Source organism: Dermacentor albipictus, chromosome 1 (assembly GCF_038994185.2).
Source record: "Dermacentor albipictus isolate Rhodes 1998 colony chromosome 1, USDA_Dalb.pri_finalv2, whole genome shotgun sequence".
NCBI lineage: Eukaryota > Metazoa > Arthropoda > Arachnida > Ixodida > Ixodidae > Dermacentor > Dermacentor albipictus.
In genome coordinates, this window is record NC_091821.1 from 52,855,741 (window position 1) to 52,990,362 (window position 134,622).

Below are 134,622 nucleotides of genomic sequence, written 5' to 3' on the forward strand. Positions count from 1 at the left end.
ATCGTCCATAGCTCTCTTAAATGAGATGCTTCACTTTAATTGCGGCATGAATCTTCTAGTGTAGCTGTGCACCCTATGCGTCTGCAAAATTTGACCGAATTATTTCAGGGACCCTTTATCTTTCACCATGAAAATCAGTGTTAACCTTTCAGGCTCCTGCTGGAGCCTGTAAGGTTTTTTGAATAAATAAATAAATAAATAAATAAATAAATAAATAAATAAATAAATATCAGTCTTTCTTTATTGTCCCTTTTCTGTGCTGTTTTCAGTCTTAAATGTGTACAAACTAGCCCAACAGCAGCTCTCAAGTTTATTAACATAATGAGTCAGAGACAAGGGAACGAAAAAAGGGGGGTGGGAGAGAAGGGGGCGTATGCTTTCCTTACACATGCAAGTTGCCATATTTTCCTAATACTTTTCTTCTGTGCAGCATGGTTGACGACACGAAGGCCTGGTAAGGAGAAATGCCCCAAGTTTTAAGCAAGCACCCATCCCATCATTTTATGTGTGTATGCTTTTTAATGCTGAACCCCCTGATGATGATGATGAACCTCTGTCATGGCTCACACCCACTAAGGGGAATAGGGCAAGAATCAAGCGGCAGGAGGCAGCTAAAGGAAATTCTTTGTGAACCCCTTCACAGTTATGGTTAACATGATCCTGAATGAGGTAGAGGTGCGTCTTGAGGGGGTAGGGGGGGGGGGAGCAGCGAAAATGTTCTGCCTGCTACAGGCGTCACACACACCTTTCTCTTAGTTTTATCTCCGAAAGTGGGGCACTCCTTGTGCCCATTTTGCTCAAGGAGTGTGTGTGGTCTTAAAGACAGCAGTCCTAAACATTGGATTCAGGAGAGAGGAGGTTCTGCAGCAGAAAAAAAACTTTTTTCTTCATTGCCTCTCTATCCACACGTTAAATATGGTTGCAAGCAGCAAGGTCAGGCTGAGCATTTCTTATCGACAGAGGATGTCATCAGTGGTGCACATTGCGAATGCCACTGGTGACAGGCACAAAGCAAGGGCTGGTTGTTTTCCAGAGAATGATAAAGTCATCATTCTTTCAACAAAGAAAAGTATGCAGTTGCTTCAGACAGCCTCTTGTATGCTTGTTGATTTTTCCTTCAATCAATTTCTTTCCTCTCTGCTCTCGTAATCACTATGTGCCTGTCATAGGTATATCCGCCTAGGGGGAGTGGCAACGTGGATGAACTTCTGTTCGCTTTTGAAAATGCCTCGACACCGGCCATGAACAAGGACTCCCGAAAATTTCTGGAATCTTACTAGTCACAATGGCCCGTCAGCTTGCGCCTCTTGAAACGGACTCTCTTGACTTCTCACCTTATTCATGCCCACGAGCTGGTGTCCCCCCTGCATGGGAGGTGAAATGTCTGAGTAAATTGCTCCAAGATTCACTACTGCAAATACTGCAATTCGAAATAGGCCCTCCGTACTCTTTTGCTTTTCACTCTGTGGTTTCACCACTTCTGTTCTCTTCATTGCACCCCCTCCCACCCCTTTCTTGCCAATGTTGTTCATGTGTCAGCTATTGCCAGTGCAGCCAGCACAATTCTTTCTTACAACAAGAACCAATGTAGTCCCTTTTCCCACAATCAGACGCGAGCTGACATGGATGTGGAATAAGCCACACCTTTCACCTATTTGTTCTTGGCGCAGTGGTCAAGACATTCGGTGCATGTGCAAGGAAGAGGGGATCGCCCCTATCACACCCCCTCCCTTCGGACTGCCACTAGCCCTCAACTTGCTTTTACGTTCAACCTTTCCCTTTCATCCATGTCATTCTTTCTCGGTCGCCTCCTCAAACTTTCTGTTCTGTGGGAATGGGAGGGGATGGGAGTCGTCAGAAAATTTTCCGAGAGGTTTTCACCCCCCAAATTCCTGCATTTGCCCCCTGGCTACAGCAATGAGTAGGAGTATTAGCACCATGGTACTGACAGAAGTAAACGTGCAGCTCACAATATGAAAATATCAATATTTATTATTTGAAACACTATGGTACAGCCAACTTTCGTTTCGAACCTCAGATAACTTGAACCAATTTGTACATTTCACCAAGACCAAATTAATGAAAGTTGACTGCATATGGTGAAGAACAGTAAAAACATCCACCAAATGCTGTGCTACTACTCATGGCCTAGTCCTCAAATGGTGAACACTCAGGACATCGCCTTTAAAGCTGCCAATATGTCTGCAGCCTTCTGAAGAGTTGAGTCATCCTATAAAATAAAAAAAAAATTAAGTAAAGGGGTTGCCATGTGTCAAATGAAAACTAAAAGGTTACAATGGCAGTTCAATGTATAGGAATGTACAAGAATTCCAAAAAATCCTTACACCATCAGCTCAACGAAAATCTTTTTATTTGCTAATATCACATGGCCACACCAATACTGAATTCGTCACAAGGCACTGAAATTTACAAGTAGTCGTTCCAGCATTCACTTAGTGTTAGGTCAGAGGACCGCCACTTCACTTCTCTGCCAGCAGCATTAAGTTTACTTTCCCCATGTAGAGGGAAAGAGCAAATGAGAAAAAAACATAAGGTCACAGTGTACGCTGCAGTGGAAGAGAAATTGCAATAATAATATCTTTGAGCGTATCTGCAGAGCATTATCTGCAGACCATTACCTGCAGCAATCAGATCAGCAGCAGCAGATGGCTCTTCGCTGTCTTAGATGTCAGTTGTTGCAAAGTTAACAGAAGTTGTAAATTTTGAACATGGTAAATAAACCTGCTTGGCCACTAGACAATACTGTCATGAACTTCTAAGCCTAATATTATTTCTGCACTTGTAGCATGGAGCCTGCAGCGTTGCTCAAAGCACCGTATGCTCAAGTTCCTGAAATCCCCGCCACTTTTATGCACCTTTAAATGCAATGGATATCAACTGGATTTCTTTTGATGTCACAAATAAGCAGTGCCTTCAGCAGAAGCAAAAGCAGAAAAATTTCATCACCTATTCAACGGGTTGCATTCAACAGATAGGTTTTGCAAGACCCCTTAACATAGAACGTCTCACAAATTTGAATGATGAAGCAAGAAACTACCAAATGCTCACCACAACAAAATCATGCAAACAAACTGACCCTTGCAGTTTGTTGCATATCAGTATCTTTCAAGCAATTCGCTGATATTAAGAGAAATTATTTCACATAGCATTTCTTTCTTGCAAAAAAAAAAAAGAAGTGTCAAGTGAGTCTTGTACGAGTGCAGTTGTCAACAATCATATGTTACCCAAGTGTCTTTGCAATGCCCCTCTTTTGCATAACTCCCCAGTGTGCTCAAAGCAGTGATGGTGCAACATGATATCCTACCCAACTATATAGTTACTTTTTTTTGTTTCTTACATAAGACCCAATATTCCAGTTTTGGCATATGCAAATGTACAAGTCAACTAACTGCAGCAGAGGTAGACTGCATTGGCTTGCTCTTCCCTGGCTTATTGTGTTATTGACCCTTGTGTCTTTGCTTTGATCACACTGTGCATGCAACCTTGCCATTTTGCATGCAAGCACAGATCCCATACAACACCTAAAAGTGAAGCAAATGATGGCCGACGGGTTTTAACCCACATGATGATGCATGAAAGGGTAGACAAAAAGCCAAACATTAGCAATGACAGCATTTTCATTAACCCACGGCCCTCAGTCCACAGCAGCTGCTGAGCACCTCACCAAGGCGGCGGTCAGGCCTGTAACACAGCAGAGGGTGCCAAGAATCTCTGGGTCTGGACAGGCCGCCAATGGAAACTGACCCTGTCAACCTTTAACAGCCAAACTCTGTCGAATGAGGCTAGCTTAGCAGGACTCTTTGAGGAACTATCAGACGTTGTTTGGGATATTATCAGCCTTAGTGTGATTAGAAGAACTGGTGATGCTTTAACATTGCTAAATAACGGCCATGTCCTCTGCTCCTCTGCTATAGAGGTCTCCCCGATAAGAAGCAATACGGGGTAGGATTCCTAATCCATAAGGACATAGCGGGCAACATTGACAAATTCTACAGCATTAATGAGAGGGTAGCAGTAGCCGTAATCAAACTTAATGAGAGGTATAGATTAAAGGTAGTACAAGCCTACACTTCAACATCCAGCCATGACGATGAGGAAGTAGATCAGTTTTATGAAGATGTTGAATTAGCGATGAGAGAAGTGCAAACTCGGCATTCAGTAGTAATGGGCGACGTAATGCAAAAGTGGGGAAAAAGTAGGCGGGTGAACAAGCAATCGGCAACTATGGCGTCAATTCTAGAAATGCTAGAGGAGAGATGCTAGTAGAATTCGCAAAAAGGAGTAAGCTGAGAATAATGAACAACCTTGTTCAGGAAACGTAGCAACAGAAAGTGGACCTGGAAAAGCCCTAATGGTGAAACAAGAAATGAAATTGATTTCATACTTTCTGCCGATCCCAGCATAGTGCAGGATGTAGAAGTTATAGGTAGGGTAAAGTGCAGTAATCATAGGTTAGTGAGGACTAGGATTCACCTCAATTTCAACAGAAACAGAGTAAAATTGGTCAAGAAGAAACAGGTCAACTTAGAGGCAGTAAGGGTAAAAGCAGACAAATTTAGGCTGGTACTTGCAAACAAATATGCAGCCTTAGAACAGAGATTATGATGATGATGATGATGATGATGACATAGAGGTAATGAATGAAACCGCGAAGAGGCTGGCTTCAGAGGCAGCAACTGAAGTGGGAGGCAAAGCACTAAGGCAACCAGTAGGCAAGCTGTCCCAAGTAACAAAGGACCTAATAAAGAAATGAAAGTGTCCAAATCAAGAGATAAGATAGAATTCGCGGAACTGTCAAAAGTGATCAACAAGGCGAAAATAAGTGATATTCGAAATCATAACGTGAGAAAGACTGAAGAAGCTGTAAAAAATGGACGCAGCCTGAAATCACTGAGAAGAAAACTTCGCATATGACAAACCAAGATGTATGCACTGAAAGATAAGCAGGGTAATATCATCAGCAATTTCGAAGGTATAATAAAGCAGCGAAAGAATTCTATACTGACCTGTACAGTAGCCAGAGGACTCAGGAGTACTGGATTCGAAAAAATAATGAACAGGATACAGAAACTCCTCGTATAACTAGAGATGAGGTCAGAAGGGCCTTGCAAGACATAAAACAGGGATAAGCAGCAGAAGAAGATGGAATAACAGTCTATCTAATCAAAGATGGAGGAGATAATAATACTAGAAAAACTGACGGCTCTCTATACGAAGTGTCTATCAACTGCAAAGGTCCCAGAAAACTGGAAGAATGCAAACATTATACTAATTCACAAAAAGGGAGACGTTAAAGAACTGAAAAATTATAGGTCCATTAGCTTACTTTCAGTATTATATAAAATATTTACCAAAATAAGCTCCAATAGAATAAGGGCAACATTGGACTTTAGTCAACCAAAGGAACAGGCCGGCTTCAGGAAGGGTACTCTACAATGGATCACACCCATGTCATGAATCAGGTTATCAAGAAATCCGCAGAGTATAATCAGCCTCTCTATATCGCTTTCATAGATTACGAAAAGGCATTTGATTCAGTCGACATACCAGCAGTCATAGAGGCATTGCATAATCAAGGAGTACAGACTGCTTACGTAAATACCCTAGAAAATATCTAGAGAGAGACCTTAATTGTACACAAGAAAAGTAGGAAGATACCTATAAAGAAAGGGGTCAGACAAGGAGACACAATCTCTCTAATGCTATTCACTGCGTGCTTGTAAGAAGTATTCAAGCTATTAAACTGGGAAGGTTTAGGAGTAAGGATCGATGGCAAATACCTCAGCAACCTTCGGTTTGCCAATGACATTGTTCTATTCAGCAACACTGCAGACGAGTTACAACAAATGATTGAGGACCTTAACAGGGAGAGTGTAAGAGTGGGGTTGAAGATTAATATGCAGAAGACAAAGATAATGATGAATAACCAGGCAAGGGAACAAGAGTTCAGGATTGCAAGTCAGCCTCTAGAGTCTGTGAAGGAGTACGTTTACCTAGGTCAACTAATTACAGGGAACCCTGACCATGAGAGTGAAATTCACAGAAGAATAAAAATGGGTTGGATTGCATACAGCAGACATCATGAGCTGCTGACTAGAAGCTTACCGTTATCATTGAAAAGGAAGATATACAAACAATCAGTGCATTTTACTGGTGCTGACATATGAGGCAGAGACTTGGAGACTGACAAAGAAGCTTGAGAACAAGCTAAGGTCCGTGCAAAGAGCGATGGAACAAAGAATGCTAGGCATAACTTTAAGAGACGGAAAGAGAGCGTTTGGATCAGAGAGCGAACGGGTATAGACAATATTCTAATTGACAATAAGAGAAAAGAATGGCGCTGGGCATGTCATGCAATACACAGATTAAATAACCGTTGGACCATTAGGGTGGCAGAATGGGTACCAAGAGAAGGGAAGCGCAGTAGAGGACTGCAGACTAGGTGGCACGACAAAATTAGGAAATTTGCAGGTGCTAGTTAAAATCGGTTGGCGCAGGACAGCGGTACTTGGAGATCGCAGGGAAGGCCTTCGTCCTGCGGTAGACATAAGATAGACTGATGATGATGATGATGGTGATGATGATGACGATGGTGATGCATTGTTCACTGTGGAGGCAGCACAACTTGAGCAGGCAACTATTGCTCAAGACAAGAAATTCAAAACCGAAATCCTTGTTGCACTTTCTGATCCAGTAACACACACAACTTGTGTATACAGCAGTGAAAGACAACAGCACTTCTGTGGACATTTTTGCTCTTGACAGCCAGTAATGACATTTAAAGAAGTCCAGTCAATAGCCACAATTATTTGTGTACAATTTATTTAATGTATTTTTATTAGTCATTTATTCAAGAAACAGCAGAGAGGCAGGCTTGAGGCTGACTCCTCTAGCTTACTACTATGCTCCAGGTGAAAGTACGGGGAAAGAGAATAATGGCAGGTGATGGTGAGGACAGAGGGTATGAATAAATACAGACGCCTTGCCACATGGATATATCACAGCAGCGAGTCAAGTCCCTTGCTGAGCAGTAATGGAAGTAATACATGAACTGCTCTGAAACTGGATTTATTAGACTGGCCAAGATCCCAGTAAGAAATCTTCAGTTTGACCTGCCACTAAACTGTGCACTCCTTGCTATGTGTAAGAGAATAATATTCAACTCGTATTTCTGACAGCACTGTAATAACTGTGCAGGTTTTTGTCATCAGTCTGCTTTATGTCCACTCCAGTTATTCCTACCTTGCATTGGCCAATTCCATCATGTTCCTGTAAGTTTTCCGATCTTATCACACCATCTTATCAGCCATCCTCAACTTTGTTTCCCTTCCTTAAGCAGCAATTCTATTACTCTAACATGCCACTGGTTAGCTGCACTACATATTGCATTACCTGCACAACCCCACCCCTTCCTCTTAAAGGGTAATGCCAGGTCTGGGCATTGCTAACAGACAAGCATGGTGTACAGATCACATAGTAAATGTTATGTCTGAAAATTATTATACTGATGTATGCCACGAAAACAGCTGAAAATTCAAACAAAAGCCTGCATGCCCTTCTTGTCCAAGAATCCTTTTGGCCTGTCAATGATATGATATCCAACAGTGGTACTTCTGTGTCACAAGCTCGGAGAATGCAAAACTGCCTCTGGAAGTGTGCCGTGAAACAAGAAAAGGAGACAAAAGAAAGGAGGCTGTGGTCGTGGGTCATGGCGAAAAAAGGAGGTAAATTCTTGTCTCCGGTATAGAAGAAGGCAGGAGAGGAACGTCACTTGCAGATGCTGGCCGAGGCAACAGGAAAGAGCTTGTGCAGCAGGGTGGGTAGCTCTCCTTATCACTCCATGTTCTCCAAACATTTCATTTGCTTTTATCTCTGCTACTCCTTAACTCTTTTTAAAGGTTCTTGCTACAGAATGCTTCCTGAATGGTACTTTACAGCTGCTAAAGTAACTGAAATTTACAACATGGCCTGCCATATCTCAACTATAACACTATCAGCTACACCCGCCTATTTGCTCTCAAATTCATACCCCCGTCTTCCTTTCTGTCAATGTCATGCTTATAATTTTTCGTTCCAACAAGAAAATTACTGCAGGTTGCCAAGACCCAAGTTTTTCCAGTTCTGCCATTATTACCAAGAGGATGGCATGTGCAGGCGTAAATACAGGAGATCCCCAAACCTGTCTCACCCCACATAGTCACAATGCCACTGAAAACGTATCACATCTTATGTAAAGCACCCTGTCTTACCTCATTCTCCCAGCAAAACAGACCTATCTCACTCACCCCTTAAAAAAATATTCTGGCTATGTCACTGAACACTTGTGAGGTACTGCCCGCATTGTACAACTCCAGGTTGTTTCTATGCAACAAATAAAACAGAAGAAAGCTTTCCAGCCCTTACTTTGCCACTTCCGAGAGAACTAAGTAACTCACCATCGCACAACCACTGCTTTTCCCAAGTATACTCATTTTGTGTTTTCAACGTGCTCCCTGCATCTCCCAAGGCAACTCATTCAAAATATAACATTGCGTACCCATTGTAACATCTAAACACATAACTAAGTTAAATTTATGACAGAAGATGGAGCAGATGTCTCGATGCTCTGTCACTCTGTCTCAGCAGGACAGCCATGGTGAGCCTAGTGTCAGATCCAACATGTTGACAAAAAAATTTATGAACTGTTAATTTCTGAATTGAAGGAAAGCAATGATGAACCAGCTTCTATGTACCATGAAATGTCCGAGGAACCAACATGCAAATGAAACCTGGCAGGAGCTGAGGAGCAGTTGTGGAAAAAAACAAAGAAAAGGCAGTCAAAGAGTTCACACTTAAACACTGTGCAGAAACCATCGATGATGATTGTCAATGTAAGTGAATAGCCCAAACAAATGCAGGAATGAGCGAATGAACAAATGAGCAAACAAAAGAGAGTGAGAGAGCCAGCTAGGGAGAGAGAGTGAATGAACATTATCCTTTCCAAGTCCAACAACCAACCTACCACAACACGTCCAGATAAACCAAAGACAGCTATTCTTTTTAAAAGCATTGTGTTACTCCTATATATATACACAATAATTATCATTCAGTTACAGATAATTTTTTTGTACTGTACCCGCAATATCACACTTTTTTACAGATATTTCAAAAATTCAGTAGCTCAGTGAGAAAACACACACGCTCTTCATTCCCTTGATACATACCTTGATAAAACAGAACCGTATCAAATTTTGGGCAAGCTGCTTGTTGTCTGCACCATAGAAGGCACTGGGAGGAATGCCTTGCAGCTTCTGGAATAGAATTCATTTTACTATGCTGCATATGTCTGGATTTTACAGTGTACACAGTCCTTTATGAAAGCGAAAGCACGAATGTGTGGCTTGTGCTCTGTGGCAGCTGCTTAGAGCACCAGCAAGTGGCAGCAAGACGAAGTACGCCCACTTTTCACACCATCAACTGGTGGCCAGAATAACCAGGCATGGCAAATAGGCAAGCACCTGCTGGAATTAGCTGGACACCCCACTGTATGACTGTTGCACAAGGAGTGAGGCCTGCAGCACTACGTCTGCTGCTAGCAAACCGTGCTGGGTACACAAGCACACTGGAAACATGGAAGTGCCAACGTGTGCCCGGTAGTTATCAGGTACTCCCAGCATATATTAATGCATAAGAATTCTAGGGCTACTTCCCTCGAAACTCTGTCTGTCTGTAACACGATTAGAAAATTCTGAGGTTCTTACGGTATGTGCCAAAACCATGACCTGATTATAAGGCACACCACTGTAGGGGACTCTGGATTAACTGTCACCACCTAGGGTTTATTTACATGCACCCAATGCATGGTAGATGGGTGCTTTCGTATTTCGCTCATCAAAAGCCGTTGAGGCTGGGATTCGATCCTGCAATCATATGCTTAGCACCATGACGGCACAACCGCTAAGTCACCACGGCAGGTGACGTGATGCACTCCATGCATAGGCATACATGGGGTGCTATGGAGGGTGATCACTTTTGTTTTATGGAATTTTTAAAAATAGTTCATTGCAGATAACATAATTGTAGTCCTTGCACTGGATTAATCAGAGAGGCAGACTTTACTTGCACAACAAATTGAAACACATATTCAACTAATTAACAAATGTTCATGAATTAACTTAATTACTTCACGGCACATATTGCAATTTATGAATTGTAGGCGGTCAGTTTGCAAGGTGTATTCACTTGGAATGAATTTCTAGAATTACGCCAGTTTGGAGATATGCGCCACACAACTCGCAGTAAGAATGCACCGTTGTTCCACCTAACAAAACGCTCTTTTATGCATCGAAGCACGAAACTAACTGGACCGTCCATGTATTTAATCCCACACTTTGGGAGATATAATAATGTAGCACCATGACTATCACCTCCAGAGCAGGCAAAGAAGATGGGATCACGTGCAGGTAGCACGAGAATAGAACACGCTAGCTCACTCAACCTGAACAGCCATGGTGTCAGCCGCTTTCGAGATCCCGCTGCACTGTGGCTGGCCGGCCTAAATAAACTGTGGCTATGGTGGCTACTCCTTCGTGCCGCCTCCCACAAACTGGTGACCTGGACAAATGAGCCCAGCCATGCCAGCGTCAGTGTACCGACACTACCAAGGCGAGTGAAGTGGCCTCACACAGTCCGGCAGATGTCCCATAGTTGTAGGGTGTTTGGGAATTCTACGTCGACATGTTGGACATCTGGTTCATCCAGCTGGACAGCCACTTCCCTCTCAACAAGGTTCCAGGCTCTGACTTCTACGATGACTTGCGGGGCAACCATCCGTGCTCACACTGTCACCTCGAGCTCTCAGTCACAACCGCTATCGCCATTTTAAGTGTCGTATCATTCTGCGTCTCGTCGTCCCACATTGCCTGCGTCCACCTGTGCCGATCGTCAGCACGCACCATCCTCAGCATCAGACCTCTACTCATTTCGTGAGCCTCTTCACCAGCTCAAAGATAGCTGTGCGATGACTCCAAGAAATTCACTGGGCCAAATGTAAGTGCTTTTGGCTATTCTACAGCCTGTCGCTCTCCTTCCTTAGACATTCCCGCAAGCTGCTCGCTTTCCGTTCAGGGGTATCACACTCATCCCTGACACAGAGGCTTTCCTACAGGTGCAAATTTAACTCTCGCAGGTACGGCAATGCCATAAGCATAACCTTCGCAATGCATTCGGTGACCACTGCAATTCTGATGCTATCAGCATTTGAGATTTCGCCGCAAGCAGCAGCAGGCGAGCCTTCCTATGTTCTGTGCTCACACCTTCCGCAGATGCATGGCCTACTGAAGTTTTGCAGGAGCAGCTTTGCCATCTGATTTCTCCGGCTCGAGAATCACTTCTACGTCAACAACATGAGTGACCAACACTTTCGCTATGTGCACACAAGTACGGAGCTGCCAGACGATCTCAGACTTCTACAGGCCCGGGCATCTACAAGAACCTGTGGCAGGTCGCGATTTTGAACTATGCTATCACTGTGGCTGTGCCTTGCTCACAACCTGCGCTGCCGGTGCTGCCTGGCACATCTCTCTCGGACTGCGTGAACCCGGCACTACCAACGACGACACCATCAGCACACTTTACCTAGACTTCACCACTGAACTTTATTTCAATCGTGCTTCCCACTAGGAGGCGGGCCCTGTAGCGGTGCGACTATCACCTCCAAAGCAGGCGAAGAAGATGGGCTCACGTGCAGGTAGTACGAGAATTGACCACTTGCAGAAGTCGGAGCGCCACCTAGCACGAAAAACAGGAAGCTTGCGCCTCGCCGCTTGGTTGGAAAACATACCGGCTCCAGCCTTGCTTTGGTACGGCGGCATCGAGTGGCGACGTTGTGTTTGCAGAGCTTTCGCGTTTTGTGAGAGCGTCGACGTTCTTTGGTAGTTGCCATATATGACCTGCCTTAAATATGATTGAAGAGGACTTCATTCTCTTGCCGTTTTTGCAAATGGGACGGACAACTGACTTCTCAGAGCGCTGGATAACGAGCGACAATGCGTGGGGTTATCTTCATGCCAACACTTCGTCCGTTTGTCAGGCACGCCGCCGATGGGCTTTAAAAAAAGAGGGTTAAGTTAAGCACATAAAACTTAACGTAAACACCGTGGACCCTCCACTTGGCCTCATAGGAGCTACGTACACGCCATCCATGAAGTCGGGCATCTAGGTGGTTACAGCATAGTTCACAAAAGCCATTGGCGACATAGCCGGAGAGCACTGTGAATGTGTGGCCGGATGAGTGCTTTATGCCTGTCGCATTCCCCGAACTCTTATTTGTTGCATGGAACAATAGATGTACACGTTCTAGCTTGCAAATTTGATATTCATCTCGTGCTGTTTCGCTAAACTGCTGTGTTGCATGCTTGTGGTTTACGAAACCGTATCCCAAATTTCGCATGCGCTATATGTACGCGGTAGGTTATTCAGTCTGTTTTTGCGAGCGCTAAGGCCTCAAAGCTTACGCCAACCTATTTTATTATACGTTATAGTAGCTTAAATATGGGCAGCGCGTGCATCCGCAGGCTAGTACGCTCCCGCTCACTCGCGAATACTCATCAACGCAGATAGTTTGACGAAATGGTTCGAAGTCATGGTGGAAGAGAGCGCAACACAACTGACATATACGGAAAAAAAAAGAAGACGAGCGCAGACTCACAAATGACATGAAGTGCATAGACTGGCCGCATCTGTTTGCGCCGTTTTTCACAAATCGCTTAATCGTAATCGCATATACTCAGGGTCACTCAGTGACGAGCGCAAAGGAAAGCTGCATTCTTTATATTTTACAGCCTCACCGAGCCCTGCTAGCACGTCACTGGCCTTCTGTGCAGCGTTGCAGAACTGGCAGAAGATGACAAGGGAATAGAAGTCGCCTGCATAAGCCACAGATCCTAGAATGCACTGTTGGCTGCCACGGCGTGCCGTCCGGGTTCGACCGCTTCACCGCTGCCGTCCATAAACTTCTCCACATTAACCTTCGCAGGCGGATATCTGAAGAAATTACTTTTTGTATTTCCACAATAATAGCTCGTGCAGCCGAAAGCGACTCAGTTGGCCGGCATGTCACGGCCGAGCTGCGCAGTTTGCTTTCCAACCACGGAGACGGCGCTCACGAAGCGCCGCCCCGCGGCCGGTTTCGGCGCATGCGCAGTCGCACTTCTGCAAGTGGTCAATAGAGCACACCTGAGCGGCCACAGAGTCGGCCACCCCCCCCCCCCAAGATCCCGCTGCACCATGGCTGGCCAGCCTATATAAACTGCGGCTACAGCGGCTACCTCTTCAGGCCGCCTCCCACAATATATCTAAACTGCCATCATCCTGGAAATTCATTTCAATTGGATACGTCTTGCAAGCTCACCAGCTACAGTTCGCAAATTGCAATGTGTGCCATAAAGTAATTCATTAAGAAGTTAATTAGTGAACATTTGTTAATCAGTTTATGTGTTTTGATTTCACATGCTAATAATGTCCGCCTCTTCGAATAATCCAGTTCAATGACAAGAATTATGCTATCTGCCAGATGAGATTTTTTTTTAAATTCCATAAGCCTTCAAAATTAAAGATTAACTTAAATTATGGGATTTTATGTTTGAAATTCACTTCCTGATTATGAGGCACGCCATAGTGGGGGACTATGGAAATTTTATAAGCCTTAAAAATGATCACCCTGTATGAGAATGTCTTCTGACTACGCATGACTATTGAAGTTTATGATTATGACTACATATAGTGAGTACTGAAGAGGTATAAGAGTAACTGAGGTGAATGTAAGACTAATAAGATGAATTATAATTAGACTGGTTAAACACATCAATTAATTAAGGGTAATTAAGAATAGTGAGGCTAATTACAACTGACTTATGTTACATTACACGATTAATTAAGAATAATTAAGGACACTTAGATTAGTTAAGCCTAATGAAGTAATCTTATTTACTTATACAAATGTATTCATGATATATTTAATTAAGCCAATTTAATTAGGCAAATCACACCATTGTATAGATAGTTAAATTTAATTAGTTATTCTGCTATTTAGGCTTAATTACCACAGCCAACGTTTGACCCGAGTGCATCGCTTTCTCCTTAACTGCTCCGAATCAGGTGAGGTTTATTCACACAACGCCAGAAAGTGGAGAGCCAGAGCTGTGTGCTGCAAGAAAATGCAAGAAACCAATCAACTAGCGGGCATATGTTACATTTCCACGTTTCCAGTGCGCTAGTGCACCAAGCGCAGTTTGCTCGTAACAGACGCCGCACTGCAGGCCCCGCCTGCTCCTTGCGCATCCTTCTGGCGTGGGAAGGAGTCCAGCAAGTGCTTGCCTATCAACCATATCTGGCTATTCTGGCTGCCAATAGATGTTGCCACAAGCAGATGTGCTTCCTTATGCTTGCACTTGCTGGCGCTCTAAGCAGCCTCTGCAGAGCACAGGCCACGCATTCGCATGTTCCCTGTCACAAAGGACTACCAAGCACACAGAGACAATTTTATGCTTAATACAAACCATGTAAAAGGAGTAAACATTTGGTCAAACAATTGTGTCCAAGTCACAGAAATATGCAATTTTGTGCTAGACAACACACATTCATATTAATGATGGAATTACATAATCAGCCATGCTTAAAGTACACAAGACTTGTTGCTGGGATAGCTGGTCAATTATGCTGAAGGAAAGATGCAGCACAGCACAGACAAGGATGAATAAAGAGAACAGAGGTGGACTGGCGCCAGTTTGTGTTTGCAGTTTTGCAGTTTCTGTAACATGCCGATTCTGACGCAATTGGTCAAAGAGAATAGAAGCTTTAATAAAAAAAATTTGCTGACTTTGTCAATATGAAATCAATGTATGCAACAATCTAAATATTGTGCACAATTGGCACAACGCATAGGCATTAAAGGAGTACTAACACAATTTTTTTTTTTAATTATATAGCTGCTGACTACATAGTGGTGGTATGAGGGCTCAAACATTTTTATAATGCACAACTAACTGTGAATTATAGCCATTTTAAATGCAACAAATCTTGAACATGAGCCAGATGTAGTGCAGCTGCAGGCTATTGACCAGAAATCCTCAACACGTCGCAAAACTCCAGGGCTGTGATCACGCGATACCACTGACACAGGGGGCAGGGCAGTGGCGAAAGCCGCACTACGATTGTCATGCAAAAAGCTATTGGTGGGATAATTGGGGAGAGAAGATGAGAAGTGGAGAGCCTTTTTGAACCTTTTCTGCCGTCGGAACTTTTTCTGCCGCTGTTTGCCTCACGCACCATGAATGAGAATTGGGTTCTTTTTAAGCAAAATATATTGGAATTAGTCCACAAGTATGTGCGGCTAATCTCTGCATCCAACGATAACTGTATCAAAAATGTGAAAGTACTACACTACACCAATTAAAGTACCCTGTAATGTTCAGGAATGCAGCAATGATAGCGCGAATGTTCACATGAAAGCCTTTTTGTTAGAAAGAAGAAAAAAAAATATGATGGAGCATACTGACCTTTGTCCTAGACAACCACTTGGCAAAAAGGTAATCTTTTGGCTCATTGCCCTCCAACTTCAGTTTTGATGCTTGAAAGAGATAAATATGTATTACATGTTTGTCTGTGCACAAGGAATCCAACTTGCAAAAGTCACCCCGAGGCTTTTTGTGCACATTAACAGCTGCACAACTTTTTCTTCTGCTTATTTGGTGAAAGAAGTCCGGCAAAAAAAAAAAATATGAATGAAATCTTGAAAAGTTACACATTCTCCAAAGGAACACCATAAACAACATAATGCAGCACAGCAAAACATCAGGTGCCATCATTTTTATCGCTAACATAAGTCCGTTCGCTCACTAACACGATGCAAATGGTTGACAGAATGTGCATCACCGCTCTTTCCAAGTCTTGGGTCAGGGTAACCAGTTCTACATGTGAAAAGCAAACTTGGTCTTGCCATTTTTGGCGAGTAGCTGGTTGCGATTTCTTGGGCATGTTTGCATTTCAAGTACTTAATCTAAATATAAATGGCAATTTGTTGCACATTTGCAGGTTCTTTAGCACCTCTCTAATGTTTAATAAGTTTTCAGGTGGTCTTCAGTTAGATTTGTTACTCTTTTCAGAAATGAGACTCCAAAGCCTTCAAGGTAGTGTTGTAATCAAAGATCACAACAAGTTTCTCATTGCTTTTTCTCAATGGTTGTCTTTTTTTCTGTTTTTTAAACTATTCGGCTATTCTTCCAAAATGTATAGGAACATAATGAAGACCAGGATTATATAAAAAGAAAGTTCACAGTTAGCACTTAAGTGTGTACACTTTGTACCAATATATAAACAGATTTGTTGTTATAATTGTTTTTGGGCTACTTTTATTCAATCAATGTTCCTTATTCAGACTTCTTCTGCCTGGTCATTTTGTTGGGCCACGCAGGTTCTCTTATCTTTTCTTTTTTTTGTTCAAATTATTCATTAGATGTAGAAGCACGGGAAGGTAAGCTTGGAAATCTAAATGGTACATTTTACTGGTGGTGGACAAACACTGCAAAGAAATTAATTTGGTGGTGGAGGAGTGGCAAGGGGCAGAAAGAACAAAATAAAAAGCTTTTACATGTCTGCAATCAATAAGGTTACTCAAGGGATATTTTTCATCTAATATAGGCCAAAATCTAGGCATACACTGAATGCACACAACCTATGTTCTCAAATTAGTGCTCAAAAACACATCTACTTTTAAACCACAATGCGGCACAAATTGAAGGACAAGAGAGGACTACAGCACAAGCACTGACTATCATCAGAACTTTATTCAAAGAAGCATGCTTTGTAAAACTTTCTTGCTGTGCATGTTCTAAAATTAATCATACACAATAGGAAACAACACGGAGAAGCAAAGAGAACAGAACAAACTGAATCAACCACATGGTGGAAAAACAAGCATCAGTGGATACACTACAGTCATAATATATGGTCAAACTTGCCAACCTGTGAACATTAGAATTTGTAAAATCCCACAGACACGACCCTACGGGGGTATTCAGATTTCCTTTTTTTACACTGCCCTGGGTGCACACCTCTTATAGGATAAATATGCATTTTAATACAATGATTTACCTTTAGACACAGCATTGACAGCAAACTGACAAGCAGCACATGGTTTTTCAGATAACAGTGACTTTTGCAGTGACTGATATTGCCGATTTTACCTGGCATAGCAACTTGTCTGACTAAATCTGCATGAAGCAAGTATGCCTCTGTTAGAATAAAAACAGGAACAGCGCAACACAGGACGAGCGAGTAAAGAGCACAGGACAGAGCGCTGCCTATCCTGTGCTCTTTATTAGCTCGTCCTGTGTTAGGCTGTTGCTGTTTTTATTCTAAAGATGAACCAACCAGCCCCATTGAACACAATGCCTCTGTTGTCCTTTGATCCGCCCAAAGAATATCAGAGAACATCTTCAGAGGCGGAAGAGTGCAAACTTACATGAACTGAATTTTTCATAAAATTTTTCACATATTGTGGCATGCTTTACAAGGAACTTGCCCTACCGCAGTTTCCCACAAGAGTCTGTACACCTATGAACTGCTACCCAAATGCTACTTCCTTTGCACTTTGCTGAAAATATAACTCGAGCTCTGTGCTTTTGCGCTCACTTTCACTGTGCGCATCGCCTTTTGCCGCTTTACATGATGCAGAATTTATCTACAGTAGAACTCCGCTGACACAATTTCATTGCCAGTGTTCATGATTTCCTCGCAAGCTATATCCTTGCAAGCTTACCCAAGTAGGCTAACAGAATTTTGACAGTAAAGTTTCATTCTGCGACGCGTTACCTATCTGCACTGTCTCATTTCACAACAACGAAATTCTCGCAAAGGCGAATTTTTTCATGTTCCCTGATAATTTTGTTATTGCGAGCTTCAACTGTAGACGATAACCCAAACGGGCTGCCCTTCCCTGCAGCCAGTGGCGCGAACAGAGCATCATGTTTTGTTCTAGCACCACAATATTCCGGCATCGCCCGCCTGCTCAATCTTATTTTGGTTTCCTGTAGCTGTCTTCATCATCATTTATTGGACCCTTAAGGACCCTTTACAGGGTATCACACAAGGGGGGGAGTCATAGATATAAATAAGTCAAAGATGTTACATCAAGAATAAATTGAAATGGCGCAGGTTAAGAAATGCAGCAATACAAAATAGGAGTACAGGCAACATCAAATGCAACAACACTTGGAATGAAAGGAGAGATTGTTCAATTGTAGTTTCCAAAATGTGAAAGCAACCGCTCTTTAAATTCTTCAGGATCATGCTCCCTGACAATTGCATCTGGGAGTGCATTCCATTCCTGGATTGCTGCGGGTAAAAATGATTTATTGAAGGCAGCAGTTGATCCATACAGGCGCTGTAAACTGAGTGAATTGAACAGGCGTCGTGACGAACGTGCTGGTGGTAGAAGAAGTGATCCGCGCAGATGTTGAAAATGGTAGTACAGCTTGTGGAATAAGCATAGACGTGCTATCTTGCGTCGATAGACTAATGTGGGTAAATTGAGCGATGACTTAATACTACTGATACTAGTTTTGTAGTCATATTTTGAAGATATGAATCGAGCAGCACGGTTCTGGACCGATTCTATTGCATTGATTAGGTATGTTTGATGTGGACACCAAATCGCGGAAGCGTATTCAAGTTTTGTTCGAACAAAAGTTTCATATGCCAGTTTACGGACGGAAGGGGGTGACAACGATAATGTTCTTCTGATGAAGCCTAGTGTTTTAGAGCTGTCGGCGATCAGTTTCGTGATGTGTTCCGACCAGTTAAGATTGCTAGCGATTAGGATACTGAGGTAGCGATACATTTGTGCTTGCGAGATGTTGACTGTGCGTAATGAGTACTCATAGGTGATGTTAGTGTGCTTGCGGGAAATTTGAATAAATTTGCATCTAGAAATGTTAAGCTGCATCAACCATTTGGTACACCAGTTATCTATTAAGTGCAGGTCGTTCTGAAGAAGGGCCTGGTCAGACTCAGTAGAAATTCGACGATAAAGGACACAGTCGTCCGCGAAGAGGCGTATGGATGATGAAATACCACAAGGGAGGTCATTAATGTAGATGAGAAAGAGAAGGGGACCAAGGACTGATCCTTGTGGAACTCCAGAAAATACCTTGCTTGAGGCTGAAGAACATCCACCTATAACAGTGTACTGGAGGCGGTCGGTGAGGAAGCATTTAATCCAGGCTAGAATTTGCGGGTGTAGGCTGAGAGAAGAGAGTTTGCAGATTAGTCGTAGATGGGGAACACGATCGAATGCCTTTGAGAAGTCCAAGAATATTACATCAGTTTGAAATAATGAGGGACCAATGCACAATGCAATATGAAAATGACAATGCGCATCTCGGGCCCCACTAGCTTGATGCACGTCAGTGTATCGTGCCACAACGATTCTCACCGAGTGGACATGTCAAAGCTTCTCCCCAAAATCCCTACCTGAAGATGCTGCTCACCCAGGCAGAATTTGAGGAGTGCAAACGTAAGCTTGCCAAAGCCACAAAAACGACAACAAACGTCTAGGGCCACTCGGGGCCCCACCAGTTCAGCTTGTGTTGGCGCCTCATCTATAATGAGTCTGCAAAATTCTTAGCAACTTCGGATCATATGTTTTCCCGGTTAGTACGTTTTCTCTTGCTTTTCTTTTTTTTTCCCAAAAGATATGAACAAGGTTCTACTGTACAGGGATTCTAGCTGAAATGCATCCCCTGATGTCTGTATTGCAGTATCTTTTTTTTTTCCACCTCATGGTCGATTTGGCTTTAGATTTCTTGATTCTGTGTGTTTACAGTTATGTGTGTGACTAATTCTAGAGCAAGTGCAGCCAGAAAGGCTTAAAAAGCACAACTCTCTGAACAAACTTCAGTTGACAATCAGCACTCCTGTATGTTCCTGTGCTGTACCTGTGTTTTTTTGCTATGCTGCTGTTACAATGTGGAAGCCAATCAATTCATCCAACTTCCCATTCCATTAATTCAAAAACATATTTGCAGTCAAAGAGACCGTTGCGCTTAAATGACGAACACTCTTTTACCTAGGAGGAAGGTCAGTCGTAATAAGCTAACCATGAGCTGGTGTAACATGTACGGTGCAGCTCACGGCGGCATAGATTGCACAAGCAGCCTGCTCTGGCATTCGCTAGTCGCAATTGCTGCGGTCAAGATGGAACACCCAGGAGTATGCGCTACCTAATTGACATGCAGAACTGTGCAGACTGCTTTTCATAAAGGGCAATGTTGATAAGCGCCTTCGTTTAACTAGATATGCATTTGGTCAGGTGGCATACTAAGTGGTGTGACAAATCACGTGACTCCACTGCATTGCACTGCAGTGAGACAATGCCCTCATGGGATGCGAACACCTGCCGAAATTAAGATGCTTACCAACATCACCCCTTGTTAAAAGCAATGTCCATCTCTATTAGATCATGCATACTTCTGGGCGCACAATCTCAGCTGCAGCAACAGCTGCCAGACGTCATCCTGTACATTTGAGCTGGCTGTTTGCATGCTCTACGCAGCAATTAATTACACTGTAGCAAATATATATCTGTCAAGTCAGCATAACCATGACCCTGAGCTACATCTGACAGACATTCTTTAAAGCATTCAAAGCAGCATAATAATAAACATATTGCCTTAAATAACACTTTATTCATTGTGCCTCTAAAGCTATTCTATACTCTCCGAGGCACCTGTGAGGACAATTAAGGGGGGGCGCGGCTTTCGCATAGCGAAAAATGGCCAAGAAAATAGGAAAATCACATTTTCAGTTTCTATTGCTGTTTTTCTTATGATTCCGAAATATCATCGCTGAAAACCACGTAAAAGTGCTCTAAATATCTGTTATACCAGCCAAAGTAAAGAAAGATTTCACGGGAATCGCGTAAAAACACCGTTTTTCAAGCAACCGAGTGCCGCCATTTTGGTCTCATCGGAAAGCACGTTTCTCCGTTTTCAAATTTCCCACTTGAACTATCTCCTCCATACACAAACAAGCACACAAAAAGCAAATGATTGAAGGTTGTGCCGGGGTCTGCGATTGGCCGCGCCCACGACGCGACGACAGCGCAGTTCGCCGTTGGTCCGGCGCTCACGTCGTCTGCTCGGCTCTTTGCACCTCGCAAGCTCTGTGGACAGTCTCCACTCTTCATAATCTCGACGAGTGCGAAACGGGCGTTACGCGGACATCACAGTAGCGTAGCCGACATCCCCGTTTGCGAACGTCTCAGACCCGCTGCTAAGCAATCCGAGTATTGGCGACACGGCCTTCACGAACAATCTCCGCGCGCGGAATCCTCGATCACACGGCTAAGCCTTGAATTCACAACCAAGCGCACAGTGCAATGCCATCCTCGGACCCGCAGCTAAGCGTTTCACGCATAGGTGTCTCCGACTCGGAGATCAAGCACCATTCTTAGCAACATTTACCTGAGTAAGGTTGACAACTGCTTAGAGAAAGCCTTGGGTGATAGCGTTATCAAGATATTTCGTTACGTTGATGATTACCTGATTTTCTGCAATAGGGAAGAATTCGATTCCGCTGCTACCTCAGTAAGTGGGCAATTTAGACTTTATGGGGGAGGATTAAAGTTTACCAAGGAATTTCCTCAGCGACGCGTAATTCAGTTTCTTGACATTTCCTTGATCTTCGAACAAAATCATGTTTGTTGGCAGTACTCCCCAAGATCTTCGAAGCCGTTGCTAAACTTTCAATCCAAGCATTCTAAATTAGTAAAAAACGGAATTGCCATGTCGTGCCTTAAGTCTTCCCTCACCAGATCCTGCATGCACAAAATGAGCGCCAGTTTTAATGCGCAGGTCCGGCGCCTATTAGAAGCAGGTTATCCTAGTGTAGCGGTGGCCACTGTGGCTGAGCGCCTAAAGAAGTCGGTTTCGAGAGGGACGGACGTGATTACAGAAAGCAGTAATAGCAAAAAAAGAGTAGTGGCTATTCCGTATATTCATTCAGTATCGCACAGGCTTAAAAAAGTTGCTAGTAGATATGATCTTAATGTTGCTTTCACTGCTCCCAATAAGCTAGGTAAGATATGCGCTGCCGTACAGAATAGAAAGGAGCGGGTAAAAGGCAAAAAACGAACAGATATTTGTCCAGTGAAGCACAATAAGAACAACATTTTACTGACTGTCATATGGGTGTGGTTTATAAAATTCCCCTTAGCTGTGGCCAGTTCTATGTAGGGCAAACGGGACGGTGTATCAATCAGAGGCTAATGGAACATAAAAGGTTGTTAACCGGTGGATCGCCTTCTAATCTTTCGCTACATTGCCGAGATTGTAACTGCACGCCAGAGTTAAATGAATGCGCGATATTGTACAGGCATAAGAATGAAGATACGTGTCTTATGGTAGAGGCATGGCATATCTATAATGGTGGAAGTGCGTGCGTGAGTCAGCCTTCGATTACTTTACATAAGGAAGAGATTAAGTGCCTTAACAGTTATCTCTCACGTAGACCGGCACGTGTACCCGATTGACACGTGGTGTTACCATTCCTGAGCATGCGCAGATGAGTTTTGTGTCTTCTTTCTTTTTTCGCCTCAGTGCTCCCTTCAGTTGATAGTCGGCGTTCGTGTTGTCCACTTCTCTACTCTTGTGTCCTGTCTGCACGCCTCACTTCTATTTTGCATAAGAAGAGTTACATGTGTATATGTGCCTCTTCTTTTGTGTTGTGTGTGGTTTATTGCACTATCTATCAAGAAGTATGCTATGCTAGCTCACCCGATCATAATATGACATGCTACTGCCTGGCGCCTTAGTTTTTGTAATATGATATCACAAAAAAACTAAGCCACTATAAAAAGAAAGGTCATTAACTTTATTTCTTGCTGTTATAATGGCCATTTTTTGCCCTCTACTGCTCCTCCCTTAGAAGTCAGTTTCAGGTTTAGCTTGCCATTACATGTCATCAAAATTATCACTCTGCATAATCAATTCTCCTACTTGTCTATTAGCAGCCAAACACACTAACCCTTGCTCAACACATATGTAATTAAAAATGAATTGACCTTTTGCTTAATATATAGGCACTACAATATAAAACTTCTTTTCCTGCACACTTGATCACTGAAATACAATAAACTGGCACTACTTGTCCAATTTCCACACAACCTTTAAAAATGCCCCCCCCCCCCCCCTCCAAAAAAACAACGCGATATTTTATTTATGGCATTTTAAGCACTCACTCCCAAACATTAAAAAAAAATCTGTTGCAGAAAGAATTGTCTCTACCTTGGCTCATTCAAACATGACAGGCAATTTAAGAACTGCGGGCAGGATTAAAATCAAAAGCATTTTTCTGAGAGCTGGTGACGTATCTTAACTTAAACGAGCTTTTAGATTCACTTGTAAGTGATTAGTGTCATTTTACTAAGGTTACTGCTTCACTTCTAACATCTTGCATTAGTACTCTTTTTTTTTTAATTTGGAGGATGTTTAAGTTTCACCTGTAGGAGTGGAACGCGATAGCATTCAAAGATCCCGGACTGCTTCTCACACTTCCCGGCAACTGCAGCGTATGTAACCGTAATGTTTACCGGGAAACGCTCGTGGCAAACGCTATGCATGAAGGTGGGCTTTCTGGTCTAAACGTGGCCTCTTGCAGGGGCCACGATGCGGCGGAGGTGAGCACCATCTGGAAGTCTTTCAAGGAAGCGGGCGCGCTGCTCCGTGGACTCAGATATTTACGCATAGGCATGTACAAATGGCTGATGCCGTCTTCAGTCTGTGCATTTTATAAATGTTCGAAAAGGGGTGTGTTTGAGTTTTTGCATCACAGAATTATGTTTTCTCGTATATTCAAATTACAATCCAAGAGCTATCGTGTCTGTAGGTTGTGTGTAAGTCGTAGGTTACGATTTTTCCACCTATTTTAGATTGAGAAATTCGATTATTTCAGTGAATTCCTTGCAACACATGAACGGCCTGAGTATGTGTGGTTTGAACATCTTTTTGCCAATGCGATGTCCAACGCTGGACGTGGGAGACAGATGCTGACGCCGGATTTTCTGCGACACTGGCTCGTTAACACTATCGCATTAAAACTAAGTTTTCAGCTTAATATTTTTTATTATATTCCATCTTGGTATTCCAGTTCCAGGCATAAGCCCCCTGTAAAATTTTTCATCTCTTGCATAAACCCGATTATTTTGTATACTCAACCATCACCCAATCCTGAAATAGCCCTGTGATGGAGTTGCAATGTGTGAAAATAAAGTATGGATAACAAATATGCCACTCCCTTCTTCACCTTAATGCCTCCAAGCACTCAGATTATGAACAGAAATAAGCAAAAATGTATAGCCTATAAGCCTAATAGATCTAACTACAATCTTCATTCAAAGCTTCAGTGAATTTAATGAAGACATTCTTCTTACCCAGCTTGGCAAAGTCACAGACAAGAAAATAACCTCCCTCAGGCACAGTGGGTGTCATGCCAACAGAGTTGAGAAAGCTGCAGATGAAGTCTCGTTTCTTTTGCAGGGAGCTTGACAGGCTGTTCCAGTATCCCTCAGGGTCCTCTATTCGTTCCATTTCCTTTTCTAAGCCCACTGCTATCGCTTCCTGGAAAGTGGGCATAGCCACAAGAAAGAAGACTTTTAAATGAATGCCTTCCATTTAATTGTTGCCCTTTTTTCTAAGCACAAAAACAATACTTCATTCAAGTAAGCTGCACATAACCATGAGCATCCACACACACAGTAAGCATTACCATTGTAGAAATGCTTGTAGCACTTTTCTTTTTTTTAGGGAAAATGTCTGCTGCTACGAAAATTATTCAATCAGGGAAGTAAAATATCCTTACGATAATATGACAATGCTTGGCAACAAGGCTTTTACAGTTAGCTCATAGATCTTGGAGGGTGTACTGCACAGCTGCATGCATGCCTGCTTTTGCAGGCACGCCATTCCTAATCACTGTGTGTTGCATGCTGTTTTTCTCAGGAATTGGACAATCATGCCAGCTTGCTGTTTGTACTCGCACTGTGTCTCAGAGGTGCTTGACATGTGGCTGTATACATTTTATCATTATTCTTCCATCTTGCTCCCACATATTCTCCACTTTGTCATTCTCACTCACTGACATATTCTCCAGTTTGTCATTCACACTCACTGCACTGACAAGAAAGCATACCAGTAAGAACCCAAACCGCACCATTGGTCACACCAAAATTATCAACCTCTCCTGCAGAAGAGAGTTGTAATACACAGTACTTTACAAAAGATTGTTATATGTGCATTCATACTAGACGTTAACAGAGCATCGAAAGTGCCCAAAAATATGAATTTAGAAAAGAAATGTAATTTTATTACATTTTATTTCACCTGCAGTTGAAAAGCTAATTAACACACTTTTTGCCTGTCACGCGGTAAATCCCGATAGAATTTAATCTTTCGCACAGTCTGACGCATGACATCACCATGCGGCAAGTGTGGAGTTCACAAGCTACCAGACTGGGCATGACCTGCAGTACACAAACGCATTTGGGAACTTCTGACGTAGTGCGTGGTTTTACCACTGCACCTTTCAAATGCACAAACAAATTTGCCGCACTCCTAGAGGCAGGCAGGCCACACAGTGGCACATCATTTTCGATAAGCCAGTGCCGCTGCCAGCAAAGAATGCATGTGCACATTGTCTCTGACTTGACCTTCTGAGAAGGTGCAATACCGTGGCAACTGGGATGCCCGCTCACATGGAAATTCTGGCTCGTATAGCTTGAATGATTCAAATAATACAACAATATAGATGAAAGAATAATAAAGACATCCTGATAATGTGAACTGAAAGTTCTGACTCAATCAAAACAGCTTTGCCATTAGGCCTGCTCAGCAGTCAAATGGCACTCGGAAAGGCGACAAATCATTACCATGAGAGAGGAGCCAACCCGCAGTGGTGGCTTAGCAGCTATGGTATTGTGCTGCTAAGCATGACATCGTGGGATCAAATCCCGGTCGCGGCGGCCACATTTTGATGGGGGCGAAATGCAAAAACGCCCATGTCCCATGCATTGGGAGCACATTAAAGACCCACAGGTGGTCGAGATTTCTGGAGTCCTGCACTATGGCACGCCTTATAATCACATCGTGGTGTTGGCATGTAAAATCCCAGAATTTAATTTTGAGAGGTGAGCCAGTTCCACTGTTTACAACCAATGATATTCACAACATGGTAGCACTACACTGGAACAGTGTCCAAATTTTAAGTCACCATTATACACTGGCCCTATAAGCCTACGGCAGTGCAGCAACAAAGACTAAATAATTAACAGGAAGCTGTAGCTTGGCACCAACTTCGATTCCGTCTATTCAAATACAGTAGAACCTCGTTCATATATTTCAGAAGAAAAAAAAATTCGAGAAGAAACTTACTAACCAGGAAAACGTATGATCCGAAGTAACTAAAATTTGACAGAGTCAACTAATTTTGACATCTACGTAATGCCAAGCGTTGCGCGGGTGGTGCTCCGGTGGCCGATGACCTGTTTTGCTGTTTTCCTTTTTGTTGTTTGCATGGTGTTTTAAGAGGGCGACGGGAATCCCAAACAAAAATCGAGTTGATGGGCGACACCGGATGCCGCCAAAGCGAAATGTGATGCCCACATCACGTCGCCTGCAGCAGGGAATGGCAGCGCGTTTGGATTATCGCCTACTAAGAGCGTGCAGTACGCTACCGATGGCACAACACACTACACATCATGCGCTGTAAAACAGATAGGTCAAGACACGTGTCGCAATGGGTTTAATGGAGATAGCTGTGAATGCGGCGTGTGATGACCCGGGCAGAGATTTGCTGGTACCGGAATAAGAAACTGTGCATGCCGTCATTTTACTAGCGGCTATACAGGGTGTCCCAGCTAACTTTAGAAAGAGTTTAAAAATATGCCGATGCACTCGAAGACAACGCGACCAAATGCATGTTGTTGACTATTCTATGAAGTAAGGCACACTATTTTTGTATTCTGCTTAATTGCATAATTAGTCAATATTAATTAACCAACTTCGGAAGCAACAAAGTTAGGCAAAAAATTCAAATGAAAAAGTTGTAGAGCGCTTTGCAGAACATCCAATTAAACAGTTTATAACTTTCTGTCTATAAGGTATCAGTGCTATTGCGCTTACTGCAGATGCCCGCGAAGTACAAAAAATACCACACGACATATCCGCTTGCACGCCATGATTGCAGTGCTCTCAAACTTTCCGCATACAAACGAACATAGTACCTAGCAGGGTGTGCTGCCGCTTAAAAGGCGACAGGGCAGTGGCGAAAGCGTCGGCTGCATAATTTACGCCAACGATGTGCTTCCCTCATGGCTGTTCATCATGATAGCAATAGGCAGACGCAGCGGCAGCACACCCGGCTAAATATTATGTTCGTTTGTGCGCGGAATGCTTGGGAGCAGTGCAATCATGATGCACAAGTGGGCATGTCACGTGGTGCTTTTTTGTATTTTGCGGGCTTCCGCAGTAAGCTGAAAAACACTACTACTTACTAGATAGAAACTGATTACTCAGACGTTTTGCAAACCGCTCTGCAACTTTCTAATCGGAATTTTTTTGGCGTAACTTCATTGCTTCAGAAGTTGGTTAAATATTGTCAACTAATTATATAATTAAGCGAAATACAAAAAATGTGACACACTACATACAAAAGTGAGCAACACGCATTTGGTCGCGTCATCTTAGAGTGCATCGGCATATTTTTAAACTCTGGCTAAAGTTAGCTGAAACACCCTGTATACGGTTCTCGATCGTGCGCGCCTCATGCATTTTTTGTTTACATGGTATCTAGCAGCCGGAAAACATATCATACGATCACAGTTTGGCGACATATTCCCTGTATTGGTGCCAAAAAATAGTGTTTTCTGGGAATGTATGAATCGGTAAAAAATGAGCGTAATTCTATCTGGTCATTTCTTTTTGTGTTCTCATTTCTGAACATTGGCGCCGGGAAAACGTACGTAACGGGAACGTATCACTGAGGTTCTACTGTACATGTAAAATGCAGAAATGCTTTTCTGAGATAACCCCTGGGCTAATTTTAATGAAATTTGCAGCATTTGACAGACAACATTGAATTATATTGACTGTTGGAAGCAGAATTTTGATATATGGCCTGAATTATAAAATTGCCAAAAATTGTTTGAAAGAAGTCACAGGCCTGCACAGTACACACAGCACAATCACAGCATAAGCTGGAGGAGCGGCTCAATAGGAGACCAATTTTCGCACCACGCACTACAGGGTCTTTGTGGCGAAGTCTGTTCGCGCCGTTTTCATGAGAAGGATCTGAACTGTCTGCAGAGCCCAATGTTGCCTGGTTGCAGCCACGCGTGTAGTTCTACGATTCACTTCTTCAGCAGTGGTTCGTACCTTGCTAGGAGGCAACATTACGTGTACCAAAGAGTAAACACAGGTATACAGACTACGTGGTGCACATATCACATCCCTTGATCGTGGCATGATACGCTGCTGCTGATGACGATGATAATGATGGTTTATTGGAATCTCCTTCAAAACTGGGTGGTGACAAATAGCCACCTAGCCTGCTTTAGTTAACCAGGTCCAGTTACGTGCAGCAAGCAACTGCTGTATGCAACTCCTACATGTTGGGACACTGGTGGAATATAACGGAACTGCAATGCAAAGTTTGTATGTGTTGACACTACACGCACGCATGTCACCTCACATGTAAAATCACATGTCAAATGGCACAATATTATTATCAAATTATTATCAAATAATTATCAATATTATTATTATTAAATCAATGATAATGATTTAATGGCATTTCCTTTGAAATGGAACAGACAGACAAAGAACTTTAATGAGGTCCTGAGAAGCGCCGAACTTAGTGCAGCACCGCGGGCCGCTCCCACGTCGAGACGGGGAGGCCTAGCCTCACTGCTGCATCGTGGGCTCTCTGGACAGCCCAGAGTTGTGGGAGAAGCTCGGAACTCTTGATGGCAGAGCTCCACATCTCCTCGGTGACTTAATTGGGTCCTCGTAATGAGGGGCTCTGCCAGAGCATGTAGTCTAAGCTGCTAACCAACCCACGGTCCGGGCAAGAAGACTCGAAGTTGCCCGGAGCAATAATGCTGAGGAAAGCTAAACTGCGATATGACCTAGTCTGCAACATTCCGAGTGTGATCGCCTGAGACGTGGAGAGTTTACCGTGCGGAGGCGGAAAAGCCCGCCTGCCCATTTGATAGTGCTTGGTGCTTCGTTAAAGGTCGATAAAATGTGTTTCAATTCCCCGTACCCATCCTGCAGATCAGCGTCTTCCCCGGCATGGAGGGTTAGAGCGCACGCCCGAGAGTGAGCAGTAGCATTGAGGTTGGTGAGGGAATCTAGCTGAGAATCGATATGTGCTGGAAACCAAACAATCGTGTGTGGGGATATAATCTTATTGTCGAGAATTTTAGAGGCTTCAATGGAAATAGAGCCAGAAGCAAAGGCCCTAGCCACCGATCTAGAGTCTGCGTAGATTTGCGATCTACTATCGTCCAGGAGGGCGAGAGCTATGGCCGCCTGCTTGGCCCTCAAGGGAGTAGAATCTTTGAAAGATGTGGAATTGAGGATCAAACCCCTGTAATCGATGACAATGGCAGCGAACCTGGTCGAACGGCCATATTGGGCAGCATCTACGAAGCAAGCTGAGCGAGGTTCGTTCCTAGCGTGTCTTGAGAAGCGCGACAGCCCTGGCCTTGTGCCTGCCGACATTGTGCTGTGGATGAACGTTGTGAGGAAAAGGAGAGGTCTGAATGCTGGCCCTTGGGGCATCAGAGAGCTGATGTCGCCGCTCCGCAACGAGCGTGGAGTTGAGGCCGAGTACGGCCAAAATCTTCCTTCCGGCCGGCATATATGACAGCCAAGCTACCTGGGCAGATTCCTGTGCACCGATGATCTCTTCCAGGGTGTTGTGAACCCCTAGCTGCGTGAGTCGCTCGGTGCTGGCTTGCATGGGAATGTCCAGCACCCTCTTTATGCTCTTTCGAATTAGAGGTGAAAAACCATCACCTAGCCCACTTGAATTAATCAGGTATGCCATACATGTTTTTCATTACATCAGTACTTACACATCTCCATAATCTTTTTCTTCCTTAACACTTCCCTACCAACCTCGTACCACTACTTATGCAACTGCTACATGAGGTGGCACCTGGTGTAATAATGTGCAACTGCAATGCAAAGGGTGCATGTATAGACGCTACGCGGCGCACATCTCGCATCACAAGGCAAGTGGCACAATACAATGATAATGATTTAATGGCATCCCCTTTGAAACGTGGCGGTGACAGCCACCTGGCCAGCTTGATTTAATCAGGTGCATAATACATTTTCTAGCATTCTTGTATACATCTCCTTAAACATTTTTCTTTCCTAAACCTTCTTAACTGCCTTGTACCACTACCTGTGCATCTGCTACATGACATTTTACCTGGTGTAATAATATGCAAGTGCAATGCAAAATGTGCACGCAATGACATGATGCGGCGCACATGTGACATCGCGTCTCCTCACGCGCTGGGACGCGTTTATAGGGCATTTTCCCACAGAATGTCAGCAAGCGCTGGCACAGCTGAGTAGCTGACTCCCACGCAGCGGGCCTGGGTTCAATCCCAGTGGGAAGTAATCCCCCCCCCCCCCTGGCGATAGCTGCTACGGACACCGGCGGCGATTGACACCATTGCGAACCGCAACAGCTATTGGAATGTGCCTATAACAGCTTATGCTGTAAAAATTAACCGACGACTTAAGATACTCCCTAATGAAGAATTTGAGCGCAGCACTATACGTGTTTTCATTTCACACTATATGGGCTGGCATGGACAATCTGTCTCGTGCGACATGTTGCAGATGCAGCAAAGCGCGGTGCAACTGCCTGGCTAATCTGGAAATAGTGAGAACCAGCATGTGGGTGATGTGTGGCTGCGATTCACAGCAGCCGCCGCCAACAGACCCCCAGACGACGTGCGCTACCCTGGCACATCGTTGCCGCACTACGCTTTTCTCACGCTTTCACCATACCCTCCTCCGCTTTCTGTCTCATGGTTCAACACCCTCTAGACTAGCTAGAAGGTATTGCGTGCTTATGCTGCGCCCTCCTCTCCACTTTCCTTCTCACGTCTTTCATCTTTCACTGTGCTCGTTCGCTCGGTTATGCCACTGACGCTCGCTGCAGGAACAGGCGCCTAGCTGCGCTCTGAAAATAGAAGCACAAACTTTACAAATCCGCAACTCTGCACCAAGAACAGATATCGCAGTGTATTTGAGAGCCATGGTTGACACATTAAATTTGGCCGCTTTAGTACTATTTGATGCAATTTACAGAACTGTGATATGGTGTTTTATTGCTGAGTTAGAGTTTCATTTTCTGAAAATTTTCGATTTGCAACTATTTTTATTCAAATATCACCAGCCTAAATAAAAAATTTGCTCCGACAGGCACTAGATTAACTTTCTCTTTAAATGCAACGAACCTCATCAAATGTGGTGAAGTGGTTGCCTATAAAAACGATTTCTCCTTTCCCATGTATTTAGATAGGGCCCCCCCCCCCCCCCCCCGCCTGAGTTAAAACTCATGTCCATAAAATTGGCCGGCTACTGCATTAATAAATGTTAGATTTGGATGCACAGTGCACTATGAAACTAAACCTGTTTTGTTGATCTAGATAAATAAACCACCAGTAAATCAATGTAAAAAATTCCATAGTGAAAATATTCTTCCAGTGCACGTCCTATATGGGATTGACAACAGAGAACATTCTGCACAACAAATAGCTTTGGCTCCAATGTTACTTTCTGCAGAAATCAAGGACAGCAGCTCACAGATACAAACACTATACTGGGGGTGTGTAAATACTTGCATTTCACTGAATCGAACTGAACAGTGAACAATCTAATAATTCGATTCACGAATCGAATACCTACTATATTTTATTTTTCGAATATTCGGTGTAGAGACCCGTGCTGTTCTGCATATGTCGCGTGCGCCGCGGTACCCTTCATGCTCACTGCCGTGCAAGAAAGGGCCTATTTTCGACGCAAAAGGAACCCCGAGTGTGCCGCGGAAGGGCCGCCCCGTCCCAGCTGACATGGTCATGGACTTTGGTTCTGCGAAAGCTTCTTTCATGCCGCATATGCTCCCCGATGTTACGCAGCACCCGAACTCCGCAATTCGCAGGCACGTCGGCCAGGGCCGCCGCCTCTGTCCGTACAAAGTTCGTCCCGGGACTGATCGAAATGCTAACACAACCCGAACAGAGGGAATGCCAACAATAAAAGTGCTGGTTTTGGAAAGTGTGAAAGCACAGGCGTAGATCAAGCCGGTTAACTTACACAAAGCACACAATTCGTGTTGGATACGTAAGCGGCAATGATCGTAACGCCGCTTCAACATTCGTCAATCTACCATACACATGATCGCGGGTGTGATCACTGATAAGCTGATTGTGCCACATGAACTTGCCGTAACCCTACCCATTTCAGAACCTTTGACAGGAGGCAGATCATGCTGAACCCGACAATGAAACAGGGCCTGCTCTTTACCATTTGCGCTGAACGCAGTCGACCAGCGCAGTGCAAACGAAGGCTGCACACAGAGCGATGATCGAGTCATCTGAGGCATGATTCGCGCTTTCATCTGTCATGCTGAACGGCAACCCACCTGCTACAAAGATGGGAAAGCCCAGCCATTCCATATTTTGGAGAAAAGCTAGAAAGCAAAACTTTCATTGAAGTAAAAGATATTGGCGTAAAACACAGGGCAACCATTAGACTGAGAACCTCACTGGTATGTACAACATAACTCACTAATTCTTTAGCTTCATGGGGAGAAAAAGCAATTGATTCTATTCAACAGGCATTCTATAGATATTTTGTTTTTTCCAGACCTTCATATATTAACACTAAGCTCTAATCAGTGATGGCATACCAATTTGGAGTTCCCTTTAATAAGAGTGGACCATACTGTATGCCTTGATTTCTATGTACTGATAGCTTGCTAGATTTTTTTTATGCAATGCTAGGAGACTTTCGAGCATGTGCAGCACCGTGTTTTCTTGCCCAAAGTTTGTAAGCATTACATTTCGTGCAGGGCTTGTCTGTTGTCTCCCTTCACTGGAGGGAGGGGGCCAGGCTTATATGGCAGCGACCAGTACAGCACATGCATACACACACACACTCATATATATATAATTATATATATATATAAGAGCAAAGAATAAAAGCCAACTTAAATCAGTGTAATGAAGCCAACTTTCTTTATAAATAAACAAATTTTTGTGGATGTTCTGCAAATAAATACATTATTCTGCATGTATTTTTGGCATTCATTTAATGTGCTGATTCAATCAAGCATTTAGGAAAAATTGGGCATTTTGGAAACTTTTTTTTTTTTTCAATAATAACTCTGGAGGTAGAGGGTACGAGATATGTGAACTCAAAGCAAATTAGTCTAGCTGCAACACCAAACATTAGTTGCCTTGCTTCATTGACAACTTCAGGCACTACAACAATATATTTTAGGGTTTCACACCTACTTACCTACAAAAGTGGATGAAAATGGTTCTTTGGTACAACACAGCATTCATAACGCACTACTAAATTAATGAAAATTATCTAGAAACCTAGAGAAACCAAGGTGAACCTTCACTAATTCAGGAGCAGGTAGCTTCATGGTCAGGTGGCTTATAAAACAGTATAATGTGCAAAGAATTTTAGTCGAACAAGGGTGGCAACCATCATGCTCAGTGCCTCAGGGAAATGCATGCAGTAGTACGACAATACCTGTTTTGTGTTTTTTCTCATGCCACATCAACCTATTAATCGTGATTAAACCCTTGATAAAAAAAATTCACACGATTCGATTCCTACGCACTGTGGAAATCTATGTAAGCTAAGCTTTCTGTACTGTTTGCTTTGAATGACGGTAATTAGCGGTGATGTTGACGGCGAAAGTTTAATTTCTTCAACGTTTAGTCTAACCCGAGAATGGTGAGTTGATGTTAAATGTTACCTTGCATGCTTCACTGCTGTTTGTCTGCATAGTACACAGAACACACAGGGAGAGGTGCTTGCTTGAGGCGTTATTGTGCACCATATTTCATAACCTTCGATAGGGTTGAGCCTTACATGGCACATCGCATCGGGGCAGAAGCATTAAGCTTGAATTGGATCATGGAGCTGTACTTGCTAAAACTACAATCGGATAATGAGGCAGGCCGTAGTGGCGCACTCCGGATTAATTTTGGCACCGTGGTGTTCTTTAACGTGTCCCAAAATCAAATTACCCGTGCATTTTCTATTTCGGCACCGTCGAAATGCGGCTGCCACGGTCGGGATCAAATCCACGACCTCTAGCAATTCTATAGCCGCAAAGCTACCGCGGCGGGCACAGAAGAGTTGATTTGACAATCCACCGCTACCGTAGTGTCGCCTGGACCCTGCGGTGCGCTTTAATTAATGCGGCTTTGCTTCTGCACACCCTGCATAATTTGTTCGTTGATATATTTGCATGGTGTTTATTTTTCACAAATAGCAGGAATGTACCATACCATACCTTTAACTTAGGCTTATCCAGTTTCCCTGCAACCACTGTCATAGAATAGTAGGGTTTCCTTGCCTTCTCACGTCACCTCCCCCCCTCCCCCTTTTATGAGAACAGCCTCTTCTCCTCCCTCCTCTCTACAGTTCTATCTATGTCCCCTCTGGACTTGCACGTTAGTAGAGCGGAAAGCGCTGCAGTTTCTGCAATGCTTTTGAGGGTGGTCAGGGATAATTACAGCTGTCAAGAGGCTAATGTGGTGACACTGAGGGAGCTCCAGAGGGCATTGTGCACATTCGACGCGGCGTGGTCCAAACAAGTTTCTCGCCTCGCCGTTCCTCTCCGACTCGCTCCTGTCATGTATACACATGCTCTGAACCACCCCCCGACGCAGTGTACCAGACAGCAGCAGCCACAGCAGCAGCAGCAACAGTGGGAAAGTCGAAGGAAGAGGCAAAGAAAGCTTCCCTTTAAAATACTAGTTTGGTGAAATATAGTAAAATTATTTTATCATAATTCACAGACCTTTGAAGACTGTGCTCTGTAAAGGTACTGTGAAAAGGCACTCTGCTCTATATTCACATTAAGAGTGATCAGTGTCACAGAAAAATCGATATATTTTTGAAGTTTACTCACAAATTATTTGCGTTACAGGGGAAGAAATTTCGGCTGCTGTGATACAGTGCATCATTGAGTGGGTGGCACTGCTCTATGCAGGCCCGAATAATTGCGCAGGCCCAAAAAATTAGGCTCCGAAAAGTCAGTTGGCAACTATTTGTATTCCTTTGAAATCAGTTTTATCCTAAACTGAACAGAAATGAAAAGTGATATTGGTGTCAATATGAAAATCATAAACACGGTAAAAGAAATCTGGCATTTAACAATAAGATCATAAATGCTTGCAGGCATGCATAAAATTAAGAGCAATGTGCCATGGAAGCAAGGAAGTTGGGCAAGCACAATGAACCCGAGTGTGGGTCAGGGACCTAAGACAGCAATCATCATCAGCAGCAGCAGCCTGTTTTATGTCCACTGCAGGATGAAGGCTTCACCCTGGAATCTACAATTACCCCTGTCCTGCGCCAACCGATTTCAACTAGTGCCGTCAAATTTCCAAATTTCGTCGCAGCACCTAGTCTTCTGCCGTCCTCTACTGCGCTTCCCTTCTCTTGGTACCCATTCTGTCACCTTAATGGTCCAACGGCTATCTAATCTGTGCATTACATGACCTGCCCAGCACCATTTTTTTCTCTTAATGTCTATTAGAATATCGGCTATACCCATTTGCTCTCTGATCCAAACCGCTCTCTTTCTGTCTCTTAAAGTTATGCCTAGCATTCTTCGTTCTATTACTCTTTGCACGGTCCTTAACTTGTTCTCAAGATTCTTTGTCAGTCTCCAAGTCTCTGCCCCATATGTCAGCACTGGTAAAATGCACCGATTGTACCCCTTTCTTTTCAATGATAATGGTAAGTTTTCAGTCAGGAGCTGACAATGTCTGCTGTATGCGATCTAACTCGGACAGCAATACACATGTCTAAACAGTGCATCATGTCGACTAAATTTTTTCTCACCCATTGTTTACTATCATGCTGCTGTTAATGTCTGCCTTGGAGGCAAGGAAGTTGGGCAAGCACAGTGAACCCAAGTGCAGGTCAGGGACCTAAGACAGTACTTTACATGTCTAAACAGTGCCTCATGATGACTGCATTTTTTTTCTCACCCTTTGTTTATTTTCATGCTGCTATTATTGTCTGCCTCCAAACATGCACATCTACCTCAATTTCTCGCCTGCCCAAAGAAAGAGAAATGGAAGGATGGAAGTGTCAACCTACCTGGAGAAGTGTGCTGAGAGTGTAGATGCAGTTCTGATGAATGAGCTGCAGCCCTTTCAGCAAGTGCTGAGGACCGTACGCCCAACCAACCTGCACATACATTGCAGGTGTTGCAATCTCGCATCAACTCAAAGTATACACAAACTTATACACTGTTTCATACTTAGTAGGCAACTCTGTGCAAGCTGCGAAACTAAGTATAGTGCGATCATAGAAGTCGCACTCCACACATCTTGCAGTGTAGTTTTTGATCTGCAACGCTTTATACAAAATAACTACTTCATATATTGCAACTCGTGAATATAAGCTTACATCATATAATATATTTGTGCAGTTTTGTGCTTCAAGTTCACTGCATACTATGTTTTAGTCACAAGTGAAAGTGGTGTGTTGTGGGCCCTGGTCACAAAAACGTATAACTAAACTCAGTTGATGGTTAACAGGTTCATATCTGCAGCACTATCCACATAATAATTATGTCCCATTTTGTGACACTGAAGTAAGTCATAAATTGTTACATGGAAAAGGAGTGGCTCGCAGGACTATATGGGGAATGGGGCAAATATGAGGGAAATAGGAACATTACAAACGATGGATAATCTCCACCTAGCGTGTGAAGTCTCAAAGGAACAGCAGCATCATGCGGGCTCAACCGTATTTGTTGGGTATTGTCCAGTGTCACAAAACTGGCGGTATCCCTGAATTTTTTAGTACATGTACAAAAATGCGCCCTGATAGATTCTATTTGTTTTAGGTGGTTAATTTGTATATGTCGAACACAGCAGTATATGAACTAAAGTGCATGTCTCTTGTTCCAGTTCTATTTTATTTCCTTGGGTGCCATCTCACCCAAAGTGCAGCCAAAGTGTGAGCCTACGTGCTGGTTGTTCTTATTGTATGTTATTTTTCTTCTGTTCAATGTTACCCCTGAGACAGTGGTTGCGAGTGTCCCCATGTGCCCTGCTAAGTTGTTAAACCAGTCGGTACATGAAAGCTTAAAAAGCAGACTATTCAGTCTGCTTTGGGTGAAACGCTGCCAAGCACTCTCCGGAACCTCAGCTGTGTATACCAGATTCCCCCGATGAGACTGCGACCCCAGAAGCACCATAGTCTTCGAGGGTCACTCTTTATGCATCATTTTGAATGGAGTGTCTCTGCTCACCTGGTCACTGTACGCCTGTTTCTTTTTTAGCTCTCTTTTGCTAGCTGTAACCAGTAGCCCTATAAGTTCCCGCTTCTCAATCCTAATTGTCAAATTGTATGATGCATTAATTAGTGTAGCCTTTCTATGTTGTCTCAACTGTCATGTAACTATGTCTTATTGATTGTAGGAACTGCTTTTACTGACAGATAAACTTGCTCTCTTTCTGTTCAGGTGACTGTGACACATTCGCTGTGTTTGCTACCGGCTATGCTGCGTATCAAATGCGTACCCCCCCCCCCCCCCCCCGTCATTTCTCAGTGGCAACCCTGTGCCCACACTGAGCTTGTGACATCCATTGTTAAAAGGTACTAATGTGCAGCTTCAGGTACCTCTGCCTGATGTTTTTTGCAACAGGTTTTTTTGTAACAGGGACGCTCCCACAACATATGTTTATTCATCGTTTGAGTGTCTGTGTGGCCCGTCGAGCAGGTGACCGTCGTTATAGGGGCAGCATCATAGTTCAATGAGTCCTCAGCTTCATAAGCGTTCATGCTAGTGCTGTCCGATTCCTTGCTATTATAGTCCAAGGTGTTATGGTACGGGCTTTTTTGTAAAGGTGCCACTTGGCCAACACATCCTCTGCAAGAGCAAGCCAGTGTGTGTGTTATGGACTAGCTCTTGGCTGCTGTGTGGTAGGTTTGGCAGTGGCTGGTGGTCATTCGTACAAATTTGTGCTGCCAGAGCAAATGCCAGCTCCCCTTCTGTGTGGCCGCGCTGATGCGTTCAGCTTGGTCTGGGTCATGCGGTACAGGTAGGATATGGAGAGCCGAGACAGAGCAATTCATTGCATTGTTCTCAGCCGCATCCGTGCTATCGAAATTAATGGAAACAGGTTTTTTTAAATATAGGACTTAACCAATGCGATAATACTTTCTTTACTACTCGTTCTTTCAGCTCAGCAGACACTAGATGGTCAAATAGCCGTCACAGTCTTTTTGCTAATGATCAGTTGATTACCTTTTCATTACTGTTTTTTATGCCAATATTGCAATGGCAGTATTGGAGGAGGACGCCACAAGAGGCAATAGCAATTTACATATTAAAAACGTCATCCGTTGTTGAGATATTAGTTGATGAAAATTCACCTTTTGTTGCTCTGATACCGAAACTGGGTGCGACACAGTGTAGCACACAGCGCTCAACAACACAGCAGTGGAAGCACCGTACATGTTATTCTCGGTGCTCTCAAGACAAAGAGCAGCTCACTGCAATGACTTGCTGAGGCATCCAATCTGTCGTTGCACATTTGTACCACAAGTGTTGGTAGCTTGAAGAGACAGGATTTTCGCAAGATACGACAATAAGAGGTAAGGCACAGGTGGTAAAGCCATTGATGCAAAAAAAACAAACAAGGAAGTTTCACAGATCTTCAGGCACTCTTCATGCGTCCAATTTCAGTATCGGAGCGACAAAAGGCAAATTTTTTTCGAACGAATACCTCAACAACAGATGGCATTTGTAAGACAATGTTAACTGCTTTTCCCTCCTCTGGCGTCCTTCTCCAATACAGTAATACCTCGTTAACTCTAACTTGCATATCTCGAAAAATCGGCTCAGTCAAAATTTTCCGCGGCACCAAACCATTTCCTATACGTCCCATGTATTTGTTGCCCTTTATCTCGAAGTATTTTTGGGCCGAACTGCGGATATCTCAAAATTTTGACTGAGAGTGGAACGAAAATTCTGCCACCGGACCGTTTCACAAGATTCGCGTAATGCTGCCATCGATAGCGAGATGGCTAAGAACAACAGGAATGTTCTGTTCATTATGGACGATTGCCCAAACCACGGCAAAATAGACAACTTGGAGGCAATTTTTTGGAGGCCAAAAAATTTGTCTCAGGTTTTCTGAACAAATGAGTATTTTCAACAAATAACAAGATGGATATGTTATGAAAGGACACAGTGTGTGTGGACCAACCTTCCAACCAGTGATGCTGAAAGTCTTCCCAGCGCTACCAATGGTAATTGTCCTTTCCCACATCCCTGGAAGGGTGTCTGAAACAAAATAAGTAACCATATAGTAAATTTAAAATAAATGAAATAGGAACAGCATGCACCTTCCGTGGCAGCCCAGTGGCTATGGTGTTGCACTGCTGACCTCGAGGTCGCGGGTTCGACTGCGAACAGGGCTACCGCATTCCAATGAGGGCTGAATGCTCGTGTACCATGCATTAGGTATACTTTAACCTATTCAGCCCTGAATGTTTTCATTCAGGCAAAAATTTTTTTTTTTGCTTGACATATTTTGTGTGGAAATGCTTTCGGAAGCATGATACAAGAAGAAAAATTCGAATTTTACAATTTTTAGTAAATTTACAAATATGGTGTCAAATGACAACACCAGGGCTCAAAGGTTGTGAACGAACACGTAATGCATGCTTTAAAATACATACAACTTTCTTATATTTTAGTTGCAGGGGCTGAAGAAACATTTCATTTCCGTAAAATGTCATGTTGGCTGTTGTAATTTTCAAACAGAGAAACATAACTGTACCAAACAATAACAAGCTCATCACAGGCGTCGAGATCTCCTGTTCTCAGTCACAGTGCATGCCAAGTGCTTGATATTTGTAAGCCAAGATCCTCGAAGCAATCTTCAGCTGTTTTTTCATCTAGTGAATAAGGTTGTGCACACGAGTTCTTAGTCATCTTTGTTTTTATCGATGAATAATCTACCGTGTGTCCCAGCTAACATTAGCTAAGCTGCTCAATCAAAAAAAAAAAAACACTGTGCAAGATATTAATAAAATCTATGCAGGTATTAAAATTTTGTGCTGCACAATGTCTTTTTAATCTTTTTTTTTTTTTTTCGTTCAACAGCGTGGCTAACCTACGGCACCCTACATATGCTCCAAGACATCGTTTGGGGTTATATCACACCTTCAGCTAAATAACAGTCCCAAACAAGCAAATATGCCTAAAAAGAACAAAACTGTGCACTATGCTTATGGAAAACACTACGGGAAACATATGCAAAAAAAAAAATGAAGTGATTACTCCCAACCTCGATTTTAGAACCTGACGATGTCAAATTCATACATAGCAAGATGAACTATTATAATATGAGCCACGAAAGGCACGTTGCTTAGTTTTTTTTCTTGAGCTGTTGTTGAACATATTTTCATTTTCATTGTACAATAAAATTATCAAGCCACATGCCCAAGTTGTTTGGCACTGATGACATCCTAAAGTGTGTTAGTGTTAATACCAAGTTTTATTTCCTTGGTTCGATTTTTCGTCAGAACAATGCTTTTCTTTCCCCATTCAACCTAAACTTCTGGCAACTGCCTCAAGGCTATACTTTTTAAGATTTAGCCCTTGCTATTCACCTTCCTTCATAAATTGAAATTAAATTATAAGGTTTTATGTGCCAAAACCACGATCTTATTATGAGGCACGCCATAGTAAGGGACTCCGGCATAATTTGGACCCCCTGGGGTTCTTAACATGCACCTAAATTTAAATACATGAGTGTTTTTGCATTTCACCCAAATCTAAATGCAGCCGCCATGGCCAGGATTCGATCCCGTGACCTCGTGCTAAGCAGCCCAACACCTTAGCCACTAAGCAACCACAGCAGGTTTCGTTTCATAAACTGTGTGCGACATTTTCTGTAATATCTTCAATTGACACCACCAGGGCTGAAAGAGTTAAAGAACCCCAGGTGATCAAAATTAATCCAGAGCCCCTCACTACATTGCGCCTCATAATAGGATCATGGTTTTATGGGGTTACACACACAACTAAGCCTCCGTTTCAGTTTTCAGATACAATCACACAACTATTTCGCCATTTCGAATTGTAAATTTGTTAATTTTGCATTTTGGGCGCATTACTGAAACTTACGCAACCAGTGACGCATCCTACTACAATCATGAAACTTCACTGGGCAACGAAATGCACAGCTCGCCACTGTCAAAATGCACACAATACACGCACCGGCTATTCAAGTCTGTGACAGCCAATGGCAGCGCTTCCAGTGTTGGCATGGCAGCAGTAATAAATCGAGGTGCAAGTTTTTAAAATTTTCCTTCAGTTCTTTTGCGCTTATTTCTTCACGGCGAAATACTATCTGAAGCTCAGAGTGCTCGTCTTAACAATGGTTCCACAATGTTACAGCATATCTGGAGGGAACGTATGTGAATATCTTAGAAAATATTTACAGGGGTTTTGCAGCTCCTATGTTTCTTCACAAGAAAGGATCAAAGTACTGGTTAAATAAGTGTTAGGCAAGGAGGCACAACCTCTTCGTCATTAAGGAGTACTCACATGGAGGAGCCACGGATACGGAACGAGCAATACGTCACGAGCGGACACACTGCTTTGCACAGCTCCCCCCACTCACATGAACTGACATCCATCAATCCCCACACTATAATTGCAATGTTGGCAAAAAATTTTAGTGGCCTATACTCTTGGCAACAAGCATTAGCACGGGCACGGGTATGCTGTGGCGAGATGTATGCTGTGGTGAGATAAAAACAGAATAGCTTCATTGCTGAGCTTCGACATGTCAGCAGGTGTTGTACAATTGAAACCACTGCAACGCATACAAGACCACCAAACAGAGGCAACTTCAATGTTGCCGGTGAGCGCAGTGCCATAGGTTGTCAGATTAGTTAATCAGATCCCCATTACGTCCCCTAACAAGAGGGAATCTTTTGTACCAGCACAGTAAAATGTCCCCCATCCACCGGCGATGTATACATCAACCTCTTCACCCCTAAAAGGTGCGACATCGTCACGTGATGCACCCTCCCTGCTGTGAAGCGAGGGATTTATCTCACATGTGAATACTGTAAGGATTATAGTGCATGAAAAGGACAAGGACGAAAGGGAGACGTGACACACACAGGCGCTAACTTGCAACAATCTTTATTTCGTGCAAGGGACCCATACATATATACAACTTTTTTACGTACATCATACATGCGCTGTGTGCAAAAATTCCTTACACACCATTGCACAGGTACGATAACTCTTTGCGGGAAAGGGCAATCGATGGTTTTGACACACAGTTATTCCGAAGCCTATCAATAATTTCTGCTTCTACAATTTCGCGTGTTATCCTATCTCGGGCTCTACTCACAATGGAGCAGTCTCTGTATGCTGGAGCACACGTCGAGTGGTCACCGTCATCCACCCTGGCAACAGCGCACTTGCAATGCCTGCAGTGAGCGTCAAGGAACCCACCCTGCTTTTCTGCCACATTATACCGGTGTTCCTTTAAACGCTCAATGAGGCACCTTCCGCTTTGCCCCACGTTGTTCTACCCACACTTTAAAGGAAGGTTGTAAACAACTGCTTCCACACATTCAACATAAAGAAATTAGGTCAATGTGCGAATGGTAGGGTTGTGTTTTCAGTGTCTAGAAAATTGCAATGTCTGTGCAGACTAACCAGACCAGGCCTCTCTGACAAGCGCACATGCAAAAAGAAACACCAGGAACCGTTTGTTTGCCAGTGGCGAACTGTTTGCCAGGGTGGATGACGGTGACCACTCGACGTGTGCTCCAGCATACAGAGGCTGCTCCATTGTGAGTAGAGCCCGAGATAAGATAACTCGCGAAATTATAGAAGCAGAAATGATTGATAGGCTTGGGGATAACTGTGTGTCAAAACCATCGATTGCCCTTTCCCACAAAGAGTTATCGTACCTGCACAATGGTGTGTAAGGAATTTTTGCACACAGCACATGTATGATGTACGCGAAAAAGTTGTATATATGTTCACGATGTCTTACCAACAAGCCCAAATCACAGCTTTACAGCATGTGAATACCACTTTATTCACTGCACGTCTGCAAGAAGTAGTGAAGATGCTAAATTAAGAAGGATTAGGTGTAAGGATTGATTAGGAATGTATTTGCAATCTGCCATTTATCTATAAATTGTCCTTTAGTAAAACAGGAGATGACTTCTAACAAATAAGAAGTTGAACCAGCAAGTCTTTGAGTAAAGGCTCAAAGATTAACATGAAGAAAAGCTAAAGCAATATTCATTCACAAACTCGAGAAGCCAGTCACAAACCGCTGACCCACCGGTCAGTCCACCTGGTGCAGCAGTTGTAGGCCATACTATAATCGTGTCAGAAGCCAAACACTCAGTGGGATAATAGGAAAACCGAAGAGGGCTGCTCCACACTCTCAGAAAGTAAGATCCCTTATCAAAGAAGTGACACCGGAGAACCAAGTTTATCCCCTTAGGCAACAATTTGGATGGCCTGTCAATAAATGTCAAACTTAAACAACTTTATTCCAAGGTGCTTGACACTTCATTGCAGGAAACACAAAGTGGTAGCATGTTGCTTCACGCATTTTTGGGGGATTCATCATGATTAGAGAGTAATTAAATATGTATCGATGGATTGTAGAGTCAGGAATGTTGCAGTCTTGCATAAAAAGAATTCAATAACAGGCTTGAAGTACATGCACAATTATTGGCTGCCTGCATTACAAGAAAGGGAAAATTATTCTTTCAACATGCTGCTGGAACGTGACATCACATGACCCTTGAAACATTGTAGTACCTTCAGCAAAGTGATCATATGTAGCAAAACAAAGCACAATGAAGTAAAATGAACACACATTGACTATGCAGAGGGTTCAATTCACCTAAAGCTCAATGACCAGACAGGCCGCCACTGGAATCTGAACCTGGCAACGTTTAACGCTAGAACGCTATCTAGTGAGGTGAGTCTAGCAGTGCTATTGGAGGAATTAGAGGGCAGTAAATGGGATATAATAGGGCACAGTGAAGTTAGGAGGTCGAAAGAAACATATACAGTGCTGAAAAGTGGGCACGTCCTGTGCTACCGGGGCTTACCGGAGAGACGAGAACTACGAGTCGGATTCCTGATTAATAAGGATATAGATGGTAACATACAGGAATTCTATAGCATAAACGAGAGGGTGGCAGGTCTTGTTGTGAAACTTAATAAGAGGTACAAATTGAAGGTCGTACAGGTCTACGCTCCTACATCCAGTCATGATGACCAGGAAGTCGAAAGCTTCTATGAAGACGTGGAATCGGCGATGGGTAAAGTCAAAACAAAATACACTATACTGATAGGCGACTTCATGCCAGGGTAGGCAAGAAGCAGGCTGGAGACAAGTCAGTGGGGGAATATGGCACAGGCTCTAGGAATAGCAGGGGAGAGTTATTAGTAAAGTTTGCAGAACAGAATAATATATATATGGATAATGAATACCTTCTTCCGCAATCGGGATAGCCGACAGTGGACGTGGAGGAGCCCGAATGGCGAGACTAGAAAAAAATAGACTTTATACTCTGCACTAACCCTGGCATCATACAAGATGTGGACGTGCTCAGCAAGGTGCCCTGCAGTGACCATAGGATGGTAAGAACTTGAATTAGCCTAGACTTGAGGACGGAAAGGAAGAAACTGGTATATAAGAAGCCGGTGAATGAATTAGCGGTAAGAGGTAAGAGGGAAAATAGAGGAATTCCGGATCAAGCTACAGAACAAGTATTCGGCCTTAACTCAGGAAGAGGACCTTAGTGTTGAAGATATGAACGACAATCTTATGGGCATCATTAAGGAGTACGTGTGCAATAGAAGGCGGTGGTAACTCTGTTAGACAGGATGCCAGTAAGCTATCGCAGGAGACGAAAGATCTGATCAAGAAACACTAATGTATGAAAGCCTCTAACCCTACAGCTAGAATAGAACTGGCAGAACTTTCCATGTTAGTCAACAAGCATAAGACAGCTGACATAACGAAGTATAATATGGACAGAATTGAACATGCTCTAAGGAATGGAGGAAGCCTAAAAGCAGTGAAGAAGAAACTATGAATAGGCAAGAATCAGATGTATGCGTTAAGAGACAAAGCCGGCAATATCATTACTAATATGGATGAGATCGTTCAAGTGGCTGAGGAGTTCTATAGAGATTTATACAGTACCAGTGGTACCCACGACGATAATGGAAGAGAGAATAGTCTAGCGGAATTTGAAATCCCACATGTAACGCCTGAAGAAGTAAAGAAAGCCTTGGGAGCTATGTAAAGGGGGAAGGCAGCTGGGGAGGATCAGGTAACAACAGATTTGTTGAAGGATGGTGGGCAGATTGTTCTAGAAAAACTGGCCACCTTGTATACGCAATGCCTCATGACTTCGAGCGTATCGGAATCTTGGAAGAACGCTAACATAATCCTAATTCATAAGAAAGGGGATGCCAAAGACTTTAAAAAATATAGACCGATCAGCTTACTGTCCGTTGCCTACAAAGTATTTACTATGGTAATTGCAAATAGAATCAGGAACACCTTAGACTTCCGTCAACCAAAGGACCAGGCAGAATTCGGTAAAGGCTACTCAACTATAGACCATATTCACACTATCAATCAGGTGATAGAGAAATGTGCAGAATATAACCAACCCTTATATATAGCTTTCATTGATTACGAAAAAGCGTTTGATTCAGTCGAAACCTCAGGAGTCGTGGACGCATTACGGAATCGGGGTGTAGACGAGCCCCATGTAAAAATACTGAAAGATATCTATAGCGGCTCCACAGCCACCGTAGTCCTCCATAAAGAAAGCAACAAAATCCCAATAGAGAAATGCACCAGGCAGGGAGATACGATCTCTCCAATGCTATTCACAGCGTGTTTACAGCAGGTATTCAGAGACCTGGATTGGGAAGAATTGGGGATAAGAGTTAATGGAGAATACCTCAGTAACTTGCGATTCGCTGATGACATTGCCTTGCTTAGTAACTCAGGGGACCAACTCCAATGCATGCTCACTGACCTGGAGAGGCAAAGCAGAAGAATGGGTCTAAAAGTAATCTACAGAAAACTAAAGTAATGTTTAACAGTCTCGGAAGAGAACAGCAGTTTACGATAGCTAGCAAGGCCCTGGAAGTAGTAAGGGAATACATCTACTTAGGACAGGTAGTAGCTGCGGATCCGAATCATGAGAATGAAATAATCAGAAGAATAAGAATGGGCTGGGGTGCGTTTGGCAGGCATTATCAGATCATGAACAGCAGGTTGCCATTATCCCTCAAGAAAAAAGTGTGTAACAGCTGTGTCTTATCAGTACTCAGGTACGGGGCAGAAACCTGGAGGCTTGCGAAAGGGGTTCTACTTAAATTGAGGACGATGCAACGAGCTATGGAAAGAAGAATGATAGGTGTAACACTAAGGGATAAGAAAAGAGCAGATTGGGTGAGGGAACAAATGCGGGTTAATGACATCTTAGTTGAAATCAAGAAAAAGAAATTGGCATGGGCAGGACATGTAATGAGGAGGGAAGATAAACGATTGTCATTAAGCATTATGGACTTGATTCCAAGGGAAGGGAAGCGTAGCAGGGGGCGGCAGAAAGTTAGGTGGGCAGATGAGATTAAGAAGTTTGCAGGGACAGCATGGCCACAATTAGTACATGACTGGGGTAGTTGGAAAAGTATGGGAGAGGTCTTTGCCCTGCAGTGGGCATAACCAGGCTGAAGATGATGACGAAAGCTCAATGTCTGTCACTCTTCCTTTGCCACCAATGAACAAAACTGGTAAAAACAAGTCACGTCCGCAAATGTGGAAACTGTGCCTAATGGGGTTATCCCGTCAAATACGGAGAAGCATAGCGTGAAAGGGAGAAAGAATGGCTAATGTGAAAGCACGCACCTAGCTTTCGGCAACACAGTCATGGTGTGGCTTCCCACGACTGGACCAGGCTGACAAATGCACATGTCAGCAGTTTGTTATAAGATGTGATCACTACTAATCTCAGTGAAATAACATCAAGGCCAGCCTCAAGCCTGAAGCCAAGGTGCACTTTGTGCTTATTTTGAATTGGTTGCATTAAAAAACAATATAATTAATAATTTATGTTGTGCTCAAGGAATTGAACACTTATAGTGTGATTACAGTGTCATCAGCTACCTTATAAAGCAAACAATGCAAGACAACTTTTCCGTGAGAACAGCTCAAATTTTTCGAAGCAGCCTCACGATACTAAGGATGACACAGGTGTCATTCACTTTAAACCACACATACTGCTAACATAAGATAATGTTTTCAAATTATGCCCAGTAACAATGAAGTTGGTTATGTGATATGAATAGTTCTAACACACTGCGAGGCTGTATGTTAAATGACAGACAAAATACAGTTAAACCTTGATATAACGAATTCAGTAAAATTGGAAACGTGCTTCGATATATAAAAATATTGTATCAAAATTCAACCTTTTATGCAAGTAAGAACAGTCGCCGATCAACTTTTCTCACATGCTAGCAGATGCAAAATTTTCTTAATCATGGGGGATATAGAAAAAAGAAAATTTGAATGAGAAATTTTTTTTAAATTTGATAGTTGACAACGAAAGATAGTTTCATGCCATGTCAATGATATCTTCCCATCAGCAGCACAATTTAAGCAAATAATAATAATATTTGGGGTTTTACGTGCCAAAACCACTTTCTGATTATGAGGCACGCCGTAGTGGAGGACTCCGGAAATTTTGACCACCTGGGGTTCTTTAACGTGCACCTAAATCTAAGCACACGGGTGTTTTCGCATTTCGCCCCCATCGAAATGCGGCCGCCGAGGCCGGGATTCGATCCCGCGACCTCGTGCTCAGCAGCCCAACACCATAGCCACTGAGCAACCACGGCGGGTAATTTAAGCAAAGCCAGCCACACTTTCGCATCCATTCTGCTCCACAACTGATAGTGTGGCCCACAGAGGGACAACACTATTATGAAAAGCGCCCGCAGTGAGGAGTGAATGCTTCGTCTGCCTCTCGTTTCATTTCTCAAAAACTTGAGATTAAGCAACCTCCAGTACTAAATGAGCGCAAAGACAGTGCACATGGTGCCAAGCCATCTCGGAACAGCCACTCTTTGCACACGCAGCAGATTACCTCTGAAAGAAGGGGCACAGGCTGTATATTCGCTCAGCCATGCGTCACCACGGCCACACTAGAGGAGGAGACACGCACCACCCTATCCTTCCCCCTCATAAGCGCTTGATTGTAACACTGCAGGTAAGCTCCCCTCCCTACCTTTCCCCTTGCTTGCACGGGAAGACAACACTCCTTAAGCCACCATCCTCCTTGGCTCACCCTCACACACTGTCACTTGCACCCAAACCTTACAGTGCGCAGGGCACGATAATCTCACTGCACTTGAACTTTACATGGAATGAAACGATGCTCCGCTTTGGCAGTCACTCTTATCGCGTGGCACGCTATGTAAACACATTTCATTATTTTGAGGTTCCAAATACATGGTGTTCTATGGACAGATTAGGAAAAGTTAAATACTTTGTTATATAAAGAATTTTGTAATACTGGGGCACTATAACATAAAGCTATTCGAAACTTTTCTATTACAATTCTGCAATCAGCCCTCTGCGATTAGTCAAAAACTTTTTTTGGACCACCCCCATTTCGCCTCTACGTCCCGTGTCGTCACGAAAACCGCGGTAACTCCCCATCTGATATGACGTGCACACATTGATTATGCATGACTGGGCCGAACAAAAGAAAAATAGCTATTTCTCATTCGACGACTTTTGGCCATTAGCCCTCGGCTATCGGTAAAAAGTTTTCATGCTGCAGCCACTTCACCTGCCTGTCACGCGACGTCGCAAAACCGCGAAAACTCTCCATGTCAAAGTGATGTGTACGCGTTAAGATGCATTAATATGCTGAACAAAACAGATTTTTTTTCTGAATAGCGGCAGGCTGCCCCGTTCCGAAAGGAAAAAAAGATGGCTGCCGCGGATTGCTCAGGCACTGGCTACTCGTACCTGCCCGAGAGCATGGGTTTATTTGTGTATAATAAAACTTTTTGCGTGGTCATGTAAAGTTTTCAAGCACTTTCGGCACGTGTATGACCTCGTTCTGCCAACTCTTCCTTGCTGAGGATCCATTTTAGTGACATTCTTAAGCTTCTGTTGCATGCCGCCACAATTTTTAACCAGCCACCGCAAGCTAAGTAAGCAAAAGTGGACAAATCGCAAATGCCGGCACCACCCTCTTCATCCAGTTATCTATTTTCAATGCGCTGGCTCGGCCCCATTGAAACCCTGTCCACTTTGGCATGCTCCTGGCCTCCTGGCAACCAATCACAAAGGAAAAACCGCTACCGCTCAATGTAGGCAATGTTATTTGTTTTGAGAGCAATGAAATGTGACCTCCTATAAACTAAGAGAATGTTTGATTGGACTGTTGAGGCACCGCTGCGGGTCACCACCTGATGCTTGCGTTGGCAGTTACGCAAATTTGATGTCAGGAGATTGGAATAAAAACATATTGGAATAGTCTTGCGTTATAGGGGCCCTGAAGTTCATGATATATTGAGGTTTAACTGCGTGCATTTGCCCCTTCAAAACCACACTAAGGCTAAGAGAAATGGTGCACTATACGGGTGCTCCAGCTTACAGTTGCCTGCCGATTTTTTTCATATTTGATTTATCAAACCAGCTTGATTATTTGGACTTCCCTGCACCTACTTCACTGCCAACTGCTTAACAGAATCAATGTATATAATGGCAACCGATGCCTCACACCCCACACCAAGTCACTCAATTTTTAGGACAGATCTGTGAGTGCACTGTCACAAACATGGCAGCCACAAGCAAAGTTGCTGCCATTAAAGCATTAAAAATTTCATTTTTGAAGTGTTTGCTCAGCTTTCCGAGTGCCGAATAGCTGTTGCAAAGAAAGTCTCATCAACACAGCATCAAACTGCAACTCTGGTCGTTCACATGCAACAAAGCAGCACTGGTTAGGCCTAGCCAGCAGGAGTAGTGGGTGGCAAGCCGTCACAGGCACTTCGCCCTTGACATGTTCATACTACAGGTATGTTCGATTCGCCTGCACCACCTAAACTAGTTCACAAAGTGCTGCACCCTGCTATTTACTTCAGCAGTACAACAATGGTGCCCGCTGAAACACACCGTTCATTTCAAAAGGTGCAAGGCTGGTTCCCGATTTTGCTGCGCATACTCCACAGTCGGTGCAGACTTGGTGCAGGTGTACAGGTGCGAAGAAGCAGCGGAGCACACAACGCAGGACATTGGTGCAAGCGCTGTTAAAGCCCTGCTTCCACATGTCTGATGTGTATACACAAGTGTGGTATGTATTTATGCCCTAGAAGCTGAACATGCCTGCAGTTCAGGACCTCTCAAACTAACACACTCCATGCACATTAGTCGTACATACCATGACACCTGCACCACATCTGCATCTTGGCATTTGTTTTGAGTGTGACGCTGTGCCTGCACTGCTGAAATCGAGCTGCAAAATTTCTGAACGCTTCATGAAACACCGTGAACTGGTTTACAGTGGTGCAGGCGAATCGACCAGACTTTACATCAGAGATCAGGAGTGAGGTCGTGTGCACAGGCTGGAAGAGTTTGGGTCTGCAGGCGATAAGTCGGCAACTACCACAAATGCCTACCAAGTTTTTAATTGAATTCTGGAGTTTTACGTGTCAAAACCACGACATAATTATGAGGCACACCATAGCGGGAGACTCGTGATCAATTTTGACTACCTGGGGTTCTTTAACGTGCACCTATTGCATGGTACACGGGCATTATTGCATTTTTCCCTCTTTTATATGTGGTGCGGCAGCATGGATTTGATCCCGTGCACTCTCCCCACGCTTAGCAGCGCAACACTAAAGTCACAATGCCACCACAGCAGGTCCTACCAAGTTTGTGGGTGTGCATACTGGAAAGTACAATAAGCTTGTGTGAGGGCACAAAGCCAATAAAGCTCCAGACTGACTTTGTGCAGCACAGCCCAAAAACTGACATCGTTGTGGAGGCAGCATCACGTGTGCAGCACCTGCACATCATGTAACGAGTGACAAATATCGGGCTGTGCAATAGAACACAAAACATACCTGCAGCCTTGAAATTTCATGAAATTTCAAGTAGATAATATTTTAATGAAATGCAAGAGTGACAAAAAGTCTGTAAATGGATTTTCCACACCCCTGGATTCTAAAAAAGAACAAAATCATGTTTACTGCCAAAATTGGCTTTTTTTTTTCTGACTGCACCCCCCCCCCCCCCCGTCGCTTTTAAAACATCAGTTGGAGACTAGTCTAGGCCACCAAAGGTACTCTGACGCACACGAATATTCTTATAATTGTTTTTACATTTCACTCCAATCATAATGGGGCTGCTGCAGCCAGCAGTTGCAATTCATGACCTTGTGGCGATTTGCAGCAGAATGCTATAGCCACTGAGCCAATGCAGCTCATAAAAAATATTTAATAAAAAAGATATACAGATGAACGTACTTACTCATTCTGATATGCTTGGCACCCTCATAAATTATCCATTCATAAACCTCATCCATAACACAGATCACATTGTGCTTCTTGCAAAGCTCTGCAATCATTTCCAGTTCCTCCCGGGAGAAAACCTGCCCAATAAATATTGCCAGATTTAAGTGTCTGCTATGATACAACGACTAGACAAAAAAAAATAATAGGCCTTTCATCCAATGTAAGGAGGCGTATAAAATGATACGCTTGATGCCATGTTCCCCGACTAAATGCCTAGGACTAGAACAGTGGTGGTACAGCCCAATGTGCTAGCAACACCCAATTCTGATTTGTGATAAAGCATAAAGCAAAAGAAAGCTATACAATAAAGATTTACGAGCACCCAGCATCAGTGAAGACAGCAAAACACCATGATCTCAGTATTCTCTTACAATAATCTCGGAACACAAAAATACAGCAGGTAACATGACACAATTTCCAGTTTCGTTACTACTTAAGAACTCAACTTGTCTCAAAAAACTTAGGTAAGTCCTAATTTCCATCTTCACACAGAAAGATGCTCCCAGCCAATCCCATGCATCATCACAGTTACACTCTCCCTTCTTCCATACCAGCCCAAGACAAACATATACTCTGTTTCAGTAGTTCCTTGCAGCAGAGCCAAGGCTGTGTGACCTGCGAGTGCAGATTCTTGCACAGCAAGATGTAGTGCCATAGTTTCAAAGCCGCTGAATGACTAAACAGCTATGACAAATGGTCTTCTTGGCAGGTGTTTACTTGGGAGCTTCTCTGCAGGTTGCAGCTGCGGCTTATTGCTTGATTTTGCTTCATTTTTCTAATAAATATTTATTGAGGCTCTATGATCACGAAAATAGAGTTTGCCATTTGTTCGAATGAAAATGTTTAAAGAACAAAAAAATTAATGGAATAGATAGCAATTGATAGCATAGATAGCATAGATAGCAATTGCTGCATAAGATGTATTATGCTGTGAAGTATAAGGAAAGTGACCGACCTTCCCAATTGGGTTGTGTGGTGTGTTGACAATGATCATCTTAGTCTTGGAGGTAAACTTTGAGGCCAACTCCTTTGGATCAAGCACCCAGTCAGCACTAGAAATTTGACCTTCCTTTCTCTGAAAGGACAAGAAAGTAAGCAATGACATAGTAGGCACTCTGCAGAATTTAAAGGGGCCCTGAACCACCCCTTGGGCTCGGTGAAATAGCAGTCCCCAAGTGGCATAAGCTGCTGTGAACATCTCAGCAAAGTTTTGCTGTCGTACGTGGTGCGTGGAGCTCGCAATTAAGCAGATCGCGAAGTACCCTTTCTCTTAAACACTTACTTTTCAACTGAAGGCCCTGTCCTCACTCTCTTCTAGACGCACTATTTTGTCATTCCCTTAGACGGCTGCTATTGGCCGATAGCACACATCAAGTTCCGGTTGGCTACATGGCATAGATACCGCGGCAGCCACAGGGTGCTGTCACCAGGAGTCTACTGGCTAAGCGCACTGCAGCTCAGTGAGGACAATCGTGTTTGGCTTGTTTAGTGCGTGGTAGGCACCAAAGGTGGAAGTCGTCACATCTACGTTAACATCCAAAATTAAATTTGAACTGCGTGCCACAGTGACATTTACAAGGCGGAACGTTGTGTGAGCACGCCACACTGTGCCGTAGCCTTCACAGTGTAAGGCATTGAAGAAGGAATGGAGCACAGCAGAGGCCATGTTTGATTGCCAATAACTCCGCTTCTGCTGAAAACATTGAAGTACTTCTTGCGGCAAAGTATTTCTGAAGTAGCCTATTTTCACTTCAAATGCCTTTCTCCACTTCTATAAAAAGTGGTTCAGGGCCCCATTAAAGGGGTCCTGAACCCCCTTTCAGGCTTGGTGCAGAAACACAGTCCACGAATAGCATACACTGCTGTGAACATCTCAGCGAAATTTTGCAGTTATGTGCGATGCATAGTGCTCGCAAGCAGAGTGCAAAGTCACCTTTTTTCTCAAACACTCTCTTTTCAACAGAAGCCTGCTCCTCACTCTTTTTGGGCCGCTTTATTTCATAATATAGCAGATTCCCATACCCGGCTGCTATTGGCCAATAGCTCACATCAATCAAGAAGAGGGTTTAGATCAGTGTGCTTCTCCTTTCGAATTTTGATCATAATTACGTACTTCCGGAAGAATAGCCGACATCAAGAAAAGTCTTTGGATCAGTGTGCTTCTCCTTTTGAATTTTGATCAGAATTACGAACTTCCGGAAGAAGACGACCATTGTCCGCTCACGCTCTGCCGCGGCCTCCCGCGTAGAAATTAAACTTTAGTTACTCTGCTTATCGTTGTCGTAGCTGTTGGGTCTCACCAATTTCAACTGTTTTGAACACTCAACTAGCCTTGAACCATGCAAAACTTAAGGTCAGACCACATGCACGCTTACCAGTATGCATTAACTCCTGGCCACTCCTGGTTAGATGCCTTGGCAGACTTCACCGAGTATTGAGCTATTGAGAGTGCTTCAAAATGCACAAGTTGGAAGTGGCTACTATCCGTTAGTCAAGCTGTGGTGCAGGACAAAGCCGGTCCACACCATGTAGCACGGTCAGACAGGAGCATATGAGCGCGAGTGCGCATTCAAGCCCTCTCATGCACAAAGCAAATGTTGCGGGATGCCGCGACAAACTCACCGGCTGAGCACACTGCAGCTCACTGAGGACAACTGCGTTTAGCATGTCGTAGGCGGCAAAATTGGAAGTAGTGTCATCTATGTGAACATCCAAAATCAAATTTGAACTGTGTACCACTGTGACGTTCGGTAGGCGGAGCATCGTGGGCACGCCACACTCCACCATAGCCTTCGCAATGCAAAGCATTGAAGAAGGAACGGGAACATTGTGAAAAGGATCTATGCAACCTTTGATTGCCAATTACTTCACGTCTGTTGAGCGCATTGAAGTACTTTTTGCATCATAACATTTCTGAAATAGTCTATCTTAACTTCAACTGCACTTCACAATTAAGAAGGTGGTTCAGGGCTCCTCTAAAATTTCACAGAAACAGGAATAAAGCCAAAATTAGTTTCCTTCAAGATAAAAACATCTTTTCCTACTAACCAGCTCAAGAAGACAGAAACAAGCAAGATATAAAGCTTCACATTCAAAATCAACTATATATTTTGAGATGTGCATTATTGGAGACGGAAGCTCACTGCCCAGCCTATTCAACAACGAACAAATCCTTGCTACCAGCTACTCCATGTTCTGCCATCAATGAAAAAAAAAAAATGGGTGGGGGGGGGAGTTCTACTAAACTGAATGTTTCGTTTTGGCATTACCATCTTAGTAGAACAGACAGTAGGATGGAAACACAGAACCCCCAAGATATCACCACCTTTGCTGCTGTTTGCAGCTCCATCCTCATATTCTGTTAACACAGTAATGCCAGAAAATGCTGTCTTTTCATGCAAGCAAGCTGAGTGCAAACTTGTGGTATGGAAGCCGGTGGCATGCTTTAGTCTTGGTCCTCTCACTGTATGTCCATGCACATACATCTGTTTTGAGCTTGATATGAGCACACACAAACATGATACACTTACCATTAGGAAGATTGGACACCAGTGAATGCATGTCTGAGCTGCCAAAACCACTACTGCTATCCATCCGTAAGACAACCTATAGCTCAGTGCTGCAACCAACTTAGATGACCGAAGGTAGCCACTATATTATAAAACACTTTCCCAATCATAATATGAAGAGCCTATCAGCAATATTTTGGATGACACGTGGACATAAAGAAAGGACAGAAAGGGGTGGTGTGCTTCCTCTATGTCTGTTCACCATGTACATCTTTCTGCACCCACATTGCTTAATCCCATGTTTACAGTACCAGACCAACTAGGCCAAAAGTGTTCTCATAGACTAATAGTTCATGCAGGTGGGCCTTCTGCCTTTATTGATGCTTAGGAGTTACTTAGTTCATGTATTGTACATCACATGAATTGACTAAAGGACACGTGAAACACAATCCTAAGCATACAGTCTGATGACATTTAGGTGACTGTTTTTGACATGCAAGGTGTATGTATAGCTACACAGCTCACCACACCACCCATGATTGCTCTCCTGTAACCACTACATATACTAATGCAAACTTATATTACGTTGAGCAAATTATGACAAACAGCACTGCCGCTGTCACAGAACACATCCAAGCAAGTCAAAAGTACATAATAGCTATCGCTATGAAAATGTTTCAAGACAGATGCCTTACAGGACGAAGAGGAATGAAGACTGGAACTCCACCAGCCATCAGAGTCATAGGCTCATAGCAGTCAAAGAAGGGTTCAATTATGATCACCTGCAAGATGAACAATCAAATGTCAGCTTTAGCTACTTACCGTATAGACACGTGTAAAGGTCGTACCCCCAACTTGGCAGCCCAAAATTTGAGAAAAAAAAAGCAGATCCAACTAACTGCAACCTATGAACAGTAGAATCTCGCTGATACTATTTTGTATAATGTGGTTTTAAGGATAATACATTCTCTTTTCTTTTCCCAGCCAATATCCCAGAGAAGCAATGTGTTTCCATATATGGTTGTTGCGATCCAAGTTTTCATCTGAAACTTGATAAGACTGCCCAGAAGTGGGCTTTCACCAGTATTTCTAAAACTTTTAGCTTTATATTCCAATGTACTAGCTTAAACAACTTTCCAACGACCCACAAACCAACAAACAATGTGTTAAGCCTCAGCCACAATGGAGGAAGAAATGTACATGGAACGCCGCCGATGGTGAAACGCTCCTGCAGCAGTGCGGCCACACCGACTGGCAGTGCATCGCTGCTCAGCTGAGCGAGGTATGGCGGCTTTTTTTTTTTTTTTAAACTTCCAGGAGAACGTCCTTATGGACATTGAAAAGAAGAAAGTTCAGCGCAAACCGATGAGCTATTTCAATGTTGATGAATAAAAGTGCATTGGCTGTGGTTTGTGGGGCGTCGAGTGGTGCCACACGAACCTTTGCTATTGAGTTTGTCACTGAGTATGCCTATTTTCATACTTGCTGGAGCTTGCTTCAGATAATACAATTTTTCTATGTTTTATTTTTCGGTTCTCGTGAAGATGATATCAATGAGATTCCACTGCACAGTGAAGCTTTGTGCAAGTGCATAAAGAGTCGAAACACAAGTTTGTGTTTATTGAATGCCCAACAAAGTGACATGGAAGGCTTTATTCAGGCATAGTAGAGAGGCTAATGCAATAGAGTGTTTTAATTGAGCGTGTTTACGCTCTGCTAAGCAGGTAAGCAGAGCGGAAGCGCGAATGCGCATGCGCCGTCTCCTTAGCCGTAAGCCGGCTAGCGGAGCGAGGAACACGGTCCGCTTAGAAGCTGCCTGAGCAGAGCGTGCTGTGCAGCGCTTTGGCTAGCGTTGGCGTCAGAAAGGATTGGATTGGCTGCAGAAAGCAAGCGCGCTGGCTATCACGTGGCATTCCCCAAGACGGCGCTTTATTTTCCATTGGGTAAAATGGACCGGTAATGATTTACAAGCGCACGTCTAGACACTTCATGGAGAAATAAGTTATATATATATACATATATACGTGTTACTGTATAAGAGTGATCAATAGGCGTTTTTATTCTCTTTCATTAACCTGAATTTTGCCAGGGGGCGCTGCAACTACGAAAGGTCCTACAAAAGGTCCTAGAGTAACTACTTAAGAGGAAAAAACGAAATCAGGAAAGAAACAATTTATGATAACTCAAAGGGAAGCTCATTACTTTTCGAAGCGAGATCGGGATGTCTTAGAACACGCCCCTATAAAGCGAGATATAAGACAGAAGAAAAAGCATGTGCTTGCTGTGGTAAAGCTAGGGAGACTATGGAGCATGTTTTATTAGAATGTGAAGACGTCTACCCAGCGGTCAATTTAGGCACCACTGGCCTCCTTGAAGCACTTGGGTTCAGCGAGAGCAGTGGAAGAGTAAACATGTCCGCAATAGGCATTAGTAAGAAGCGATTTGAGGATTGTTGGAAGAAAAGTAAAGAAACGACAAAAAAAGCAGACGTACAAAAGCACAGTTCGAAATAGGGGATCAGAAAATTTGGGTGGGGTGTGTTTTTTTTTTTTTTAATTGTTTAACCTAGGTAGGACATCAGGCAGTATAATGGCAAGAGCTTGGTGGCGCAACCCACCGCCCCGTTCCATCGGGGACGCTCATAACATCCATCCATCTATCCGTCCGCTCTGCTGTGGCTTAGCGGGGCAGCTCGGAGCGTAAGTACGCTCAACTAAAACACTCCAATGCCTCCGCTGCCGCTGTCGCGGATGCACGAAGGCAAGCTTTCTGGTTGTTGTTTTTTTCCACCACACGGACATTGCCATGAATGCGCAGAGGCAAACGCCATATCGTGGTGGTGCAAGGAATACAGCAGTTCACGTGGCACATTGCGATTGGTTGGCCTATTTGGCAAGAAGATAGCCAGGCCGCAACACCCACAGTCACAAAACCCAGAGAGATTCGCAAAGAAAACGTTCACTTTTAAAGATTTCCAATGAAGAAGCAATCAGGTTCGGTGCCCCGATGCCACGTGCGTGCATCAGCGAATGTTTGTGCACTAGTACTTTTACTTGCCGTACTGCATGGTTAGACATGCGCTTTGACTTCTGATGCAATGGCACATCCAGCGATATGGGGTGCGCACAAGTCACCGGCTGCACCAGCACTATTTTGACCAAAAGGTTCGGTCCCATGTAAGGGCCCTCCCACGTCAAAATGGTGAAACAAAAAAGTGAGGCCCTTACGGTAGCTACATAAAGTGCAGTCTATACGGTAGCTACACAAAACACAAGCAAAAGCTGAGATGCTCTGAACTACCGCAGCCTGAACCCCCCTTATTTTTTTCAAGGTACCATTTGATGCCCAAAAAAGGGACCCTGAAACGACCGACATTCGCAAGCATTGAGTTCTGGTCATGTGGGTACGACACTATTTTCTAGTGTTTAGCACAGAAGCTTCAAAAACAACGGACAGCCGAGGAGACATGCACAAGCGCTTGTGTATGTCTCCTCTGTTGTTCATTGTGTTTGGAGTCTCTGCGCTACACAAGAAAATTGCTGACAGTTGTGCACGAACATATTAGCTAGGCAGGGGAGGCCCTTGAATATGAAAATGCGACTTTAAATTCCCTCTATAAATATTACCCATAAACTCATCTTGAAGCGCTCCCATCCCTACTGACCAAAGCAATGCCTCTCCATACATTTTCTGCTTCTCTTGCACAATCTATGTAGAATGGGTGAGTGATTTCAACTGGGTGAGCAATTTCATTAGCTTCCCATGTGATGTTATCGGGAATACATACCTTAATTTTTTTCGGCATGATGGTCACCTGGAGTGACCACCTTTTGTGGATTTTTTTTCTCTTGAAGCATGCAAATGTCATGTGTCGACTTTCTAATAGCACTTTCTTTCAAGCTTCTGCTACTTCAAGAGTGGCAACACACAGCCTTTGGACTCCAGTATCATGTGTGTCAACATTTTTTCCCGACCGTGATGACCTCCATGACGTGATACATGCTAAAACCAAGTCTTCTATGGAAAGAAACTTTGGTTTTGTCCTTACTAGGCTGCAAGTATGGTATAACATATTTCATGCAGGAAAGTTCATAATGTGAAAAGAATGAAGAGCTAGACTCTATTACAGTTCACTACCTCAATAAAACTGGTGGTCACCTGGAGTGACCACCATGCTTGAAGGGTTGGCTAGTTTTTATAATTACTGCTAGGTGGTCAGTATTAGGAGTATGTGGAAATGCAATCGCACTCCGATAGTTTCGCAAGGGGTGACACACCAATTAGAGTGATGCTGACATTTTAGTTAATGGTACAATCTACTAGAACACATGCAGAGAAAGGCACGCGAGAAAAGCCCTTCATACTGTGTACAAGCCTCTTAACACAGGGGCTGATGAAGCTTACGTTCCTCTCATGAATGAAAAGGCGTCTATATGGAATCGTCCGTCCCACAATATTCACCACCGCTGAACCATTTACAATACAGTGAAGTGTCATTTGCCGATTAGAGAAAGAGATAGGTCCAAGTGAAATATTCTGCCTTTTCTAGAAGCTGTCCTTGACACAGACGTTGCTCTCTCAGACTAACGCCTAGCTCACCAATGGTGCAAATTGTACATGCCAACTACATTATTGGGCCATGTTCTTTTCTGTGGTTCAGATAATAAAATCGAAGCCTTATGTACACACTACTACACGTATAGAGTTAAACCTTGATATAACGAAGCTGGTAAAATGGGTAAATTGCTTCGTTATGTCGAAATATTGTTATACTGAAATTCAATCATTTCTGCAATTAAGTACAGTCGCCGATGGAATTTTCTTACACAGGTGAGGCTGCAAACTGAATTATTGGGCAATTGAAAAAAAGAAAGCAAATCTGAACGAGAGAAAAAAAAACAATTTTGTTAAATTTGGGAGTTGGTGACGAAAGAGTTTCATGACGTGTCAACAACAGTTTCATATTGGCGGTATGTAGTGAAGCCAGCAACACATTCACATTCACTCCGCCCCTGCCACTGATAGAGTTGCCCGCAGTGGGACAATGCTATAATGAAAATTGCCGGCAGCAGGGAGCAAATGCTTCGCCTGCCTCTCGCTTCAATGCTTCTCTGAAACTTGAGATTATGCAACCTCTAGCAATAAACACACGGGAAGACGGAGCACGATGCCATGCCATCACAGCTCACCCAGTCTCTGTACATACGGCAGATTACCTCTAAAACAGAGCATGCAGGCTGCGTATGCGTTCAGCCACGCTGCCAGCCAGGCGTAGCCACAGTCACACTAGAAAATAAAATGCTAGAAAACTTGTGCCCACTCTCGCGTGCGCTTGGATCGAGTTACCACAAGCAAGCTTCCCTCCACCCTTTCCCCGTGCTCACATGGGAAGACTGTGCTTATGAAGCCACCATACTTTTCATTTGGGAAGTTACCGCGAAGAACACACAGGACGAAGAAAGAGACAACACGAAGCGGTGCTGACAACTGTAACTTCCCAAATGAGCAGTTGTCAGTACCGCTTTGTGTTGTCTCTTTCTTCGGTTCTTCACGGTAACTTTCCAAATCATGGTTCACCAAATGGCCTACAGCCACACTCTTTCTAAGCCACCATGCTTCTTGGCTCACCCTCACATGCTTTCACCCACACCTAAAGCATACAGTGTGCAGGGCGTGATAGAATCTTATTTCACTTGGCCTTTATAAAAAACATGATGCTGCTCCACTTCAACGATGACTCTTGGTTGCACGTTGCACAATCTGAGAGATGCATTCGCAAGGAGCTGCCTGCGATTCAACCATTTGAAAATCTGCGTCCCCAGAAAGTTTCTTTTATTGTCTCGGTAGTCCTTCGTGATGGCAGTGAAATTTTGTTATATTGAAATCATGTATAAACGCACTTTGCGATATTGAGATTCAAAATATATGGTGTGTTATGGACCAATTATAAAAACTAAAACACTTCGTTATATCGAGAATTTCGTTATACAGTTAAACCTCAATATAACGAACTTGAATGGTTGTCAGCGTGGCTAAGCTCATACACAGCACGTGCGCCCTGTTTTAGAGGTAATCTGCCGCGTGTGCAAAGAGGGGGCGTGCCGTGATGGCATGACATCATGTGCTGCTGTCTTCATGCATATTTAGTATTAGAGGTTGCATAATCTAGAGTTTCGAAGACGTGTCGAAGCGAAAGGCAGATGCATTTACCCCACGATGCCAGCATTTTTTATGATAGCACTGTCCCACTGCGAGTGACGCCATCATCTGCGGGGGCCAGAGTGTACATGAAAGCATGGCTGCCATCACTTCATATTACCGATGTGTAAGTAGTTTACACAACATGAAACAGCATCTTTCATTGCCAACTTTCAGATTGAACAAAACACTTCTTTTTTTTTTCGTTCAAATGTGCCTTATCCGACTGCTCGATAATTCAGAAAGTTTTGCGGCTCCTATCATGCAACAAAGAATGCACTGGCAACAGTACGTATTTGCATAAAAGGTCTAATTTCAATCAAATGAAATTTCAATATAACGAAGCAAATTGCTGATTTTACTGACTTTGTTATGTAAAGGATTAAACATATCGCAGTTCTTTATTTCGAGGTTTAGCTTTATTTCACTACAAGCACCAGATGGAAAGGTGCATCCTACAAAGGTGTGCTGCCTGCAGTACAAAATCCTAAACTTCAAAGACAGCATGGATATGCGAGACGTGACTGTCCTCTTGCACATGCTAGGAAACAGTCCGTTGGGCTGGCCTCCACTAAAGGTGACTTCTAGACTCTTAGTGCATCATGGTCACCCTAGGTGACCACGTCACTTTATACGAGTGAAAACTAGAAACAAAAAATTTCATTGTGGTAACAGCATTTCCTTACCTGCTGTTTACCACTTCAATAAAATTCAGTTTTTCATGCATACAAGTTTATTCTGCGAGTAAGAGTTAAACAAGCCATTGCATTATTCTTCTTCTCAAGAGTATATACAGACATGTAGTAATCTGCTTCAAATAAACACAAGGGCAATACAGCCGAACCCGCTTATACCAATATTCAAGTGACAAGAAAATTCCATTGTTATAACCGATAATTGTTGTAACTGGGTTGCATGTACAGAGCAGAGGGGACAAACATTGAAACATTTTATTTAGACGAAAAGAAGCTGTTGAATACACTTATAGCACTACCGGTCTTAACAATACTCAAAAGGAGTGGGAGTGCAATTGTTTTTTGAGACTGAATCGAATAGTGCCAGAAGCAAATCGAACCAAATAATGAATAGTTTTTAAATAATTAACAGTCAATTTCACAATTAATATAAAACTACATTAACATCCTAGTATTCTTTAATTAAGCAAGTTTCTGTCATCACATCGTACATTACGAAGCATTGTTTATTAAAAACACAAATGGAGCATTAGGAACAATCAAGTAGTTTCTTTGTTTGTACAGGAATCTTCAGAGTGCGAATGATCACTGTATAACCTGTAACCTATGGCTACCCAAGTGATTTAGCTTGCTACACTCATAGGTCGGCATTGTGGCAGAGTACTCACACTCACCATAATTTTGCAAGGCCCCGCACTCACTCACCTCCACTCACACTGATGTACATTCACACTCACTGGCACTCACCTCCACTCACACTCGCTGGCACTCACTCTCACTCACCTCCGCTCACACTCGTTGGCACTCACTCGCACTCACCTCCGCTCACACTCGCTGGCACTCACTTGCACTCACCTCCGCTCACACTCGCTGGCACTCACTCTCACTCACCTCCATTCACACTCACTGGCACTCACTCACACTCACCTCCACTCACACTCACTGGTCCTCACTCTCACTCACCTCCGCTTACACTCACTGGTCCTCACTCTCACTCACCTCCGCTCACACTCACTTGCACTCGCCTCCACTCACTCACCTCCACTCACACTCACTTGCACTCGCCTCCACTCACTCACCTCCACTCACACTCACTGGCCCTAACACACACTTGCACTCACTTCCGCTCGCACTCACACGCACTCATGCCTTTGAAATGAGTGCGAGTGAGTGTGAGTGAGTGCACTCATGAGTGAGTATGCAGCCCTCTGCCGCTCACAATTCGTGTACATTCATACCGAAGTTTCCAATTTAGCACCTATTACATCTGGAGTATGAGAAGGCAGTGTTTTGGTACCAGTTTTATTTTTAATATCGTAAACGATTTGTTTTCCCGATTACATTGTAACAACCGTCTATTTGCTGACTATTGTTTTTCGTACAGCAAAATTAATTGTAATGATGATCACTATATACAAAATTCTACCTTTTCTTGGTGTCAGGAGTGGCAGATGACTCTAAATGCCCACAGATAAGTAATGCTAACAGTAAGTAGAAAGAAACAGATATCTGATTTTACTTACATTATTAATGACACATCCTCACTTGTGTATTTCAGGGCAAATATTTAGGTCTCACTTTAACACGCACTCTCCAATGGGAAACCCATGTTAACAACATAACCTCAAGTATAAATCATGTATATGTTGAGCACCAAAGCGAGTCATCTTTCTGAGAAGACGCCTTTGTCTTGCGCCAGCAGATACAAATTTGCTGGCCTACAAAATGCTTGTTTGACCAGTGCTGGAGTGCGCCAATATTATTTCATTTATATACACAAAAAAAAAACTCATAAGAGGGGGTGCAGAGGAAGGCAATAAAGTTGATTTATAATTAATACAAGTTAACGTATTCATCGACTGTTTTATTAAAAAGAGCTGGTTTATTAACACTGCAAAGTAGGGCAAAACTAGCATGACGAAAGTTTTTGTTTCGATTTATTCATGGTGACAAAATTATTGACATGTCCACATGAAGTTCTTTAAATCGTTCTAGGTCAACACGCCACAAGCACTCTAGAACACCTAATGAATACACCTTTACCTCAAATTACTTTAAATATTCATATTTCCTTAAAACAATTAGGGAAGGAAATGAATTTAGTCCTTCAATTACTAACGCTTATTATTTTAATAACTTCATGACTTCGAGCGGCCACCAACTTTAATGGCGTTCGCTCGAAGCTTGACCGTCGTTGATCATCGAGGAGGGACTGCACATAGATGAGATGATGTAAAGCAAACTGGTTTAATACATCACTACGGGTGAGCGAACATTGAGCAACAGAGCACCATAGTGTATACCAGCAACTACAAAAGTTAGAAGCAGAGTTCTTATCTATAGAGCAGCGCACTATTTTTTTATATCCCGTACGGGTTTCTGTCTTCACAGCACTGGAGTCTGGAACAAACAATTCCAATGTGTCTTTATACATTGAAGGACGCGTTGGCGTTACTTGTGTACTCGCGTGTGGCGTTTATTCGGTGTGTCTATGAATGAAAAAAAAAAAAGAAAGCTATTCGTGGCGTAGCATGCGTACACAAAGAACGCGCTGCGGGCACAGGCAAAAGCAAAAATAGAAAAAGAAAAACTGCGCGTGTGACATGAGAAGGGTGGGGGGGAAGTGGGTAGCGAACTGGACAAGTCGCTATAATAATTCTTAAAAAGCTGATTTGGAGAGGAGGTACTGTGTGGCTGCTGTCCCTGTTGCCATGACGACGTAAACAACCATGTGTGCCGCGACTTTCTGAAAGTATCGCCTGCCCAAAAGGGCCGTAACCGAAGAGCGCCTTGGCACTAGTGTCGAAAAGAGGAGCTGCATTAACTTGACCAATGGGAGCCTTGCAGAGATTCACACGGCAGTCTGGAACACGAGCATGATTAAAGTCACCTAAAATCCTTCATGCCTAGAATAGTGGAAAAGTGTCCAAAGCGCTGGCTCCCGCATGAAGCATTTGCGGAGAACTGCCGCGCCGCACCACTGCTGTGCCGGACCCGTGGGCTTTCTGCGCTCTGGAAGCAAGTGGAAAGCCAGGGGCATCTGCTACGCGCTGTAGTTTTCTTGAGTTGAGTTTTTCTACGCAAGACACTTGGAGGCTATTTAACTTCAATGGTGTGGCACGGCATGGAACTTACCCATCTTAAGCATTGTCTTAGTGCTGGAGCAACAAGATAGTGCAAAAATCATGTGTTGAACGGCATCAGCGCGGCCTAGTTCCAGTGCTAGAGTTCAGAAACAGTAATGTGGGAGCTGTATGTGCGTAGAAACACACAAAATGAAGTCACACGCACAAGGTGAGAATGAAAAAGTTATTTGCATGGGTAATTGGGCAAAAGGGTGACGTATGCAATAATTAAGAGTAACGAAAAAAACTGAATTGCTCGTGCAGTCAGCTGCAGCACACAGGTGCAGTTACAGCTTCGCTCACCACTACGAGCCTTCCAGTCACGGTTGCCAGTGGTTTACAGCCATACCCAAATATCTTAATTCGACAATTTGTTAGCCTCGACTAGTACTTTATTATCCAAAGAGCACCAAAGGAGAGCGTAAGTGAAACAAGATAAAGAGTAGGGACGGCCATAGCGCCGTAATCATGTTAGCTCATTTCGCTTCAGAGATAGCATGCAGCAACGAGCTTCGCCGTGCTTAGACGAAGCTTGGATTAAATGCAGACATTAGAAATAAAAGCAATGCCAGGAAAACTTTATTTCACAAGGTGTTACACAAAAGGTGTCCCACAGAAAGAGACTTTACAGATATCCAGATAAAATTAAATTAAATGCATAGATACTAGCATTTTTGCTGCATAAATTAAATAACTGCCGAATCAAAAATACGGCAAGCAATGTACAAACGCAAAAGTGTTATTTCAATCACTTTAGAAAATTTTTAAGGAATACAAACCTACTCTATATAAATAATAAATATAATCAACAAATATAGAGATCTATGTTCCGTGCCTAACAAAAATATAACATGAGACAACAAATATTCATTATAAACAGGTATAGAGTGGACGTTTCGGAGTATGCTGGGGTCAGTCATGCATTGGCTTTGTGTCTTTCTGCAGGGATCACTGTACATCAATCAAAGATATTCATCCGAGGTGTTTGGATTGCTTCACCATAAAAAGTGCAACAGATGAGAACGTTTCAAACAGATTCAAATAACCCAGTCTCACATACAGCAGCTTAACTTCAGATATTTTGAAGATTCACGGCAGTTAGTGTTCGCGCGTTTCAAAGACTTTGCAAAAAAATGGCAACGAGTAGTTACATGGAAAAAAATCATTTCAGCAGCAAGTGAGTGCGCACGAATGGGGCACCGGACTGCAATTTCCCAGTTTTTCCTGATGAGTTCAATAACGCCCATGCATCACACTTTTGTGATGAAGCTCCCGAGTACTGAAACACCTTGTGAAAAAGTTTTCAAAATCTCTGATAAATCTAATGAGATGGCCAGATGGGTACAGCAAGCCTCCCTTGTCTTGCCGCTAGATGTGTGTAACCAGCTGCGCTTAACTGACTAACATATTCTTTCTTGGTTAGTAGAATATCGGGACAGTGCTCACTTTCTTTCCTGAACAAACTTCCTAGTCACATAACTGCAAATGTAAAAAATGAGCCTTTCATCACTTTTTTCAGACACGCGTTCGGCGCGATCCGGTTCTGCACCGGACTGGTTGCGTTCTTCTATCAGCCTTTCGATCAAGCCACATTTTCTGGCTTTGCACCACCTGCATCATCATTGGCTCTGAATTGATGCAAAGATGCAATGCCTAGCAATGTGGCGGAGGCGCGTAACTACGGAATGAGCAAAGAGAAGAGAGAAAGTAAAGAAACATCAGGAGCGGTCATGCAATGTGGGGACGACATTACGCCGTGTGATAGCTCAATATGAGAAGCGAGAAAGGTTAGAAGCTTGGAGGTGATCATGTAATGCAAAGACTACATTACTAAGATTACGCCGTACGACTAAAAAGGTGCAGGGGCTTTACTTTACGTGTGATAGGTCAATGAGAAGAGAGAGGAGCAAGGTCTGGAAGTGATATGATGCGGAGACATCCGGTCAACTCGCCAGAAGCATTTAATCTTACATCTGTGTCATCTGCATTTGTCCGGCCCCTACTCCTTTTAGGAAATTTTCCATTTATACACAATTTTTTTTCTATATTGAAATGAATAAATAACCATTACTGGCCCAGCTGTTAACGCATTTATTATGCGAAAGTTTAACTGTTGCAACAGCCTTGTTTATAATCCGCGAGTCCTCTCATGAATCGTCAACATGCAACTTGTCTCATGCTATCAAATGCAAATGGCCCGCCAGCGGGATAAGCGTAATTTATTGCCTAACATAGGATTGTTATGTAAACTAGCAAGCATTTATTATGCATAATGATGTTAAGTGTGTTTGCATCAAATTACCACCCTTGATTCACAGCAAATATTTCTATTAACTTTAAATATCAGTACTGATATTGCCTTCAATGGCAGTAAAATGTGAAAAGTTTACATCCCTACAATAAGTTGTCTCTTTTCATTATGTAATTACAACTACATATTAATTGATCAGCAGGTATATGTAGTTGCTAAGTACAAACCGACGAGCATACAGAATAAATTGCTAAATTTACTTTCATGTTAAGAAAGAAATAGCAGAGCGCGGGAGGCGGTCTTGTAAACCAAATCTAACGCATTAAATAAAAGAAAGTAAAGGCGCAAAGCGTTAGCATGAGCAAGCCGTTTATATCTGCTTCGTTCTCCTGGTTACACGCGTCATCTTGTGCTTATTCTATTTTGCAGCACGTTTACGTCTGTCACACCACACTTAACTAAACACCTCCGCTCACAATGAAGTACACACTGAATGTGTGCCGGAAACAGCCCCATAAGTGTGGACCATCACAGTGACAAACCCGCAAGCATAGAAGGAAATGTACAAAATCCCCATATTTACAGCACACAAATGCGTTCTCTGTGTGACGAGCCGCTGCAGTAGTATCTTGCAGTTACGTTGCATATTATACAAGCTTAATTATCGCAATGTTGGCTAATAGCGACCAAATATCAAGCGCATAGCAGACATCCGCCACTTTGGCGCAGCTTCCACAGTGGAGAAAGCCAGCAGATGCGGCAAAGCAGCACGGCGGCGTAGCAATTCTCTGGAAAGCTTCACCCTCCCAGTATTCTAGGTCACCCTAGCACAGTTTGGTCAAATCAGGGATGCAGGCACAAGATCACACCATAAATGGGCTTAACTGTCTCGTGCGCGCACCTGCAAGCACCCGGCACCAACTTGTCGCGTCAGCAGACGGGGAGAAGGGGTGAGCATCCCAAGTAAGCGTAGGTGCCGCAGGCGCGCGCGCACACACACACACACACACACACACACACACACACACACACACACACACACACACACACACGCACGCACACACGCACGCACGCACGCACGCACGCACACACACACACGGTTCGCATGATTTTCAACGGTCACATCTCGGCGACTCGTCGGCGCCTCCCTAAAGCCGAGGAGCCTTACACTTCCCGGCCCTTTGGAGCCGTCTGCAAAGGGCTTCCCATGCTCGATTTTGAATGTCTCTGTGCTTTGCACTCGTGCTAACAGTTGCCCCACAAGCAAAGCGTAACATTAGTTATGGTGGAAATTAATGTACATGCTGAACAGTTTGACGAAATAGTTCTGCGGAAATGCGCAAGATGGAGAGAGGCGATTAATAAAGAAAAATTTAGACATTCACCGGTTTATAGCAACTGCTACAAGGGAAATCCATACAGGTTCCTCAAAAGAAAAGCCTTGCAGTTGAAGAAAAATTCGTCCTAGTCCGGGACCAGGATGAATTTCGAGGAACCCGTATGGATTTCCTTTCTTTTAAGGAACCTGTATGGGTTTCCTTTGTAGCAGTTGCTACGAACCGGTGGATGTCTAATTTTCATTTTATTAATCACCTCTCTCCACCTTGCGGAAACCCGCAAGAACTATTTTGTCAAACTCTTGCCTTTGTTTCGAGTTGTTGACAAATTTGACTTCACCCTACTAGCTGCTAGCCGCCTGGTTAGCTCAGATGGTAGAGCGGCTGCCCCGGAAAGGCGGTGATCCCAGCGTGGGCTGAAGCGGCGTGGGCACCATTATATTGCGACAGAAATTATGCGACAGAAGGCATCGGGGTGGGACAAGGGGGGGTGTACGTTTTTCTTTGGCAGTTGCTGCTTATAGCGCGGCCGTGCACCCTATATTAAAGCGATTTATGACGTGGCTAAAGTGCGCGCCTCCACCGGCCTATCTTCAAAGCGATCTGCAATTTTTGCAGAGGAGTCAGTGTAGTGCCGGTAGCTTCGTATGCAATGTGCTTTCTATGGTTCGTTAACGCTGAAGTAAGAGATGTACGAAGGTCAATTCACTCAACGCTATGGCCGCGATTCCTCACTCCAGCGTTTTTCAGTGAGTTTCCGCGGTCATCAAGTGTGATGTATTCATGTTTACCTGTGCACACGTGACACCGTGATTGTTCATTTAGTTAGTAAGCGAATGTTTACAAGCTTATACGGCCAATAAACTACTATCTTTACTTCATATAGTGATCTTCTAATTTGCCATCTCAAGCGATGCTTCGCCTTTAAGGCAAAACAGATATTTTTTTTCTCTGCACCATGCATTGTGGGTCAGCACAGTCGGTGCAATGAACGCGCAGATGGAGCAAGAGCCATCTCAACGTCTCAAACCGCGTTGGTCGTGCCCGACATAGTGTGCGTGCGCTCACGCTACATAGGACTATATACGTGCTTTAACTGAGCTATTTTTTTCCTCTGACTTTCATTAGTTCGAATTTTGTATAATTCGAATTTTCGTAGCACTCTTTCAAATTCGAATTAACAAACTTTTACTGTACTATGGTGACAGACACCATAGAGCAAAGCGAAAAATTAGTTTTGATGGAAGCCAAAAGACGGCAACACAAAGGTTCTTATAGAAGTCGCAGAATGTTGCAGCACCTCCTGAGGTGTATATGGCGGCGCTTCATTCTGAAAATGCATGTTTTTCTTAAACATTCAGTCGTCACCATATATGCACGACCATAACCATATGGAATTTGTTTTCGTCGCCATACATGCATGAAGACGACGACCCTCAATGGGTTAATTGAAAAGTTTTTCCTCCTTTACATTAATTTTCAGAGCTGCTTGCTTCCATGAATATAGAACAGTTGCTGACAATCATGGCACCAGAAGTATTTAATGTCCAAGTATTTAAATGCCTCAATGGCCATTGGGTTTTTTCATGTAGCCGCAATGCAACTTTTTCCATTTTTATGGTTTGCAAAACTGAAGACCATTTACTATAGAGCCTTTTACAAGTCTGACACCGGTATTGAATTTTTAATTAATTAAACGCAATTGTACACGTTCACCTCTAATTAAGCCCTAAGCAGCAGTGGTTACACACATGAAAAATTAGCATAGAGGAATTTCACAAGAGATGCCAAAGCACACACATGAATTGTTAGTGATGCACAACAGGCATGTGCACCAGGTATGCTCCTCGCACTCTGCTTTCAAACAGAACACTTTTACAATTTCTTTATCTTTACTCTTCTCGCGTAACCTTTTCACAAACTGCTTTTATTTATCCTTTTTATAGATTATGTGTACTGTGGTGATGCAATGGTGATGCAACTAAAAAAATTACCATAACACCCTATCTATATGAAATTTTACAGAAAGCGACCTTGACATAAATGCAAGCATTCAGCTTCTCACTTCTCAGCATCGTAACTGAAGGAACCTCATTTCTATGAAAAAGAGCACATTAGCCAGCATATTATCACTGCATACTATTACTGTGGAAGCCCACAAACCCGGGCTTCTCACACAAGGCGTTGAGTGCCACTAATGGACGCTAAGCAGAAAAGTCCTGGCAAAACAAAAGTAGCGCAGCAGTATCCGCATAAGTAACCCGTCATGTCATTCAGACTACAAACAAAAGCAGTTTGCAAGTGCTGGTGAAAAGGCTAGGCCAAAATGCACAGGTAGCTTCAGCTTAAGGCAGCTTGCTTTGGTTCAAAAAACCCATGCACACAATCAATGCAGCCTACTTTTCATCCTTTTAATCTCAACCATACCTTGGCAGCATAGTCCACAGCCACTGTGTACCTGTTTTATGCTGAAGTGCCGCAGCAAACTAGCTGTCATATAAAAAGCACACCAGCTAGCATAGAACTTTCCATGGGTGGGCCTACACATTTGTGCACAAAAACGAGCAATGCAGGTGATCGTTCATGTATTGCAGTATTTGGGTTACTTTCATATTCAGACATACTTTAGGCATCCAGCATTATGCAAATAAAATTGTGGTGAAACCTGTCTTTCCACATAGCCATTTCTATAAAGCCTTGAAACTTATAGCTATATGAGTAAAAGAATGGCCACAGTGCCTTATCTGTATAAGAGACAATAAGCAAGCAAAATCTGAGAAACACTCATTTCTAAAAAAATTTTCTTCTGTCAAAGCCATCTTTTCTTCTCTATCTTTTAACCTTTGTCAATAATACCAGCTTTGCAACATTAATTGCACTTTGATATTTTTATTTTTTGGTACATGTGCTTGTTACAACTACTGTAGCACTTCTGTGAAGCCTTAGCCTTGAAGATGCAAAAGTAAACATGTTCTTTTGGAAGAAATTTATTTGAATTTGATTCAAATTAAAATTGCACTAAGCCCACCCTTATAAATTAGGTTTGCACAATCTATATCTCACATTAGCATGGAAGACCTCATGTGTTGCTGTCCCTATAATATATACAGCAGAACCTCATTCATACGTTCTGGAAAAAGCTGTGAAAAAAAATGTACTAACCGGGAAAACATACCATCCAAAATAACTAAACCATTTGAAAGACTAAACTTTTGAAAGACTAAACATCTACGTAATGCAAAGCATCACAGAGATCACTGCCGCAGGAGACACCAACACACATCGAGCTGGTGGTGCACTGGCGGCCCGAGACATACTTTGTTGTTTTGCTATTGCGTGGTGTTTTAAGTGGGCGATGAGAAATCGAAAACAAATTGAGCTGCTGGGCAACGCCGGATGCCACCAAAGCTAAACGTGATGCCCACATCACGCCATCTGCAGCAGGGAACGGTGGCACGTTTGGATTATCGTCTGCTAAAAGCATGCGGTACGCTACCAATGGCACCACGTGCTGTAAAAAAAGTCATGGTCCTGCACGATACACGCAGCACAGTCCCAGTGTAAGCTGGAGGAGCGGCTCCGTAGGAGCTTCATTTTCACACCACGCACTACAGGGTCATCGTAGCGAAGTCTCTTCATGTCGTTTTCACGAGAAGGATCTGAACTGTCTGCCCGGCGTCGGGGGCAAGCTGCGGATATGGCTTCTGATATGGCTTGTCCTGCTCTCTGCACAGCAGTCTGCTGAGCCTGACGTTGCCTGGTTGCAGCTGCGCGCGCAGCTATACGATTCACTTCTTCAGCAGCGGTTCGTACCTTGCGAGGAGGCACCATAACATGTACCAAAGAGTAAACACATGTATCCAGACTATGTGGCACACATATCACATCCCTTGACCATGGCACAGTACACTGCTGTTGATGACGATGATAATGATGGTTTATTGGCATCCCCTTCGAAACAAGGTGGTGGCAAATAGCCACCTAGCCTGCTTGAGTTAACCAGGTCCAGCTAGGCGCAGCATGCAACTGCTATATGGAACTGCTACATGTCGGGACACCTGGTGGAATATAACGGAACTGAAACGCAAAGTTTGTATGTATCGACGCTACATGGCACGCGGGTCACATCACCTGTCAAATGGCACAATATGATGCTAATGATGATGACAATTTTATGACATTTACATTTAAGCAGGATGGTGAAAAACAATCACTTAGCCTGCTTGAATTAATCAGGTATGCCATACATGTTTTTCATTACATCAATATTTATACATCTCCAAATCTCCTTTTCTCTTTTTTCCTTAAGTCTTCCTTATCTACCTTGTACCACTACCTTGTCCAACTAGGAAACATTAATACCCAAGAAAGTGGATAGGAAAACGGCGCCATGGTAGCTCAATTGATAGAGCATCGCACGCGAAATGCGAAGGTTGTGGGATCATTCCCCACCTGTGCCATGTTTTTTCATCCACTTTCATTTCCATTAATTTATTGTTTCTTTATTTCATTTATTAAGCATATGTAATTTCCCCTATGTTGTCCTCGATGTCAGTGTTTGTTGACTTCTTATGATCCGACTAATAAAAATCGGGGGCCTCGGTTAACCCCTTTCTTCTCGTTTACCTGTGCATCTGTTACATGGCAATTCTACCCGATGTAATAATATGCAACTGCAATGCAAAATGTGCACGCATAGATGCTACACGGTGTGCATGTGACATCGCATGTCTCCTCGCGCGCTAGGACGCGTTTATAGTGCATTTTTCCGCTGAATCTTAGCAAGTACTGGCGTGGCTGAGTGGTAGAGTAGCTGACTCCCACGCAACAGGCACGAGTTCAATCCTAGCAGGAACAGTTTTTTTTCTTTCTCATTCCCGGTGATAGCTGCTACGGTCACTGGACACCGGCGGCAGTGTACGCCACCACCAACTGAAACGGCTATTGGAATGAGCCCATAACTGCTTACGCTGCGATAGGTGAACATGCTTATCGCAATAGGTTTGGTGGCGATAGCAGTGAATGCAGCGTGCGACGACCTGGCTGGAGATTTGCTGGTACCAGAATAAGAAACTGCGCACCATCGCTTTCATGTGAGATGGGCAGCTACGTGCTGTTCTCGATTGTGCACATCTCACGCCCTTTCTTGTTCATGTGAGATCTAGTGGCCGGAAAACGTATACGATCGCAGTCTGCAGCAGGGAATGGTGGCACGTTTCAGTTATTGCCTATTAAAAGCTCACACAACGCTTCCGACAGCACCGTGCGCTGTGAAACAGATAGGCAAAGATGCTTATCACAATAGGATTGCCAGTGATAGATGTGAATGCTGTGTGCGACAACCCCGGAAAAGATTTGCTGGTACCGAAGTGAGAAACTGAGTGCATGCCAATGTTTTCATGTGAGATGGGCGGGTGAGTATTGCAGTGAAGCTGCTGTAGCGGGCAGCTATATACCATTCTCGATCGCACGCACCTTGCACCTTTCCTTCTTTACATGCGAGCTAGCTCCTGGATAACATATTGTACGATCACAATTTGGCAATATACTGAATGCTGGTGCCCAAAAATCATGTTTTCCAGGAATGCATGAACCGGTCAAAAATGAGCGTAACTCTATTGGGTCGTTTTTTATGTTCTCGATTATGAACGTTGGCACCAGGAAAATGCATGTTACGAGAATTTATTAACAAGTTTCTACTGTATACAGTAGTACAGCCTAACATCGTTATAATGAGGTCACATCTAACAAGAAAATGCCTTCATTATATCCACAATTTATTATGTAAGATACACAGTGACATAAATGCATACACCTACATACAAACATACATCTGTGAAAAAATTCACAAATCAAAACTTCAGAGGACAGCCTTCTTGCAACTCTTCTCCATAGAAACAAGGTTACTGTAGCCACAATGAAGAGAAAAGAGAACCTAAATATAGTCAGCCAATGCAAAACCCACCTCATCTCCAGGGTTGACAAGACCCAATATGGTGGTGTAGAGTGCCTCGTAAGCACCCACTGTGACCAGCACCTCCTTCTGAGGGTCAATCTGGCGACCAGTTAGCCGTGAGTACATCTTGGCCAACGCATTGACCAGTCGCAGGTGACCCTGCAAGAAAAGAATGTTAAGGCACATGTCTCTCAGTGGACTATTCTTGCTATTCATCATGTTATTGATTCAATAAATAAAACCACTTAGTTGGTGACGTTTTATGTCCTAAAGCTGCACAGCGGGTTTATGAGAGATGCTGTGGTGGAGAGCTGTGGGTAAATTTTGACCACCTGTGATTCATTTAACATACATCTAAATTTCGACACACAAGAGTTTTCATGTCCCACCCTTGTCGGAACATTGCTGCTACAGTCAGAAACAGGATCTGTAAGCTCGCACTCAGCTGCAGAACACCATAGCCCCGAGCCTCCGTAACAAGAAAACAGCTTCAGATGCTACCAACGAAAAAAAAAAACTTCGAATTCTCCACAACTTCCTCTGATGCACACGAGCGCCAGGACATGAGCATATGCATAGTTTAGCGACATGCTCTGAACCTTGCAGCAGTGCAACCCGAACTATGTCACTCACACAAAAAACTAGTAATTGGTCCTACAGTGCAACTGGATGCCTGCAGGTCTGACCACACTGCATTCATTTGCCCACTGCATAATGTACTGCAATGCTTTTGATCTGATCATGATGTACCAGGTGTTTCAGTGAAGACAGAGAATTCTTAATAGAATGTGCAAGTGCGACTGAACGAGCACTATCTCTGTGTGTCTGTTTCTATGTCCTTGTTCAGTTGCACCTACACATCCTATATTGATTCAAAGCAACTAGCCCGCCAACATGTTTTAACCAGAGAATTATTAAAAACAGTGCAATAGAGATAAATGGTTGCTTTTTTGGTGGCACATTATTCACACCTGTGAACATTAGAGATTCCGTGAAAATCCCTGTTAACTATTTAATTGACTGTGATTCTTTAATTACCTTTTCAATTAGAGCCCATGTTGAAAAAATGAAGCTGATAAGTTATCAAAGCATGTCTATTTAGTAGGAATCCCGACAGTATCAGCAGCTTCAAAATGTTTGACCTGAAAACCTGCCATAAAAAATGTTGGTGTTCTACAAAGTTTTGTCCAGCAGGGCATAAGGAATTAGCAATAAAAAATTAGCGGACCTGAGGAGCTTGGCCTTTTAGTAGCAACCACATGAAGCAAGCCAAGGAAAGAATACGGTGAATTAAATTTTATTTCACAGTAACAATTATGTGTGAGGGTTAAATTTGCAATAAATTTCATGTTACTAATAAAAGAATACTGAAATTAAAGAAGAGGAAAAGATTACTTGCTGCCAGCAAGAGCTGAACCCACAACGTTTCTATGATGCATGCTGCACTCTATAAATTGAGTTATGACAATGGCTGTCCACTTACTTGGGTATTTATGTACCCATATTTACAATCTAGCCTTGAGAGTGTTCGGCAGCACCACTCAAAATTTGATCCATCCAAAGCTTTATTGATTTAAGAGAATTTTATCAGCCAGTTGTCTCCTACCAAGATCACATAATATGTGATGCCTGCAATTTCATGGATGTTCAACTGCCACCACAATCTTCAGTGAATTGACCTCCTAGTACTGAATTGATTCTCTCACACTAGGAAATATAGCAAAGGGCAAGTGAGGTCAAAATGTGAAATCTGCATAACATTTCTACAGCATTTCAGCACAAATGCTACCAAAATTCATGTGGCATTGTATGCACTGCTGAACACTGCAATAATGATGCCATTGCAGCCAGCACTTACATCGAAAGATGAGTCATACAACAGCACTTCGCCTTTATAGTGCTCACACGGAATGAAGTGAGCCATCTTCAAGTGCAGTTTAGGAGGCACATAAATTGTTATCCAGGAACATTGTTCCTTATTAATGAGAATCAGTGACAATCATATTAGCATCAAAAAAGTTGCTTTGGAGCCCCCAATGAGCTCATCATGGTCCTCCAAGGGTGTGCAGTGAAACCCAAGATGCACCCTTGCTGGTTAGTGTTAGTGTGTGTATATATTAGTTTTAAATTAGGGTACTCAAGCGCTGGGGCCCTAGCGCTTGGGTACATCTGCAGCAGCATATAAGGCAGAAAAGTGCCGTAGGTTTGCATCCCCAAATGAAAGTCACAGCCGTTCGCAGCAAACTCAACATTTATTTACATGTTGCATTTGCTTTTTTCTAAACTGGGGTGTTCGAATATCAAAATTTTCTCATATGAATACTCAACTATTATTGCGCAACAAAAAAGACACGGACGTAAGAGAAGAACACACACCTAGCGCAAACTTTCAACTAAATTTATTGCGCCACTGAATCGGTTTATATATGTGAAGCAGTATAGACTGCGCATGCGCTTACATGAAGAAAACAAACTCCGCATTCGTGTAACATAGTTATGAGTCATGCGATGCTGCCTTCAAGAAACTTAGTTCTTTTTCTGCGAGAGCCAGTGAAGGGAAACTAACACACTTATCACCCAATTTTGCAATCATCTGTGCTTCAGTTATTTCACGGATGAGCTGCATCCTGCCACGGGACACAATCGTGCAATCATCCTCAATAGGTTTGCAGCCATGATCGCGGCAACGAATCGCCAAGAACCCACCGAAGCCTTTTTTTTTTTTTACCTTGTTTCGTGGTTTGCGGAGCTGATCGTTGAGGCAACGCCCAGTTTGCCCGATATATTGCTTCCCACATGAAAGCGGGAGGTTGTAAACCACACGGTGAGTACACTCAACGAACTCGTGGCAGTTCTAAAAACTGTATGTATTGTTGAGTACGGCAGCAATGTATTGATGAGTACGGCATGCTGAGTATGGCAATGTATTGATGAGTATGGTGGTGTTTCCTTCCAGAACGAGGCCGACAGTTCTGGCAGTCAGTTCTACAAGAAATGCCGCTTCTGCCATATACCAACAAGCCACTTCTGCCATATACGTTCGCACATTCTAAGCTTGTTAAGTGAGCCATTATCAGTTTGTGCTTCAAGAACGCCCTTAGCAAGCCTTGCTGCCATGTAGTGGACATAAGTTTTGAAACGCAAACTCGACGGTGTTCCTTGGCTGGATATCCTAAGGTGGTGCAGGTGTCTGTCGTGGAACACATTTTAAGAGAAGCGCAATCCAGCACGCAGAAGTCAGTTGCCAATGTCCCTCCTGACAAATACCCTAAAGTAAGTGTTGTAACCTACATGCATGGAATATCCCATAACTTAAAAAATATGGCCCAATGGGCAAATGTAAGAGTTGTCTTTTCTACTCCCAACAAGCTCGGCAAACTTTGCAAATTGACCGATCCAAATGCGATCCCGTCCAATAAATGCACTAAGCATCACCGCAAAAAGTTCGTTGAGTGTATTCACCGTGTGGTTTACAACCTCCTGCTTTCATGTGGGAAGCAATATATCGGGCAAACTGGACGCTGCCTCAACGATCGGCTCCACAAACGACGTAAAAAAAAAATGGAACCGGTGGGTTCTTGGCGATTCAGTGTCGCGATCATGGCTGCAAACCTATTGAGGATGATTGCACGATTGTGTCCCGTGGCAGGATGCAGCTCATCCGTGAAATAACTGAAGCGCAGATGATTGTAAAATTGGGAGATAAGTGTGTTAGTTTCCCCTCACTGGCTCTCACAGAAAAAGAAATAAGTTTCTTGGAGGCAGCATCACATGACTCATAACTATGTTACATACATGAATGCGCAGTTTGTTTTCTTCATGTAAGCGCATGCGCAGTCTATACGCGTAGTGCGCGCCGATGGACACGCCACTGGTGGCGGCCTTGTGCAGAACACACGGGAGAGGAGCCAGCCGCGTGCTGTAGTTTGTTGCGTTGTTGATAGCGCTTCTTTATCTTATTCACGTTTTTTTCTTTTTTTTTCCAGAGCAAAATAGCCAACACCCTTCATATGTGTGGGGTGGCCAAAGCTTCAAGGAATGTCGAAAAAGAATTGTTGCATGGTAGGGGGCTCAAATACCGGCGAAAACATGCCTGCGATACGGTTCTAATCATTCCCTGCAAAGCCTCATCAGTGGGAGCAACGGTAGCAAAAGTGGATTGTCACTTCGGCGGGAAATTTCTTGTTCCCATCCTTTCCTTTGGCTCGCCGGTGTTTTTTTCCACTCCATCATAGTTAGACGCCCAAGCGACGAAGTTCGTTTGAAGTGCAGCATGTGGTTTAAAGGCATTTCACTAAAGTTTGGAATGTCGTTTGCCACTTATATTGTTTTCCGCTTCTTTACCGCGTTTCGCTAGCTAGGCAGCACGACTGCATGAGCGCATTGTGTTATATGTTAAAGCTACTGAAGTTTACAAGAACTGAAATTGCTGGTTTTATGTGGCCCGGTAAATCCTCACACCAGCTGTCGTGCACTTCACATTTTTACATCTATTTTATGCGTGGCTTCGCACAAGTTTAACTGTTGCTAGTTGCTTCATGCATAATCTTGCTGCATGCATAATCTTGCTGATTCTTTTGAGCTGTGAGGTTTTCACCCTGCCTCATTTGTAAATGGTAAAAATCTTGCTGTGTCTTATCGGAATGATACCGAGGAAGTGCTTCTTTAACAGCTTTATTCTTTTCGCCCTAGGGCATCTTAGATATTGTGGATTTTTGGGAAATGTGTTTAGAAAATAGCTAGTTCAGGGCGAGAATTGCTAATAGTTGCTGAATATGGTATTTTTCGCTGAAAAGTTCACATCACGTTTAGAGAGTCATCACACCTCGATGCTGCCTGAGCAGACTTAACACGCCAAGTGATTTGTTTGTTTCACAACATAGTCCCTTCTTGCATGTGAATTTTGTACTCAACTGAATTCTTTCTTATTATGCTTACGCTGCAGGGGACTAAACCCGGCCTTGCCGCCAGTGCTCATCTACTTTGACTGGCACTGCTCTGCCTTTAAATATATCATGTGGCACCTCTCTCTAGTAGCATAAAAAAAGTACTGAAAAGTTAGTCAGATTTAGCTTTGTACGTTACCAAGCAGCTCCCTTGGGGAATTTAAAATTGGAAAAACTGCAGCAGGAACGGCAGTTCATCGGCGTATGCAGCAGAATTGCATAAGCGGTACAGCACTAACACGCGCTTTTATTAACCCATGCGTTCGGCGACTTCGTTGACTAGTGTATGCGTTTCCATCAATAAATTCGCAATCGCTCTTCTTGAGGAGACTTCTATTGCACTTATTTGGCAATGTCGCATGTATTCATCGGCAGAAAAATCACAACGGCATATGCAGACATTGCACCATGCAGATTTGTTTGACATAAGTCTGCACTAACAAGGGGTGACTATTATTGAGGTACAGAAGGAACATTACGGCAAGGGTAGAATTTAAAAAAAAAACTATCAAGAGATCACATTACTCAACAAAATTTATTGGCTAGTTAACATGAGCTCCACTTCATGTAAATGGGGTTCATAGTGTTTGTCTGCAAGACGCACCAGGCACGTATGTGGACCATGTTGTCCCGAACACCGGTAACATCATGTTCATACCCGCCCGCTCCCACAGAGGTCAGCATCTTCCCCACAGCTGTCACCACAGAAGCAGCAGCCTGGCACCCGAACAAAGGAGATATCGCAGCCGCAAACTTCAGCCACCCTTGCTGCAAAGGGTTGTCGTCTGCTACTGCTCCCGCGCGTACTGTTGGAAGCGCTCGCTAGGTGGCTATCAGTGGCACCTCTATAGGTGGTGCACGAGGCGTATACTGCTTCACATATATAAACCGATTCAGTGGCACAATAAATTTAGTGGAAAGCTTGCGCTTGGTGTGCGTTTTTCTTCTCTTACGACCGTGTCTTTTTTGTTGCGCAGTAATACTTGAGTAATGGATTACCAATTTACCCGGAATGCTGCTCTCACTAATATGAATACTTAGCTTCTAATATCAAATAATGATATGCACATGCATTTATTAGCAAGTTTGTTTACTTTAAGAATTTGAAACATTGAAATTACATTGTCAATGGCATAAAATTAGACTAGAAAGCAGATATAGTTAGAAACTGCGTATTTCACTCATGTTTACTCAGAAGATTTAGTAATTTTCACTAGGTGTCTCTTCTTGCCAACCTGTGCCTTATTACACAACATCAAATGCCAGCAAACTCAGAAACATCTGACCCTGTTCCAGCCATCTCTCATCGCATTTGCTGCCAAGTAATGAGCCAAGTAATGAGAAAAATGGGCAAGACAAAAGCCATACTCAGACCTAACCAAAACCAAGTGGTGCTGTACTGTTTGCTATGATCGTTGCTTAGAAAAGAACTGCAAGAACATTGTCTTTTCTTTTTCATATGTTTTGTGCCACATGCAAGCAGGACTTCTGTAGCACAGTTTGTGCAGCAAGCCCTTTCTGTTGTTTTCCTTCAGTGTAAGACACCTGACCAACTCACGGTTGTCGAGATACAGCATTTGCAAGAATACAGCTTAATCACCAATATATGTAAGGTATGTTACATTATACAACAGAAAGAAAGGATAAGCACACCTTCAATTGCATGGAAAAAGTGTTTTGATTAAGGCTCCAAGTAAGCATGCGTAATGTATACATACTCGTTTAATAAATGCGCCTTTTAGCATGCCGTGATGTGCACAGGCATCACAGCAATGCAAATCGCGGAACACCCATCACCTGTGAGATCTGTACTACAAGTCCCGGGCCCTGCTTGGGTGTGTATTGCGGTAGCAGATTGGACATCACTCTATCCTGAAATGTTGTAACAGGCATGCAATATGCTGCACGGAGGCACGACATGCGCATGCAATAGGGAGCTGGATTATTTGCCTGTGAGACGGCCATTGCGACTGAGGATTGGCCCGCTGAATCTGTATTCCCAGAAGCAGCATATTGCAGTTGATTGACAGTTTTTCTCACATTGTTAAACATTTAAGTTGGAATTTTTTTCACTAGCAATGCCCTTGCACTGCCTGAAATGACTGAACTTTAACTATTGGTCAGATTTCACAATTTTTGGCAGATTGGAGAGTCTGGAAAAATAAAACTTTGAATGGAGATACTGTCGAGACCAGTCTCCAGTGCTTCTATCACTTCCTAAATAAAATTAAGCAATACTTGTGCTTTGGGCAACTCGGCAACCTAAATTTAAAACGACAGCAGCAGTGAAGACACGAAAGCTTCTGTCGAGATGCCCAATTTTTCGATACGATGTCTAGGCTGTTTTAACGATGTTTTTAACAACAGCAAATTCTCATGAGTGCATGCTTTTTGATAACTGCGTTTAACTAATATCAAGTGCAACTGTACTGTTCCCCTGAGGGTTGATTTTATTCAAGAGCATATGTAGAAATCATTACAAGCATTCCTTCACATTGTGTGGAGTTCACACATACACAAGAGCACGCAGTCTACAAGGTCGATTCAAATGCGTTGCAAAGCTTCGGGCAAAAAGCCATCCACAACCAAATGTCACTGACATCAGCAAGGGTGGTTAAGGGAGCAGCGATTGAAGTGTGACTATGTGACGAAGCAACAAACATGGTTAAAGAAAAAAAAAATTTTAATTAAGAACCACACAACTACATTTCATTCAACGAAAATTAAATTCTTAATCAGCTTTGTATACATCATACAAATATTCTTACATTAGAGAAATAAACGCTGAGAACCATATTTGCTCCTGCACAGCCAGAAATGTGATTTGTTTTGAATATTCGTATCCAAGTGAATATTCCAGAACTTTCCAATACCTAGTTCTCAAATCGAATACAAATATTAAAAATATATTTGATGGTATTCGAAATTTTAGAATATTTGCATACTCCTACCTAAAATATATGAAGCCAACCATAAAATTACAAATAAAAGAAATACTTTTTCATGAAAGATAGCTCATTTATACGCCAAAGGTCTCTGTTGAAAGGAAGCAATGTATACATGCATAAGATTGCAATTAAAACAGAGCCAAAGCAATCCACAAGGCTATAAATTTTGCCATCTGGTACAGCACGTTCGCTGCAGAAGTGCATTGTGATCAGATTCATTGTAATAGTTGCTTCGCCTTCGGTTTCTGAAGCAGGATGACGTCAACATGCATTGTGAAATACTGCTGCGAGATTGAAGAATAGGACAACGCAGGCATGTTCAACACCTACTGTTTTCTGCAAGCATGTCTTGGCTGCACTCATCTCATTTCGCCTCATGGAAATTCTTACTCATGTCGGAAGCAACGAGATGCCTTTGGGGTAGCAATGTTTCTTCCAAGCGGCTGCCCAAAGAATCCAAGCACGTGTTGGGTTCTGCACATGCTCAATGACGTAGCCTCTATTTTTTGGGTACACAAGCCACTTGCAGCCCTAATCTAAAACTCTCTATTGATGGGAAAAGGCACTGTGCTGAGCAAATTATAACAGGCCAGAATTTTTATTCACCATCCTGAATGTTATGTTACAGGTCCCAAGTCAAGGTGCTTATTTTAGACGTACATCAATTTTTATGAAAGATTTGCATTCATGACATGTGGGCTACAGATGTTTACCAATGCGAAAAGAAAAAACCTTAGGCCATTACTGAAAGTACTGCACTATGAATCTCTGGGGATTTCAAGGTGAATCTCACCTACTTCATTATATCCATTACTGTATTTAGTAATATCCCATTTTGTTATATGGTGATTTGACAGTAATATACAGTTACAGTAATACAGTTATACAGTAATACAGTTAAACCTCGATATAACGAAGTAGGTAAAATTTGAAATTTTCTGTTACATCAAAATTTCGTTTTACTGAAATTTTACTTTTTATGGAAATACGCACAGTTGCCGATAGATTTTTCTTACACGGAAAGGAGCCGCAGAATTTTCAGAATTATCAGGCCATCAAAAAAAGCAAATCTGATTGATAAAACAATTAATTTTAAGGCATTTGGGTCCCTTCCACGGTTGCCACATTTCGATGGGGGGGGGGGGGTGCAAAATGGGAAAACGCCCGTGTACTTAGATTTAGGTGCACGTTAAAGAACCCCAGGTGGTCAAAATTTCAGGAGTCCCCCACTAGGGTATGCCTCAAAATCAGACCGTGGTTTTGGCATGTAAAACCTGATAATTTTTTTATGCATTTGGGAGTCGGCAACGAATGATACAGTTTCATGCCACGTCGACGATATCTTAATATCGGCGTTATGAATTAAGCGAAGCCAGCCATGCTTTCGCGTGCACTCCGCCCCCACGGCTGACAGCGTCGCCCGCACTGTGACGACGCTATCATGAAAAGCGTAGGCAGCAGGGAGCGAATGCTTCTTCTGCCTTTCGCTCCAATGGGTCACCGAAACTCGCGATTACCTAGGCAACCTTCAATGCTAAACGCACAGGAAGACAGCTTACATGATACCAAGCCATCTCGGCACGCCCACTCTTTGCACACACGGGAGATTACCTTTAAAGCAGGGTGCACCACTGCGGATGCGCTCAGCCGCGCTTACAGCCATGCGCAGACACAGCCGAGACGCGTGCCAACTCCCCCCCCCCTTCAAATCCCGCATCTAGGCTCCAAAGAAGCTAGCCCATTCATCCATTTCTGCAGAGTATCTGCCATGCAGGCAGCACACACAGCAAAGTTTGATAAAATGGCACTGAAAAATGCAGCATTTTTTCATACAGCATGCAAAACAGTTGAATAAAAAGAGAAAAGCCCTCTCATGCAAAAATAATCACTATAACTGCCCAGATTTTGTGTTCATATGACAAGAAACAGAGCTCTATGCTGCTGAAGCAGACCTGTCACACTTGATCCAACTTTACCGATCACTCAGGCAGTGGTGGTAGATGGTGCCACAGTACGTCATCGTGCCCAATAGGTAATGAGCATTAAAAACAATGCTTAGAAATAAACCAGTCTTACTCTTTTTACTCCACTGCAAATCCATTCACATGTACCAAATATAAGGCAAAAAATGTATAAGCTATCCCCTTCCCTGCATCCTCCTATCAGAATACAGGCTCCTCTACACTAGCCTAGTCTAATGAGCCAATGCATACACTTCCCAGAAATAATTATGATTAACCTATCGATGCCTATATGCGGTATTATTTCTAATGTTTCAGCTCTGCGTATCAAACAACAAAAACACTGCATTCTTGCTGGGAGTTTTCAGGGTTAATTTAGAAAAGACAACTTGTTACTCTAAGTTTAGAGAAATATGTGATACCGCTAATTTGGTTGAACACACGCAATTAACAACATCTCAGAATGCAATGGTAACAATATAACCACACAAAGTATGGAAAAAAAGAAAAGATGCTGGAAACAGCTGTAGTATTGACAGCTACTCACATATCCACGTGTGTACTGATGAAGCAAGTTGCCTGCAGCAGCTTCCTGCAGGGCTTTAACAACAAAGTCTGGTGGAGGGAAGTCGGGGAACCCTTGACCGAGATTAATGGGCTTCGTTTCCTGAGCAAGCTGAATGAACTCCACCCTGGAATGTGAAAATGCAAGAAATACGGAAGAATGGGCGTCTAACATTATTTTCATGCAAGGCATAATCAGAAATGCACGCGAACATTTTATGCCAAATGCATATAAAGGCATATAACAACTATAAGCTAATGTTTAAGGAATGTATGTACTACAGGCATTACCCACTGTCACTGGTGACAAAGTACAAACTGCATTCAGTGACACACACACATTGTGTCAGACCTTGACCTGTCATTGTGAAAACTTCGCTGCATTTGTTTCATGTTTAGATATTGCTTAGTCAGTGAAAATTACCACTGCAATGGCCACAATCATCATTGAATTCATACTGCTCGCAGCAGACAGTGTGATGATATAGGTACACATTTTGCCCCAATCAAAATATGGCCACCACAGCCGGAATTTGATCTTGTGCCCTCAATTATTCACATTTTTGGGTAGTTTTGTAATTGACCTGGTTGTTTTTACTCGGTAACACCCAATGTAATTAGGTTACTTTTTTGCAATAACCAATTACCAGTAACCAGTTGCTTTATTGACAGAGTAAACTGTAACTAGCGCACAGCTTTCAGCACTGGAATTTGGCAGCAATTACAGTTGAATGCCTGCAGTAGCGCCATGCAGCAGCCTTGTGGATGCGCATGTTCAGACTGGCAAACTCAGGTGTCCTCATCTTAACGCTCCACCAGACCTTGGCTGATGATATGAACAGGCGCTGCTCTCGCTCGATAGCAATGGCGGTCACTCCACAAATTAGGGCGGAAGATATCTGCAACGGCAGCTCAGCATGTTACGCAATGCCAAATAGACGTTGACAAAACGACCCTTCCTGTGACATTACGCGATATTTCTTCAGCCAATCAACAAGTTGACATGGCAACAATCTGAGATTGCCATCGCATATTCATAAAATTGCAAATACACTGCACGGTCTTCTGCACACTACCATTCACTTTGTTTTAATTGTTAACATCACAATATAGCTACCAAGGACCAGAAGAACATTTCCTTCGAACAAGTTTATAGCTCTGCATCATGTTTTGCTTATCTTGATTTACGTGCAGAAACACTTTTTGTAATGCTTTCCTTTCGCAGCACAACTTAAAAAAAAAGGAGAGAGAGAGAGAAAGAAAAGTGATTTCTTGGCAGACAATCAGACAGCCATCATGGCAGATAACAGCAGCCGTGCAGCCGACATGCATGCCAGGAATAGAGCCTCAGAAAATCACCCACATAAGATTTTTTTAAACTCTATTTGGGCCTATTCAGGAGCACCTTCACGAGGCCCGGCAACAACAAAGCACTCCACTTCATAAAGGTCACAGACACGAGCATTGTAGCATTGAGTATCCAAAATCATGTGCACAAGGTGTTTGTACATTACAATACCACCCTTTCCTCTAGCATGCACATAGCAAGTTTTTAGTGCTGATTTGGTGAAGCGCTAAATGACAGGACAAGGAAAGACAACACAAGGGTGCAGACTAAGAACCAGTTTTTATTTGAAGAAACACATGTACTAAAAGATGCACAAATAGTAAAAATCTGTTCTTTGCGATGCCAAATGGTCAATGCATAGAGCAAAACAAGCACACAGCCATGTCACTCAATCAGACGATCAAACTGTTAAGATAATTGAGCTCTTTGTAAAATAAACTTGCGAGGCCGTGCTTATGCAAGAGGGGCCCACTCTTATTGCGTGTGCTTCTACAATTTCATGCATTCTTTTATCTCTGTGCTGTCTCAGGATTCGGCAGTTATCAATTGCCAGTATACATAGTGCCAAATCCGGAGGTGACACAGAGATCAAAGAACATACAAAATTTCAAATTTGGTCTCAACAAATGTGTCTGTTTCATGCTATGCATATGCTCATTTTTATGGTGTTTGTCACCTGGTCTGATACCAAAAACGTTTTTTTATAAAGAAAGTCTCCACAGTTTTCGGCCTGGCACTAACAATTATTCTATAAAGGATGACATCATCAAATTTTACAGAATCTTGAAACAGAAAATAAAGCAAAGCAAATACAGCAAAGTTTTGAATTTTTTCAATGGATCAGATATTTTTTTCAGGTTTTTTGCAATTCAGATGCCTTTCTGTACGGTCACAGCGTAGAGTGCAGTCCACTTATAACAATATCAAGAAAGACAAAAAATATGATTGTTATAACTGATGATCGCTATATCTGGACTGCAGTTATTTAAAAAAACATGTTTAAATAAAAAACGCGGAACATACCTTTGCAGCTCCGAACTCGAATTCGCTACTTGCTCTAAAGAATAGATGATGTAGAAAGTAGCCTGTGAAAAACAAACTTTATTTCTAGCGCCAATGACTGTGTCAAGGGTTAGGCGCGCCAAAATAGTCCGAAATTTGCACTTGCTTTTGCGGCAGCTTCAGCTTCACAATCGCGGTGTGTATGGATTCCATTAGAGCTGCTGCGCGAACACTGGCAGCAATCCTTTAGCATGCATAAAATAAATTAAGGAGTCGATCGACAACATTGCACTTTGCGTGGACATCGAGGCCGGGGTCAAGGAGCCACTGCCAGTCTCGTTGTCACTGTCGCTGCTGCCGTCGCCACCGTCGCACAACTTTGCCGTCTGTCAAGACAGCACATCTTCGGCGATCGCCTCGTCGGTGACCTCATCGCAGAACGAGGCAGCACTGTCTGCAGTCAAAAACTCCTCCATCAACGCACCACCTGTGTCACCAGTAGGAACGAGCTCCCAGAGCTCGGTTATGTCAGCGGCTTCTACCGTGTTGGTCTCAGTGGGTTGGGGAAGTTCGTCCTGATGCACAAAGCCCGCCTTTTTGAAGCAATTGTATATGGTTGACTGCTTTACTTCATACCATGCATGGCGCAAGGCTTTCAAAAGGCTTCAGGTCAGGGGGCCCGTCTGCATGACCCGACGTGCCAGGAGCTGTGCGGTCAATGGCTAAAATTATCCACTCCAGCATGTGCCGCCGATACAGGACCTTAAAGTTGGCGATCACGCCGGCATCCAACGGCTGCAAGCCTGTCGTATTATTCGGAGGCAGAAACATCAATTCAACGTATGTTAGCTTCGGTTTAACGCTTTGTGCACTACAGTTGTCAAGTAGCAACACTACTTTTCTTCCTTGGCCTTCAATTATACTGTCGAACTCGAGCAGCCATTCTTCGAACAGGTCGCAGGTCATCCACACCTTCTTACTGCTGCGATAGCGGACCAGGATGTGCCGATTCTTAAAGCACGTTGGCTTCTTTGACCACACGATCATAAAAGGCTTGAGACGATGGCTCCCATCCATGCTAACGCACAGCAACACGGTCACCCTAAGTTTCGAGTGCTTCCCGCCGGGGCATCAATCTCCTTTAAAAGCATGAGTCTTCGACGGCAACATTTGAAAAAACAGTGCAGTTTCGTCGCAATTATATATCTCCTTCTCCGCGTAGCGCTCAAGCACGCCGGGCAGCTTTGTCTGCAGCCACTGCTGCTTTGCCTGGGTGTCCAAAGACGCCGCTTCCCCTACCACATTTTTGTAAATGATTCCGTGCCGCTCTTTAAAGCACTGAATCCAGCCTCCCCCAGGCTCAAAATTTGGGTGTCCCAGAAGAAAAGCGAAGTTTTTCGCTTTGGTGGCAAGTATTGGCCCACTAATAGGCACATTATGCGCGCGGGTTGTGATGAACCACTGGTAAAGCACCTCTTCAACATCAGCGTACAAAGGGTCTCTAACCCTTTTCCGCTAATCGGCATGGCCGCTGATAGCTCCTGCCTTTACAATCGCGGTGCTCCCAGTTTTCAAGATGGGGTTGATATCGTCGACTGGGCGAGCTCATACTTCTTCACGAGGGTGTTCACCTTGAAGCCACGTCAAGAGTCCTGCAAAATATCCATCTTCGTGTCAAGTGACACAGCTTTGCGCTTTGTCGGCGCCATCTTCGAACTGGGTCACTGGGTTGTACCGTTGGTTGCACGCTGCTTCGGTGGCGTCAGCCTGCTATCTGCTCTCTCGCTAGAGAGAGAGACTGAGTGTGGGACGGGCGCCACCGTGCCGATTTGCTTGTCGCTTTTTTTTTCTTTCTATGTTTCGGAGCGACTGCGACCGACGCGCATGAAGCAGCTAGCGCCATCTTGTGGCGCACTGCGCCTACTCAGGTACTCTCCGGTGCGCGGGCGGGGCGGGACGCGCTGTGCAATAATGGCGGCGGATATGAACTTACGGAGGTAAACATCGCCTCGTCTCAACATCGTTCGTTTCAGGGAACTAAGCAACGCAAATGTTACGATTATTTGGCACGGAAAACGCCGTCCAGACGGCAAAATCTTGATCGTTATATTCGATATGCAGTGAATAACCTATCGTAATGTTTTTTTTCCCCATAGACATAATGCATAAAATGACACTCTCATGTCGACCCATCGTCATAGCCGATATATTGTTATATCTGGTATTGTTATAAGTGGACTGCACTGTATACCCATAACTGCATGGCTTATAATATATGATATGTGAAAAATTTTGCTCATAAAATAACAACTATGCATTTCCTTATTAAATTCAGGTTTGTTTGGCCATATCTCGCCTAAACAAAGGCCAGCCTAATGTTTTCACAAGAAAATAAAGATTCATGCAGTAAAGGGTTAATGTGGTGGTGTCTGCAGCTGCGAACTTAACCCATTAAATGCCGGTACTAGAAGCGCCCACAAGAAAACAAAATAAGTTGGTAAATTTTCATACGTAAGGCGAGTTGTACTTGGAAAACAAGTGTTATTCGATTTGTTCCAACTCTTTCGTGAAATACAGCACATTCCCAAAAGGAAACAATGGCACAAAGTGTGTAGACTGCACATTCTTTTCTTCTGAAAGTTGCGGAAACCTGTTGCCATCACTTGGGGTAAACACTTGGACAATGAATATGCAGAGGCACTGTGCACACTTGGCATGTCATTCTGGTTTCTTTTTTCTTTCTTGTTTTTTTTTTGTGTGTGTGCTCATGTGCGTGTGTGCGCACTGCCGGCAGCGGCTTTGGTTGCCTAATGGCACCACATGATGACCACTGCCTCTCCTGCAGTGGAACCAGAGGGTTGCAATCGGGCCTGGTCGCTCTAAAAAATCATCCACCGTCTAACACTTGTCTTTAACCCTTTCCCTACCGTAGAGAAGCTGAGCTCGTCCACACAGTCTGTACCGCTCCCACCGAAGATGTGCTGGGCTCGTCCACTCGTGCACTGCCAGTCAAGCTACCTTGATGAATTTTGTTTAGCTCTTTCTGGCTTCAACAGATGGCACAGTAAAAAATAAAATATGCATTCAAAGTTTGCATTTTGGTCAAGTAACGTTTCGATGCTGACAAACGCGATTTAAAAATGGCGTCCTCCTTTGTGCGTGTATATGCCATCAACAGCTCCGCTCCGGAAAAAAATCTTGTTTGCTGAGATTTGTCGGACTCTGGCAGTGAAGAAATTCAATTTTCCTCCAAGTGTGGCAGCACCAATACTGAGCAGCATATCTTCTCTGAGTTATCGGATTCAGACAACGACAGCGTCTCAACGTGTTGGTAGTGGACAAGGTTTGTTTTCACGGCCGCGCCTGGCATAAAGGTACAGCCTGGGTCAAAAAACTTAAACCCTCTGTGAACGGCCGAGGAGCGGCTGCGCTCCACTATCGCGGCTATCGAGCATGCGCAGGAGTATTCACAGCGTTGTTCCTTTAATTTGGTCCTGAAAAACATTAACCGATGATTACGATACTCGAAATCGCGAAATTTGAGCATATCGTGTTTGACGGCGGTTGCCAGAGACCCCGCTTGCTCATCCAGCATACGCTGCAAACGGTAAGCTAGCCGGTCGGGTGGCTTCCGCTTCGCCACCGTTGCATTCGCGCTGCACTCACCGCACTAGTTTCTCACGAGCGCTGTTATCAAACGATGCCTGAGAGTAAGAGACATGCTTCCCTCACCCTCTTTATCCTCGGCACAAGCAAGCAGCGGTGGCAGCGCCGCAATAGCGGAGTGCAGCTGCTTCCCCACCGTTCACAGCAGGTTTAAGTTTTTTGACCAAGACTGCACCTGTGACAGAGGACGGGAACTGTGCACCATATTTTGAATTGTTTTTAATGAATGAACTAACAGATTTAATTCTCCATGAAACCAACCGCTACATGCACCTGGTGTGAGGAATGTGGAGTAGCACTCTGCACTATTCCGTGCTTTGAAATGCACCACACCAAGTCTACAATTTATCCCTTGCTACAAGCATGAGCCCCGCTTGTGACAGTATTGTTTTTTTTAATTTTCAAAGAGACATCTTTTGAAACGAAGACTACAGAAAGTCGGGGACTCTCCACTGTGCATGCAGTAAAGTCAATTTTCTCTCCATACTTTCAACAATTATTTTGCATGTATCTTACAAATAAAGTGCTTTTAAGGATATTTTTGGGTTGTTTCAAAATGCGTAGAATTATTTTTAAAATCTGTATTTTTGTATAATTCTTGCCCAAGAAAGATGGCAGGGGAAGGGATAAATTGTAATTGGCCAAGTTTTGGCTCACTTTCAAGTTCTATGTAGAGTGACCAAGCAGCGACACGCAGTGTTAGCAGCAACTTGCTCAGCAAAGGCCAATACCACTTCTTGCCAAGATTGCAGGGACAATAGTCGCTAATAAATAGGCCAACAAGGTCAACGCCTCTCATATGCTTGTATTCTTGAATTACTTTCAGCTGTGCGATGTTCACCATTTTTCGCTTCTTCTGGCTGTAGCGGCTGGCAGTTGCTGCCAGTTGTATTGCGTCATAATTTGTTGCAATGCAAACGCACTTATTGTTGTTCCACTTCACAGCGAGGATTTCACCATCACACATGTAATCAAAGGATCCTCTGTTTCGTTTGCAAAATTCTTTTGAATCTTCTTCCGAGCACCTTTACACTCGGTTCTCTATAGCGGCATTGGTTGCTCGAAACCCTGGCACTTTCAGCTCTTGTAGTAGAGAGTAAGATGTAAAGCAATTTAATTGTCCATGAATATGATGTGGTTTGTTGACACTTCTACACATTTCATTGCATTCAATAAAATGTACATTCCTGGTGGCTCTATCACATTCTCCTAATCAGCTTTTCCTCAGTAAACATCAATGTGAAAGGGGTAACCTAATGACGTTGAGAAAACCTACAGCTTATGGCCAGAGCACATTGATTTTCCTTTTATAAATATTTTGCAGCTATGCCAACCAAAATATGGTACCATTTGCTCATCAACACTGAGTTTAGCTGAGAATATTCCAGACCGTTGGAGTGAAGCAATGACTAGCCGCAAAAGCTGCCATATCTTCTGACACTTTCTCTCCTTTTTCTAGCATTGTACTATCTGTGGCATGAATGTACTTCTTGGTTTCACAAAATTTGGTGCAACTCATTGTATGCGATACAAGTTGTACACTGAGATGATCAGCTTTTGACCAGTAAAGGTCCGTATGAGGAAGCTTGTAGTAGCCACTGAAAACTAAAGTTCCTACAAATTGACAAAGGTCTTCTCCATTCAGTTCAAAGCTGTTCTCATTCTGCTGTTGCACATAGTGGTTCGATTTTTCAATTATCAGATCAATATTTCCATTTTGAACAAGCGAGTGAAGATCTGAAATGGGTTTTTGTCCACTAATTCGGCATGAGGGACACGCAAGGGCACTTCGCTGTGCTGCCCATTGAGCTCCTGTACTTATTGCGCTTGCACTTAAGCATCGCTGCAGCTAGCTTTTTCGCCTTGGAATGAGCTATTGCATTTTCATCATGTTCATTTTCCTCTGTATGTGAACTGTGCACCTCTACTTCACCTAAAACTTCATTTGGCAGTGCATCCACCTGCGCAATTTTGGCGTACCCCTCTTCTTCGTCAGCGAGTACATTGTCCGCGTTCCACAAAGGCAAAAGTACAACATCGACTTTTTCCAAAGAATCATGATTGAGGACCATTTCCACAGCTTCCTCAAGGATCAAAACTTGTGGCGAGGCATCGGTTGGGTGAAACTGGTCATTTATCCACGTGGACACGAGCTACAGCATCAGCAGCATGCCTGCTACCGTTTTGCACTATTGTTACCATTCGGGAACATTCTTGCTAGCACGCCAATATTTACACGATAACTCTGCGTAATTAAAATTGCACATAATATTGTAGTCTCTGACACATCAGAGAAAACAGTGGCAGTAAATGTTGGCAAAATAATTACGGGCAACTTACTACCTAGAAGCCTTCGTTTTCGCTCCTTGCAGACGAGACGGCTTGGCAGGAAACTGCCATCAAGTTGTAACCGCATGAACGAAATTCGTAACTACTACCGGGTGATTTGTTAATTCTGTATAATATTGTAAACATTTTTAATTATGTTAAATTTCCATTTCAGTGAATTTGCAAAATATTTATGCTTGTGTCACATCCTAAAATTAAGCTGTGATTTGTTTCCAAATGGAAGCAATGGCACAAAATAGATTAAGTGTCTGATTTAGCTTCTTTTTGACCAGACTGCACAGATGCATTGCATTTATTTTCTTATATTATATTGTTAATTTAACATTGTTATTTTGAAGCCAATAGTAAAATGTATACTGTAAAGGTTAACTGCAACAAAATTTTTGAGCGCATCAAAGCCTAGATTTAGACAAAGTAGATGTAAAGCAGCATCCATGCAAAATTTTATGCTTAAACTATGAGTGGATGCATCACAGAAAGCTCACAAAAATACATGTTACCAATGCCGAAACTATTAAAAAATGCCGCCGTTACTGCTTGCAATAATGACGTAACAATTGCAATAATTGCAATAATAATGCAACGCTGAAAACAAGCAAAGTTCCTCTGCATGACTTCCGAGAAGTAGGCGACGCCCATGGCATGCAGAAAATCTCGGACGTCATGGATTGTGATTTGCATTATATCCAGTAACCACCAGGTGCAAGCGTCATCTGCTTAAGTGCTATTTGAAAACTGTTAATAAGAAAATGAGAAGATTACGAGCTCTGCATCTTTGTCATTATTGCTTTGATAATAATATACTATAGTTATTTACAACCAATTTAGCCAAAGTGAAATTTTTTTGCAGCTGCCCTTTAAAAAGAAACAACTAATGAAATGCTCAACTACGTTACAAATACATATCTTGACTGATTAACCCATTCATTCATTCACTGTTCTCATCTTTCTGCTCATAATGCCTGGAAAATGGATGCAGGAGTTTCAGCCATGGACGCACACAAGAATGAGAGCACCAGGTAAAATTTTTGCACTTGACAAATGCAAAATTCAGTTACCTCACTTTTACATAAACGTTTCAATCCTTTCATCATTACACAGAATAAAGTTTGTCTCTCTCTTCCACACACTTCCAGACTTGTTCTTTCTAGACTGTGCCATTAGCCACACGGCTTGTCATTATTACATGTTAAAAAATGGCTGCTCTGGAACTCACCACACACTGTCTTGCATTCCCTGGACCCGTTTTGCAACCTCCATCTTGGCCATTTTGTTCTGAATTACCAGAGACAAAAGAGAACAATTCAGTAACACCCTACCTGGCTGGTCTCCCATGGATATCAAACAAAAAGACTGTAAAACCAGAAAACAAAGGATACAACAAAATAATGGGGGCCACACTTGCAGAACTTTTGTACAATGGCACTGTGTGTCCAACTGGCAGACACACATGCACCAGTCAATGATACGGCCCATAAAGGACATTGCGACAATAACCAAGGTGCTAGCAGTCTACAAACTAGACTTGGGTAAAGAGAATTTTTATGAACCTTATCCCACATGCAAAAAGAAAGCTGTTAAGCTGAAATCTGGTTAGACAAGTACTGCAGAGTCGCACGCCTGTGAGTTAGATGCATGCACTATGCATTTGAGAAACATGATAAAACAATTCAGCTTTTCTTGTTACTTTTAATGAACAAATACAGTGGTCATTTACTGCACAATCAGGTTTACAAGGCAACATCAAGAGTTAATCAGCATAAACTGCTGAAGAAAATTTGTGTATGTGGAATAAATCAAACATTGTACTTTAACATCTTATTAGGTGTCCAGTTACAGTATACTTTCTAAGCACTGGTGTAAAATAAGCTTCTATAACTTGGAGACCTTTCTTCACTGCTCCCCCCCCCCTCTTTTTTTTACCCCAATAACACACACTCAAAAGAATGTTGTTCTCCCACTTTCTTTTTCACGCTTACCTCCCTATCTTTTGTTAAATACTTAAAATTATCATGATGACTGTTGCCTACTTTAAATGATGTCAATCAATGAGGTGAGATTATTCAAAATCAACAACCAATGTTGCAACTCCCATTGTTCAACCCCTATCAGCTAATGGAGGCTTTGATCATTCACAAACAAATGCTGGAGCACTCAGTACATAGAAACAAAAAAGAAGGCTAGTATTGTGCAGGTAAGCATCCGAAACTTCGTAAGAATTCAGAACGGTCAGCCTGGCTAGTAGGCTGACATATATTTTAGAACAAGAACAATGCAACTAAAATGACAAAGAAATAATATAAAAAAAGTGGCATTACAACTGGGCAAGGCAGGCAGGCAGCCACTTTCTACACTCCCAATATGGGATGACTTTAGTGGGGCAGCTCAGTAGCAGGTAGCCTTTGCCCCTGCCCTATCCAACAAGTACACCTCTCTTAAGATTTTAATATGAGGGCTGATCCAGAAATAAGGTTCCCATCCATTTTAGAAATAGACAATGTTGTTTATTCTGACAGAAATTTACATCATTGGAAAGATGAAACTTTGCTCTATTTTTCTACATAATCATCATCTTTTTCTATGTATATTTGTAGACTATGCTCTGATTTCTGTATCCCAATGTCATAGAACTCAGCCGCCAACCCGTTGAGGAAGCGTTTCACCTCTTCTTTGACTTCATCGTCGCTCTGGATGCGTTGGCCCCTCAAATGTTCCTTTAACTTGGGGAACAAGTGATAATAATTAGGCGCGAGGTCTGGACTGTACGGTGGGTGGGCATGACAGTCCACCCAAAGTTTGTCAAAAGTTTCTGGATTTGACAGGAGACGTGAGGTCAGGCATTGTCGCAAAGCAGTTACACTGGTTGCCAGTCATCCTCACCGGCAGTTCTGGATAGCTCGCCCGAGTTTTTTTTTTTTTATTATTCATTCATTTATTTATTTATTATACCTCAAAGGTCCCTGAACAGGACATTACATGAGTGGTGGGCACATTGAAAAAACGGCGTGTCAGGTTAGGTAATGCGACTCGAAAGATGGTCTTAGATGGCAGCTTTGAAACGAGAAATGTCAGTGATGAGGGCGATGTCAGAAGGAAGGGCTGTGTATAGAAAAAAAGAATTTTGATACGTAGTGGAATGGACGCATGGTAGATACACAGCATTAGGATGCGTGTGGCGGGAAAAACAATGGGCTGGAATGATGGCCTGGTTACCTGTGGGCTGTAAATGAAAGAACCTAAAAAATAAAAGAAGACGAGCACTTTTGCGGCGGGAGGTGAGCGAGAGAAGACACAACCTGGATTTTAAGGCTGAAACACTTGTGTTGTTGGAGTAGTCAGAAAGAATGAATCTGGCCGCTCGGTTCTGAGCCGCTTCATAGGTGTTAATCATATTAACCTGATGGTTGTCATAAATAGCACAAGCATATTCTAGTTTAGTTCGGATTAAGGTTCTATATCCTAGTAGTTTGACTGAGGGAGATGCTGATGACAAGTTACGGCGTAGATAACCTAGTAATCCATTGCAGGAATTAGTTAACTGATTTATATGATGGGTTCAAGATAAGTCACTAGATATATGCACGCCTAGGTATTTAAATGTTTCACACTGTGTTAAAGTGCAGTTGTTAAGGGAGTAGGACTGTACTACATAATTACGACGTCGATGAAAGCACACGTGGGAACACTTACTGATATTGAGGGACATGTACCATTTGCTGCACCATGCCTTAGTGTTGCACAATAACTGAGTTTATTCTTGTCCCACGTTCCATGAAATCGATCAGCAGCATTCCCTTACAATCCCAAAAAGCACTGGCCATGACTTTGCCAGCAGAAGGAGTCTGTTTGAACTTCTTGCGACTGGTCACTCTGGGTGACGCCACTGTTTGGATTTTCGTTTCATTTTGGGAGTGAAATGAAACACCTACGTGTCGTCTCCCATAACGATGGAGTCCTACAATCCTTCCTTATCTTCTTGACACTAGTGAAGAAACTGGCAAGCACAGTCAAGGTGGTTCTCCTTGTGGTCCAATGTCAATAGCCGCGGTACCCATCGAGCACAACACTTGTGATACCCCAATTTTTTAGTCAAAGCTCTTTCCACTGTACTGTAAGAACTCCCAGGAATCTGAGCAACAAGTTCACGGACGGTGATTCTCCTGTTTTGAAGCACTTCACATTGGACCATCTCGATAACCGCCTTCAAAATCGACGATCTTCCACTCCATTCTTCATCGTGAACTTCCTTCCAACTGGCACCAAGCTCCCTGCACCACTTTCGGAGATGTTGAATGGAGATACACTTGCCGCCATACACCTCTGTCAACTGACAATGAATATCCACGGGTGGTGTCCCTGTGGCGTGCAAAAAGCGAATTACGGAACAAATCTCGCACTCGGCAGGATCCACAATGGAAATCTCCATATGGGATGGCTGCTAAGCCAAGAATGAGCAGTGCAATGAAGCGCGGCCGGGGGAATAAAGAGTGAGGGAACAGCCGCGCGCAGCAGTGTTGCCGGATTTCACCTCGCACCTTCCTGTGTGGCTGGAGCTCTTTGGGAACCTTATTTCTGCATCAACCCTTGTATCCTCGAGGGAGCATCGACCGACATGACAGTTAGTACAGTGTCATTGAGCGCATCTGCAGAAGTAGCAAGAGTAGGTGCATGCATGCAAATGTCCTCCTGCCGGAACATCATCTGCTAGGCTATTCCATTCAGCACGGCATAGCCCCTACTGCTTATGAGTTTAACGACAGTCAAACACAGCAAATGGGAGTTACGTGGCATGTGCATAAAAACATGCGTGGGTGCATTTGTTTGTGCTTGCAGTGGAAGTGGAAGGGACTACATCAAGCACAATGAAATAGCTTAGCAGACGATGCTTCGACAGGAGGATGCTCTGTGCCACATACGTCTACTTTCGCTACTTTCGCAGATGTGCTCTGTGGCACGGCACTGATCAATGCTCCCACAAGATTATTAAAAAATTTGGAGAGCTGTACTTTTAACACCCCTGCCGAAATGGGCCCCCAGAAAAAAAAATTGAGTCATGATGATGAGCTTCTGCCAAATGATATCAATGAAAAGATTAAAGTTAAGCAGCTTAAAATACTGAATATTATCTTAATATGCAAAATATTAACTGGAAAAACACCTCTTAAATGAATAATTGAAACATAATAAGAAAGCAAAGAGCCTGCTAAGTCATAACATGCCAACAAAGCTTTCTGCCAAAATAAGAAGCCATTAAATTTATAATGATTAAGGCTACTGCACTACATCCAAAACCAACTAAAAAGGCCCACTGCACTACATCCAGAACTACATATGTTGCAGTACTCAAACCATCTATGTATTCACAACTGACATGTATTCACATCTTAAGCAGGCACACAACCTATTTCAATAAGGGCACAGTTAATTGCGTTCCACTGTTCTCATATATTTCTGTGACATGATGCATGCTCTGCAAGCCTCCTGATTTGCTGTCCTACTTTGTCATGTACCATTTTAATGCCACGTGTGCAAAGCTGATCTTTGCATTATGAAATTTACCTGATAAAAACCTGATTCAACAGCGTGTTTTCAAGCCATACATTAAAGCAGCTATAAGACCTCCTCTGTAACAGCAAAAATTTTAATCATGCTGGTGGTGTTTTAGGCTGCTTCCCAATTATGTTACAGCTATCAAGCCATTACATTAAAGAGAACCTGCAACGCCCCCAGGAAACTTATGCAGCACTGACAGACCGCCACATTGCAGCAATTCTGAAAATGTGGGATGTCGCACACTAAGGCTATAGTGATTGGTTAAGAATATTATGCACACTTGATGTTTGTATACTATCACAAGCACTGTGCAAGAAGAACATAATTAGGTATTACAGTCGCCATTTAGAGTGCACACTACACAAAGCAATCTAGAGAATCTACACAAAGTTTTACTAGAGATGAGACTTAGGACACTCACTACTATTTCCATCCCTATTATCAGGTGTAGTCTAAAATGGCTCTCACACGGGCATATCCTTTGGGCAAGCAGCCAGCAACAGGCTTGCATTGACATAAGCAATTTTCGTTCGCATCTGCCCTTAAAACACATGTATAGTTAGAGTGCAGAGCCAGCTGTTACAGCTGTGTATTTGCTCTACTCTTTGCATACCTCTTCTCAGGCTCCGGTTCGACAGCTGTTACAGCTATGTATTTGCTCTACTCTTTGCATACCTCTACTCAGGCTCCGGTTCAACAACACTAAAAAGCCATAATGCCATTTCCGACAATTCTCTACTTCCAAAATCACGCAAAATTTGCTGAGTCAGTTTAACGCAACTTGTTTTAGCACTCATGCTTCTTGGCAGTGTATTCTCACATTTACACATCAAGTATGGCCGACCAATTTGAGTTTGCTCACTGAGCACGTTTGGCCATCATGGCACACCAACTACCTCTACAGGTCCATGACATTGTGCTTTGCTGCATGGCGAATGTGATTGAAAGTGCGAAATGTGATAGCTGAAGCTGCCAAACATTGAGCTGAGGATTACCTGTCATTTCCTGGCATCGTCTTGGAACTCATTAGTTGAATAACATATTTGCATTCACCAAATTTTCATTACCGTCTTAAAATTAGCACTTTCACATAAACAGAACTAGAGCAAAAACACCAGTCTTGAAAAGTTGTTGCAGTGCCTCTTCAAGGAAGCTACAAATCATATTATGTGTAAATGAGAAGGTCTTTATCAAACAAGTGGTGTTTTAGGTTGGATGTAGGCTCAGACACTGCTCTCAGGAACTTTTAAAGAGGAATTTGCATCAAAATTTTGGATTTCTTATTTTTTTTCTTGTTTCTCTTGTCATGATAGAAATGCCATAGGATGAACACAACAGCGCAACCCTGGTACAACACATGTGCAGGAGCTGCACCATGTATCTTGTTGATTACAGCATTTACATGATACAGGTTGTACAATACAGGACCACAACTGCTTATCAACCAGACACTGTATAGAATATGCAACCACCAAAGACCCGTAATAAAATTTCCAAGCAGTATCATTCGAAGCTTTTGCTGTCACCATTGTTGAATGTAACCTGCTTTAGTGCACACTGACATGAACACAAAATGCTGACATTTTGTTTTCTTTTCCTAATGTTTAGCTGCAAAGTAGCTTAAAAATTAAATTATGGGGTTTTACATGGCAATAAACCACGATTTGATTATGAGGCACGCTGTAGTGGGGGAATCCGGAAATTTGGGCCACCTGGGGTTCTTTAACGTGCACCTAAATCTAAGTACACAAGTGTTTTCGCATTTCGTAAGGCACAGATTGCAGACACTTGATGTTGCCAATAGCAGCCACTTAAAGGGGTACTGGCATAACATTTCTTTACTTCTCATTTTTTGTGTTAAAGGTATTGCACCTCAAAAGCCTAGAAACAATACTGACAAGTCACCAAGTGCCCTAAATAATTTAATACAATAAGTTTTCTTCATACAAGTTTTGGTTTCGTTTCCCAGGAGGTGCACAGTAGTGAACAAAGAGCTATGATAATTTGCATTTTGGGTGCACCAAGTTAAGCTGCTCGGAAAGTTTGATGCTGTGTCATGCAAAACCGCTATCCTTGGGCAATAGCCTCTTGAACACTTATTGCCATATTATGTTATTTAAACCACATAGCTCACCCATCGTGCACGCAACTTGCGTATTCCAAGAATTTATGCATTACAAGAAAACCGGATACATCAACCAGTATATGAAAATATGTGTGCACTGGAGAGAGAGATATTAGTGATAATTGGAGAATGTAGCCAAGGCTTGGCATGCTAGTGCATGTTTAATCTGTAATAAAAGATAAAAGAAAGAGAGAAAAGAAAAGGCATACAGACGTACATCCACTCACACACAAACTTGTAAAGATAGGCAGTAGTGAGCACCATCAAATGAACAAAGTGGAAAGTGGAGCTTTATGGCACGCACCGTTACTAAACAAAATGTTATGCATCCCTGTCCCTCTGGCTGCAGAAGCACACACCCTGTTTGACATTACTGAAAAAAATTGCAGCAACTAATAGCTTAGAAATGTTGGTAATAAATTGGTAATGAATGTTTCACTGAAAACCACAACAGCATATCGTTTTGTTCCCTACTGTATGTGTCGTGATGTCATGGCGTAGGATGTTGCGACGGTTTCACACTTGCTCCTGCTCATTCGGCAGTCTGCTATGCTGCTACTCACTGCACAGCATATGTAGAAGCATAACAGACCATGGAGTGAACGAGTGTCAAAACTTCACGATATCCTGCTTTCACATGACCATCTTCTGCATTATGACATGTACACCTTCCTTATACTCCGTAAGTACATATACCGCTAGTAGATTACTTAGGGTGCTCTGAGGCTGGCTGGTATTATTTCTAGGGTTTCAAGGTGTAACACCTTCATGTAACACAAAAACTTCAAATTAGAAAATGTCATGTCAGTACTCCTTTGAACCTTTCATTGTCGGGTTTTTCCAGAGGTGACGCATCCCTAGCATCTGGTTTTTTTTTTTTTCTCATATATTATAAAAGTAACGCAACAGCAAATTTTTTTGGTTGTGCAGAAATAAAAAAATGTCATGGATAATGGCAAATGCTCTCTTGGTGTGGCTGTCACATTCTTATCTGGCAAAAGGAATGTCAAAAAGTACATGGTGGGACAGAAATGCAGAAACATACTGGTACATCAGCGACATTGAAAGGGTTAAGGACTGGCTACAGGGACAATGCACCAAAACTGGCTGACTAGGGATAAGTGTCAGTTAGCTCTGACCAGTCACATTCAAACACAAAACAAGCTATGGACTGGATAGCAGCAGCTCGAAGGACAACATTTATGCTGAGCTTATCTTACTATCATTTAAAATGGGCTGCATTTCAAGTCCATTGGCTGGTAGGGAGACCTATGTAACATGGAAAGACAAGAAAAAATTTAGTAATGTCAATGTAGACAAGCAAGCTTCTTGCATGGAAATGAGCAGCTAATGTTTACGGACTATGCAGTGACACTAAAGAGTTGTATTTAGCATCACCAGGAGAGAAAAGCATGTTCATTCTACTCATACTGATGCTGTTTTCTAACACAACTTATGCTCTAGGGATCTCACTTTTTTCGCAGTTCTAATTTTCCGTACCACCACAAAATCAAACCCAGTATAGTATTTTTTTAAATGCAGTATGTGACTTTAGACAATATAGATGCTTCATTACCTCTTTGACACTGATCTCAGTGTCATACAGCATGCTGTTTTAAGTCACATTTCAATCGCAGTGGACAACTTTGTGTTCACCACAGAGCTCTTGCTCCTGCCGAGCTATACTGTTCTGATGTCTGCTTGCGTGGCTGCTTTGAGCTCTTAGTATTTAACCAAAGAGAGTGTCTTTTGTTGTTGAGTAGAGAACTTGTCATTGGACTCATTGGTGCATTACCAGAGTACATGAACTTAAAAATGACCACAACACAAGAACATAGAAACATTGGACATTCAGCACATTGTTCATCATATTAAAGGTTGTGCCAGTTAGTGCTTGTCCAGTGTTTTTATGTGTCTATGTGGTGGTCGTTCAGCTAACATTAAATTCATGTACTCTAGCAATGCACTACCAACTAACCCAACTACAAGTTGTTTCTCAATACAACAGTCACTGACTTCAAGCTAAAACCATGCACTTCAGCCCCAAAGGTGGTTTGTCACACGGCACCTTTTGAAACATTACCGCAACACTGGCTCTCAAATGTCAACAACCTTGTTATGGGAAAAGTGTTTTCGTGCATGTCTGCAGTGTGTTAAGAGAAAGCATATTATCTAAGAAAATTCAGTAACCTGAAGCAAAAATGTTCCTTTTTTTGTCATTACTTTACCATTTTAATACCAGGTGATTATTGTCTTTTACCAACCTTGAACACTTTAAAAATGCAAACCTGTATATTAAAACATAGCATCTTTCAGGGTGCATATGTCTTTCTTCAAGAATTATAACTAGATATTAAACAGGAACCACTGCCTTACTGGCTATCACATTATAAAAAGAAGAAAGGAGGGGCAAACTAAAAACATGCACACCCAGTGGATATTACATTTACTGCACAATAGACTGTCTACAATATTTAAAAGCCTTTGTGCGATAGGTGTAACAGCCAGTGTTTTTCTTCCTTCCATGCATAGCAACAAAGACCTACATGAGCAAACTACTATAGAAAATTTTATATTATGAAGACATGCAATACACACATTCAGCTGTAAGGTAGCACAAATAGCACAAAACGGACAGCAAGAATGAGAACCAGATCAATCAGTTACATGCCACCGCCAACACAAGGCAAGAATAGAAAGAGGGCAATTTTAAGAAGCAGAACAAAAAGACAGCGTAGCTATGCTGGATATTTCTTTCAGCATGTTTTTTTTTTAATTTTGTGTCCCTTCATATTACACACCTTATATTCTGCAAAAATGCAGTCTTGGTAATGGAGCGCACAATTTGGGGTGCAATGTCAAAAAGAAAAACATTATATTCCATCACAAGGCTCTTTCAGCAGTTATCTGCCTTTTGTTAGGCAGACAAAGATCACTCAAAGAAGCTTTAAGCAAGCCACATATTTATTAAAGGGATACTAAATGCAGTTTTACACTTTGTTCGCTCCCAAAAATTTTGATTTCAGATTTCCCACACCACATTTTGTGGTTCTTACTCACATATGCACATATTTGTCATATAATGCAAGTTGAAAGTTTGTACTTCCGGCACCCCAGCACTGATGAAGTAAGGATAACAGCCAATTGTGTGTGAAGTGCTGGTGATTTTTATTGTAGTAGGGTGCTACCAGTGTCGCATAAGCCTTCAGCTTGAATTGGCTTCATTGCAATGTCTTAGCGAACTAGCACTTCGCAAAGTGGAGGGAGGCATCTGCACATGAAGCACTCAGCACATGACTCTTTCCTTAAGCAAAGACTGCGCTAGTGCACACAGAGGCTGGTGATTTCTACACTCTGTGGAAGACGCCTGCTCTTAACTACAATTCTAGCACAGACGAATTCAGACTGCCAAGCATGCCCCTCTGCACCTGGGCTCATCAAGTGGTCTCAAATCCACTTCCCAGAACGAAGTCGAGGCACCGTCTAGGGCCTGTTGCACACTTAGGGAGATTGAACTGGGTGAAATTCAGGCCAAGTTTTCCGTAAAGTCACTGATCAGCAAGCTACTTGAGAGGCCTGGTATCTCAAATTGGTTATTAGGTATGTTGGGAGCCTCAAAGACACTTTTCTGAAAATTGAATGAAACACGATTGCATTAAATGTTGGCACGGTCAACAAAGATAGGAGGGTGTCGACCAACTCCATGTGCATTATCGACTCGTGTCTTACAGTGGTTCATGCCAGTGCCAATCAAGTCACCAGCCATCAACTCTGCTGCTGCATTTTATGAAGAGCTCTAAACCTCAGCAGTATAGTGTACATTATTAATGGGTTAAACAGCTTGGTCAAATCCATCCTGACACATCATAATATTTAGTTTGTATAGCTAGTGAAGTGTTTTGTACTTTGAAGACCTTAAAATAAAATTTTTTGTTGTGTGATATAGGCAAATGCTTTGTTTTATTTTGCATTCTGTAATTAACTCTTTTTTCCTCTTTGTTCACAAAGATGTGACAATTTATGTCAGTTCTTTCGCCATATGAAAGGTAGAATATTTTCTATAGAATGTTTACAGACATAATATTCTGCTGTCTTGAAATTGTGCTCATCGGCCTGCGTGCCAGACTGTAATAGCACAGATGCCTTTGGTGAGGCTGTGTGGCCTATGGACTCTGTTCCGGCTTCTGTATGCAATTTAACTTTAATTAAAGAAGTGTAATTTACCAATCCATGCATGCTTACTTAATATTCCTCTAGTCTTTTTAAAAAGTGGCCATGTGCCCTCTCAATTTTTGCCTTCTTTAAAGCAAACAACCCTCACTTGCTTGTTGTGGCATGGGAGTAGCAGCAGTTGCACCAACATCTTGCAAAGTTGTCTAAACAAGGTATACAGGGCTTGTGTTGTCCACAGCAAACTGTATTTGTATTTTATCAACCTATCTGCTGTTCTTTGCAGCAACATGATCTTATAACCCAGTAACACAGATTAGTTTCAGTCGTCTTTGAGGTTGATCCAGATCGAATTTCTGGTTCATGATTGGCTCCTATCTGCATCTTGCACTGAGAAGCCAATCACGATAGAGAAATACAATCTGGATCAAGCTCAATGTCCATCTAAGGTGCCCCATGTGACGTACGTATTATATTATCTTTCCATCAGGACGTACAAGGATGCTTATATTTCACTGTAGTTAATATTATCCCAAAATGTTGCTGCTAGCGCTCCTGTCACTCCTGCCCCCAACATGTGCCTGTTCCGACGTGCATCATCGGCCTATTTTCCAATCCAGAGTTAGTTTCAATGTAATGTTCTTGCTGATAAATATTGTTCATTTTTATGCAAATTACTAATGTATAAAACGTTCATTCGTCTTGTATTAGAGTACGCTTCATGCGTCTGGAACCCTTATAAAGTGTGTGACGTCAACTAAGTCGAATCAGTACAAAGGAAGGCTGTTCGCTTCATTTGTCATCGTTACGATTGTAATTTTTCGCCCTCATCTGCAATGAATTCCTTGAATTTATCTCTTCTTGTATGCACAAGGCGACATACAGATTCCATAAAGCTGTTACATTAAACTATTCCCTCATGCTGTCAACTATCCGCTGATGATTACATCACACATGCCAGTGCTCTTCCAACCAGACGCTGCCACACCCTCAATCTGAAGCCTTTTTTTGCACGTACTAACATGTCCAAACACTGTTATTTCCCCAGAGTTGTCAAGTGCTGGAATGAGTTACCTGGTTCTGTTCGTGAATTGACACTGCGTGATTTTGTAGAAGCAATAGTGCGATAAGATTGCTTCCCCTTTTTTTCTTCTTATCTGTTATGTTCAACTGCCTTTGTTTCCGTTTATGTTTGCTGTACTCCACTCCTGCAATAGCCCTGAATAGAGCTGCAGTATTTGAAAATAAATAAATAAATAAATAAATAAAATAGACGACAATATTACGTGTGACAAAAGCCCCAGGGAAAACTAAAACAACCATTTCCTTGACCTAATGAAAACAACGGCATTGCCCTTTAAGCTACATGAAAGCAGTATTCAAAGGGGCCCCGGAACACTTTTTCAACTAATCATAGAATGGCCTCACTATAAAAGGATGTCGTATCATGAATCTCATACTGAAAGAATTTGTACGCTCCTTCAAGTATAAGTGAAGTTATGACACCAACATGCAACTTTCTTTCCCGTTTCGTCTCCACTAGCATGCTGGAAGCTACACAGGGGAGAAGCAAAGGGGGCAAAGCCCCACCCAAAATGTTATGTGTCTCGGTGGCAAATGGGCTTGTCATGGCACTTGGTGCCAGCCACAGTAGACTACGCTATGCAGCTAGACTACGCTATGCAGCATGTTGCTGCTATCTCGGAGGCCATGCACAGCAGAAACAGCTATGCGCAACTGTCATGCATTGGCTAGCAGTGGAAAGATTAAACTATTTTTGTCTTTTTGAGATTGCAACATATATATGTTTCAGTTATTTAACTCAACATTAGCAATTATGCATTACTGAGAATGTTTACGCAATCACAAAATCAGCCTATAGCTGTTGGTGGGTCCAGCTGCTTGCGATGATGCTGCATGACGACATTGGGGAAGCAAAGCAAGCAATTTTCCGGGAGGTCTTTTGCCACAATATTGTGAATTCCCTGCTGCATGCAGTGCAATAATATTTGGCTCACATGTTCACATGAGCCTCTTGTACAAATCGGCAACATTTTTTTACTATGTTCGAAAAGTGTTTCAGGGCCCCTTTAATTTTTGTGCCACAATGTTCCCTCAATCATAATCAAATGACACCGAATCCTCTCTTAAGACATGATTAGGACTTGTTACCATAATCATGGCACTAACGTTGTCACATTAAACAATCAGCTAAAAAAAAGAAAGAGGCCACAGCATCAGAATTCTTCATTGCTAGCGATTTCCCAAAGAGTGGTGCACAATATAAAGTTCTAAAAGAAATTACATCTGAGGGCAGTTTTCCATTCTATTGCTGTTGTAAAAGCCGACTCCTTAAATGCAGCTGTTCACATATGCTTGACTACAGTATCTTCTTTCTAATTTCTGAACACTGTGCAGAATTGACGTGCATGCGTAAGTGATCTGAAGTCGGATTAAGTGAGTTGCTCAGCCCATGAACTATCCTAATGATGGGCAATGACATCAGGTGTGTAAAATTTTCCTTCTTTTTCCTATTCAGAATCTTTTTTTTTTTTTACATACGTAAATCAGGCCGAGCTAGTAGTGAAGTTGTTGAAGCACAAAGCGTGCTGTACAGGGCTAGTGTTTTCATGCAATTACGGAAGCCGCACATTCCTTGAACTCTGAACGTCTTACTTCAGTTAATTATTCTCATGGAATGTAATTAAGCCCTATGCTCTTGCACACACACAATTTATTACACATGTAACTAGCTGCGTATGCAAAGCAAAGCGTTTTCACGTTTTTTTTTTTTTTTCGTTTTGTGTGTGTGTGTGTTTCTGTTTGGTTTCGAAGGTATTATACCGCGCGACATATGCGGGAGAATGCAACCGGACCGATCACGCGCTTTCCTACGTGTCTACGACCGCGATACAGACGTGGTAAAAGCGTGCATACATAAACAAAATTAGAGCCGTACCTGGGTGACTGAATAGAAGGCGGTCGACACGGGAGAGTTTATCGAGAGCCGTTTGGTCCCCAGGAGGGGAGCGTATCTGCTCGAGGATGTTGTGACAAGAAACTTGAGAGCTCTAAGCATCTGAACTTGCTAGGCGAACACCACGCTCCGGCTACGGAAAAAGAGGCCAACAAGGTGAAAGAGAAACAGAAACACAGCACAGACATGGTTTTTCTTTCTTTTTATGGGACGTCACTCCGATTACTCCGGCCCCAGCAGCATTGATACACCACATGTGAGCCTAGCGACCCAGAAAAGCTGGCGGCGGGAAATATGCTATCTCTCGAAAGGGAGCGCCTTTAAATAGTTCATCAACGCTCAGGGAAAAAGATGCAGCTTGATTTTTTGTCAGGCGCAGTTCAATGTGAGAGAGTTGAGAGAAAACCACAGCACGGAAGCAAGACACAAGAAAAGAAAACACAAATTTATGCGGAAATCCAAACAGCTTGTTGCATGCAGTCTTACGTTCTACCCTGCGGTTATGATACGCGAATGATGAAAAGCGAAATTTCGCTATACTTACATGAATGCAACTGGTACAACGTGATGCGAAGAAGCCGGAAAGGTCACGGGAACACGACCAACAGATACGAGGACACAAGAGAAGCGCCAGCCGTTTCAAGTAGATGATAGCGACAGGCCGAGACTCCTGCGACCGGGGCACAGCAGACGAAAGGTACGTCTACGGTGACCTATGACGTCACGTCCGCTATAACCTATGAGGTCACATCCGCCTATTTACTCTATGTGGCATGGCGTCTGTCTTTCAGGCCGCCATTGGAATTTGAACCTGGCAACGTTTAACGTTAGAACGTTATCTAGTGAGGCGAGTCTAGCAGTGTTATTGGAGGAATTAGAGGGTAGTAAATGGGATATAATAGGGCTCAGTGAGGTTAGGAGGACAAAAGAAGCATATACAGGGCTAAAAAGCGGGCACGTACTGTGCTACCGGGGCTTAGCGGAGACACGAGAACTAGGAGTCGGATTCCTGATTAATAAGGATATAGCTGGTAACATACAGGAATTCTATAGCATTAACGAGAGGGTGGCAGGTCTTGTTGTGAAACTTAATAAGAGCTACAAATTGAAGGTACTACAGGTCTACGCCCCTACATCCAGTCATGATGACCAGGAAGTCGAAAGCCTTTATGAAGACGTGGAATCGGCGATGGGTAAAGTCAAAACAAAATACACTATACTGATGGGCGACTTCAATGCCAAGGTAGGCAAGAATCAGGCTGGACACAAGTCAGTGGGGGAATATGGCACAGGTTCTAGGAATAACAGGGGAGAGTTATTAGTAGAATTTGCAGAACAGAATAATATGCGGATAACGAATACCTTCATAGCCGAAAGTGGACGTGGAGGAGCCCAAATGGCGAGACTATAAAAAAATAGACTTTATACTCTGCGCTAACCCTGGCATCACACAAGATGTGGACGTGCTCGGCAACGTGCGCTGCATATGCAGTGACCATAGGATGGTAAGAACTTGAATTAGCCTAGACTTGAGGAGGGAACGGAAGAAACTGGTACATCAGAAGCCAATCAATGAGTTAGCGGTAAGAGGGAAACTAGAGGAATTCCGGATCAAGCTACAGAACAGGTATTTTAACTCAGGAAGAGGACCTTAGTGTTGAAGCAATGAACGACAATCTCATGGGCATCATTAAGGAGTGCGCAATAGAAGTCGGTGGTAACTCCGTTAGACAGGATACCAGTAAGCTATCGCAGGAGACGAAAGATATGTTCAAGAAACGCCAATGTATGAAAGCCTCTAACCCTACAGCTAGAATAGAACTGGCAGAACTTTCTAAGTTAATCAACAAGCGTAAGACAGCTAAGATAAGGAACTATAATATGGATAGAATTGAACATGCTCTCAGGAACGCAGGAAGCCTAAAAGCAGTGAAGAATAAACTAGGAATAGGCAAGAATCAGATGTATGCGTTAAGAGACAAAGCCGGCAATATCGTTACTAATATGGATGAGATAGTTCAAGTGGCTGAGGAGTTCTATAAAGATTTATACAGTACCAGTAGCACCCACGACGATAATGTGAGAGAGAAATTTCTCAATTTCTCAAAATTCCTCTCACACACGATGTGTGTGAGAGGAATTTGAAATCCCACAAGTAACGCCGGAAGAAGTAAAGAACGCCTTGGGAGCTATGCAAAGGGGAAAGGCAGCTGGGGAGGATCAGGTAACAACAGATTTGTTGAAGGATGGTGGGAACATTGTTCTTGAAAGACTGGCCACCCTATATACACAATGCCTCATAACCTCGAGCGTGCCGGAATCTCGGAAGAAAGCTAACATAATCCTAATCCATAAGAAAGGGGACGCCAAAGACTTGAAAAATTATAGACCGATCAGCTTACTGTCGGTTGCCTACAAACTATTTACTAAGGTAATCGCTAATAGAATCAGGAACACCTTAGACTTCTGTCAAGCAAAGGACCAGGCAGGATTCCGTAAAGGCTACTCAACAATTAATAGATCATATTCACACTATCAATCAGGTGATAGAGAAATGTGCAGAATATAACCAACCCTTATATATAGCTTTCATTGATTACGAGAAAGCGTTTGATTCAGTCGAAACCTCAGCAGTCATGGATACGGAATCAGGGTGTAGATGAGCCATATGTAAAAATACTGAAAGATATCTATAGCGGCTCCACAGCCACCGTAGTCCTCCATAAAGAAAGCAACAAAATCCCAATAAAGAAATGCGTCAGACAGGGAGATACGATCTCTCCAATGCTATTCACAGCGTGTTTACAGGAGGTATTCAGAGACTTGGAGTGGGAAGAATTGGGGATAAGAGCTAATGGAGTATTCTCCATTAGCTCTTAGTAACTTGCGATTCGCTGATGACATAATATTGCCTTGCTTAGTAACTCAGGGGCAACTCCAATGCATGCTCACTGACCTGGAGAGGCAAAGCAGAAGAATGGGTCTAAAAATTTATCTACAGAAAACTAAAGTAATGTTTAACAGTCACGGAAGAGAACAGCAGTTTACGATAGCTAGCAAGGCCCTGGAAGTAGTAAGGGAATACATCTACTTAGGACAGGTAGTGGCTGCGGATCCGAATCATGAGAATGAAATAATCAGAAGAATAAGAATGGGCTGGTGTGCGTTTGGCAGGCATTCTGAAATCATGAACAGCAGGTTGTCACTATCCCTCAAGAGAAAAGTGTATAACAGCTGTGTCTTACCAGTACTCACGTATGGGGCAGAAACCTGGAGGCTGACGAAAAGAGTTCTGCTTAAATTGAGGACGACGCAACGAGCTATGGAAAGAAGAATGATGGGTGTAACGTTAAGGGATAAGAAAAGAGCAGATTGGGTGAGGGAACAAACGCGGGTTAATGACTAATCACATCTTAGTTGAAATCAAGAAAAGAAATGGGCATGGGCAAGACATTTAATGAGGAGGGAAGATAATCGATGGTCATTAAGGGTTACGGACTGGATTCCAAGGGAAGGGAAGCGTAGCAGGGGGCGGAAGAAAGGTAGGTGGGCGGATGACATTAAGAAGTTTGCAGGGACAACATGGCCACAATTAGAACATGACCGGGGTAGTTGGAGATGTATGGGAGAGGTGGGTCCAACCAGGCTGATGATGATGATGATGTCTTTCGGGAACCGGTGGGCCTATGGGTGGGCTGCGAAGCGGTCCGTATTTCGTGCCCACTTACAGCGCGAGTAATTCATATTTCCACGCTATATGCGTGTAATTAAAGCATGGGACTGTGAGCTGTTTGATGCGTTCCCGTTAGGTACCTTGCGTGCATATTTTGCCTCCTGGCCGCGTCAAATTGCAGCCGAAATGTGGATTGGGAGCTGCTCGATCATGAGAGCGGTATTGCCCCCGTCAGGAACGTCAGTGCGTGCCCATAACCATTCAGTAGTCTGGCTCAGGGAAGGATGCGCAAAAGAACGAGGACGTAAGAAAACACTGGTATGGCGAGCTGTTCCGTCAGATCGTGTTACATCGCGCTTTTTTTCTAAGATCACCTCGCTCGAGCGAGATGGTCTTATAACAGCATTATTACTGCTTTTTTACAGCTTTGCTGCAGCTCATTTAATCATCACCTGCAGTCTTTTAATAAGACAAGTGACAAAATAAGACAAAGAGCCAGTGCCGCCGTGCCTGTTGCATACACGCTTACCTTTCCTGACGCAGTTAAGACGCGGCATCAGCTCTGCTACTGGGTCACTATGATAAGAAAATAAAAAAGAGTGAACTGAATTAATGCAGTAAGCGTGGTCAAATGTTGCGAAGCGTGATAAACGGACGTGCCTCGCGAGAAAGGCCTGAAGTCGCAGTAAACTTGTGTTACGCGGTGAAGCACACCCAACAGTATTGCAGTGAAGCATGTCAAAAGTGAAGAGGGGCCACAGTCACGGAACATATACAGTGGCGTAGCTAGGTCGTCTGGCACCCGGGGCCCCTAGGTCTTCTGTCACCCCCCCCCCCCCCCCCCCTGATGTAGTCGAGGAAGGCGAGGATATCGACAATTTCCGGGTTTCAGCTCCAGTACAACCTCCTTGGATACCGCGCACGTTCCCAGGGTCCCCCTCTCCTTCGCCTTCTTTCCCAGAGATCGCGAATGCAGCAAATATACACGCTGTTTTATAATTAATTAAATTAATTAATTCACCCTGTCGGTCATAAGGCATCCGTAGTGTCGTCCCTGATAACACGCGCCGTACGCGTCTGCTCAGGCGACGATGCACTGAAAATGGAACTACGGACGATCCACCGTGAACTAACCCGCAACGGCTACCCTAGTCGTTTCATATGCAGGACCGAGAAGCGGATATTAGAGCCAAGCTCAGAGAAAAACACGACAATCCGTGCACGTGCAGCCATCCCTTACGTCCACGGAAACGGCGAGGCACTGTCGCGCGTATTTTCGAAATACGATTTGCGCATTGACCACATCCCGACCAGCAAGCTCCGGAACCAGCTCATGAATGTGAAAGACAGGTTACCTGTTGAATCATTCCCAGGAGTTGTATATAAGGTACCATGCGCTGATTGCCACAGAGTATATATTGGTGAAACAGGGAAGTTCTCCAGACGCCTCAAGGAGCATAAACGTGATGTAAGAAATAATAGCCACACGACGAACGCCATTGCCGAGCATGCGCATGAACATAATCACAAGATTGACTGGGACAATGCCACTGTTGTTGCCAAAGAAAAGAACGTGTCATCGCGACGGCTGCTAGAATCTCTAATCATTCAATCGACGCCGGCTACGATGAACCGGACACCATGGGACTATGCCTGCCATTTAAGCACGTTCATTACGTCACGTGCTGGCTATATAAGTGACGACGATTTCTTGTCCAACTCAGTGAACAAGGAACCCGTACGCGGTTCTGAAACGTCAGATTATTCATCAGACTTGGTCAGTGACCGTAATTCCTTCATACACGCTGTTTTTCCTGCGCCAAATAACACAGGGTGCTGCACTGATAACGTGTGATGAGCCCATGTGCACATCTTCTGTCAGACTGTGAGGCTTGGCAGCCAATACAAATGCGACATCGTGGAAAATATGACTCACGTCACAAGTAACAAAAAATATCTTTATAATAAAGTTTTAATTACCAATTTTAGCGAAAATATTGCTTTTGTAAAATTGAAGCCCGACATTAATATCTGGCCCCAAAACAACTTCACAAAAGTCGTCGTAGGTACTATGGCACGCAGTATTTTGTCTGTGGGCAGCCCTGAACGAAAACGAAAATTAAATTGTTTGTCAGTGACGCTGATCTCCCCACCCTATTAGAAAACGCTACCTGCCTCCCTGCTGCGCGGGCGCCAATGCTATGACAATTACGAGTTCTCTTCATTCTGATCAATAAAACCTTGTTTTCATTTGCTGCTATACGGACAAACGTGATTATCCGAGCTGCGGTACCACCGCAAGATTGGGAACAGAATAGAGCACGCTTCGCGTCGATTCTTGGCGTCACCATCAAAAAAGAAAGAAAAGGCCGCGATGAAGCCCGTGCCAGCGACTACTGTTGGTCTGCACTCGCGCAATGGAGAGGAATAAGGGTTCAACGTCACTGGTCCACTATTTCATATTTCTTTCCCTGCTGCCATATACTGGGTGCCGTCCGCAGTGCCAAAGTACTGTAGGTTGTAGCACCCAAAAAGATTTTGTTTAAGAAGTTTTTGTTGAGTTAATAATATCACTTTGAGTGCTGAATTCTCGAATTGAAGTGCTTCCTCTATAAGTACTAATTACGGGATTATTAAGGATATGGTTATTACTTATCTGCCATATTTTTCGCGCTACCGAGTTCCTAGTAATCACAAAAAGACATAACTTCATAGAATCTCGATCGGGTAACATCCTTACGAAATTCACCTTTTTTTAAATAAAATTCTGTGCAGCCGATACAGACACTGTACTTGTGACATGAAGTCACACAACAACAGTTTTCTGAAACTTTCGAGGGTAAGAAGGAAAGCGGGAAACATAACGGTAGGTTTCGCAGCGGCTTCTCGGAGCGAGCGGGAGTGGGGACGTAAAAGCGAGCCGGACATCGCGGCGGGCCCGCGACTACAGCCTGTCGAGTCATACGCCGCCAAACTCTTCGGCCGAACCGAGTCTGTAGACGATCCAGAGAATCCCATTCGCGACTTTTGACGGCCCCACTTATGCAACGTCGCTCTCAACGAACGCTTCGCCGTAAACGCGAGCGCCGGGCGCGCTGTTTGAACGGCCGCTTGCTGCTGTCTTTGTTCGTCTTCGCTGCGCGTTCTGAACGTAAGAGGGACCCAAGAGCTCCAACGCCTTACAACGCCTCAGTGTATGTTTAGCGACTCTTGCTCCCTGCATGAACGCACAGCGCGAGCGCACCGCACATGAAACGTTTCGCTAAGGCGAGTAGTTTAGCGACCATTTCGCGAATTAAATTTTCTTAGCCCGCACATTCGTGCAATTATTTCGTGGGGTGTTGATAGAGCTGCAGCCGACAATTCTGCGGCGCAACGCATCGGGTGCATGAGCTCGGGCTACTGGATGCCGGAGCATTCTTTGCAATTTGCGCCCAGTCAAGCCGGCGGAAAGAGGGGTTTCTGCAGGCGTATACGACCCCCCCCCCCCCCCCCCCACTGGCCCCTTGTATACCCGGGGCCCACGGCCCCCCGGCCCCCCCTCTTGCTACGCCACTGAACATATATATAGGGTTATTCGTTTTCGGGTTTTATATTTTTTCAAATTTGGGGGGTAAAAATCGGGCGTTATTTTTCGGCTTGATAATAGGGTATAGAAATCGGGTTTTTCCTGGAAAAATTACGCAATTCGGGTTTTATCGGGTTAAATTTGCAAACTAATGATTTATTCGATTTGTTCTAACCGGTGGGTAACAATTAGAGCTAGATTTTGGGCTGCTTTCAAGAAAATATTGCAAAATTTTGCGTTTCTTTGGTAATTAATTATTACTCGCAGTGAGAGGAAACGGTCAGTTTTGAGAAAAGAAACATTTTATTCACGAGGGCTGGTCATCGACGTTCTACACGTCCTTTTTAACATACATAATCATCTGCATGCGCAACATCTCGGTTTCCATACGAGACCTGTCTGGTCTCTGCAGGTACCTTAGCTGAGGGAACGTTTGCTCAACGTCACAGCTGCCATTAGCTAGGCACAACAATGATAACGCTGCATTTGCTAGCCTTGGGTAACGCACAGTTGCGTCGTTCAAAAAGTCCATCACTTCAACACCTTCATTTGTGGGGCTTGCTTCCATCAAGTACTGGTTGAACTCGCGAAGCGAGCCTACATCGTCCATCACGGAATTAAAGAGAGGTCGGTAGTCATCAGACGACTGACTCAGCAGCCGCTTCTGGAACGGATCGAGTACGGCTCCCAGTTTCCACAATGTCAAATGGTTTTCTTCTTTGTCTGAGACGTTCCGTTTCAAAGTGCAGTCCCATTTTGTGGAGATTTTGGCGCAAAACTCTTCACAGCAAGTTTTTACTAATATGGCACTGCTCTTATAGGCAGCATAGACAAAACACCTTTCGCCCGATCACTTTTACCGAACATCGTGGAAAGCTCGTTGACAGTCTGCTGTAGCTTGACGTTTACGAGGTGATCGAAGCTTGGCATGAGGGGTTCTCCGCATTCAAGCGTTTTCTGGACATCTAAAAGAGGCTCGAGTGCATCTCTCATTAAGACTGCCTTTGCATAAAGAACCTCTTTTTCAGAAAGTGTCGCTCGAATAGCTTCCTCTTTGGTGCTATCATGCGAGCATTCAACAAGTTCTGTTAACGAGCTCCACATTTCTATGACGACAACAAGCGCTTTGTAGAAGCTTTGCCATCTGTTCGGAACTACAGAAGGAGGCTTCTTTGCATCAGCGCCAAACAGGCTAGGCACATATTTCGATGTACTTTTGGTGCAGCTTGTTAGCGTGCTTAAATAATGCTCCAAACTTGATCACTGCGGATCGAACATCAGACACGCAAGGTGACGAAATCGCATGGCCAACGCTCACATGGATCAAATGGGCTAAGTCTGTCTGTCTGTCGGCCGCTTTGGCCGCCTCTCGCCTGCGCGCCAATTGGAGGAACAGTGGGCACAGTTGTTTCAGAAATCGGGAAAAATCGGGTTTTACCCGATATTTTAGGAACACGTTCGGGGTGCAAAAATCGGGTAAAATCGGGTTTTACCCGAAAACGAACAACCCTACATATATAATGTGTTCTTTAATGATGTACGTGCGCAACCGCCGTCTCTTGTTACATTACGCGCGCCGAGGTGCCTAATAAGTGTACTGGCCGGCCTTCAAAGATATTTCGGACGTGTCTGGCGCTTTGAACCTTTGGTTTGTCGACCTCGTAAGCCAATTAATGTTTACACGGTAATTTTTTTTTTCTGAACTGTTGATTTTTGCCATAATAGCTACGTAATTTCGCAGTTTTTTGTCCAACTGCTTTGGTCACATGCAAGTCAAGGTGTTCTCTTTAGTCAAGCGCAGTTTTCGAAAGCGAAACGACGCTTTTGCACCAGTAGTGCCGTCGTCAATCAGTTATTCAACGTCATTTTGTATGTCACTGGGAGACCATCGAACGCGGGGAACCCACTCGCACGCGTGGAACTGCATAACTAGCCATGAGATCAACGTGCCTCTTGAAAAACTGGTTTACATCAAAGGCCATATGGCAGGCACCGTTGCTATGCTTCACCGCAAAACATTTTTTGTATGAACTGTAGATATCATGGGTGACGAGACTTGGGTATTTGAATATGACCCGGAGACCAAAAGGCAATCATCAGAGTGGCACCCGCACTCATCCCCTCGCCAGAAGAAAGCCAGGATGAGCAAATCAAAGATTAAGATCATGCTCATCGTTTTTTTTTTTTTGACATCCACGGACTGGTTCATCACGAATTTTTAGAACCTGGAACCACTGTGAACTCCAAATTTTATGTGGAAACTTCCTCAAACGACTGAACCACAGAGTTCAACGCATCCAGCCAGACATCGCAGACAACTGGAAGTTGCACCATGATAATGCGCCGGCCCACATTGCCTTCATCGTCGCCGACTACCTGGTTTTAAGAAGGGATGCCGACGATACCCCAGCCCCTGTACAGCCCGGACTTGGCTCCCCCCGACTTTTCTGTTTCCACGCCTCAAAACACCCCTGAAAGGCAAGCATTTTGGAGCAGTGGACGGGATCAAAGCAGCTTGCACCGCAGCATTAAAGGCCATTCCAGAGGAGGACTACTGCAACGCGCGCATTTGAGAGCTGGAAGTCTCGCTGGAGCCAATGTATCGCCGCAAAAGGAGTAGCGGCGGCTCCATCACCTCGCACGTCGCTAACTGTTGTTATTCAGTCGGAAACGCAACACTATATATTCAGCTTTGCGCTGTGAACAGTTATGTGTGAAGATACAGCCTCTCGATCGCACTTTTCGCGATTGTTAGTATCCGTTGCCCGTTTCACTGAAAATTGAAATAGCAGCTTGTAGAGGAGCTATAATTTCTAGCTTACGTCGATCTGTGCGTCAGTCAGAGACAATGAATGCAAGGCCTGAAAAAATTAGTGGCAAGTATAACCGGGGTATTGCAGGTGATGAGCGCCAGCTAGTCCACATTGCGTTTCCCTAAATTTTAAGGCTCAATCCTTTAGATTTCTATGCTTCAAGGTCGCGTGTTGAGCAGAAAACATCACGTGACCCAAGGAAGGCCAGAGGCTACTGAAAGCATGTCCACCCCTGTATAAGAGAATTATTATCCAAGTTAGTTATTGGTTCATTAGCGATTGAATTAAGGTGGATTAGGGAGGATTAAAGTGGATTAGGGTTGATGAAGGAGTATTAAGACTGATAAGGATGGATTATATTGAATTGAGAAGGATTAGGGAAAATTAAGGTGGCGGAAGGAGGATTAAGGTCAATTAAGGTATATTAAGGTACATTAGGGTTGGTAAAGGAGGATTAGGATGGATTAGGGCGGATGGAATTGTATTAAAGTGGATTAGGGTGTATTAAGCAAGATTATGGTGTATAAAGACGATTAAGGTGGTTAAAGGAGCATTAAGGTGAATTAGGGTTGATGAATGACTATTAAGACCGATTAGGGTGAAATAAGGTGCATGAACAAGGATTAAGGTGGATGAAGGGTGAGTAAGGTTGCAAAGTCTACTGTAATAAATCTTAATCCATACTAATCCATCATGCACCTTAATCCTTCTTATTGTACGTTAATTCACCATAATCCACCTTACTTTACCCACCCTAATCCTCATTAATGTATCCTAATTCTCCTTAATCCACCCTAATCGTCCTTCATTTACTATAATCCACCCTAATCCACTTTCATCGACTTTAATCCACCTTAATCCTCCTTAATACACCTCCATTCATCTTAATCCAGTCACTAATCAATCAATATTTATCTTTGCTGATGAGTAAACATCTCTTATACACCGCTGCACATGCTTTGGTTTGCTTCCGGCCTTCGTTCGGTCACGTGATATTTTCTGTAGCTCACAAGGCGACCTTGAAACAGGGATCTAAGGCTTTCGCTTGATAAGCCCCACACAAAGGGATATGCCACAAGCAATACTAGATCAAACGCACAATGTAAAGCATCTCATGTGGCAGAAAAATTATCTGGAGTATAGAACTCGCCTCAAAGCTCCTTTTACTGTTCATATGGCTCCGTTCATACGGCTTTAAGAAAAAAAAAACTGGCTGTGGCTTAGCTAAGGTTAAGCCCAGGATGCGAAGCATACTAGCCTTTATTTTAACGCGACAGCGTTAAGGAGCTCGTGTCGCAGAAAAGCCGGTGTCGTCGGCGTCGGCTCAGGCGTGCGGCGCTTGCTCAGGCGCACATTTCGTTGTCGCGCCGAGCGCTGCGTTGCTCGACGCTCACCGCGTCCGATGCGGGGCGCGTAGTCGCTGCGCCGTAGCAAAGCCACCTAGAAACAGTCTCTGTAGCACGCCGCAACCTTCGCTTCTCATTCCAACGAGCAGCTCTGTCTCCAGGAGGCATCTCACCTCGTGAGTGTCTAGCGGAGGCAAGCGCAGCTGCTTATATTGGCGGCGAGGAGTTACGGAGTCGCCCTCTATCGGAAGCGCCTCGCTGGCGTAGTCACAATGATGAGGGATCACGTGGCGGGCTCCTCATAGGTTTTGCTGTCAGCGCTCACTGAAAACACCACGCGCGAGCTCTCCCGGACATTTCTGAAAGTACTTTCTAAACGAGAGAAGTTTCTTACTGTCTAAATAATAATCTTGGGCAAACTGAAAGCACACAATCGTTTACAGCCGCTATCTCTTTACCGAATACGCACAGTGAACGCCACTGCGCGCGGTCGCCGCAATGGAGTCTCCCGAACCGGCTTCTTGCGTGAAAGGTAGGTAAACGCTGAGAGCAAACTATGTGAAATATGTTCTTATAGTGTTTGTATAACTAAATGGAGCGTAATAGAATGAAGCCTCAATGCAGCGATCGCGCAGATTCGCAGCGACCGATTGCGCGTCTGCATGCTTGTCCGCGCACTGTTTCGCTTTCTGCGCGCGCGTTTTCGCACCGTGCCGTGAGCTTAAGGCCGCAGAATATGAGCATTTGACAGTATACAAGCAACCATTGTTGCGTGGGCGCTATCAGAGCTGTTCAAAAATAATTTCATTGTAGAGACTTCGACGCCTACGGGACTGTGATGTGCCGTCGCGACGATTCAATCTTTTTTTCTTCTAAATTCTTTAACCTTTCAATACTATTTCTCGAGTTGCGTCGCACTGTATGTTTATCGGCGTTCTCAGCGTGCAATTTCCCGCTGCTCCTTTTTTGTAATCCAGTGCATTAATTCATAACACAAACATGACCATATGCCATGCTTTCTTTAAATGTGCTTCTTACCGCTGCCTTTCCACTCCACTAAACTTGCCAGTACCTATAGTATCGACAAGTTCATAGACTAAACCGTCATGACATTAGTCGGGCAGCGGACTCGGGGCGAGCGTCTCAGTGCGCGTTTCCAGAACATCGCAGACCGGGCGCCGTAGCAGAAATTTTCCTTGCGTCTGTGCTTGCTGCATACTCGAGTTGTAGCCGATGACTGTTTGCCGGTTTTATGTTTCGAGAGCCAAGCTTCACACAGCTTCTTGTCCTGCGGCTACGTGCGAATAAGGCTGACACCGGCCTCCGTTACGTGCGTCCGGCCCTGCGACACCGAGCAGTAGCCTACCATGTCGCGCGCCTTCAAAGGCAGCCACTACCTATTGTAGTGCTTTCAAGCGTTGTAAAGGAGACACTCGAAGCGTGAAAATTTCGCCACTAAATGAAAACCGCAGCGTACGAGGGAATTTAAGCTCGTTTTCAGCTCGCTTCGGCGCGCCCGAAGCAGCCGACGCGGCCGCTATGTCCACGTGATCCCTCCTAGCACGTCACGCCGACGGTGGCGCCAGCTTTTCCAGTGGTGGAGCTCGAGGCCAATACCGCCGCGACGCCGCGAGCGACGGCGTGAGTTGGAGCCCCGTTTCTCCTCTGTAGTGACGTCACGGTGTCACGTGGTCAGTCTTGAAGGCGACGCCGCGAGCGACGGCGCGAGTTGGAGCCCCCTTTCTCCTCTGTCATGACGTCACGGTGTCACGTGGTATTGAAGGCGACACCGCCGCGCCTGAGGAGCTGGGTTGAGATCTAGTAATATGCTTCGCATAAAACCAATCTCTTCATAAACGTTGCCTTCAGCATTATCGATGCTGTATGAGCATTTCTAAAAATTTTCAACACCACTGGGGTGCGCAACTGGCCCAAAATAACACGCCTCCATAGAATGCTGCGGCGCGTCCGCGGTAGCCCAAGCGAAAAAGCGTGCCGTGCGCAGCCGGCGAGTGAGGAGAATCGAAGAGCAAAGCACCGCGAGGAGGAGAGTGTCTACTTTCAAATTATCAAGGTGCTTTATCACGTTCTGGAGTTGCTGTATATGCTACCAAAGGTGGCATATACTGTATATGCTACCTTTTGTAGCATATACAGAAACTCTATCGCGTTCATCACTTTAGCGCCACCTATTTAAAAATAATATACGGAGCCAAGCCAAATCATTATTTAGCGTTATTTGGGTGAACCTGGCGCTTTCGGCATGGAGTTTCATACACTCTTAGATAAATTTACACCCTTTGGGGCGTATCTTGTCCCACAACGATAATCGTCATCCGTGCTGCCCGCGTTTCCTTTCTTTAACGCCGCGAGCCCGGTACTTTCCAGTCACGAACGGCATGCGCCTTATCAGTGTGAAGCTGCATTCTCGACAGGAAAGCAGCGAGCGCCGAGTTTTCAGGAAAGGAAACGCAAGCAAGGCAGATGACGATTATCGTTGTGGGACAAATGTACACCCCAAAGGGTGCAACCGTTTTAAGAGTGTATTATATAGGCTGGAAGGTTATTCTAGTGTCGTCAAGGCGCGAGCTGACGTGAAATACTTTGCTAAGCTCCGGCTACAATGTTAGTAGATCCGGCAGATGGCGCCGGCGCTCGCTGGCGATAAAGCCTTTAGCTGGCGGTTCCTTGAAGCCCTTGGGTTCGTCCTTGAAGCCCTTGGGATAAGCGGGAGCAGTGGAAAAGTAAACATGTCCGCAATAGGCATTAGTAAGAAGCGATTGAAGGATTGGTGGACGAGAAGTAGGGAAACGACAAAAAACGGAGACGTACAAAAGCACAGTTAGCAATAGGGGATCAGAAAATGTGGGTGTGGGAGCTCATAGTGTTTTTTTTTATTTTTTATTGTTTAACTTACACTCTTAGGCAAATTTACACCCTTTGGCTTGCCCCTTCTGCCACACAACAATGATCGTTATCTGCCTTGATGCGTTTCCTTTCGTTAACGCTGCGAGCCCGGAACTTTCCAGTAACGAACGGCACGCGCGTTATCAGCATAGAACAGTTTACACCCTTTGCAGTGCCCCTTCTGATAACGCGCGTGCCGTTCGTTACTGGAAAGTTCCGGGTTCGCAGCGTTAAAGAAAGGAAACGCATCGAGGCAGATGACGATTATTGTTTTGTGGCAGAAGGGGCAAGCCAAAGGGTGTAACTTTGCCTAAGAGTGAATATAATAGCAAGAGCTTGGTGGCGCAACCCACCACCCCATTTCAAAGTGGACGCTCATAACATCCATTCATCCATCCATCCGGTTTGCTCTCGCGGGCTCCGGCGCGCTTTTCAGCGGGTTCTGGTTCTTCATTCTATGGGGTGCCCGTAAGTGACCGGCGCTTTCCGCCGGTCGCTACTGTTGGCAAGTTCGGAAAACAGGCATGCGCTAATCTATGAGGTCCCGAGCACGCTTATCGCGACGAGAGATGGTCCATAGCTGGTTCATCAAACGGCAGCGCAACTGAGATATGAAGAGACACATGCGCTTGTTATGCGTTTCTATGTGTCTTGTCTTCGTCTCTGTTGCGCTGTCATTTTAACCGGAGTGATGAAAGCTACGCAAGCAGCTGTAATAAAACGGAGCCTTTTTTTTTTTTCTTCTAAGGAAAACGATAGCAATCAGCCCACAAATGTGGAGAGGAAATTGAATGCAATCTGTTTATCTCGTGCATATATAGTTTATTGCATCTTTGGTCTTGCACACTATGGTCTACAAAAACACTGTATGATCATTGCTTTCAAAGCCTATGTTACAAGGCTTTTCTTTTTTAATTGCACCACGAAGGAATGCATGTGCAAAAGCAGGAAGCATTTTCACGACTCACGTTCTACTGGCAGTGCCTCATTTTCAGGAGCTTCTGCTTTTCCCTTTAATTCGTGTATTCAGTTCGAGCTTCTTTACTTTCGCAAAGAAGTGCAGCCTCGTCAGTGCATAGAACTTAATTGTGTTTGTTGTCAAATTGCACATATGCTCACTGCACCCCACTTCTTTAAGCTTTGCTCCCTGAAGAATTAAAATGCAAAAAGCAGACCATGCCTTCAGCATGAAGCTGATTCCTGCTAAAATACACAGTAAATGTGTCCTCAACTTTAGAAACAAACTCCTCAACAGCTTTGGAACAGTAGATCAAGCCCCCACGACCAAACTGCCTTGTTAATGTGGAATTTCCATCAAGTTATGCTTCTAGGGCAAAATACGAAGGCAAGAGGCACACTCTGGGCATGGAAATCTTTTAAAAGACTTTCTGAAACATAGCCAGCTATGTAATATACTAACCTACTGTCGCAGTGCTTTTCGACACAGTAGTCATGATCCAACTGTTGCCTTGTGTTTCTAACACAGATTCTGCACACTCCAAATTGCCATCCTCCAAGAGTTCATCAATAATTTCTGTTAGACGGTCAGCCTTCTGTTTTCCAATATCAGATGGCTTTAAGAGCGCCGTTACAGTCTCCTGGCGAGTTCCCATATTTAGGAGGCCTTGCCAGGCTGTAGAATGAAAGGCTGTTTATTATAATTAAAACTGTTCAGGTGATAGGATGATCGTTACAACCGAATGATTGCCTTACGACACCGAACATATTTTCCATCCTGTCCTGACTAAGATTAGCCGTTAACAAGTACTTATAGCCTAGTGACTCGAGCTATACTTCAGTCTAAAAGGGTCAGAGTGCTCTTTAGGGTCACACGCAGTCCAACTTCAAGGTCAATTCCTGGGCCAAGAAATCGGCCACCATGCTTGGAAGCATAAGCTTCCCATTCTGCAAGGAATGCAATGAATTCTTCAAGAAACGTTGCACTTGGTGAGTTGGGTTGGAGGCCTTGAGGTGTCCTTGAAGTCATTACAAATATTAGCCTTTCCATAAGTTTCACAATCTGTTTGTCGGCTCAGTTGTCCTAAAGTACCTGCCTAAATGATCTCTAGAGGAAAAAAAAAAACCTTTTGTACCTCGATCCTCGCTAAATAGCTGGAAGGCTTCACGCGCATTTTTCACGCGCAAGGGGAAAACATGTCTTCTTCTTTTTCTTTCTTTTTTTTTTTGAAGGCACTGTCACGGAAGTTTAGCACGTTGCATCGCACCAGGCCGTGGTACTACGGTGTCAACGTAAAAAAAAAAGCAGGAACAAGGTAAACTCAGTCGGTGCACGCATTATGCAAAACTGGCGACGACTTAATTGTGCCTGCATAGACGACCGCACGCCAAGTTTCATCCTAGACGCCAGCGCTCGTTTCTCCCCTGGCGGAGCGATTTCATCTCCAACGGGTGTAGGTTTCCGTCGCTGCTTCCCTTCACGGTCGCGCCCGCGTTCAGTTCGCGCTGCGCGCGAAACGTCTCTTGTTTGCGACGGCGCCTCTTCGGATGACCGGAAATTATTATTGTGTTGTTAACTGTCACGACAGCAATGTAAACATGAAAAGGTTGATGCCACCAGTGAAATTCTGCCGATTCACAAGAAAATGGTACGAAAGAAGCAGACGACAGACATGATTATGCGCCGAGCGAAGTAAACATCTGGCAAACGAAGCGAGCTCGTTTATTGATCACTCCTGAGTGTATGACGGTTTCTATATGTAACCCACGTGAAATTAATAATTACTCGGTACATAATCCTTTTATTCATATAAAAACTTTAAGTTAAACGAGCGCTTGTCCTGTCTTCTTTCTCGTGTTTCGTTTGTGTGTGCGCTGTCTAAGAATGGAAACCACGTCTGTTGTATGCGCTAGCAGTGGCCGAAGTTCACGCGTGCCGAGAAATTGAATATGTGCATGATGCATTGAACATGACCGGAGTTCATTCCCGCTTCACCACCGCACCGATCGATCGGGTTACTGGACGATACACACCCGCGTCTTGGTCGCGCAGGCATTGCTGAAGCAGGAATGATTAATAATACTTTCAACTTCCGTCTCTTGAGTACTGTTAAAAAATGACCAAGCTGTCTACATTGTTGCCTCTATTCCATATTGTAGGGGACGTACTAGTTAAAGTTGTGTGCGCATGTCGTACTTGTGCTATGCAGCGATATATCTTGTTTATTTCCGCATAGTGTCGATAGGAGTCCGTTGTCGCCATCAGAGACAACACGGATTTGTAGCAAACATAATGTGAGAAACTGCAAAAATAACTTTAGCTCGTAGGTGCCGCATCGTATGTGCTGACGATTTTTCCGGCGGCACATACGATGTCGTTTCCAATTACCTGCTCAGCGTCCCTTACATGGTTAAGCAGACGCTGCCGTTTCGCCGCATTGCAGCCACAAAAATAATCGTCAAGCGTACCGATCTTCTTAAAGGCAAATATAGCGTGTGCAGTTTGTTTCACACTAAGGGGAAAACTCGGAACGTATTGCGTCGCGATGCGGCAAGCAATGGAGTCGTGCGGCGGCAGCAGCTCGAGCAGGCGCACACAGTGGCGTAGCAACAGGGGGGGCCGGGGGGCTGGGGGCCCCGGGTGCAAGGGGCCAGTGAGGGGAGGGGGGGTGTCATATACGTCTGAACACACCCCTCTTTCCGCCGGCTACACCCGGGGAGGGGGGTGACAGAAGACCCATGGGCCCCGGGTGCCAGACGACCTAGCTACGCCACTGGGCGCACACGCTTGAGGGGCAGTGTCGTGATCTGCGTCGTCTGCTACGGCGGCGCGCGCTGGCCGCATTTTCGGGAAGCGTGGTACTTTCAGGGGCAGTGCATCGATTTCATCGGTACTGCGGGAACTGAGCTGATATTCTTTACTAAACGTTGTGCGTTGCCACACTCTGATCCTTCATTGGCGATAATGGAGTTCCACAAACTTCTTTTGACAACATGGTTCATTTGTTCTTTCGAAAGGCCGGAGTACTGAGCGTGTGCACGTATATTGCTTCACTGTGTGTGCTACCGTAATGAGCAGCGACAAAACGCACCAAGATGTGCGCGCAACGTGCTCAGTCTTTGTTTGACTCGAAAGGAAAACAAAGCATTCAACAATGGGAGTCGAACACGGTGAAACAAACGGACACGATTAAATGAACGTTTTAGGTTCAGACAATGAGCTGGAAGTGATTTTTCTCGATAATCTTTCGCTACACCAGACAGACCCTGCCCGCCGGTGGGGAATTGGACACGCAACGCTCGGAACTTCAGTTAGTATCTCGTCATGTCCCCAGCGGCAGCGATGACAGCGCTCATCCTGGAAGGCAGTGAAGTGTAGAATGACTTGATCAGGGATGTGTTCATTCGCTGCACGTCTCAGTCACTGACGATGGTGGATCGAAGCCTATCCTCGGGCGACTGATAGAGGGGATGTTGCGCCAGCGATACTTTCAACGAGCCCCAGACATTTTAAATGATGTTGGCGCCCGGGGATTGAGGCGGCCGCTCCAAGAGAGTGACTGCGCGCTCTTCTAGCAGTTCTTGCACAGTACGAGCAGTGTGGATCGGCGTCCTATCGCGTTAGAATATATAGTCGCCTTCCAGAAACGGGCCGTCAAGAATGGATGGAATCAATACGTCGTCTATGACTGCCATGCAGCGATGAACTTACCTTCGAGGCGTATCAGTGGGCGTCGCGCAACGCTTAGCAAAGAATACCGGCTCCTTTCACGCAGTAACGATGTGATCAGCGCCCTGCACCTGACGGTAGAACGTTTCTCGACAATGCGGCCAGCGTGCGCCGCCGTAGCAGACGACGCCGTTCAAGATCCCGCCCCTCGAGCATCTGCGCGAGCTGCTGCCGCCGCTTGACTCAAGCGCTCGCCGCATCGCGATGCAATGCGCTTCGAGTTTTCCCCTAAATGTGAGAGAGACTGTACACCGCCCTTCGAAAGAAATGTCCACGCGCACACACCGCGCGCGGCGCGAAACGTGCCCAAAAACGCGCAGTGCAGGAGGCAATCAAGGCGGCGCGAACGAGAGATGGGAGAGGGGTACCACCCGCTAATAGAATTTTGCTCCGCATGCGGCGCTCTCAACGCCGGCGCAGCAGCGCCGCTCTCGGTGCCGTTCTTGTCTATACCTTCGGTACACGCCAATAGGGTGCCTCGATGTGCGCCCGCGGGCACGCATCGAGGCACCCTACCCGCCAAAGGAGTGCAGCGCCCTCTTCGAACTCACCCGCCAAACATCCAAAGTGGCTTCTCTAGCGCTTCTAGAAAGGGCGCCCACTCCCGACACTAAAACCCCATGCTAGAACCTTTCCAGCCTAGACTTTCTACCGTTGTCTTCTAAACATGACGTAGGCGCGACGCGCACAATTAAAATGGCACTGGTGGCTCCGTTTTGCTTTCGTAACGCGACACAAACTTGACATTTTGCCTATAAAACAAATGAAGGCACTGAACCTAACATTCTTGATTTTGGTTGGTAACAACTTTATTTAGAGTCCTGCAGAACTTTCGCCGACGGGGCCTTAGGTCTCCCACGTGGGGACGTCGAGGTGTTGCCTCGCCGCCGCCTCGCGAACCTGCTGGACGGCCAGAGTTGGTCACCGAGGCTGGGGCTGCGAAAGGCAGTGGCCCACCGGGGCGGAAGGGTTCCGGTTCTACTGAAAATTACATTTCATCCGCAAACATCCATATTATGAAGTAGCAACAATCGATCGATGTCCAGTAAAAGAATAGGACGTCTTATGCACATCGATTAGATGTGAACTGATAATACAGCGGGATATACACTCTTAAAAGGGTTGCACCCTTTGGGGCTTATCTTGTCCCACATCGATAATCGTCATCTGTCTTGCCCGAGTTTCCTTTCTTGAAAGCTCGGCGCTCGCTACTTTCCTTTCGAGAAGCTGCGTCACACTGATAACGCGCATGCCGTTCGTGAGTGTGAAGTACCGGGCTCGCAGCGTTAAAGAAAGGAAACGCGGGCAAGACAGATGACGATTATTGTTGTTGGACAAGATACGCCCCAAAGGGTGTAAATATTTCTACACTCTTAGAAAAGTTTACACCCTTCGGGGCGTATCTTGTGCCACAACGATAATCGTCATCTGTCTTGCCGGAGTTTCCTTTCTTGAAAGCTCGGCGCTCGCTACTTTCCTTTCGAGAAGCTGCGTCACACTGATAACGCGCATGCCGTTCGTGAGTGGGAAGTACCGGGCTCGCAGCGTTAAAGAAAGGAAACGCGGGCAAGACAGATGACGATTATTGTTGTGGGACAAGATACGCCCAAAAGAGTGTAAATATTTCTACACTCTTAGAAAAGTTTACACCCTTTGGGGCGTATCTTGTCCCACAACAATAATCGTCATCCGTGCTGCCCGCGTTTCCTTTCTTTAACGCTGCGAGCCCGGTACTTTCCAGTCACGAACGGCATGCGCCTTATCAGTGTGACGCAGCATTCTCGACAGGAAAGTAGCGAGCGCCGAGTTTTCAGGAAAGGAAACGCAAGCAAGGCAGATGACGATTATTGTTGTGGGACAAATATACACCCCAAAGGGTGCAACCGTTTTAAGAGTGTACACTCTTCACTCCTTAAAAATTTACACCCTTTGGGGCTTATCTTGCCCCACAACACTCTTAAAACGGTTGCACCCTTTGGGGTGTATATTTGTCCCATAACAATGATCGTCATCTGCCTAGCTTGCGTTTCCTTTCCTGAAAACTCGGCGCTCGCTACTTTCCTGTCGAGGATGCTGCGTCACACTGATAACGCGCATGCCGTTCGTGACTGGAAAGTATCGGGCTCGCCGCGTTAGAGAAAGTAAACGCGGCAACACGAACGGCATGCGCGTTATCAGTGTGACGCAGCATTCTCGACAGGAAAGCAGCGAGCGCCGAGTTTTCAGGAAAGGAAACGCAAGCTAGGCAGATGACGATTATTGTTGTGGGACACATTTACACCCCAAAGGGTGCAAGAGTATAAGGGTGCACTCTTAGAAAAATTTACACCCTTTGGGGCGTATCTTGTCCCACAACAATAATCGTCATCCGTGCTGCCCGCGTTTCCTTTCTTTAACGCGGCGAGCCCGGTACTTCCCAGTCACGAACGGCACGCGCGTTATCAGTGTGACCCAGCATTCTCGACAGGAAAGTAGCGAGCGCCGAGTTTTCAAGAAAGGAAACGCAAGCTAGGCAGATGACGATTATTGTTGTGGGACAAATATACACCCCAAAGGGTGCAACCGTTTTAAGAGTGTGTTAAACAAATGTACACCCTTTGAGGTGTATATTTACAACGATAATCATCTGTCTTGCTTGCGTTTCCTTTCTTGAAAACGCTGGGCTCGCAACTTTTTTGTCGAGAAAGCTCTGTCATGCTGATAACACACATGCCGGTCGTGACTTGGAAGCACCGGGCTCGCAGAGTTAAAAGAAAGGAAATGCAGACAAGATAGATGACAGTTATTGCACTCTAAAAAAAGTTTAGACTCTTTGGTTTGTATTTTGTCCCCAAACGATAATCGTCATCTGTCTTGCCCGCATTTGCATTCTTTAACGCTGAGAGCCCGGTACTTCCTAGTCATGAATGGCTTGAGCGTTATCAGCTTGACACAGCATTCTCGACAGGAAAGTAGCGACCGCCGAGTCTTCAAGAGAGGAAGCGCAAGGCAGATGACGATTATTGTTTGGGGACAAAATAAGCCCCAATAGGCGTAACCTTTTTTAGAGGGTGTTGCGTGGCAAGATACGACTCAAAGGGTGTAATTTTGCTTAAGAGTGTAAAGGAACCAACTGCGTAGCATCGTCCACGTCAAAATCATAGAAGGGCGTATACAATGCGGAAGTTTTAGGGGGTCTACAATGCAAGCCTAAAGAACAAACTTTATGGAGGTTCCATAGACATATAAAACTTTGTGCAATGTACGTCTGAAGTACTGTTTTTAGAGACGTTCTATGGAAATCCAACGTTTTGTCCGCTGTACGTCTGATGACTGAACTAAATGGATGTTTAATGGACATCCAAAACTTTTATGCCATTGGACGTCCCTTAGATTTATGTGCATGTAAAAGATGTCGATAAGACATCCCATTTTTTGCTGGATGTTTGGATCAATCTGGTACATCTATTGGACGTTTGTGGCTATCTGGGTTGCCCCTATTGAAATGTGGCCACCGCGGCCAGGATTTGATCCCGCGACCTTGTGCTTAGCAGCGCAACACCATAGCCACTAAGCCACCACGGCGGGTACTGGGCTACAACCATTTGATTCGTATCATAAATTTCAAATAATTGCACGCCCTACTTTTCCTTACAGTGGTACTGCAGGCAACAACACTTAATGAAAATTGTAAATAAACCTCTTTATTCACTAAATAATGCTAGCATGAGCCCCTGATCAAAATATTATTACTGGACATGCAACTGCAAAACTGCCACTCTTGCCCCACCCCAAAACATGGCCTGCCCTTTCAATTCTTGAAATCCTTGTCACATTACATGTTCATTGTGATATGCCAATAAACATGACTATTTGCTGGAATTCTCCAGATATAACAGCTAAACAGTGCCTGTGACAAGATCAAAAATTGAAATCTCAACTAATTAGCGTAGTGGTATTGCCTGGTGTCAGTGAATAGTATCCCTGTCACTACATACCCCGAAATGGGGTAGCACTACAGGCTGGCCTTGGGGACCATGCCATTACCAGAACTCGGTGTAAAGATATGGGTGGAGCAACACAGGCATCATTCTGCATCAGTACAGTGTCGAGTAAAGTAGAAATTTCGAAATTGAGTGGAACGACTCAAAGACAGGACAGAGGTAGCGTTTTTTGGTAATTACACCATTTAAACTCTGTTGGAATTCATGAAGTGTCACTCTTTAATACAAGACATTTTTTCATAATTTTCTCAATATGCTTATGAGCAGAAAACAGCGCTAAACGACAGGACGAAGACAGGGACACAGACCACAGTGTCCCTCTCTTCGTCCTGTCATTTAGAGCTGTTTTCTGCTCGTAATCATGAACCAACCAGCCCAAATGCATACTCTTCTCAGTATGTGCATGTTTCAAAGCTTCCAAGTCCCAACAGCAGTTCTGACAAGCAGGAGCATTTCTGAAGCGGCTTTTGCTCACACACCATGCTCGCCCATATTGTAGAATTACAACATTTCATTCATAAACATATCTACAGTTGTCTGTACATGTAGTGCACCAGGGTGTCTACCAACAGGGAAAACTGGGAATTCTCAGTGATCTTGAATAGTGTGGAAATACTCAGGGAAAACTAAGGGATTTCGTGCTTCTATCAGGGAAATTTCGCTGTCATTTTATTAAAAGGGAGCGAAAGTCGCCCTAATGCTGGCTCGAGTAAAAGAGAGGAATTGTAAGAATTGTCTTTGACGCTGTGTCGTCAGCTGGAGGAGTTGCCAGTGTACAGTCAACGACCGATTTTCTGGACGGGACGGGATTTTCGACGGGAACGCTGTCGCGTTCCACTCTTGAAGGCGAAGCAGAGTAACGCATGAGTTGTTTCTTCGTCTAGCCGAACCAAATATAGACAAGCAACAGCAGTTCACCAGGCTAAACAGTGGTTCAACAACTAAAATAAAGGCTAGTATGCTTCGCATCCTGGGCTTAACCTTAGCTAAGCCACAGCCATTTTTTTTATAGTGTACTAGAGTAGTACACTATAGTGTTTTTATTGATGGCGTTTTTCACTGGTCGATTCGGAGCAGGATTTCTTGCTCCGCGGCAACGGCGTTTTTCACTGGTCGATTCGGAGCAGGATTTCTTGCTCCGCGGCAACGAATCCGAATTTCACTGGTCGATCTGGAGCGGGTTCGCGCGTTCCACTGGTCGTTTCGGATCAACTCGCTCCGTGCCGAATCTCTCTCACTTGCTCCGCCGCCGAGGCGCGGATTCGGGCGGAAATTGCACGCGTCACTTCCGTCTTCAAGAGAAATCGGTACCCGATTGGTACGCACACGTGGGTACGCACAACATTATGTTGCTTCGCAAAATGGCTGCGTTCGGTGCTGCTGCAGCGCTCGCGTTTAGCGATGAGAGCTCGGACGACAGCGATTACGAAGTGACGCAGGTGCTGTACGAAGCCTTCTATGCACGTTGTCCATGCACAATCCTTGCGGGCGCGACATGGAAATGACGGACTATACAACTGCCACGGTCAAATTACACACGGGGGACGGCGAGTTTGGTTGCCGTGGAAACGTACAGAACGGAAGCCGGGCATTGTTTTCGGAACCGGTTCGTGCAACGTGTACGCAGACTTCCTGTGTGATCCGCCGCGGAGCGTTTTTGCTCTCCGCTGGCCGATTCGGATTTGTGAAACCCGAGCGCTCGCTCGAGGATTTCGGCGGCCGCTCCAGATCGACCAGTGAAAAACGCCATTACTGGTCGATCTGGAGCGGATTCGCGCGTTCCACTGGTCGTTTCGGATCAACTCGCTCCGCGCCGGATCGCTCTCACTTGCTCCGCCGCCGAGGCGCGGATTCGGGCGGAAATAGCTCGCGTCACTTCCGTCTTCAAGCGAAATCGGTACCCGGCTGGTACGCACAACATTGTTGCTTCGCAAAATGGCTGTGTTCGGTGCTGCTGTTTAGCGACGAGAGCTCGGACGACAGCGATTACGAGGTGACGCAGGTGCTGTACGAAGCCGTTGTCCATGCACAATTCTTGCGGGCGCGACATGGAAATGACGGACTCTGCGACTGCCGCGGTCAAATGACGCACGGGGGACGGCGAGTTTGGTTGCCGTGGAAACGTACAGAGCGGAAGTCGGGCATGGTTTCCGGAACCGGTTTTGGCGACGTGTACGCAGACTTCCTGTGTGATCCCCAGCGGAGCTCTTTTGCGCTCCGCTGGCTGATTCGGATTTGTGAAACCCGAGCGCTCGCTCGAAGATTTCGGCGGCCGCTCCAGATCTGCTGTCTGCAATGACACAAACTCCGCCTCTGTAGTCCTCGCGATTGGCTTCGAAGAGAAAGCACGACGCGTTGCACAATGCCGGTTCCCGAAAGGCAACTTCGCCTCAGCACAGTAATGTTACGCAGTAAAGCTTAACAAATTTGGGAAGAGGCAGTTGTCACGGGACACAGTACGCATTTTCTAATTATACACGCGCGCACCCGCCATCTCCTGTCGCAGTACGAGCGTCGACATGCCTAATTAGTGTACTGGCAGGCCTTCAGAGCGTTTTCGGATGTACCTGTGGTGATTTGAGCCTCTAAGGGCACTAATAGACTTGCATTAATTTTTTCGGACTGCCGGATTTTTCGGAAGTTTTATGACCCCTAGGGAGTCCAAAAAAATCGATGCTGACTGTACAATTGACCAAGATGATGCTTCAAATGGTCCGTCGGGCGAAAACGCGCAGCGAAACGAGGACGAGAACAGAAAGGATCGTCGTATTGAAGAATGATCGGTAAAGGAACTGTGCCGCCTCTTTGAAGGAGCGCGAGCTCAAAAAGTAGTGTTGGCTGACGCCGAGATGCAGGCGACTCTTTAAAGCAGCGGAACGCAACACTGAGGCATTGTGCGTGGGCTAAGAGTATGTCAGGACAGTTGA

General features: G+C 43.9%; 1 protein-coding gene and 1 pseudogene across 2 annotated transcripts; both read right to left on the reverse strand.

The window, feature by feature from the left end:
* Positions 1-1,966: 1,966 nt before the first annotated feature.
* Positions 1,967-109,419, reverse strand: Kyat (Kynurenine aminotransferase). 2 transcript variants are annotated; one of them, XM_065428570.1, is made up of 14 exons: positions 109,263-109,419; positions 108,701-108,851; positions 95,110-95,168; positions 85,512-85,656; positions 75,119-75,268; positions 56,243-56,329; positions 52,994-53,113; positions 51,995-52,115; positions 39,620-39,696; positions 36,495-36,584; positions 24,488-24,674; positions 15,558-15,628; positions 9,225-9,311; positions 1,967-2,230 (listed from the first exon to the last, which is right to left on the reverse strand). In XM_065428570.1, exons 2-14 carry the CDS (start codon positions 108,818-108,820, stop codon positions 2,171-2,173), a joined length of 1,374 nt encoding a protein of 457 aa, XP_065284642.1. In that variant the 5' UTR covers positions 108,821-108,851; positions 109,263-109,419; the 3' UTR covers positions 1,967-2,170. The 2 variants fall into 2 exon arrangements, with proteins under 2 accessions (XP_065284642.1, XP_065284643.1); XM_065428571.2 differs by lacking the exon at positions 108,701-108,851 and having other exon boundaries at positions 109,263-109,418.
* LOC135899381 (tigger transposable element-derived protein 4-like) lies at positions 88,002-89,587 on the reverse strand (annotated as a pseudogene).
* Positions 109,420-134,622: the final 25,203 nt, after the last annotated feature.

Bases quoted from the DNA above. Each gene is read 5' to 3' on its own strand.
- Kyat (XM_065428570.1), bottom strand. From the start codon at position 108,820: ATGCTTAGAGCTCTCAAGTTTCTTGTCACAACATCCTCGAGCAGATAC. The intron at 53,114-56,242 runs GTAAGGCATCTG...TTGTCCTTTCAG, and splicing joins TCTTCATTCCTCTTCGTCCT to AGAAAGGAAGGTCAAATTTC. The intron at 15,629-24,487 runs GTAAGAAGAATG...ATCTCTTTCAAG, and splicing joins CTGTGACTTTGCCAAGCTGG to CATCAAAACTGAAGTTGGAG.